Source organism: Lampetra planeri, chromosome 44 (genome assembly GCF_965212315.1).
Source record: "Lampetra planeri chromosome 44, kcLamPlan1.2.h2, whole genome shotgun sequence".
Taxonomy (NCBI): Eukaryota; Metazoa; Chordata; class Hyperoartia; order Petromyzontiformes; family Petromyzontidae; genus Lampetra; species Lampetra planeri.
In genome coordinates this window covers 9,281,023-9,425,201 of record NC_136150.1, presented here as the reverse complement: position 1 = coordinate 9,425,201, position 144,179 = coordinate 9,281,023, and the positions used below count along the sequence as shown (strand labels likewise).

The window sequence follows — 144,179 nt, the reverse complement described above, 5'->3', positions numbered from 1 at the left end:
CTAGCCTCTCAATATACACTCTGCTACCTTCTCTACTGCCTCTTACTATACACTCTGCTAGCTTCTCTACTGCTAGCCTCTCACTATACACTCTGCTAGCTTCTCTACTGCTAGCCTCTCACTATACACTCTGCTAGCTTCTCCACTGCTAGCCTCTCACTGTACACTCTGCTAGCTTCTCTACTGCTAGCCTCTCACTACACACTCTGCTAGCTTCTCCACTGCGAGCATCTCACTATACACTCTGCTAGCTTCTCTACTGCTAGCCTCTCACTATACACTCTGCTAGCTTCTCCACTGCTAGCCTCTCACTATACACTCTGCTAGCTTCTCTACTGCCTCTCACTATACACTCTGCTAGCTTCTCTACTGCCTCTTACTATACACTCTGGTAGCTTCTCTACTGCTAGCCTCTCACTATACACTCTGCTAGCTTCTCTACTGCTAGCCTCTCACTATGAACTCTGCTAGCTTCTCCACTGCTAGCCTCTCACTATACACTCTGCTAGCTTCTCTACTGCCTCTCACTATACACTCTGCTAGCTTCTCTACTGCTAGCCTCTCACTATACACTCTGCTAGCTTCTCTACTGCTAGCCTCTCACTGTACACTCTGCTAGCTTCTCCACTGCTAGCCTCTCACTGTACACTCTGCTAACTTCTCCACTGCTAGCTTCTCATTATACATTCTGCTAGCTTCTCCACTGCTAGCCTCTCGCTATACACTCTGCTAGCTTCTCCACTGCCTCTCACTATACACTCTGCTAGCTTCTCCACTGCTAGCCTCTCGCTATACACTCTGCTAGCTTCTCCACTGCCTCTCACTATACACTCTGCTAGCTTCTCCACTGCTAGCCTCTCACTATACACTCTGCTAGCTTCTCCACTGCTAGCCTCTCACTATACACTCTGCTAGCTTCTCCACTGCTAGCCTCTCACTATACACTCTGCTAGCTTCTCCACTGCTAGCCTCTCAATATACACTCTGCTAGCTTCTCCACTGCTAGCATCTCACTATACACTCTGCTAGCTTCTCTACTGCTAGCCTCTCACTATACACTCTGCTAGCTTCTCCACTGCTAGCCTCTCACTATACACTCTGCTAGCTTCTCTACTGCCTCTCACTATACACTCTGCTAGCTTCTCTACTGCCTCTTACTATACACTCTGGTAGCTTCTCTACTGCTAGCCTCTCACTATACACTCTGCTAGCTTCTCTACTGCTAGCCTCTCACTATGAACTCTGCTAGCTTCTCCACTGCTAGCCTCTCACTATACACTCTGCTAGCTTCTCTACTGCCTCTCACTATACACTCTGCTAGCTTCTCTACTGCTAGCCTCTCACTATACACTCTGCTAGCTTCTCTACTGCTAGCCTCTCACTGTACACTCTGCTAGCTTCTCCACTGCTAGCCTCTCACTGTACACTCTGCTAACTTCTCCACTGCTAGCTTCTCATTATACATTCTGCTAGCTTCTCCACTGCTAGCCTCTCGCTATACACTCTGCTAGCTTCTCCACTGCCTCTCACTATACACTCTGCTAGCTTCTCCACTGCTAGCCTCTCGCTATACACTCTGCTAGCTTCTCCACTGCCTCTCACTATACACTCTGCTAGCTTCTCCACTGCTAGCCTCTCACTATACACTCTGCTAGCTTCTCCACTGCTAGCCTCTCACTATACACTCTGCTAGCTTCTCCACTGCTAGCCTCTCACTATACACTCTGCTAGCTTCTCCACTGCTAGCCTCTCACTATACACTCTGCTAGCTTCTCCACTGCTAGCCTCTCAATATACACTCTGCTAGCTTCTCCACTGCTAGCATCTCACTATACACTCTGCTAGCTTCTCTACTGCTAGCCTCTCACTATACACTCTGCTAGCTTCTCCACTGCTAGCCTCTCACTATACACTCTGCTAGCTTCTCTACTGCCTCTCACTATACACTCTGCTAGCTTCTCCACTGCTAGCCTCTCAATATACACTCTGCTAGCTTCTCCACTGCTAGCATCTCACTATACACTCTGCTAGCTTCTCCACTGCTAGCCTCTCACTATACACTCTGCTAGCTTCTCTACTGCTAGCCTCTCACTATACACTCTGCTAGCTTCTCTACTGCTAGCCTCTCACTACACACTCTGCTAGCTTCTCCACTGCGAGCATCTCACTATACACTCTGCTAGCTTCTCTACTGCTAGCCTCTCACTATACACTCTGCTAGCTTCTCCACTGCTAGCCTCTCACTATACACTCTGCTAGCTTCTCTACTGCCTCTCACTATACACTCTGCTAGCTTCTCTACTGCCTCTTACTATACACTCTGGTAGCTTCTCTACTGCTAGCCTCTCACTATACACTCTGCTAGCTTCTCTACTGCTAGCCTCTCACTATGAACTCTGCTAGCTTCTCCACTGCTAGCCTCTCACTATACACTCTGCTAGCTTCTCTACTGCCTCTCACTATACACTCTGCTAGCTTCTCTACTGCTAGCCTCTCACTATACACTCTGCTAGCTTCTCTACTGCTAGCCTCTCACTGTACACTCTGCTAGCTTCTCCACTGCTAGCCTCTCACTGTACACTCTGCTAACTTCTCCACTGCTAGCTTCTCATTATACATTCTGCTAGCTTCTCCACTGCTAGCCTCTCGCTATACACTCTGCTAGCTTCTCCACTGCCTCTCACTATACACTCTGCTAGCTTCTCCACTGCTAGCCTCTCGCTATACACTCTGCTAGCTTCTCCACTGCCTCTCACTATACACTCTGCTAGCTTCTCCACTGCTAGCCTCTCACTATACACTCTGCTAGCTTCTCCACTGCTAGCCTCTCACTATACACTCTGCTAGCTTCTCCACTGCTAGCCTCTCACTATACACTCTGCTAGCTTCTCCACTGCTAGCCTCTCAATATACACTCTGCTAGCTTCTCCACTGCTAGCATCTCACTATACACTCTGCTAGCTTCTCTACTGCTAGCCTCTCACTATACACTCTGCTAGCTTCTCCACTGCTAGCCTCTCACTATACACTCTGCTAGCTTCTCTACTGCCTCTCACTATACACTCTGCTAGCTTCTCTACTGCCTCTTACTATACACTCTGCTAGCTTCTCCACTGCGAGCATCTCACTATACACTCTGCTAGCTTCTCTACTGCTAGCCTCTCACTATACACTCTGCTAGCTTCTCCACTGCTAGCCTCTCACTATACACTCTGCTAGCTTCTCTACTGCCTCTCACTATACACTCTGCTAGCTTCTCTACTGCCTCTTACTATACACTCTGGTAGCTTCTCTACTGCTAGCCTCTCACTATACACTCTGCTAGCTTCTCTACTGCTAGCCTCTCACTATGAACTCTGCTAGCTTCTCCACTGCTAGCCTCTCACTATACACTCTGCTAGCTTCTCTACTGCCTCTCACTATACACTCTGCTAGCTTCTCTACTGCTAGCCTCTCACTATACACTCTGCTAGCTTCTCTACTGCTAGCCTCTCACTGTACACTCTGCTAGCTTCTCCACTGCTAGCCTCTCACTGTACACTCTGCTAACTTCTCCACTGCTAGCTTCTCATTATACATTCTGCTAGCTTCTCCACTGCTAGCCTCTCGCTATACACTCTGCTAGCTTCTCCACTGCCTCTCACTATACACTCTGCTAGCTTCTCCACTGCTAGCCTCTCGCTATACACTCTGCTAGCTTCTCCACTGCCTCTCACTATACACTCTGCTAGCTTCTCCACTGCTAGCCTCTCACTATACACTCTGCTAGCTTCTCCACTGCTAGCCTCTCACTATACACTCTGCTAGCTTCTCCACTGCTAGCCTCTCACTATACACTCTGCTAGCTTCTCCACTGCTAGCCTCTCAATATACACTCTGCTAGCTTCTCCACTGCTAGCATCTCACTATACACTCTGCTAGCTTCTCTACTGCTAGCCTCTCACTATACACTCTGCTAGCTTCTCCACTGCTAGCCTCTCACTATACACTCTGCTAGCTTCTCTACTGCCTCTCACTATACACTCTGCTAGCTTCTCTACTGCCTCTTACTATACACTCTGGTAGCTTCTCTACTGCTAGCCTCTCACTATACACTCTGCTAGCTTCTCTACTGCTAGCCTCTCACTATGAACTCTGCTAGCTTCTCCACTGCTAGCCTCTCACTATACACTCTGCTAGCTTCTCTACTGCCTCTCACTATACACTCTGCTAGCTTCTCTACTGCTAGCCTCTCACTATACACTCTGCTAGCTTCTCTACTGCTAGCCTCTCACTGTACACTCTGCTAGCTTCTCCACTGCTAGCCTCTCACTGTACACTCTGCTAACTTCTCCACTGCTAGCTTCTCATTATACATTCTGCTAGCTTCTCCACTGCTAGCCTCTCGCTATACACTCTGCTAGCTTCTCCACTGCCTCTCACTATACACTCTGCTAGCTTCTCCACTGCTAGCCTCTCGCTATACACTCTGCTAGCTTCTCCACTGCCTCTCACTATACACTCTGCTAGCTTCTCCACTGCTAGCCTCTCACTATACACTCTGCTAGCTTCTCCACTGCTAGCCTCTCACTATACACTCTGCTAGCTTCTCCACTGCTAGCCTCTCACTATACACTCTGCTAGCTTCTCCACTGCTAGCCTCTCACTATACACTCTGCTAGCTTCTCCACTGCTAGCCTCTCAATATACACTCTGCTAGCTTCTCCACTGCTAGCATCTCACTATACACTCTGCTAGCTTCTCTACTGCTAGCCTCTCACTATACACTCTGCTAGCTTCTCCACTGCTAGCCTCTCACTATACACTCTGCTAGCTTCTCTACTGCCTCTCACTATACACTCTGCTAGCTTCTCCACTGCTAGCCTCTCAATATACACTCTGCTAGCTTCTCCACTGCTAGCATCTCACTATACACTCTGCTAGCTTCTCCACTGCTAGCCTCTCACTATACACTCTGCTAGCTTCTCTACTGCTAGCCTCTCACTATACACTCTGCTAGCTTCTCTACTGCTAGCCTCTCACTATACACTGCTAGCTTCTCCACTGCTAGCCTCTCACTATACACTATGCTAGCTTCTCCACTGCTAGCCTCTCGCTATACACTCTGCTAGCTTCTCTACTGCTAGGCTCTCACTATACACTCTGCTAGCTTATCCACTGCTAGCATCTCACTATGCACTCTGCTAGCTTATCTACTGCTAGCCTCTCACTATACACTCTGCTAGCTTTTATACTGCTAGCCTCTCACTATACACTCTGCTAGCTTCTCTACTGCTAGCCTCTCACTATACACTCTGCTAGCTTCTCCACTGCTAGCCTCTCAATATACACTCTGCTAGCTTCTCCACTGCTAGCCTCTCAATATACACTCTGCTAGCTTCTCCACTGCTAGCATCTCACTATACACTCTGCTAGCTTCTCTACTGCTAGCCTCTCACTATACACTCTGCTAGCTTCTCCACTGCTAGCCTCTCACTATACACTCTGCTAGCTTCTCTACTGCCTCTCACTATACACTCTGCTAGCTTCTCTACTGCTAGCCTCTCACTATACACTCTGCTAGCTTCTCTACTGCTAGCCTCTCACTGTACACTCTGCTAGCTTCTCCACTGCTAGCCTCTCACTGTACACTCTGCTAGCTTCTCCACTGCTAGCATCTCACTATACACTCTGCTAGCTTCTCTACTGCTAGCCTCTCACTATACACTCTGCTAGCTTCTCCACTGCTAGCATCTCACTATACACTCTTCTAGCTTCTCTACTGCTAGCCTCTCACTATACACTCTGCCAGCTTCTCCACTGCTAGCCTCTCATTATACACTCTGCTAGCTTCTCCACTGCCTCTCACTACACACTCTGCCAGCTTCTCCACTGCTAGCCTCTCATTATACACTCTGCTAGCTTCTCCACTGCCTCTCACTATACACTCTGCTAGCTTCTCCACTGCCTCTCACTACACACTCTGCTAGCTTCTCTACTGCTAGCCTCTTACTATACACTCTGCTAGCTTCTCTACTGCTAGCCTCTCACTACACACTCTGCTAGCTTCTCCACTGCTAGTCTCTCACTATACACCCTGCTAGCTTCTCTACTGCTAGCCTCTCACTACACACTCTGCTAGCTTCTCCACTGCTAGCCTCTCACTATACACTCTGCTAGCTTCTCCACTGCTAGTCTTTCACTACACACCCTGCTAGCTTCTCCACTGCTAGCCTCTCACTACACACTCTGCTAGCTTCTCCACTGCTAGTCTCTCACTATACACTCTGCTGGCTTCTCTACTGCCTCTCACTATACACTCTGCTAGCTTCTCCACTGCTAGTCTCTCACTGTACACTCTGCTAGCTTCTCTACTGCTAGCCTCTCACTATACACTCTGCTAGCTTCTCTACTGCTAGCCTCTTACTATACACTCTGCTAGCTTCTTTACTGCTAGCCTCTCACTACACACTCTGCTAGCTTCTGTACTGCTAGTCTTCACGCACTCACACTTAGGATTCTGCTTTGCCTCTCTACTGCTAGCCTGTCTACCCTCACTTCTCCAACCTCGCCCTTGCCTCCAGTGGGGGGTCAGCCATCACCGCTGGAGTGGACGAGGTGTGGAGAGCGAGCCCCGGGCTTCTCTTGTCTCTCCTCTTGTCTTCACTCCAACCAACTCAACCTCTCTGCCTCACACGTTGCCCTATTTATCCTGCTCATTAAATGCCCTAATTAAGCTGGCGTCCTCCCGTGGTTTCCGCTGCTATTGCCTCAATCTCTCGCCAACCTGCCGCTTGTTCCACGCCTGCATTTGCAGCCAGCCAATCACTGCTATGCATCTTTATTGGTTGTCTCTAGTGTTCAGGGGCCTGCTTAAGGCGCGGCTCCGGCTGGAGCATGCATACCACACACATGTCGGTGATGTGCGCGTCTTCTTCGAACGCTGGGGAGCCGGAAAAGCCCTCTGTACCAGCGTGGACAGCACCCTCGTGTTCACCTTCTGAAGTGCTCGCTCGTCACTGTGGCGTGCGCGATGACCACCACCACGTGACTTTTCTTTCGTGTTGTGCGTGGTGCATTTAGCGTCACAGCGCGTGGATTTATAGCGTTTATTTGTTTGCTGGTGACTGTGTATTTCATATCAGAATCGCCTCCAGTGCTGTTGTTGCTGGCGGCAATAAAAGTTGTTTAAAAGTCAAAAGTCTCTCGTTGCTTTCTCTCGCAGCACCTGTTCGCCCTGGTGTGACCTCACTGTCCGCGGCTCACACGTGCGTGCACACTGTTTGCAAAACGACGCACGCGTTACTCCACTACATCTGCATGATGGGTGAATTGTGTGTGGAGTATGTTGTATGTTCTTCGCCCCCTGTTCTGTATGGGTTTCCTCCGGATTTACCGGTTCCTTCCCCGAGGTTTTAAACAAGAAAAGCAACAACATGTGCATATTAAGAGCCTCGGCACCATACTCAACCAGAATGTCATTTGATTACCACGTGCAAAATGAAGTCAGGTCCTGCAATTTTCATATCAGGGCTTTACGACACATTCGACGACCATTGAGGTGTGACAAAGCCAACACGGTGGCGTGTTGCATAATATGTGGGCAAGGCTCGATTATTGCAATTCACTAATTCTAGATTTGAAGCTTTCATGACTGCAAGGATTCATACTCTTAGGTTGTTTCGGTAAAGTCACGTAGGTAAAACATTATAATAAAAATAATAGAAATAAAAGTATAAATCACGACGTTTCAGAGGCAACACAAGTTGCACTGGGACTTGTGCCTGACACACTGCCTGACACCCTAACAATAATTGAAGACTTGGTCCAACATGGATTTAATTCAGATGTACCTGTGCTGGTTAGACGTTGTCTCACCAACACTTATTTTACCTGGAATGGCACCTTCTACAAACAGAATGAGGGTACCCCTATGGGCTCCCCCTTGTCACCAGTTATAGCCAACATGTTCATGGAAAAGTTTTAATCAGACGCCATCCAGACGTCCACCCTGCGTCCTTCCCTGTGGAAGAGGTATGTAGATGCCACTTTCGTCATTTGGCCACATGGCCTCCCAGCATTGAACCATTTCCTGGACCACATCAATTCCAAACACCCATCCATCAGATTCACCATGGAAGTGGAGAAAGATGGCAAACTACCATTCCTAGATGTTCTATTTGAGATGAGACCTGATGGATCCTTGGGACATTCTGTCTACAGGAAAGCCACCCACACAGATTCCTACTTGAAACCTAATTCCCACCACCACCCGTCTCAAAAGAATTCTCTCATAAAAACACTATACCACAGAGCTCATGGCATTTCTGACCAACACCACCTGGCCAGTGAATTAAGACATGTACATCGGACCCTCAGGATGAACAGATACTCTGACCGCACCATCCGCCAAGCTGTTTCTCCCACCATACAGAAACAGCCACTTGAAACTCCGATCAAAACTATCACGTTGCCATACATAGCAGGCGTGACCAAAAAGATCTCCAAAATTCTAAACAAACATAAGATCCAAGTCTGATTCAGTACAGTACATAAAATCCGTGATATATTTCCATCTGTGAAAGATGTCATTACTGACTTGCAATACCCTGGAGTCTATAAACTGAGTTGCAGCTGTGGTGATTGTTACATTGGGGAAACGAAACGTCATGTCTCTGATCGTGTCCGCGAGCACAAGTCAGATCTGAAACACGGCAAAATTGAGTCTTCCGCCGTTGCCGATCATTGCTACAACGCTGTGGGCTCTCATGATATTGTCTTTTCCGAGACCAAGGTGCTCTGCAAACCTTCTGGCTACCATCAAAGGTTTGTACACGAAGCCATCCAGATATACAAACACAGACATAACTTCAACCGTGATGATGGGTACAAACTGAGTAATCATGTTATTAACCATACAAAAAAGAATTAACTACACATATTTTGACCATCTTATTTGACAGGTACTATTCTACTTTACCGAGTGTTGACATCCCCAGTGTTTATCAGTACTCTCCTTTTTGTATTTGGATTGTCAACCAACACTGGGTAAAACGACAACATGTGCAGCTATTGTTCTCTTTCTGCCCCGCCCACCTCCCCCAACACGTTCCATTCATTGGCTACCACATTCAGATAAGCGCCTCCACCATCCTCCCCTCCTTAACTTGTATTTAAGAACTTGTCTCTTGGAATTTTGCCTCACTTGATACAGTAAATCTAGCTATGACGGTCCCACCTGATGACGGAGACGTGTGTTGCCTCCGAAACGTCGTGATTTATAATTTTATTTCTATTATTATTTCTATTATTTTTATTATTATAAATTTTTACCTACGTGACTTTACCGAAAAAACCTAAGAGTATGCAATTCACTACTCTACGGGACATCTGGAAAATATATTGCCAAGCTACAGCGTGTACAAAAGTGTTTGGCACGTGTCGTGACGGGTACTGCAAGATCAGACCATTGTCCGCCCAACGCTTACCGAGCTGCATTGGCTTCTGGTTGCCGAACGCACTCATTACACACAAAGTGCTTGCCATAAATGAACCACACCACCTTGCTGATCTCTTCAAGGAACATAATCCATCACACGAACTCCTGTCATCCTCGCAGGGGCTTTTGGCGAGCCATAAAACAAAAATGGGCACCGCATCGCGCGCTTTCACATGCGCTTTTGCGGCCGTCTGAAACGCTCTTCCTTCCGATATTGAGAAGCCACCGGAGCTATGCAATTTTAAATATAAATTGAAAACTCAGTCATTTGGAACTGCTTTTTGCATTTAGTTGTGTGTTGTCCTTCCCCGCACCTCGCATGATCACGGTTGGCTACGTACGGTGCGAAAGAAGTTCATCATATAGTACATGCAATGTGTAACTTGGCAGGACCCTCCTGAAAAAGAGTCTTGAGACTCTGGGAGACTTTCCTGGGTAAACAAGCAGAATCATTGCAATCACACAATCCCACTTGGTGAGTAGAGATACCGAGTCAGTGAAGTAATTGGGGTATTCTAAAGTGTGATATACTGTATACATACGCTTTACATATGGTAGGCTTGACCAAGGAGGTCTCCATTCAGCAGTGGATAAACGATTGTGGCTCATGATGATGACAATACAGACTAAACATGCAATACTGGTACCTTACTGCAGTAATCATCACAAACCATTACACCATGGCAGCTGACTGTACGTGCATCCTAATCGACTTGCAGGTTACGTCTGGCTCAATGGATTGCAGATTACCATTTTCACTTGAACTGGTGTGACCCCACAGTTCCTGGTGTCAAAAACTGTAAAGAGCCTATTACTCTATTTTGATTTGCCCATTATCCAAAGTACTTTTGACATTATATTTCGTTATCTTTTTTTCCTCAAATTCATCCCGAGTGTGCCACCAACGTCATGTCACGAGACGAGGTTTCCGTGTTACTCTTTGGGTTGGATAACTGCCCCGCAGAAGCGGATACCACAGAGCTGCCTCTGAGATCCCTTCCTGTAACATCTAGTCCACACAGTAGGGGGCAGCACTCTCCTCACCTACCTTGCCACTTAGAGCAATGTTCGTCGCATGACCGTCGAGCCAATATTTTATTACTCAGAGCCAGAATTTAGCCTGGTTAAGTGCATACCTGAAGTTGATGTGATGTTGTTGTGAAGTTGTTGGTGAATTGGCTGAGACCATCAACTCTCTGTACTGGGGTTTAGTCCCAGGCGTTTGCCTACATTCATTGGTGCCAACTCATTCCTCTGACCTCTAAGCCACCCGGCCACTAAAAAATAATTGTTTTTATTGCTACATTTTATCATGCTTCATAACTATTTTACAGTCAGTTTAACACATAGTCTTTTGCAACCAATATCTATAATAGAGGGTTTTCTGGGTTTGATGTGTTGTGAAACCAATTTTGGCTGTTGCCTGATGAGGCTGGTTGTAATTACTGGCGAAACGTCCTACTCAAATTGTAAATGCTGTGGGTTTACTCTCTGCTGAACTAGTAACTAATTGGCACGTTTTGTTTGCATGACAGACCTAACTATTTGTCTGTCAGGTGGTGGCGAGTATAACAACACATTTATATTTACGCGATCTAACCCAAAAAAAACGTATTATATTTCACAGTCCATACTTCACCGCGCTGGTCAATCCGTACTAACCAGCGGTCTCCACTCTCCTCCCACATGAAGCCAAACAATGGAATTCTCTTTACATTACAATGTAACAGGACGCCTCCATTAAAATGCCGTCCTTGAGACTTGGTGAGGCTTTGCCGGGTATATAAAGGGCTTCACGATAAATAAGCGTGCAATCACAGAGCTTATTGGTATTACCTTATATGAAGGCGACGTCACTACATCATTGACAACAGATCCACAGCAACAACGGGCAGATGTGAATGATAATTATCATTCAACGCTTCGTATTGGTGAGGAGACACTGGCCTCGCGCGAAATCCTAGCGCATCGAACCACATCACCTGTGACAAGCCATTGCCAATTTGTAGCGTATTCTGCTGTTCTAAGCAGGCTTGTATCGGCCACCCGCAATCTATATTATCAATTTGTCACATCCGTAATCACGTCGCCGCGGTAGAACAGCCAAACTCGGAATGGTTGGTGAATACTAAGCTAAGTGTTTGCATCGCTTGCAAAACAGTTAATGTAAAACTATTGCTAAGGTTGATTTAAACAAAACATTTTTATTTTACCAGGTAAGACCCACTGAGAGATATATAGCTCTTTTTCAGAAGCGTCCTGGTCACAAATGATAGCTCAACAAAATGGCTTATCACGTGGAAATGTATATCAGCCAAATACTATAAACGTACGTAAAAAAAATTGGAGGGAAAAACCAGAGGACCAGAGCAAAATCCACGCAACCACAAGGAGAACATGCAGGTGTCAGGGTCGGGATCGAACCTAAGACCTTCTGTATACCAGGCGAGGTAGTTAACATCTCGCGACCGTGAATGCAAAAGATTGTAGAATGTTTGCTTTGAATCTACAGTATACGGAATTTAGTTTTAAATGTTTTGCTTTTTTTTGTTTCCACTCCCCCAATTATATTGCTATCGTGCTATCGGGGGTTAAGTGCACGAGATGAAGAAATGTCCATTCGGAACTCTGCCCGAGCCTGTATGGGCCAGTCAGCATTTTTACACGGTCACGCAATTTTATTATTCCATGGCTGAGGAACACCCTTCTCTCCCACCCCCTCCCTATCTGCCACCTCATCTCCCCCATCTCTCCTCTCAGCTGATAAGTAATTCTCGTGACCCTTCATTGACAAAGGGACACTTCACGCAGTCCACAGTGCCGATAACGCTGCCCAGTGATTTCCCGTTGCTGTTCCACCACAACCTGATTCGCCACTGTTAAGGAATCGTCGCTAATGTACTAAATTATTCAAAACCACCTTCCTCCACACTCCTTTCTCACTCCAACACCACCAAAATCACAAGAAAGCAAGAGACTCCCTCTCTTTGATGAGCAGATGATTGCCACCAAAATCGCGTTCTATTGAAAATATTTGCGGGTGACACTGGATTATGGGACAATGAAACGGAAAACCAATGAAATAATGTGACATTAATTTCCTGCACACTTTGTTAACACTCATACACTCTCACCACCACTGGAAGTGAAGGGTCCATGACTCTTTTGGGCATTTGATTATGAGCATAAATTTGTTCAGTTGAAAATATTGAGAACAACACTGGATTACGGGTAACCAGCCCGACCAGAGATAAATACAGTGTATACAGTGTATATATTTATATAATATTTTCCTATACACGCCCATCCCTCTCTCCATGCATCTACAGTGAGGTAAAACATGCTCTCTCTCTCCGTGATGGGAACTTTGATGAACAACATAATTAATTTTCACCTTGAAGATTTTTGAAAACTCTGATTTAGGGTACAGTACGCCAATCCACCCAAAGACTAAAACACAAACACAGTATGTACGTTCACACTTTATAACCACTAATTTTTATCCCCCTTATTATGTTAAACCACTACAATTGAAATATATCTCTCTGTGTTGGGCATTTGATGATTCAAATTTTTGTCTGATTTGGGAAAAATGTATGCCACATAGGATTAGAGAGTTTAAAAAAATATTATAAATACTCTTTTAACACAATTCGTCATGCACACTTATCCACTCTCTCCACAACCATTACAAATGCAAAATCTGTCTCATTCTCTGATGGGCATTTGATGATAAACAAGAGAATTGTGTCATTTGGGGAATATTTTGGCTACACTGGATTAATATGGGCAGACAATGCCACAAGAGTCAAAAAAAGATATTGTATATACAGTATATAGTTTTATTCCTGCACATTTGGGATACTAATACCCCTCTCCACAACTCCAAATTGAATGTCTCTACGTTGGGTATTTAATTATCAAAGTAATTTTGTTATTTTCAAGAAATTGTGCGACACGAGGGATCAGGGGCGGTCAACCGCAGCAGAGTTCACGTGGATATTCTAACGCAGGGTTGCGCAGGCCATTGAGGTCACGTGCCCATTTCTCCATCCTCTCACTGGTTGCTAGGAGACTGCAACTGCAACCAGCGTGGTCCAATAGGGAAGGCTGAGGAACGGGGGGTGGGGTCCTTGGAGGGAGTATATCGACGTACGAAGCAATATCGAGTGAGGGCGGTGAGGGGGGTGGGGGGGGAATCACATCCTGTTGTCATGCCAACCGGAGGACCTAACGACAAGCGATGATGAAAGCCGAGGCACGGGACAAAATTAAACGCTCTACGTGGGTGTAAAATATCCTTGGGGGGGGGGGGGAACATGTAAATGAAAGCAACCCTCTTGTGCTTTTTAAGTCCACGGTCTTTAATTATGCATAAGTATGTGTGTGTAAAATAATACAATGATGTATGTATTTAATGAGGCAACCATCGTGTATTAAACGGGTGTTATAGGTGGCTGCGAAGTTGTATTTCCAGCAGAAGGCAGTGCGGCAACGCCATTGTTGTACTGTACTGTGATCCAACTACTATGATCCCGACCTTCAACGCGCAAAGACCACGGGCCTGCAGGGCGTGTGGAGGCCTTCATTTAGTAGCGGGATGGCAAAACGAGGATGTAACAAGTGCAATAAATTGGCGTTGTGGTTATTGTTTTTGCCACGTTTGTCTTTATGTATGTGATGGAACACCACAATTATCCCATCGCTCAGAGTAAACCGCCCTCGCAGTCGAGCCACGAATTAGAGTGATGTGGCACTGCAAGCCTCAGACCAGACAGTCTCGATTAGCACACCTCGAGCTAAGAGTGGCACCAAGGGGTTTACCCGTTCCCACGAAATGTTAAATGCAACGTTTTAGAGCGGGTTTCAATTCATGCATTGCTCTCCGCTGTGTGCGCGCGGGTTGGACCCTTCTAAAGAAGCTCCCAACACGTTGAGTGAAAAGTGAAGCCCAACCTAGAGCACCCCCAGTGGCAGCTGTCCCTGTGTGGCACAAGGTGAATCAGCACCTGGCCTGCGAGTGGGCATTAGCCTGCCAGTAGGGGGCGATGATTGCTGTGCATAATCCCAACCGAGTAATTTGAACTCCTAATCACACGGTTTTTGCTTCCCGCTGCGTATGTTTTTCGCGGACGTGCTGTACAGCTCTCCGGAACTGCAGGTCCAGGCACGTGGAGCGAAACGTCGGACACCGTGCCTAACAGCACCCGGTACGACCAAACACGCATCGGATGCACAGTAGCACAACTGCAAAAAGGAATGCATTACATTTAATTTCAGATCTTCAGATCAGCCTACATAAAAGTAATATTTTTTTTTACTTGGTGTTGTTGAAGCTATTAGCAATGCTAAATAATACTGGTAGGAACCTCCTGGTTACACCAGCCCACAGGGGATTATTGTGTCTGTCGTGCAGGGAGGGGCTCGGTGGGGATGGAGGGGCTGGGTGGGGAGGGTGGGGCTGGGTGGGGGGTGGGAAGGGTGGGGCTGGGTGGGGAGGGGCTGGTCACCCCGTGGTGCCCTTATAAAACTCAACGTTTAACCTACTCACGCCGGCTTGTGCCCGCCCTCACAGTCGGGCATATTTGCGGAATACACCACGCCGCCGTTGACCCTGGCCATTGACCGAGCAACCCAACGTTCCTACCAGCTCCCTCCGCAGGAATGTGTTTTTCTTCTCATGGGTGGCAGCCGAGGGATGGATTAAGTCCAAAAGGACGTCCGGCACGTACATGGAGCGATGGAATCATATCGTGTGTGTGTGGTGCTTGTGCATTGTTGCATCATGGGGTCAGGACGCGATGGTGACGGCTTGGGGATGCTTCATCCAGCAGTGGATTGATCATGAATGATGCTTGTGTGGTGTAAAGAATATTTTTTAGTGAAATTGTCAATTTACAAAAAAATTATCACATTTGCTGGGCAGAGGCCCAAGATGTCAAGTGGCCAGCAATTAACAGCACTATTGAAGTTGAAAGGAATATAAAATGTTTACCGTTTTTTTTATTACTGTATTACAATTAGATTAGTTTGACATGTAACAGTGATTAATAAATTGTCTTTTTAACTTCATTTTTACTTTTTCATTTGTATTGCTTACCATTTGTTGCATCTCATGTATCGTCTTGTTTGCCCGGAGACTAACAGTTGAATATAATTTGCATTAATTGTAAAACAAAAAAAGTATTCTCACACGAATCATTCAATACATATCTCACGAGCAGACACATCTATACAAATAAAAGGGAAATTTGTGAATATGTGTGTCTGTTCGAAATGTTAAGCATACTTCCCAAAATGCAACAAACTTGAAATTTGGCATGTGGGTAGTTTCCAGACTGTACACAATGCAAAAAGTATAAAAATAGACTTTGGTATTTTGGGGGGGGGGGGGGGGTGCAATAATGCATATATTTTGCACGGCAAGAGAGCGGTGACGTCACATCTATGACGTCACCCGCATGCCGCAGCGTGACGCAGTGTGTCTGCTAACGTCACGCATCCCCCCACCACCCTCCGCATAGGCCGTGTTATTAATCCAAGACAATAATCCAAGTCCCGGGCGAAGCCGGGTAGTAAAAGCTAGTCCATTATAATTTTATGTATGTTGAACGTCTTTTGCACCGTACGTAGCCAACTGTGCTAATCGAAAGTGCGGGAATGAATCGGTGAACATGTTACCTGCATCCAAAAACTCGCACTGACCAGCAGGGGAGGCCTTCCTGCAGCTGTGGATTTAAAAAAAGGGCTGCACAAGGATTGTGAAGGCTCATGATACAGGCATTGAGTACAGAATATACTACAGTGGAACCTCGGTATACGACCGCTTTGGAATACGTCGAATTTGGTATACGTCGTGTTTTTTCGGAAAAAAACGTCCTGGGATATGACGTCTTGCTTGGGATACGACACGTTTGCTAGAACTTGTACAGTGAGGGAAAAAAAGTATTTGATCCCCTGCTGATTTTGTACGTTTGCCCACTGACAAAGAAATGATCAGTCTATAATTTTAATGGTAGGTTTATTTGAACAGTGAGAGACAAAATAACAACAAAAAAATCCAGAAAAACGCATGTCAAAAATGTTATAAATTGATTTGTGTTTTAATGAGGGAAATAAGTATTTGACCCCTTGGCAAAACATGACTTAGTACTTGGTGGCAAAACCCTTGTTGGTAATCACAGAGGTCAGACGTTTCTTGTAGTTGGCCACCAGGTTTGCACACATCTCAGGAGGGATTTTGTCCCACTCCTCTTTCCAGATCTTCTCCCAAATCATTAAGGTTTCGAGGCTGACGTTTGGCAACTCGAACCTTCAGCTCCCTCCACAGATTTTCTATGGGATTAAGGTCTGGAGACTGGCTAGGCCACTCCAGGACCTTAATGTGCTTCTTCTTGAGCCACTCCTTTGTTGCCTTGGCCGTGTGTTTTGGGTCATTGCCATTTTCAATGCCCTGGCTGAGGGAAGGAGGTTCTCACCCAAGATTTGGAGGTACATGGCCCCGTCCATCGTCCCTTTGATGCGGTGAAGTTGTCCTGTCCCCTTAGCAGAAAAACACCCCCAAAGCATGTTTCCACCTCCATGTTTGACGGTGGGGATGGTGTTCTTGGGGTCATAGGCAGCATTCCTCCTCCTCCAAACACGGCGAGTTGAGTTGATGTCAAAGAGCTTCATTTTGCTCTCATCTGACCACAACACTTTCACCCAGTTGTCCTCTGAATCATTCAGATGTTCATTGGCAAACTTCAGACGGGCATGTATATGTGCTTTCTTGAGCAGGGGGACCTTGCTGGTGCTGCAGGATTTCAGTCCTTCACGGCGTAGTGTTACCAACTGATTTCTTGGTGACTATGGTCCCAGCAGCCTTGAGATCATTGACAAGATCCTCCCGTGTAGTTCTGGGCTGATTTCTCACCGTTCTCATGATCATTGCAACTTCACGAGGTGAGATCTTGCATGGAGACCCAGGCCAAGGGAGATTGACAGTTCTTTTGTGTATCTTCCATTTGCGAATAATCGCACCAACTGTTGTCACCTTTTCACCAAGTTGCTTGGCGATGGTCTTGTAGCCCATTCCAGCCTTGTGTAGGTCTACAATCTTGTCCCTGACATCCTTGGAGAGCTCTTTGGTCTTGGCCATGGTGGAGAGTTTGGAATCTGATTGATTGATTGATTGCTTCTGTGAACAGGTGTCTTTTATACAGGTGTAATAAAAGACTTGACCACGATGTCTGGCTCAGTGTCCTTTATTCGGTTCGTACTGTATTCCCACACGGCTGTCTCTACTCGTTCAGTCTCCACAGTGCTGACTCCGATGTCGCTCCAGTCCACAACAGCAGCCCCGCTGCTGTTACTCTCACACAGCCCCTTTTGGCTGTACTCGCTGCAGCTCCTCTCTCCTTCGTCCACTCCGCAGCTCCGACAGCCTCGTGCTGTCTCTCTCTCTTCGTCGCTCCTGCCACTCCTGGCAGCCACACCGCTGCCTCTAACACACAGCCCTTCTGGCTGTCTTCTCTGCAGCTCCACACCACTCTGTAGCTTCCTCCTGTCCTCGGGGTTGGCTCCCGCTGGCCGACGGTGCCCCCCCTCTTCTCACTCGCCCGCGTGGCCTTACTCTTTTCCATTCACACCCCGACTGACTTCCCCTTCCGGTTTACCCGCTTAAGGAGCCGAACCTTCCACCCACGTCACGTGACTCCACCCCCCGTGACGTCACATCCGGAAGGTCGCTTACGCCCGCATTACACAGGTAACGAGCTGAGATTAGGAGCACACTCTTAAAGGGAGTGCTCCTAATCTCAGCTTGTTACCTGTGTAGTGGTGATACGCGCCGGGTGTATACGTCGTGTGCCAGCGCGTATGTACGGGTGTGTGTGTGGTGACGCGCGCTGACGGGGAGGAGCAGGCGTCAGTGCGCGGGTGGGGGTAGTGCTGCTGATTGGCTGGGTGCCGGTGACGCGCCCAGAGGGAGTGATCGGGTAGCAGCGCGGTGTGATTGGTCGGGGAGTGGAAACACGCGCTGAGCGGAACCGGATCGTAGAGATAGCGCGTGGGGATTGGGTAACTGAGGAGCGGTGCCGACGTTGAGGTCCGCATCCGCTCCGTCTCCCGGGAAGAAGAGGTATATAAGGTGATGCACAGAGGAGCAGGGGGCAGAAGTGGAACCATCTAAGAATGAAGACGAAGGTGCAGAGATAGAGCCCAGAGAGGAGAGTAATGGAGAGTAGAGGAGAGTACTGTATAGTGTGTAGCCAGAGAGAGAGAACGGTCTACACGAGCTGAGTAATGTATAGTGTGTAGCCAGAGAGAGAGAGAACGGTCTACACGAGCTGAGTAATGTATAGTGTGTAGCCAGAGAGAGAGAACGGTCTACACGAGCTGAGTGATGTATAGTGTGTAGCCAGAGAGAGAGAAAGGTCTACACGAGCCGAGTATGCATACGGTGTAGCCAGAGAGAGAGAAAGGTCTACACGAGCCGAGTATGCATACGGTGTAGCCAGAGAGAGAGATGCAAAGTCTACACGAGGCGAGTGGAGAGTGTAGCAGAGGCGCAGAGTCTACACGAGACGAGAGAAGAGTGTAGCCGAGGCGCGGAGTCTACACGAGGCACAGAGAGCCAGCAGCACAGAATCTAAGAGAGTCAAGAGAAGCGTAGGGTGGAGAGAAGAGGTCACGAGTTGTACCGTTGTATGGTGACCACATTGTGAAGAAGAGAGGCCACGCGTTGTATCGTTACAAGTCAAGATTTAATAAAAGAAGTGTGTTCCCGTCAAGGAGTTTCCTGCCGTCATTTTCCAATACTTCATCTGGCGTCAGAAGTGAAACGGGCTTCCAAGCATGGAGACAAGGAAGACCCGTAGGACCCACGGGATTGACCGCGAGGAAAACCTGGACGACTCGGAGCCGCTGGTGGCGGGGGGTGAGGAGGAGGACTTGCCCACGCTACAGGATCCGTCGACGGCGCCGGCCGAGCGACCGGGGACCGACGCCGGGCTTCGTGAGGCACACTCCCGACTGGCGGAGCTGCTGCTCGCCGCCGCGTCCATCTTGGCGGAGATCAGCTCGTCGGGAGGAGCGGGGACGGTGGGGGACATTTTACAAGGTCGCCCCGCAGATTCCCGCCAAAACGAATGGGGGATTCCCGCCATTGCGCCTGGGCCTACTTTTGGCGGGAACGGCGAGCGCCACGTGGTGGTGGGTTCCCAAGCGCGCGCATCGACGTCATCAGCGCGCGAGGGGGTCCGCCATTTTACGTCTGCTGCTGGAGCCGCCATCTTACACACCGACGGAGAGGCGGAGAGGAACCACGAGGCGGATGACTTCATTTTTCAGCAGCGCCTGCCCACGTTGTCAGCCTTCAAGGCGGAAGGCGGAGACTGGGGCCAATTTCAGCGAAGGTTTTTGGCGCATCAAGAGATGTCAGCGTGGTCCGATGCTACGGCGCTGCGGGCATTGCCCGCCATGCTGGACGACGATGCGCTCGCGGCCTTCAGGGCTGCACGGAAGTCGGACCGCTCCACGCTGAAGGATGCGCTGGGTTTGTTGGCCAGGGTCTACGGACCTCCCTCTACGTGCCGCCATCAGTTCTACGCAAGACGGAAAGCGGCCACGGAGACCGCGCTGGCCTATCGCACGGCGTTGCTGGCTCTTGCTGATGCTGCGTTCCCTCGGATGGACGAGGAGGGCCAAGACGCGATGGTTTTGGAGCAGCTGCTCAAGTTGGCGCAGGACCTGGGGGTCCCTATCAACACAGCTGACGAGATTGATATTTCTTCTTTGAGAGTCGCCACGAGTATTCAAGCGCACGAGGCCCTACAACGGAAGCAAGGCGTTGGTTGCAACGCTGCTGTCGTCGCAGCCCCGGGTTTGGTGGTCGCCGAACCCCAAGTCGTCAGCCCACGAGAGGAGGCGTTCGCCACGGGACGACCAGGGGACTGGAGGCCGGGGGCCCGGTCGCCTCTGCGATCGGGCCGAAAGTCGGAGCAACCAAGATCTACTCCGACCCTCGTCACGTGCTATAACTGCGGCCTCCGGGGCCACGTGGCGTCCGGGTGCCGCGCTCCGCGGCAGCGCGCCATGGGAGCTCGGCTGGACGACGACCGAGAGCCCAAGTCATCTCTACAATCCCCGGCAAGTCGCGGCACCTCACACGCTCGGCCTGTTTATTCGGCACACATGGGACGCCGCGTTGCGGCGGAGGAGGGCCGGTTAAGGTTCGGGGATTCGGTTCGGCGAGGGGGGTTCGGCCGGGACCAGGGAGACATTGAATGGGCGGAATTGGGGCATAGAATTGTGGCTGCTTCGGCGGGTTCGTCCGTTGTTACGGGATCTATTGATGGGGTTGAGATTAGGGTGTTAGTGGACACGGGGGCATCGGCAACTATTATATCGGACCTCATTTATAATATTCTTCCAGTCCAATGTCGTCCGCTGCTTCCAGTGGATGTGCCATTTTACGCCGCTAATGGGGGATCGTTGGGCATTATCGGTCAGGTTAGGGCGTCCATTTGCATTGGAGATATCAAATTGTCGGGACCCGTTTTCGTTTCGTCTTCTTTGGCAGTTCCGTGTCTTTTGGGCACTGATTTTTTGGCTAAAATGCCTATTAAAATTCTTATCGATCAACGATGCATTGAACTGCCATCGGGTCGCCGGATTTCATTTTTGACGGGCCCTACTGACATTCGGACGGCGTGCGCTACGATACAAGCGGTGGCGACGCAGACAGTGCAAGTGCCCCCGGGTTCACAGATGTTGATTCCCCTCCGGTTGCGGAAACCATGGGTGAGGGAGGCTTCGGGACAAAGTATGCTTTTGGGTCCTTCTAACAAGGCTGTCGGGGGTCTTGATTTATCGGTGGCTCACACTTTGGTGCGGGCTGACAGGGATCCGTTTGTGATGGTTTTGAACGCGGGGTCGCGACCAGCTGTCATTCCGCAGGGCACCGTGCTGGCTCACGCGGCGCAGGTCCCTGTGGATGACGGGTTGGTTGCGCAGGTGGGCTCGAGCCCCGCGCGGAACGTTGAGCCAAGGGAAGACCTTGAGTGGGTCCATTCGCTATGTGCCGCCTCGGACGATTTGTCGGCGGCGCAGTTGGGTGCGCTGCGCGAGTTGCTCATTGAATTCTCTGATGTATTCAGTAAACATAAGTATGACATTGGGTGCACGGATTTGTTGCACCATCACATTGAAACGGGCGATGCGGCGCCGGTCAGGCTAAATCCCTTCCGACTGAGTCCCGTGGAGAAGGAACATGTTCAGTCGGCTGTTAACGATATGCTAGAAGCCGATATTATTTCGCCCTCCTCTAGCCCGTGGGGAGCGCCTATTGTGCTGGTTAAGAAGCAGGACGGGTCCCTGCGATTCTGCGTTGATTTCCGTCGCCTGAATAAGATCTCTGTGGCTGACGCGTATCCGCTCCCCAGGATGGATGAGTCCCTCGATGCATTGTCTGGTGCGCGATATTTTTCGACTCTTGATTTGTTATCGGGGTTTTGGCAGTTGCCGCTCGACGAAGAGTCGAAACCTAAGACAGCATTTCGGACTCCAGGGGGGCTGTTCCAGTTTAACCGGTCACCCATGGGACTTCACTCCTCTCCAGCGACGTTTCAGCGACTTATGGAGCTGGTTTTGTCGGGCTTGCAGTGGGATACATGCTTGATTTATATGGACGATGTCATTGTTTTCAGTAAAACGTTTGAAGAACACCTCCGGCGATTGAGAGGGGTGTTCTTGCGAATGCGATCGGCTAAGTTGAAATTTAAACCGGCCAAATGTCACCTCCTTCGTAGGTCGGTTAGATACTTGGGTCACATTGTCGATTCTTCGGGGATCTCCACCGATCCCGCGAAGACGGATTGTGTCGGTTCGTGGCCGACACCTACGTTCGTTTCCGACGTGCGTAGTTTCATCGGGTTTGCTTCTTATTATCGGCGGTTCGTTGAGCACTTCGCCACTATTGCAAAACCCTTGCACGCTCTAACGGCGAAGGGAGTGAAGTTCAAATGGGGACCGGAGGAGGAGGCCGCGTTTCGCTCCCTTCGGGACGCCTTGGTGGGTGCCCCACCCTTGTGTTATCCCGATTTTGCCAGTCCCTTTTTGCTGGACACGGATGCTAGCAACACGGGCATTGGGGGGGTGCTATCCCAAGTCGTTGGGGGTGTCGAAAGAGTTGTCGCCTACGGTAGTAGGGTGTTGTCTCCGGCGGAGCAGCGCTACTGTGTCACCCGTCGCGAGCTGCTTGCCATTGTTTTTTTTGTGCAGCAGTTTAGGCCATATCTCTATGGTCGTCACTTTACAGTCCGAACGGACCACGCGGCGCTACAGTATTCATTGAGGGTCGCCCAGCCCTCGGGCCAGTTGTCGCGTTGGTTGGAAGTCCTCCAGGACTATCAGTTTACGACTACGTACCGTAAGGGGTTGCGACACACAAATGCCGATTGCTTGTCGCGGTTGTTGCCTTGTGATGAATGCGCGTGTTTGTCGGGATCGGCGCGCTGTAAACCGACGCTTGCGGGGGAGATGGGGGCACTGGCTGCGACAGCGGGCGCACCGATCGTGGATGATTCCACTGCCTCTCAGGGTCGGGACTCGCTGCTCTCGCTGTCGCTCAGCGAATGGGGCCGCCTCCAGATGGCGGACAGCTCGCTGCTAGCATTGCGCCGCAAGGTTGGGGGTCCCGAGGGGGACCAGGAGCGTACCGGCTCCTATGTACTTGAGCAGGGCGTGTTATTGAGATGGGACAGTTTGTCCCGGCGGAACGCACTCGTGGTGCCTTCCGCTGTGAGGGGGAGGGTTGTCTTGGCGGCACACGAACGCCTCTTGCACTTGGGAGTTAACAAGACGCTTGCCCTGCTTCAGCGTGACTATTACTGGCCGGGAATGGGAAGTGATGTGGTACATATTCTGAAGGGGTGCGTTGAGTGCGCCAGGCGTAAACCACCGCCCGTGGCAGCTAATCCACCGCTGCAATCTATTCAGGTCTCGCGTACCAACGAGCTCGTTGCACTCGATATTTTGGGGCCCTTCCCAGTCACGCTGAGAGGGAATAAATATTTGTTAGTGGGGGTCGAATACTTTACCCGATGGCCTATGGCGTGGCCTCTCGCTAACCAGTCGGCAGCGGCTGTGACGGATGCCTTCGTCCAGGGCTATGTCCTGGACAAGGGGGCTCCCGAACGCCTGCTGACCGACCAAGGTAAAAAATTTTCGAGTAAATTGTTGCAAGAGGTGTGCGATCTGTTGGGTACCAAGAAGGTGCGTACCTCCCCGTACCACCCGCAGACAGACGGGATGGTGGAGAGACTCCACAAAACTTTGACTTCCATGCTGTGCCAGCAGGTGTGCGAGGCACATGTAGATTGGGACCTGCAGGTTCCGGGAGTCCTTGCCGCGTATAGAATGACCCCCCATGCAGCTACGGGGTTTTCCCCATTCTATTTGATGTACGGTCGGGAAGCTGACCCGCCAATGGAAACGCAACTTGGCCTGTCCGCTCCACGAACTAATTCTAATTTGGCAGAACATATTAAGTTTAATATTCACAAGCTGACAGAGGCGAGGGAGGCCGCACGGCTTAATTCGCGGGCTCGCCAAATTGCTAATGAACGGTTGCGGGCACGGAAGGTGTCCATGCACGAATGGAAACCAGGTGACAGGGCCTGGCTGCATTGCCCTCAGGCACCCTTGGCTACGTCGCCTAAATTGTTGAGACCGTGGAGGGGACCCGTGGAGGTCGTGCGCGTTGCACGGCCCCAGTGCGTTCAGATAAAGTGGGGAAAGCGCCGTTGGTACGTTCACCCCTCCCGACTGAAACCGTTCTCGCCTCCATATGGCCTCCCCTTGTGTCGTGATGGCCGGGCGTGTGACGTGACCGGCGACCCAGAGGGGGAAATGTCTCTGCCTGATCCACACGTATTTTCGCCTGATCTGCTCCCAGGTGTCTCGGAACTGACAGCTGCCGATCACCGGCGGCCGGATCTCCGCGGCGGGGCCGGCCCTTTCAGGCCCGTTCCGCGCCGTCTGGAGCAGCCGGAACCGCCGGACGGTCGTCAGTGTCCCGCCCCATACGACGGACCAGCCAGACGGACTCGCGCCAGGTCGTGCTACTTTGCATGACCTGCCTCGTGAGGAGTCGGGGCAGTTGGAGCGCCTCGTCACTGCGTGTAGTCGCAGGGACGTGGGGCGCGTTCGTTTTTTGGAATTTGCTCGTATCGTGTTATTGTTGACTTTTCGTGTTCATTGTCAATCTGTACATAGTTGTTCTTGTTGTTGTTGTTGTTATGTTACGGGGCACACTCGGGGGGTTACGGGTTTTTTTTTGTTGGTTGTCGTTTTATCGTCGCGGTTGGTTGTTGTTAGCAGCCGGGCCGGCTGCGAGCTATGTGGGAGGGGGTGATGTAGTGGTGATACGCGCCGGGTGTATACGTCGTGTGCCAGCGCGTATGTACGGGTGTGTGTGTGGTGACGCGCGCTGACGGGGAGGAGCAGGCGTCAGTGCGCGGGTGGGGGTAGTGCTGCTGATTGGCTGGGTGCCGGTGACGCGCCCAGAGGGAGTGATCGGGTAGCAGCGCGGTGTGATTGGTCGGGGAGTGGAAACACGCGCTGAGCGGAACCGGATCGTAGAGATAGCGCGTGGGGATTGGGTAACTGAGGAGCGGTGCCGACGTTGAGGTCCGCATCCGCTCCGTCTCCCGGGAAGAAGAGGTATATAAGGTGATGCACAGAGGAGCAGGGGGCAGAAGTGGAACCATCTAAGAATGAAGACGAAGGTGCAGAGATAGAGCCCGGAGAGGAGAGTAATGGAGAGTAGAGGAGAGTACTGTATAGTGTGTAGCCAGAGAGAGAGAACGGTCTACACGAGCTGAGTAATGTATAGTGTGTAGCCAGAGAGAGAGAGAACGGTCTACACGAGCTGAGTAATGTATAGTGTGTAGCCAGAGAGAGAGAACGGTCTACACGAGCTGAGTGATGTATAGTGTGTAGCCAGAGAGAGAGAAAGGTCTACACGAGCCGAGTATGCATACGGTGTAGCCAGAGAGAGAGAAAGGTCTACACGAGCCGAGTATGCATACGGTGTAGCCAGAGAGAGAGATGCAAAGTCTATACGAGGCGAGTGGAGAGTGTAGCAGAGGCGCAGAGTCTACACGAGACGAGAGAAGAGTGTAGCCGAGGCGCGGAGTCTACACGAGGCACAGAGAGCCAGCAGCACAGAATCTAAGAGAGTCAAGAGAAGCGTAGGGTGGAGAGAAGAGGTCACGAGTTGTACCGTTGTATGGTGACCACATTGTGAAGAAGAGAGGCCACGCGTTGTATCGTTACAAGTCAAGATTTAATAAAAGAAGTGTGTTCCCCTCAAGGAGTTTCCTGCCGTCATTTTCCAATACTTCACCTGTATAAAAGACACCTGGGAGCCAGAAATCTTTCTGATTGAGAGGGGGTCAAATACTTATTTCTCTCATTAAAATGCAAATCAATTTATAACATTTTTGACATGCGTTTTTCTGGATTATTTTGTTGTTATTCTGTCTCTCACTGTTCAAATAAACCTACCATTAAAATTATAGACTGATCATTTCTTTGTCAGTGGGCAAACGTACAAAATCAGCAGGGGATCAAATATTTTTTCCCTCACTGTATGGGTCGGGATGAGTCACCGCGTACAGTACCTGCGTATGCCCCGTTCACGACTGAAACAAAGCGAGAGGGGCGGGGTGGCCTGGGAGAGGGGCCGGGGACGTGGGAAGGAGGGGCGGGGTACGTGGGGAGAGGGGCGGGCGACGTGCTGGGTTGAGGCACGTCACGTGACCAGCGCAGCTGGCAACAGCGCTGTCACGTGGCTTCTGTATGCATTTTATTAATTAGTGTCTAAATTATTTTATACAAAACCATTAATGTATAATATGCCATATAAAATATCATGTATTTTCCTCTGGAACGGATTATTTCCTTTCCCTTTATTTATTATGGGAAAAATTCGTTTCGTATACGTCATTTTCGGCATAAGTCCTACCTTCTGGAACGAATTAACGACGTATACCGAGGTTCCACTGTATTATGTACAACTAGCTTCTTTGCCCGTCCCACGACGGTAGCTGTAATATTTACGAAAAAAATGAGCAGAGTATAATTGTATCTTGTGTAAATTGAATGGCAGTGAATCTGGCATGAAAGTATGTCATCAAACACTTCGCTGCATTTCACTGTAGCACTGTATATAAACTGACCTTCAATTTTTTCTAATTCACTACTCTGATACTTTATTCTCTTCCGCTTTCGGTCGCTGGAGTTCAAATACATTGGATTGCAATACAATGTCTGGAAAATCACCGAGAAATGTTTATTTAACCAAAATATAGAAGCATAAATTAGACCTATCTTTTCTCTCAAGTGCTGAAGAAAAAATAAGACCCCAAATAGACTTTGTTGCTGCGTAGAATTATTTATTAGAGTCACTTTCAATAAAGAAACGTGAAACTTAAAGCGAATTTGCGATAAAAAAAATTCCGCTCGACCTTCTTCATGATGAGGGGTACGGCATGTGGAGTGACGTCACGCGCGGGACACAAACTCCCTAATAATCAAGAGCGGATGACGTTATTCCACATGGAGCTCCCCCCCATCAATAATAAGCTGATGACGTCAGCCACGTGGACCCCGCCCCCACCCCCTCATCAATAATCATGGTTTGATGACGTCACTCACGTGGACCCCGGCCCCACCCTCTCATTAATAATCATGAGCGGGTCATTATTTTCGATTGAATATTTCAGATTAACTGCAATACACCCGTCCTTGGAGGGGCTACCGGCTATTTTTATCATAATTTAGAAGCAAAAATTAGACTTACCTTTTGTTTCACGTGCTGAAGAAATAAATAAAGACACCAAATACACTTTGTTGCTGCGTAGAAATATTGATTTGATTACATTTCAATAAAGAAACGTCAACTTTAAAGCGAATTTGCGTAAAACAAACTCTTTCCGATCGACCTTCTTCCGCGTGAGTGTAAAAATCCACGCGCTCATGATTATTTTATTATTAATGACGGGAGGTGCGGCATGTGGAGTGACGTCACGCGCGTTACACACATTTCTGGGCTATTATAGTAGTAATGTAACTCTCTGCTGCTGACCAAAAGCCTTCCTCAATTTATCGCACTCTTTCCTTTCATTGTTCCTGCGAGCTCGTGAATTTCGTCACGACTGATATAAATGGATGCCGAGGCCTGCCATGTGGTATTTTATCTAAACAACAACAAAGCCACTACAACTCTGTGGAATCTGGATAAACGACACTTGTAATTTTTTTTCCACCAAGGGTTTTGGCTGCCACTTGCAGTCCAAGACAAACGCGACAGCGTCCAAGGTCGGGGACTCGCGTTGAGCATTTATTTAATCGCGGGCTTTCGCCACGCACTACTGCGAGCGCCCAGTGTCAAAGAATGGTACAGGGACTCCAAAGGTCTGTTCATAAGTTGATTTGTTGGTAAGTCCCACTTTATTCCTGCCGATTCCAAACATGTTGTACGGCATGTACACGAAACACTGGGAATGCAGATGCCACTGGTTATTATTCTGCTGATGTAGATGCCACCAACGCCATCTATTGCGTGGGGGTTGAACTTACGTCTCTCGGTCCGAACAAGCAACTGGACATGCGGACGTGTTTGTTCGTATCTCTGAACGTTGGTAAGTACAAATTTCGTAAGTATAGGAGTCCCTGTATCCAAATGTGGTCTTCCACACGCACAGACAGACACCTGCCAGGTTATAGAAAATTTAAAATTAATTTTGGGCCGCCCATAAATGACGTCACGCACCTAGGGGGGGGGGAGTCAGACATTTGTGACGATGTGTGACGAGGGGGGGGGGGGGGGTAAATGTGACGTCACAACAAAATGCGCAACTTTAAATAAATATAGACAACACGTTCTACTTAATTAGACTTCTTCATAAATGTTTTCTCCTACAACATCAGAGTGCAGCGCCACATTAAATACGCACTACAATGACAATAGTTTAAAGCGATTTGAAGCATGTGTTATTTGGGGGGGGCAGAACTTTGTGACGTCATATTTGAGGGGGGGGTCTGACTTTTTGTGACGCCGTGTGACGATGGGGGGGGGGGGGGTAAACATCGCCCAAAATCGCGTGACGTCATTTATGGACGGCCCCTTTGTACATGATGATGGTTGCTTGTGTTGCAATCGAAACGTCGTATTCTATTATAATTTAATTTATTTCTACGTGACTTTACCGAAATAACCAAAGAGTAATTCCTGCAGTCACGAAAGCTTCAAATCTAGTTTGAGGTTATACGCCTCCCCCTACTCCGACCAAGTGTTGCTTGACATACAGAGGTCAAAAGTGTAAGCGTTAATAATCCGGAGAATACGGTAGCAACACGAGATACTATATTTGTACCATTACAAACGGCTACGTAATTCAAGAATCATAATGTTTACGAGTTGAATATTATTATTATTCTTTATGGTTCTTTCGGTAAAGTCACGTAGAAGGGAAATAATAAAATAATAAAAATAAAACCTAATAAAATAATTCTCACGACGTTTCGGCCACAACGCAAGCAGCCGTCCTCAGGTGAAGAACAGGTCTGTCGGAAAGACAGCGTCTGAATTAAACACCACCAGGCTTGGAGCGTATATTTAAGCTGAGTTGGAGGGAGAAGAGCGCCTTGACAAAAGAATTTGCATATCAAGAGGAATTTAGCATATTTATGGGAAATGCAGACATGGGATTAGTCATTACTTGTGGAATGCGTAGGAGGTGGGCGGGGGGTTTCAAAGTCATAATATGCCCGTGCATTATGCAGGATTAGCAGCATCAAAGGGAGGGAGTAGGATTAGCATTAATAAAGGGAAGGAATGTTAATAGTATGGAGCTGCAGCAACTAAACCACCACGTAAAAAACTAAAGTATAAACTACATCAGTATCATCAGTATACTAAATATACTCTCCAATAAGCTGAACTACTAACAGTATTGGAGAGTGGTGTTAGGAGACTTGGCATATTTCGTTGCTTCCTCTTAGTACCTTTCACGCGACGGTCAATGGTATAGTGTATATCAGATTGTATGATAATAAATAGTATAAAAGTGTAATGTTTAATATAATGTATAAGGTAATATATAGTATCGTAATTGTATAGTGAATATTCAGCAGTGTGGTATACAGTAGGGTGGGTAGAATAATACATAGTGTAATATTACAATGTAGAGTCTAAGGTGGTGTATAGTAATACAGTATATAATTTAATGTTGGGTTTGTCTATGGCAGCATATAGTACGGGGTAGACCCGTGTGATGTAAGAGAAAAAAGTTTAGCTGGAGGCATATTATATTTTTTGCGACATGGAATTGTAATGTATGACTTACTGTTAGTAGCTCAGCTTATTGGAGAGTATATTTAGTATATTGATGATACTGATGTAGTTTATATTTTAGTTTTTTTTACGTGGTGGCTTAGCTGCTGCAGCTCCATACTATTAACATTCCTTCCCTTTATTAATGCTAACCCTACTCCCTCCCTTTGATGCAGCTAATCCTGTATAATGCACGGGCATAATATGACTTTTAAACCCCCCACCCACCTCCTACGCATTCCACAAGTAGTGACTAATCCCATATCTGCATTTCTCATAAATATGCTAAATTCCTCTTGATATGCAAATGCCTTTGTCAAGGCGCTCTTCCCCCTCCAACCTAGTTTAAATATACGCTGCCAAGCCTGGTGGTGTTCATTCAGACGCTGTCTTTCCGACAGACCTGTTCTTCACCTGAGGACGGCTGCTTGCGTTGTGGCCGAAACGTCGTGAGAATTATTTTATGATGTTTTATTTTTATTATTTTATTATTTCCCTTCTACGTGACTTTACCGAAAGAACCAAGACGATGAATCTCTGCAGTCACGAAAGCTTTAAATCATCATTATTATTAATTCTCTAATTATTCCTGCAGACTGTTGGGGCAAGTGCTGAATCGAGCATCAAAAAGGCCAGAACGGTACAAGAGGGGGTGGGTCGCCAGCACCACGCCCGACCGCCTTTGTCTCCCCACTGGCAATTTTTACACACCGCACCAGCTACTCATTTGAGGCTGCGACGACCTAGGGGGAGGCCCATGACCGACTCAAATAATCATCACCGGTGTTGGCCATGAGCAAAAATCGAACTCGGATCGTCGGGTTCGTAGCGCAGCACGCTAACCGCTACACTACCGTTCCCCAGACATACGCACCCACACATACACACACGTGTGAAGATGGGGGGCAGGAGGGGAGGAGAGATGGATGTCGCTATGACAACCGAGGGTGGGGGCGAGGGGGGTGGGGTCTGTCATCCTCTCCGCCACTATCTCCCCCACCCCGCCAGCAGCCAGACTGGTGCTGAGCATCCTCGCGACATCACATCCCGCCCGCCCTCCCACGCCATATTGCACCACCGCCCACTCAGCACGAACACTGCGCTCACTGTTCAATTGCCGACAACACGGGGCCACGTCCGCTTCCCCCCCCCACCACTCCACCGCCATCCACACATCTCAATGCTGTTCCCATCACACACCTTTCTGATCTCTCTCTCGCTCACACATGGAGAGAGGTGCGTGGGGAGGCCTTCATCCGGCAGTGGATTGAGAAATAACTATCTATGTACATGAATTGGTAAACATTGACGACTACAATATTATAATATTGAATTTATCCTAATAGAGCGACACAATAGTACAAATGTGACTGTAACAAAACAAACGAGGCAGTAGAAATGATACGAAAGCTAATTTAGAGCACTGAATCGTGATAATTCATTACATTTCAAGGTTTAAATCCTTGCACCCTCTCTCCCACTCCTCGTCTCCCACTCCCCTCCATCTCGCTACCACTCCGTCTCTCCCACCCCCTCGCCCACTCCCCCATCTCTCTCCTACTCCCCCCTCTCTCCCACTCCCCTCCATCTCGCTCCCACTCCATCTCTACCCCCTTCGCTCTCCCACTATCTCTCTCACACTCCTCCCTTTCTCTCTATCCGACTATCCAATGCTGTGCTTTAGTATTTTTACGCGCAAAAGAGCCTGCTAAAATGGACACATTGTCCAGTATATATCTTTTTTGGAGGGGTGGGTGGCAAATTTTACGTTGAATTTATTTCTCGCCGTACGAGGCCAACCGCGCTAATCGAAGGATGGATGGAAATGTCGCCGATAAACCAATGGAACAATCTGGGAGCACTGCAAAGGAGCGACGCCATCGGTGCACGAGCGTGAGGATGCGCGTCTTCAAGATTAGCATCCACACTGCGTGCCCCTTCTATCTCACCTCGGCCTGCTGTACGGGTATTTTACAATAGGGAAGAGATAGATCTCGTCGCAGATATTACATTTAACGTGTGTACTGTACGTTGAAACTTCGTTCGCACCCTACGTAGCCAACCGTGCTGATCGGAGGTGCGGGGGAAAACGTCTGTACGTGCACACAGCACTGCCGCTTGGAGTCGGGATGCTGCCACAGCCACGTAAACGGTGAACACGCTTGGACTTGAATCTAAATATGGGTAGAGCGTTTGATGCTTTTGATCGAGCGTGCACCGTACTACCAACCTGGCAACTCCAAAGTTCAACTCCCGGCCACGATTAGCTTCAGTGGCGATCGATATCTGAACGGCTCCTGCACCATCCGTCCATCACTCTTTAGTCAACTGCACTGACCGGTCTGGTGAGATATGGTCAATCGACACCCCAAAATGACGTGATACTACTGCGGGCGGGGAGCCCCTCATAACCAAGCGGTGGATTGACAAAGGGCCGTAAAACATACACAGTAATTCCTCACTTACCGCGTGTTCACATAACGCGTTTTCGCTACAATGCGGTTCTTCCATGAAGGAACACTTTTCGTACAACGCTGCAAGCGCCTGTTATAACGCGGATCGCACCTCGTTACAACGCGGTTTCTGAGCGGTCGACGTCGAACTACTTTCTTGAGCTGCGCGGCCAAACGGAGTGATGTGGCAACGCGGAATGATACAGCAACGCGGCGGAGTTCCCTCGGGTATCTGTCTCACCATATCACTGCGTGGTTGTATCTCGACAAACTTTGTCGTTACATTATTCATGCAAAAATAGTTTCCCCATGTCTCTCTCTCCCCGTGGCCGTGTGGAATTTTTTTATTTGGGTCCTCCGGTTTTTCCCCTCCACGTTTAGAATCGATATTCGTTCAGAGTATTTTGCTGCCACTCCGTTGAGCCATCATTCGTGATCGCCAAGTCGCTTCTGAAAAAAGCAATACAGCTCAGTGGGCCGCATTTGGTAAAAAAAACAACATAAGTTTCGTTTCAGTTGAATAATAGTTTAGTTTACTTACTCTATTTCCGAAGGCCTGCTGCTAAAACAATGAGAAACCTCCCTCGTGGACACACGGGGCGGCAGCGGGCGGTGATGGATTTGGCAATGCGATGCCTCGCCGCTGTGTGCGTTGGTGTCTTTGGGGCCTAAACAGCCCCATGAATAATGAAGATGGACCGGCTGCTGGGGACGATGAAGACTGCGGGAGAAGGGTTCCAAGACGACTTAGCAGCGGAGCTCTAAGTGGTCGAGTTTGCTCGTAACTTCACTCACCCAAGTTTAACCGTTTTTCACACTTTGGACAGATAGGGACTCTCATATGAGTTCATAGCTGTCAACCCCTTATCAGTGCCTACCTTATTACAGACAAATTCAGTCCTTATTGGTCACCCCGTGCCCTTATACATCTCAACATTTATCCTAAAAAGCCCTATTGAAACGGCTGTACGCCGTATAGACCTGAAAATTCAATTTCCCTGTACAAGAATACGGGTAAACCGTATGGGTTGACAGGTATTGTATAGTGTAGTGTATAGTGTAGGGTATAATAGTGTAGTGTATAGTAGTGTATAGTGTTGTGTACAGCATACCTTTACCAGTGCCTACGTTTTTACAGACCAATTCAGACGTTATTGATCATCCCATGCCCCTTATAATCTCAACGTTCATCCTACAAAGTCCGTATAGAAACGGCTTTACGCCGTATGGACCTGAAAACTCGATTTCCCTGTGCAAGAATACGGGGTTATAAACCGTGTGAGTTGACAGGAATGCGAATTTGGGAAAGTGATCAGTGCAGTGGTTTGGGGCACCGCTCTACGAACTCCGGCGACCCGGGTTCGATTCCCGCTCACGGTCAACACCACTGACGATTATCCGAACCGGTCCTAGGGCCTGCCCCTAGATCGTCTCAGCCTCAAGTGAGTGCCTGGTGCGGTGTGTAAACATCGCCAGTAGGGAGACAAAGGCGGCCGAGCATGGGGCTGGTCACCCACTCACTGGTGTGCCTGGTCAGCCTTAATAGGTGCTCGCTAACAACACTTGTTCCTACAGTATGATAAGGTTAGTTTAACACGTAGGCTTTCCCGACCAATATCCATAATAGAGGCTTATTTGTGTTAGATCGATCTAACCGAAAAAAAACCTCTTAAGTATAATAAGGCTTTACATGGGATCGTTGTGTCGTGTATGCATATAACTACTGTAACTCTGTACCGAGTCTCGCTGTGCATCTTTAGTCCATGCGTTTGGATTCAAAAGTTTGCCGCAAAAAACAGGGTACTGATACTGTGGTAGAGGTACTGAGCCGGCAACCGCTGAAAGCTAGGGTTCGAGTGCAGGCTTTCGGTTGTCCGTGGTTAAACCAGGTTCTTGAGGTGTAGTGAGAGTTGGTCTCAGCTTGATGAGCAACGACTTCCCGACGAGATTCACATTTAAAGTGAGTTTTCACTTAATTCGGTTTGTTTCAGTTCTGTTAATTTAAACGTGTGGTCGCACAGGTCGAACTATAGCCGCTGCTCATTCACAGAAGCGGACAACACGGACAGACGGCACTAACGGGCAAGCAGAGGATACGAAAAGCGGTCCACGAGATAATGACATTGAGGTTGCTCCGAAGTGAGAGAGGGAGCCGCAGAATGCCAAAAGAGCAATGCGGCTGAGATGAGAGAGAAATAAGTCAATTATAATTTTAACAGTCAAGTAGGGCGAAAAGAGCAACCAAAAAGCCGTGCATGAAAAATAGATCTTGGGACGCGACAGATGGAGCCGCACGCCTGGAGCAAAGGTCGGAAACTAAAATAACAATAAGAAGAGACATTTTTTTGTTCCAATTCGGTAAAAAAAACCCCTCAATATTCAAGAGCCACAATGAACGTGGTGAGTACGATACGGTGGTGGTCCTGGCATGAAGATGGTCCCTTAGAGAGCCGCACGCGGACTCCGGAGTTGCAGGTTCGCTGACCCCCTTGGCCTAGGAGGCAGACCAAAGTGTGGAAGACGATCTGTGGAGATGGCGGCGAAGGGATGACGACAATTACAAGGGGAGGCGCGGGTTTGGGAGGCGGGAAGGCATTATGCGGTTCATTAAATGACGCCGCTGCCAATTCCGGCAGCTGCGCACAGATGAAGGGGCGTTCAACAAATGTGCCGTACTGAAGTCAAATGGCCTCAACAATGTTGTGTTTGGCAACAATGGTATGTGTCATCATAATAACAACCAAGAACAACGCGATTGGTACCTCATTTGCTAGTAAAAAATATGATAATTGTTTTTTTACCCTTTTATCTGGCAACAAAACTGACACCTTTTTTACGTGGAGTCATGTTTGCATAGACCACAATAAATGCAGTCATAATGCAAACAAAAACATAACTCTGATAATGTATGCACTGACGTTTGCCCCTCGACGTGAAAGTGAAATAGCGACAAAGTGCAGGCTGCACGTGTGCGGTTTTTTTTTACCTTCACCACTGCTGATTTAATCGATTGCAGAAACATTGAATCAATGATCAGTGAGGGGTTGGTGGCAGCGGTGAGCATGGAAGCACACGACAAGGATGGATTTTTATGCATTGCCCTCTACTGTTCACCACAAAACCAAACAGTGCAGTCCATAACACCTTTCATTCAAGGTGGTCACCCATCGGAGCACTATGCAGGCTCAACCCCGCTTGGCTTTTAAAGCATCTCACCGTTTAGTCATGGGCGCGACATTTGCGCGTTACGTACCGCATCTGCGGACGGTGCATTTCAACACGAGTTGAGCGGACCCAACGCAATGCAGAATACGGTACAGCAAGGTTCAACAAATGTAAAACGGCCATGTGTAGCTGGTGACAGGAGTTCCGGCAGCTCACTCTGTGCCCTGAACCAATGCTCTGGCATTAGATTGTAGTAAGGGGTGCAATTATCGTTGGGGGTATGCAGCAATGTTATGCGACGCGTAGGGGCCCAGTCGGCCACGAGGGAGGGGGCTCGATTCAACAAGTAACAAAAAATGTTCATAAAAATTATTCCAAAAAATAAATTCCAACATTTAACGATATATGGCAAAAAAAACGTTGTTACAAATTATTTTTTTTCCCGAAAACCAGTGGCAGATCATGAAATATCCACTAAGGGGGGGGGGGGGCTGTTGTGAGTGATCTCTGAAAATCTGGTGTTTTAATTAAGAAAATCCTCGTCATGTTATTGGCTTTCCCGTGAAAGTAATATAATTGTCTTTTCTACCAACGGTAGGCATTTATAAACAATATGAAACAAAACAACAAAGCACTCAAATGCTGTCTCCATGACTCTCAAGTCCACACAACACAACCCTTTTGGCATTGCCAAAAGCCTAAATAACAATTAAAGATCAGCTGACACGACTCTGCATTAGGCAATTCACGTTGAAAGAATCAGATACATTTTTAAACACAACAAATCAATTTATAGAAGTGTATATTTATGTTCTGCCCCACGGCAGATATGGGGGTGTTTTTACACAGGAACTTCCTTCTTCTTGGTTCTTTCGGTAAAGTCACGTAGAAGGGAAGTAATAAAATAATAAAAATAAAACATAATAAAATAATTCTCACGACATTTCGGCTACAACGCAAGCAGCCGTCCTCAGGTGAAACCAGGTCTGTCGAGGCGACAGCGTCGCGTTGTGGCCGAAACGTCGTGAGAATTATTTTATTATGTTTTATTTTTATTATTTTATTACTTCCCTTCTACGTGACTTTACCGAAAGAACCAAGAAGATGAATCCCTGCAGTCACGAAAGCTTTAAATCGAAAGGAACTTCCTTATATGGTGTTGAGTTTGGTCACGTGGCCAGGAAGTTACGATTTAAAGTCACGAGGCAGGGGTTTCAGCCAGTACAAAATGGAGGCACAATTAGCGTCTCAGTGAAGATGGGACTTTAATAAGCATTGTCTGTAAGTTCGTTTATGTTTTTATAATACTGGGAATGCTGTTATGTTAGGATTGCCGTTATAAAGCTGTAAATTAATTTATGATGCTGTTAAATTGTTATGATGAATATGAGGAATAGTTAACGAATCCTGCCACTTGCATTATGGTGAATGTTATTTGTAGTTGGATAAGTCAAGCCAGACTTGTGCCTATGTAACATTAATGCATTCTTGAGAGCAAGGATGAAGAAGTATCTCATCCACAGGTCAGTGTTATGTGCAGTGCTGTACATTTGGGCTGCAGTATAGTGATTACACAAAGTGACTTTATTTACCACAGTAGTTTTTTCTATTGGGTTGTTCATCCTGGCTCTGAAAGTTTATTGAAAGCGAGGTTAACTACGCGGAGAGTGGTGCAATGCAGCGCACAGCGAGGCCGAGACAATTTATAAGAAAAAGGTTTTCCCATCTCCAGCTGCTTGATGGGGCGACACCCCAACGCCCCTAGTGGACGAACCGCGCCTGCCTAAAGGCACCCAGCATAAAATCTCGTAGCGCTACTGCTGGTGGTTGTTACTGAGCACTGCCAGGCTTGCTTGTTTACTGACATGCGCATGAAGGCAGGATGACCGATAACTTAATTGTGATTATTGTACATGTAAATCCTATAATTAATACTGTCACTGTGGGACTGTCCTCTAAACCAAATACACGGTGCAGCTTAAATAATATATATAAGATAGTTATAGCCTAAAATTGTTTTATACGGGTGAAAAACATTCTGTAGCTATTTCAGTAAAAGTGAGTTGGGAGGAAGCAGGGGGCCCCCACAGTCGGATCTTGCATAGCCCCCCGCATTGAAATAGGTCGTTGCATCCTCTGGTTGCAGTACATGGACCCGCTACAGCCCTGGTGCCAGTCCAATCCTTGCGCAATTGGGTATGGGACAACTAATGGATTGCGCTCCCCCCTCAATAAAAACGTGAGCTTGTAACGTGCCGTCGCTGCAAGTATTACCGCGTCCGCTCACTCTCGAGGAGAGAGAGGATGACTCGGTGAGCGCGAGGAGGAGCCGCAGTCGAGCGGGAAAGGCAGCAGCAGGCAGGCCCGTGAGCTGGCACCTAACTCACCAAAGCTCTGGGGTCTTTTATTTTGAAGGTGTTAATTATCGGCCAATCAATGGATACTTATACGTGCAGGAGGAAACTGGAGCGTCTGGAGAAAACTCACGCGAGGGGGGGGGGGCAATGCTCCATCCCACACAGATGGAACAGATGGAGATGAGTCCACGCCTGCTGTGTATCGCCTTCTCCTGGCAAGCAATGGTACGGCAACCTCGACGCTCACGGGAAGAGAAGTCTTCGCGGCGTTTGTGTGAGATCCGCGCCAACTCTCAGCAGCTCCACGGCAACCGTTGTTACGCGTGGTGGCAGTTTCCCGTCCAAAGCAGCACTGCAGCAGGCTCAAAGCCTGCTTAGCAGCGGAGGTCTGCCGAGGTCTGGCGCGTTCTGGGTGATTTGGTCACAGGCGCGGTGTGTTTTAATGATTAGTGTGTTTATGGGTGGCACGGGAGGGGGGGGGATGACAGGTGGACACAGCACAGCGATGGGACGTTGTGCCGCAGTTTGTTGGGCTGTTCTCCCCCCTGTCTGAATAGACAAAGCCATCGCCATCTGTTGCGGAACGATAGGAGCGACTGGGAAATCCGCGGGAACTCAGCGTCGCACAAATTAACCCCTGAAATGCTCCACCAATGTTCTCGTGCCTGGGTGTGGAAGAGCTGCACGAGCAAAACAGAATCGTGTTTTACATAACAAAAAAAACTGAAGGTGACTTTTGAAACTAAACGAAAACTATTTTTTTTATTTGACCAGGTAAGGCCCAACTGAGCTGGCCACAAATGATAGCTCAACGAAGTGGCTTATCATCACGTGGATATTTATAGCAGCCAAACACTCTAAATCGCACGTTTTTAAATGTTGATGGAAAGCCCGGAGGATCCGGAGGAAAAAAATCAATGCAACCACGGGGAGAAGGACATGCAAAACTCCAAATATACAGCAGGCGTCAGGGTCGGGATCGAACCCCCGACCTCCTTGTATACCAGTCGAAGTAGCTAGCATCTCGCCACCGTGACGCCCAAACCCACTGAAGGCGGGACATTGTGAATGTACGGATCTCACATTGCTGCTGTGCCTTGCTACGACAGGGTGAGGCACGGGGACACGCGGTGTGACACATGGGGAGACACGAGGGGTGATACAGGGAGACACAGGGACACACACGCTGTAAAAACAAGAATACCGCATGCTAGGTTGCACAGTGTCTCTAACAGCAGCAAGGCCAATGACTAGGCAAGCACAGGAGCTTGTTTATGAGTGCCAATGAGACTCATGTGTTGTCCGCAACCTACAATCACGACCAGTGATGCGTGTTGGAACAGCCATTGTGCCATAGCCCAGCAACAATATTAAGACGAAGTTATACGCTCGTTTCAATTAACATCATTGAACATTTTATTTCGGTGGCGGAGTGGTGCTGTGGTGACACTTGTGCCTCAGCAAGAAGGTCCTGGGTTCGATTTCGGACTCGGGTTCCTTTCTCTGTAGAGTTTGTAGGTCTCGCCTCTGCTGTGCATGGGTTTCCCTCCACAGCTAAATCCCACACTCGACCAGTGCCCTCCCTCTAGTCTGTAAATCCACAGTTGACTGCATTCGCTTACAAATAACGACATATTGATCCCTTTTATGGAATGAGACGTAGAAATGTCTCGTGTGAGCTCATGCTATGAAGCCTGTAACACGTGCAGTACTGGATATCGAAGATATCACGCCACGTTGCTTGTACCTCATGTTTGTATTCTAGAGTTACACAAAAAATAAGTAATATTAAAAAAAAAACTAAAAAAACCACGCTTTTATGAAATGTACGAGTAATGGAAGAACTCCACGACTCCAGGAAGTGGTCCCGAAGCTTGCCATACCGTAAGGGACCGTGGTGATTTACAGCCAACGTTAGTTGAGCGTGGACAATTAGACCCACGCCGAAACATAACATATAAAAAAGATGGTTGAAAAAAATATATTTTTAATGATAGAATATAGTATTGTCATCAGTATGACATAAGTATACCAAGTTTTCAGTCGATACCACATTGGGAAGTGGGTGAAAATTCAGTTACAAGATTTGAGGATACGACAACAGAGTGAGTTACAAGAAGGCGTTTTAACAAATCCACTCTTTATTTTAACCAACATCTCATGTACAATGTTTCTAATTATTATAAAGCGCCTTGGACTCCAAATATACAGCAGGCGTCAGGGTTGGGATTGAACCCACGACCTTCTCTATACCAGGGGAGGTGGTTAACATCTGGCCACCGTGGCGCCCCACGGAAGAAGGTAACACCACACACACGCGCGCGTTAGCGAGTAGCACCGCTTTGACCGCTGAGCGGGGTTCAATTCCCTCCCCCCCTCTTCCTCGTCCCGATCTGTTTAAGAAAAGCAAGACTCGCATGAATGGTGCCACTGTGTGATGGGGTGGTCTTGTGGCTTTCTATGACTTGTGACACGGGCCACGTGCCCCGTCGTTGTTGTTATTACTGCCCTGAACTGATGCCTATCTCACAAAGCGTCACTAATATTTAACATCTACTGTACGCGTTGTCAACATACCAGCAGTCGCAATTCAACACAAAAGAGCTCCTCACTATGACTCAGGACAGTGCTGTGTTTTTTGTGAAGCCTAGGGGCCGTCCATAAATGACGTCACGCGATTTTTGACCCCCCCCTCGTCACGGCGTCACAAAAAGACCCCCCTCAAATATGACGTCACAAAGCTCTGCCCCCCCCTCAATTTTTTTTTTAAAAACATGCTTCAAATCGCTATAAACTATTGTCATTGTAGTGCGTATTTAATGTGTCGCTGTACTCTTATGTTGTAGGAGAAAACATGTATTAAAATGTCTATTTAATTGAGTAGAACGTGTTGTCTATATTTATTTAAAGTTGCGCATTTTGATGTGACGTCACATTTCTCAACCCCCCGCCTCGTCACACATCGTCACAAATGTCTGACCCCCCCCCCTAGGTGCGTGACGTCATTTATGGACAGCCCACTACACTTGCTATCTCGATTAAAAAACTCACTTCTTTAAAATTTATGTTTGTGTTTAGTTTATTGTTCTTCCTCCGCATCTCCCGATTAGCGCGGTTGTTTTCGTATGGTGAGAAATAAGTTCAACACACACGTTATCACATTCCAGTGCAGGCATTAACAACACGGCAGTAGCAGTAATAATAATAAAGTATACTGGACCGCTATTTGTAATTCCACTGCTGGATGAGGACCTCCCCACGCCGTGTGGTTCACTGGGGGGTTATTCGACCATACTTCACCATGACAGTCACTTACCATCGATCAAAAGTCATGGGAAAGCCTTGCTCAGGGATCGTCCGACCTGGCGACATCTCACCTGGGATGGCGCTACCACCTCTGAAACCAGCAGGACCAAAAATGCCAGGGCGAAGAGGCAGCAGTGCAAGTCCCGGCAGCAGGCTGCTCCCAACATCTCATCTCCAGGGTATGCCACGGAGTGTTGCGGGCTCAGATTGGCCTCTTCGGCCATCTGTGCGCTCACCCGTACCCCAGCGTGTCGTGATCATCATCAACCTTTGATGGACGAGCAAGGGAAGAGAGAGAAGAGTCACTCGCCGCTGACGTTCGCCCTCGCTGGGAATTGAAATCAGGCAAGCCGGGTTCATAGTCGCCGCAGATGGGTAATGCATCACCGTGCCACCGCTCCCGTACACCACCAATCTACGATGTAAATACCTGCAGGATGCAGGACAGTTATGTTGAGGTTTCATCGATGCCGCTGGGTTATCCTGAAGGGATTTTATTTTCTCTAATCTTTAAAGTGATGATGAAATACAATTATCTGAAGAGACAGAGCCAGATTACTAACAAAGTGAATGCAGTCAATGACCAAATAATTAATGCCGTATGTGTTTATGTAGAATCTACAGTATGTATATCGAGGCCGTAGCCATGGAGTCAACATTGGGGGGGGGGGGGGACCAAATCTTCCAGGGGGTCTGGGGGTCCCAACCCAGAAAAATATCTAAATTTGAAAACTTATTTTCTGCCATTTCCTGGCCAAAATATTAAAAATTTCACTAACACATAGGATGGACTTTTTTTTTTACAATGTCTAATAGTGTATTGCATTACATTGCTCTGTTTTTTCTTTTCTTGTTTCATTGTATGTAATGGCAGAGATTAAGGATTAATAAAGTACAACCATAACCACAATCATATACACAAATCTATTTTATAGCAATATATTGTGGGGGACATTTTGATTACGGCCTTGATGTATATACTTTATAATACTGGGTAACCTGCTTGCCGTACTGGCTTATACACGGAACATATCGTTGCTCTCCATGTCGGTGGGTGTCTCACGCACCAACCCCCACCTACGGGTGATGAATGACACGTGCTTCACCCACCACGCCCACGTCTGCTGCTCAGCACGTTGAAAGCAGGGGTTGGTGGATCACCTCCAGATTATGAAATCAAACAAACTCCAAACTTACGTGGCTATGAGGTGGCCAGGATGTGGCAGTAGAGCAAGTGGGTTCATGGACCTGTCCGTGAGGCCCTACGAGCAGCATAGGGGCGCCACGGTGGCGAGGATGAAATGATGACTGGTGAGGGTCAGGTGAGTTGATGGGTGGTGAGGGTCAGGTGAGTTGATGAGTGGTGAGGCTCAGGTGAGTTGGTGAATGTCTGACGAGGGGTCACGTGGGAGGTTTCACCCCGCCCACAGGACGGGCTGCTCACTCATCAGAGAAACTGAACTCCACTTGCTGCTGCTCACTCATCAGAGGCACTGAACTCCACTCGCTGCGGGTGCGACAGCCCTCAGTCGAATGCGAGACACAGGCCCCACCAATCAGTCAGGGGCAGCAATCATTAATTGAGGATGTTTACAACGCGAAGAGACTTTTAATTTTAACGTCCGAAATGAAGTCCACGTCACTCCTTTTGCTTCCACGGCAGGCGTTAAACTTCAAAACCAACCGCGCGTTACATTTTTTTCGTACGGTTCACCGCAATGACGACGATTCCGTCAGTCTGCAGTCAGCCAGAGGTGGGTGGACGCGTCTCCACCTAGCGTTGGCGTGAGAGACAGACAGCAGAAACCCCGACCGCCGATTTTTCCGCATGGCGAATGCAGTCCACGGGGGGGGGGGGGGGGGGTAGCTGAGTTGATGACTGGTGGTGATGTGAACGATAGAGCGATCAAGCCATTGCATCGCTAAATAATGCATTCGCAAATATATGCACGAGCAGCAGAGACAGATGCCTGGAATAGAGCAAATCTATCACGTGGATGTATACTGTAAGGGACTTCTATTTACAAACAAATCGACTTAGGAACTTTCAGAGATACGAACAACATGTCCGTGTGCCCAGTTGCAGCTGTTCAAGATGCTATTGCCTGTTACAAGTGGATTTATGAAGAGAAGAAGAGAGCAACTGTGCAGACATCTCTTGATATTTTTTCAAGAGAGTAGAGAGGAAATACGAGCAACCAAAGGGAACTAGCATCTCCATCTGCAGAACATAAAGAGCCAGTGGCATCTACATCTACAGGAGATTATACAACTGTTAAAGCTATTCCCCGTGTTTAGTGTACATGCCGTATATATGTTGGGAATCTACAGGAGTAAAACATGGACATACGAACAAATGGACTTACGAACAGACTTATGTAACCTAACTCGTTCGTAAGTCGAGGAGTCCCTATATATGTTTTAGATGGGGATTACCAGGTCACAAGACCGCGGGTTAGCACAGAGGTTTGTCTGTGCAGCGTCACAACCATAACAACGCACAATGAAAACGAGATTTATAACATTTATATATATAAAATAATAAAGACGAACAAAACTCAGACATTTATTTCGTATTTTTTATATGAGAAAAAAGTCTACAGGACGAATCGTCGACCGTAGTTTGACACGAGGGTAATGAGCCAAGTCGTTACAAAGTACGAACTCTACACTCGTCGCCAAAGTTACCACGGCCAGCCAGGGTCCCCTCCTTCTCTGTCCTCCCTTGCCATGCGCGATCAGTGGATGGCCCACCTGTGCTCCCCACTCGGACAACCTGCTGCGTTTTATCACACACCTTACACAAAAGGTTCCCTGCGGACACATTGTCAGGGCCAAGCGGCGTCGTCTGTTTATTTATTAAAGGGGCGCCACGGTGGCTAGGAGATGTATATTTGCATGTCTCTCCACCCGTGGTCACGTGGATTTTGTTTTTTCTCTGGGTCTTCCGGGGTTTCCCTCCACATCCAGCAACATGTATTGAGATGAATCTTGATTTGAAGCTTTTGTGACTGCAGGAATCCATACTCTTTGGTTCTTTCGGTAAAGTCACGTAGGTAGAACGTGGCTTTACGAAATAACCAAAGAGTATGCATTGAGGCTATTTCGATGTTGCTGCTATAAATGCCCAAATAATGGGGCCGCTTTGTTGAGCTATCTAGCTGCCGAAGCACGGCATCATGGCTGGAATACAGAAGTCCGACCAGTGGAGGTGAGCTGCAGAGGTTTTGTGGCAACATCTACAACCAGACTGCTTAGAAACCTGGGAATTAAGGGCCAGAGCCAGCGTTCGGCAATCAGAGCTGTATCGGAGGCGGCAGAAGGCAGCAGTCAGTGGCTCTGGATGAAGAGGAAAGACCCCAGCTGGGCCCCAAAGTGAGAGGGCCAGGAGGTATGCAGTCAACAATGCTTGACTCAGGGAGGAGGACACCCCTGCCATGCATAGTCCCATGGGATGTTGGCTATCAACAACAAGGCAACTCCTATGACTAATTGGGAATGGGACGCAAGCGTAGGATTGATCACCCTGTCGCTGGCCGCCTTTGGGGAGGGTGTATAGTATGAAAGGCCGAAACACCCTAGGAACCAAAGGTTCACTATTGACGATGCGCTCCCCAAATTTCACCAGGCTCACTGTTAATGGACTCTTGGAAGTGCTTGCACAAAGGATAGTAACATCTCATCCTGTGTTCTTTGGAATCTGAATATCTGGACTTGTCCAGTGACTGCTGAGAAAGATCAGCTGACAACAGGGGAAAGTCCTTGTGGCGGCACGGAGAGACGGCTGACAGGAGGGAATAGACCCCACTGGGACAGTCATGGGTTAGCTTCCCATTTCTGTAGTTTCCCATGCTTCGCAGTATGTTGGAAACACCCGCTTTAGCTACAGAAAGTCAACATACGAGAATACCCCTAGAGTCTGCGAGAGCGGGGGCGGAAGATGACTCATCGACTGACAACATGGTAACGACTGGACCGGAAACGACTACGAGTAATGAGAGCACAGCACAAGAGAACACCACAGCAACTGTCACAAGTTCCGCTGCAACAGCAGGCCACAAACAGATGCAGGTATGTGTCTGTGGTTGGAGGAAAGTTACATCACACCATGGGTTGAGGATCCACCAGGGGAAGAAGGGGTGTTTGGGTAAAGAGAGACAGAGGCCTCGCATTGATTACTTTCTGCGAAAGTGATCAAATCAGTCGAATGAAGCACAGCAACTGGACGCAAACCATAGTTTGCAGTGCATCAGTACCACTGTCATGGAGGACGTAAACTCAAGCACCGAAGTAACAACTGAGGTGGAACCAACAACAGGAGTGGAACTCACCCAGCCTCCCAGACCTGCAGTCGAGAGGAGACTACCAGGGCACAGACCGTATGTGAAGTTGCCTGGCGCCAGTGACAAGAAGTTGTGGGAAACAGTGAATACTGACCTTACCTTGACCCTCGAGAAACTTCGAGGCACAGTGGAGAAGAAGTTGGAGAGGATGGGGGACATCGTCTATGAGTATGGGGCAGAAAGCTTTGGAGTGCAAGAGGCAAAAGGCGGGAGAAAGGTTCCAACCCCACCAGTTTCCAGGAGGCAACAAGAAATCAAGCGCCTCGTTCAAGAACGGAGACAGCTTAAGAAACAGTGGAAGAAAGCCTCGGAAGTGGAAAAGGAGGGCATAGAGGCATTTCAGGCTGACATCAAAACCCGGTTGGCATCCCTCCGTAGAGCAGAGAACCTACGGAAGTGCAGAAGGAAGAAAGAACAAACTAGAACTCGATTCTATAAAGATCCCTTCAAGTTCCTTAAAAGTCTCTTCACGAAGGAAAAAAGTGGAGTTCTAAAATCAACAAAGAAAGACCTAGAAGAGCACCTGAGAACAACAAACTTTGACTCAAAGCGACATGAACATCTGGCCATCCCATCAGATATCCCACCCATTGAACCCCCGGAACATCATATTGAGACCAGCCCTCCGACATGGAAAGAGGTGGAAAACACAGTTCGAAGGGCAAGAACAGCATCAGCCCCGGGGCCAAATGGAGTCCCGTACAAAGTATATAAGAACGCACCAGACGTCCTGAGGTTCCTCTGGAGGCTTATGAGAACAATTTGGCAAAATAAGATAATACCCAAAGTGTGGCGTAGGGCAGGCGGGGTCCTGATCCCTAAGGAGAAGGATGCAGTGAACATCAGCCAATTCCGCCCAATCTCCTTACTGAATGTCGAGGGTAAAATCTTCTTTAGGGTCATTGCCCAGAGGATGGCCGAGTACCTGCAAAGGAATGCGTACGTCGATACATCTGTACAGAAGGCAGGAATATCAGGGTTCTCTGGCTGCTTGGAACATTCCAGCATGATCTGGCACCAGATCCAAATGGCCAAGGTGGAGAAAAGGGACCTCCATGTAGTCTTCCTCGACCTCGCCAATGCATTTGGCTCTGTGCCCCATGAACTCCTGTGGTCTGCCTTCAGATTTTTCCACATACCGGACACCATCACAACCCTGGTGAAGTCGTACTTTCAGGATCTGCAGTTCTGCTTCACCACCTCAGAGTTCACCACCTCATGGCAATGCCTGAATGTAGGTATAATGGTGGGATGTACCATTTCTCCATTGGCATTCATAATGGCAATGGAGGTTATCATCAGATCCTCAAAATGGGTTGCTGGTGGACAGCGAGTCGACACTGGTTTTCGCCTCCCTCCACTCAGAGCCTACATGGACGACATTACAACATTGACCACCACTGTCCCATGCACCAGGAGACTGCTCAGAAAACTCGAGGAGAACATCAGCTGGGCCCGTATGAAGATTAAACCATCCAAGTCACGCAGCATCTCGATTGTGAAGGGAGTACTCTGTGACCTGAAATTCTTCATCGGAGATTACCAAATCCCAACAGTGTCTGAGCAGCCGGTAAAAGGCCTTGGAAGGTGGTATGATGCAAGCCTGAAGGACAAAGACCAGGTGCAACAGCTGCGCAAAGACATCAGTAGTAGCCTACAGTCCATCGACAACACCCAGCTACCTGGAAAGTTAAAGGCCTGGTGTCTGCAGTTTGGTCTCCTACCCCGGGTGTTGTGGCCCCTAGCAGTGTATGAGGTTCCAATCTCAACAGTGGAGAAGATGGAAAGAGGAGTCACGAGCTACTTAAAGAAGTGGCTCGGAGTTCCACGATGCCTTACCACCATAGGCCTCTATGGAGATGGTGTCCTCAAGCTGCCCCTCACCAGTCTAACCGAGGAATTCAAGTGTGCAAAAACCAGGCTCCAGATGACACTGAATGAATCTCGAGACCCAGTGGTGAGCAACAACGCGCCGACCTTGGCAACTGGGCGCAAATGGAGGCCAGGAAAAGCAGTCCAGGAGGCAACAGCAGCCCTCAGACATGCTGACATTGTGGGTCATGTTCAGCAAGGGAGAGGAGGCCTTGGGCTAACTAGCCGTGCTGCTTGGAGTAAAGCCACTGCACCAGAGCGGCGGAACATGGTAGTGCAGGAAGTACGCCATCAGGAGGAGGCTGCAAGGTGGGCCAAGGCAGTCTCTCTTGCCAAACAGGGACAGTGGACTCGATGGGACAGTGTGGAGAAGAGGAAGATCAGCTGGAAGGATCTGTGGGCCATGGAAGCGAGGCGGTTGAGCTTTTCCATCAGAGCAACATATGACGTCCTTCCAACACCAGTTAATCTTCACTAATGGTATGGTGAAGATCCGGACTGTGCCCTCTGTTCCATGCCAGCCAACCTCAGGCACATTCTCACAGGGTGTAAAACAAGCCTCACCCAAGGACGCTACACTTGGCGTCACAACCAAGTCCTTAAAAACCTTGCGTCCGCCCTGGAGGATAAGCGAGCTGCCACCAACTCCCTACCACCCCCAACAGCATCACACCCCTTACGGACGACCTTTGTCCGCGAAGGGGCTAAACCACCGAAGAGCGGCTCTACACCAATAGAGCGAGACCAGCTGCGCTTGGCCCGCGACTGGAAAATGCTAGCTGACATTGGCCGGCAACTTGTGTTTCCTCCGGAGATCGCAACCACCACCCTAAGACCTGACATGGTGCTCTGGTCCCGTTCGCTCAAGAAGGTCTTCATCATTGAGCTCACAGTACCTTGGGAGGACTCAGTAGATGAGGCTTATGAGCGAAAACATCTGCGCTATGCCGATCTAGCTGCCGAAGCACGGCATCATGGCTGGAATACAGAAGTCCGACCAGTGGAGGTGGGCTGCAGAGGTTTTGTGGCAACATCTACAACCAGACTGCTTAGAGACCTGGGAATTAAGGGCCAGAGCCAGCGTTCGGCAATCAGAGCGGTATCGGAGGCGGCAGAAGGCAGCAGTCAGTGGCTCTGGATGAAGAGGAAAGACCCCAGCTGGGCCCCAAAGTGAGAGGGCCAGGAGGTATGCAGTCAACAATGCTTGACTCAGGGAGGAGGACACCCCTGCCATGCATAGTCCCATGGGATGTTGGCTATCAACAACAAGGCAACTCCTATGACTAATTGGGAATGGGACGCAAGCGTAGGATTGATCACCCTGTCGCTGGCCGCCTTTGGGGAGGGTGTATAGTATGAAAGGCCGAAACACCCTAGGAACCAAAGGTTCACTACTGACGATGCGCTCCCCAAATTTCACCAGGCTCACTGTTCATGAACTCTTGGAAGTGCTTGCACAAAGGATAGTAACATCTCATCCTGTGTTCTTTGGAATCTGAATTTGTCGCCAGGTCGCTTCTGAAACACAAGTGAATACCTCAGTGGGCTTTGCCTGGTGTGATGGGGACGGTTTAATTATATTTGTATGTGTTTGGGTGATTTGTTAACTCTGCTTGTACTTTGCACGACTATCATGGTTTTTTGTAATTGTTTGTCGTTGTCACGTTCGTACTCGCCCGGTCTGGATATCTGTGGAAAAAGAGCTTTATAGATCATCGGATTCCTCCCGTATAAATATTCTGATTCTGAATTAACGAGCGCCTATCGAGAGCCCAGAAGAGCTCACACGATGGGGCCGGCGAGTGCCAGCGTCGCACACCGCCCACATGCGTAGCCCCAGTGCCGATGTTCACATATCGCCTCCGGGCACTCAGAAAGGGCCGAGACGACCTAGGAGGAGGGAGAAAGGGCAGCATCAGATAGCGCTCGCCACGGACGTTGGGCGGCACGGGGGAATCGGACTCGGGTTTGTTGGACTCGTAGCGCGTGGTGCGCAAACCGCTGCGCCACCGCTCCTACGCGGCATAGGTCGACGTGTCAAAAGATCGGATGTGTGAAACGATCGCTAGAAAAATGACGGCCACAGGGTCACGGGACACAAGTAAAGTGCAAACCTGCTTTAACCCCTGGCGGGATGCTTCGCGAAGAACGTACGTCGGGTTAATAACGCATTTGGCGAACGGGAAGGGGTCAGATTTGTGAACGTCCACGGGAAACGACGGTTGCGCCGCGCCCGCAAATACTGCACTCGGCGGCGGGCGGCCAGTTGGTCATGGCGGATTCGTGACGGTCAGATTTGCAACGTTGTTAGTGCACAAACAGTTCCCGAGGGCAGGCAACTCGAGCGGAATGGAGCCCTCCCACCGAGTCAGTTTATACGCGGGGCGGCGGCGTTTCCACGACTTTCCGAATCAACTTGAGTTTCCGCATGGAGCGAGCAGCCACCTCTCCCAGAACACACTTGCCACACACGAGGCCTTCCCAGATGTGTCTGCGAGTCGAAGGTCAAGACCGTGTTTTTTTAAACATAATTAAATATCCCAGCCACCTATAACAGTTTTGATCGTGACATCTCTGGTGACGTGTGCCCATCACTCGGCCAGAAATCTGACGTAGGCCCACTGGCGGAGCCGGTGGGGGGGGGGGTGGCACGTGCCCCCCCAATGATCCGATCGAAATCCCTAATTTCGATCGGATCATTGGGGTTTATTAGTAATACATCGGCATTTTGCGACTCCCACTGACACTGTGTCGCATATTATTGTGTCAGGGACTATGAGGTGATAGGACAATAGTCTGAGTCCATAATTGGCAATAAGTAACGGCAAAGCAGTTATAAGTGACTCACAGAATTGTGCGCAGTTGCGTATACAGGACACGACTTCCCTGAAGGCATTCACCTTCAGCGAGCCCGATGCCGATCACACACGTTTCGAATTCGACCCTCGATCGATGGCTGCGCCATCGCCGCACACGCGTGGAATAAAAAGCAAAGGACAAGCCCTTATTTACTAACAACTTCTATCATTTTTCATTGCTGGAGGGGTTGCCCCCGCGACCTGAAATCCTGGGTCCGCCATTGCGTAGGCCCGGCTCCAGCTCCTCACAGATTCACGGGGGGGGGGGGGGGGTTCTGTAGAACAGTTGTTGTGGGGGGCCACCATCACAGCGAGTGATTCACCGCTAGGGAGCAACATGAACTTGGCTGTGCCAGGGGGGGGGGTGGGGGCATTTGGTGGTGCAGGGCCCCCTTCAGCATCCGCCTGGCACCGGCTCTGTAGGAAATTCAGGCCAGCCTGTGAAGCGAAATCCCCAGTAAAACATCGAATGCTAGTCCAACGTTAGTCCAAAGTTGTATGAATGTTGAAATGCTTGTCGCGCCATTCGTAGCCAACCGTGCTAATTGCAGGTGCGAGGCAAGGACAAACTAAACACAAAAACGCATTTCTAAAGAAAGCAGTATTCAATCTAGATTATTTAAAACTTCACAGCTCCAGTAGCTTCCTAATATTGCAAGAGCGTTCCAGAAAGCGCTGCGTGATGCGGTGACCGTCCTTGTCCGACGGCCAGCCAAAAAAGCCGCTGCTGCGAAGATGACCGAAGTTCCGCGTGATAATGGGGGTTTATGCTCCACCAACGGATGCAAGAATATTCCATCGTTAGCCCAACGTTGCACGTTTTACCGTGTTGGCAACGGTGCAATTCTGGCTCCACCCCCAAAGTATCAGTCAAACTTGAGCCGATTGAAATTATGGCAACGCGATGTCGGGAGGAGGGTTGGGGGGGGGGGGCAGCCCGAGTTTGTCCCGCAGCTGTCGCTGGGTCGATCTCCGGCGTTGCACGACCCCCGGTTGAAGCGCCGACCGACCTGGCGCGATTCCCACGTCGGTCGACGCGCGCGCATGCGTACACGTACAGCCGATTTCAATCAAATCACTCCGCACTTACAATAAAAAAAAGTTTAATAGTATGTATAGTTCATAATCTCCATGCAATTCCTTTCCCTGAGATGCTTTGCTCTAAACCATGTTTCCAAAGTAAACGGTAAGAGGTCCGTTTAACTTGTGTGCTTATAGACAGAGGCAAAAGGTCAAGGCTCGCTCACGCCACTGTTGGTCGTAGGGCCTCCACTAGGGAGGTTTCTGGCCAACTCTCCCACATTGGGCCCAGACATCTAAAAGAGGTGTGAGCACCCACACACTTGACCCACACACCCACGCATAACCTGCTGATCGACCACGATGCACATATCCATACCACTGGGTGGACAGAGGCGCAGAGGGGGTGAATTTAAGAAAAAAAATTGCAACGTTGTTTCAACTGCCGCGCCTGGAGATCAAACCGTTGACCCACTGGATTGCGAGTCCAGTGTTGCTGTCTGTTGCATAACCGTCTCCTGGATGAGCGATTCGCCGCACGTATCGCCAGCGCAAGCCTCTCCATCGAAGTTTCGATGAAGCGTTGAATTGCTAATTGATGTGCGGGCGCACACGTACACAAGCACATTAAAATGAGGTTCGCAACATTTGAGCTTTAAAAAAGATTTCCCAGAAATACCTTCAAAAGAAATTTAAAACACACAAGCAATTGTAATCATGATTATGATAATAAAAACGTTAACGTTGTCACATTTTGTACGTCTAACTCGTGACTATCCGTAGTTATCCTGGTTGAGGGTTAATCAACCGCGTTTGTGAAGAAATAGCGAAGTCTTTTTTTTTCAACGCGTGTCACCGCTTCTATTTATCAGGTGCTCCTCACTTGCCAGGGGCGAGTGACTCCATGCACTCGTGACCGCAGGCACGTCGGAGCACGTAAACCAAATACTTTAATCGATGGCACATTCTACATTGTCACCCCCCTTCTACGGGGGTAATCACCATTGTCGTCACTTAGCATTTGTACCGCGCTCTCCATGCAGGACACCTCCAGGCATCTTGTGGCAGTCCAGCCGAGGGGGGACCCCCGGTGGCAGCCGTCCACCATGTGCAGTGCAAGCTGGATGCAGCATCGGCCAGCAAATGGCGAGATGTGAACTACCTCGCCTGGTATGCAGAAGGTCGTGGGCTCAATCCCGACCCGGACAATGCCCTCATATTTTGAGTTTGCGTGTTCTCTTTCTCCCCGTGGTCGCGTGGATTTTTCTCCGGATCCTCAGGTTTTTCCCTCCAAATTTAGAATTAACGTGCGTTCAGGGTATTTGGCTGCTTTACATTTCCACATGATAAGCCACTTCGAGTGAGGTATAATTTGTGACCAGGTAGCTTCTGAAAAAGAGCTATATAGTTCAGTGGGGCTTACCTGGTAAAATAAAAAGTTTAGTTTAGTTAGGTTTGAATAGCCGGGCCAATGTTGCTCATCTGGCTTTTACCGATTAAGTACATTTATAAAATGGTGGAAATTGGAAATTTGGACCACGATGCTAGAAATGTTTCAGAGACTTATCTTAATCGCTTATTTCGAATGAGCGTACCAAGTTGTTCGCCATGGCCGCCTGCACTCCACGAGTTGAGCATTTCGTGTGTCGAGCTTGTGCCAAGCACACTACCACGGGCAATGCCACGGGTGCCACGGGCATTACGGCGGGTGTATGCAGGAGTTGCAGTGTGGCGAAGGCTTGAGGGGGAGAAATTCTCGACGCGCAGGCCGACCCGGACAACCGCGCACTCTCTTCGCGTTCCGCAAATCTCCGGGTTCCGCAAATCTCCGCATTTTCGTTCCGTCGGGGCTACAATCCCCGGATAACCCGCTGGTACGGTTGTTTAGATCACGTGCCTTACGCCGCTTTTGCAATACCCGAGTTTGTGTATTCTTTTTTGTCGTTTTATCCTGGCCGCCGCCGTTGCCCCAGATAACCGAGAGTCGACGACGGTTATTCATTGGAGGATGACGTCGGGGTTGGGGTCGGGAGAAAAATCTTCTTCTCGGAGGGCGGCGTTCACCCGGATTTCCTCGAGAGAGAAGTCCCGGAGAAGCTGTCCATCCTCAAACACGATTCTCAGCAGATCCTGCACATGGCACGGACAGAGAGAGAGAGAGAGACGGTCAGAGGCCGGGAGGAATAGGAATGCACGCACACACAAACGGTGATTTCCAGACAGCAATAGGTGTGAATGTGACCACAGGGGTCGGTCCTCCCAAAATGCCTTGCATGTTGCATGGCGTCACCGCACGGCGTGTACAGCACAGGATAGGAGTGCGTTAAAATCTCGATCTATGGGACACTGATGGTTTATTCTCATCCACCACGCTGTGTCAAACCACCACAAGACTGCAGGTGACAACAACCCACTCACTCACTTATCCACCTACCCACTCAATTAATCACTCACCCACCCACCCACTCACTGCTCGGTCTGTACCCCTTTATGATAATGAATATGTAATGAATATTAGATTTAGAATTGTTCATCACAAGTTTCTTTAAGTTTCTCGCTTTTTTACGACAGATATGTTGCACTCATTAACAGGGCCTTCATTCCTCTCAGCAGAGTTATGGTCTCGAAACGGAGGCTTTCATTCTCCCGTCTAGAAAAATAAAAGTGAAATCGCACCTGAGAACTTCACGGGACATAGGCCCTTTGTCAGAAATAAGTTAGTTAAAATGTTGGTCCTTGTGTAGTGACATAGAATCAGTCACTTGGTAGCATATAATTGTTGCTGGCAGGGAAGGGGATCTGTAGTTACAGCAGCCATGGCTGTCAGCAGGTCACATGATAGACCAGAGAGAGGGATGTAGGGGAAAGGTTACAGAAGGGGCACGTGAGGGAAGCCCGGGAACCCGCAATTAGGTTCTAGAAAGGGGGCGTGGCCGGGGCGGTGCGAGGCCACGCTAGGAGGATAAAAGGGGACCCCCAGAGCAGGAGCTCGGGGCTGTTGCCTGGAGTGGGATCCCCTCGTCGTGCTGCAGGAGTCTTCACCGCCATCTACGTCTTCACCTGCTCGGCGTCGTCAGTCAGGCAGTCTGCCAGCTGCCCTGACTGGGAGCTGTAGTTACTCTGTGTGAACTGTTAAGGCTGCTAATAAACAGAGTGCCTCCTACTCTTAGTGTCTCTGAGTCAGTCACTACACTTGCAAGAAGTAGCAAACATCATACATGTGCAGTGGTGTATTCACACGGACACTTAGCTTTTCTCCTGTGTCACTTTATTACTTCGCATCTCATATGGATGCTCCTTACACTAACACAACGCACCCTTGCTCAGAACTCCCTCTCTCTGCTAGCCTGTCACTCTATACTCCGCTAGCCTGTCACTTAATACTCTGCTAGCCTGTCACTCTTCTCTCACACCTCCACCCCGTCCATGCCTCCAGCGGGGGATCAGCCAACACCGCTGGGGGGGACGAGGTGTAGAGAGTGAGGTCCCAGGCTTCTTTTCCCCGGCTCTTGTCCTCTTCGTTCCTTCAGCTCCAACCAACAACCCCGAGTTGCTACGCACACACCTTTATACCCCCCTCCTCTTTAAGGGTCCTCAGTTACTCCCCATTAAGCGGGCGCCTCACCGGTGCCTCCTGCATGTGCTCTCTTCTCATCTCCATCTCCTGCCTCTACGGCATCTACCCCGTGTTCCCACGCTCGCACCTGCCTGTCCCCAAATGCACCCACTTCATTACTGCTTCTCCCCCTAATTGCAGGCGCCTCTCTGGCGGCCACTCCATGTCTTGACGCTTGCACTTACTCGCCCTCAAATGCACCGGCTGTTTGCAAACCCCGCGCGTTATGCTACTACACATGTGTAATGACAGGGTGCCATCTGTTGACCAGGAGGGATAATCACGGGTATGGGTGTGTTATATAATAATCAACTATAAGGGGGGCGTAACTGGGCTAAAGGTTAAATTCGGGGTTAGTCGGGAATCTCTGGGAACCTGCTTGAAGGTTCTAGAAGGGGGCGTGGCCGGAAGCGGGGCCTGGCCACGCCGAGGAGTATATAGGGGGACGTGACCGAAGGTTCGGGGCTGTTGTGGGGTCCGGGTCCTGGCTGCTGTCGCTGTCTTTGCCGTAATCTCTTCTTCATCATCCGGCCGCATGGCCGATCCGCTGTAGGCTACCATTGTTGTCGTCGCTATATTAGTCAGCCAGCTATATAGTTAGATGCCGATGATGGGGCTGTGTGGATGGGTCAGCTATGCATAGCCCCATATATATGTATGTTTCGCTCAGTGATTGTGCCTGTAAGTGTGAGAAATAAACAAGGAGCCCTCTCCACTTCGTGTCTCGGAAGTCGCTCACTACACATGGTTATAACATCCAGCCTCCGAGTCTAAAGACTTAGGTTCTACATCATCCCATGGTCTAGTTGCATTAACAGTAATTCATATTAATGAGAAGGGGCGTGATTTAAAGATTGGAAATTGCCATCTAATATTAAACTCAACGTTCTCAAGTCAGTCTATGCCAAGGGGCATGGCTCCCATGGGTTACCTCACCAAGAGGATTGACTGTTAAAACGATAATTGTTCTAAAAAATTACTGGTAAAATAATTGTTTCTTGTTGTGCACAGACTTTGTTGGAAAAACAAAGTCTATTTTCTGCATTATTTTAAGTTCTTGGAGAGTAATTTTTTCAGTTCTAACGCTGGTGCGTTCCCATATTTTGTTAAGGCTAAGGCTATATCATAAGGTTTGCGTATTTTTCAGTAGTTGCAAATGTGGGTTGGTTTTGATATATCTGTTAAGGAGTGCAATACATATACGTGGGCACATTGTTACATATTGCACGAGTGCATAAAATATTCGTCTCTGATTTGTGAGTGATATAAGGCATACCGAGTCTGATTTATCGCCTGAGAGGTGAAAGGTCAGAGTGGTGCAGAAACCTTCGTGCCTGACACTGGAGACAACGTGGGGGGGGGGGGGGGGGGGTGATGGGCATCTGACTTACACCAGCGCGGGCACGACCAGCGGTCTGCGAGCCTCATCAGCGATTGTGGCTCCAGTGCAGCACACACCGAAGGAGCGAACTGCACCCTCGCTGGCAGCCTTGAGACAGTGCATGCAGAGGCATGGCCGGCTGCAGACTGTCTGAGTGATTGCAAGCCAAGAATGGCGAGAGACTGCTGCCTTAACGTCACCTGCGCAGAGGAGATATTGGTGGTCGCTCACAGAGGGAGCATCTAGCGGTTGCCTTGTAACAGATATTGTCTACTTATAACAATACTTAATAACATCACTAAAAGGGGGGAGGGGGAGTACTTTAGAGGGCTCATACGTTAGCTGCTTATACATCTAGACATTCATATTTGTCTTTATCATATCTTGGTTCCTACAGTTGCGTTAGTCGGTCGCGTGTTTTCATGTATACTGTAGAAGTATAATGATGCAGAGTTGACGTGATTATGGCACTAGTTTATACTTTGATCTATTAAATACTCAGATTTGTCGTGCACTGAGTGGTTTATTTCTGTTTCATGCTTGAAAGGGCCTGTACTGCTGGACAGATCTATGAACCTGGTGTCAATTGTGGAGGTGGTCATATAATTGATGTAAGAAAACTCCTAGAAGGGAGAATTGTTTTATTATGTTTTATTTTTATTATTTTATTACTTCCCTTCTACGTGACTTTACCGAAAGAACCAAGAAGATGAATCCCTGCAGTCACGAAAGCTTTAAATCGAAATAAAACTCCTAGACACGAGCTTGCGAGAATCAATTAAATTAAATATCATAAATATTGTAAGACCATCCACATACAACAGCACCACACTGCAGGTCACCTCACTTCTCTTTCATCTTCTTCACTCACACTGCTCCACCTTTGAATTCCCTCACGCCATCATCTTCTCCCCCCCCCCTTCACCGCTCTCACAACCCTACTTATCAACACACGTGATAACTCTCACCTATTACAACTTCAACAGCGCTGTTTGTTGCTGGACGCTTTATGTTTCTGAGCCTGCAGCTCGGCAACTGCGAGGGCCGATAGTTCCCATTACCCACCACGACGATACCCAACTCTGTCGTCCGGACGTGCACCTCGCGCCCATTATCCGGATATGAGGAGTAACCCAGAAGCCGGCAGGAATTCATCCAATTATGTGCGATCATCCGTGTGATCGACCCGACCCAAAGTGACTGGCGAGTGGTCCCACAGAGTGCATCCTCGTGTATCCGTGCATTTGCGCAAACGAGGAAGACGTAACACCCAAAAGTGGCGGCAAAATTCATCTCGTCACCCCCGCATGTTCCCCTCGCATGCACTGGGTTTCTTACGGGTGCTCCGGTTTCCTCCCGCATCTATAAAACCCTCATTCATTGGCTGAAAATATCTTAATATATAGGGCACTGCAGAGCTTAGGCAATTGTTGGCACCGGTTCACCACTTGGCTGCTTACCAGCTTGTCTGTGGTTCCTCAGTGTTTGTGAGATGCAATTTGTATAAACAAGGATGCTATATACAACCAAACATTTAGATTATTATGCATATATTCTCAATTCATGATCTATTTCCTCCTGGATAAAGGCATCCCAAAAAGACCTTCATCTCTCTTGGCTTTGCAGCATTTCCGAAAAAGTAACGTGATGGGGCATTTCGTGTAAAACTATAAATGATTTAAATTATGATCGATTTAAATTTTACCAGTAAGGCCCAGTGAGCTATGTAGCTCTTTTTCAGAAGCGACCTGGCCACAAATGATAGCACAATGAAGTTACTTATCATGTGGAATTTATAGCAGCCAGATAACACTAAACGAATGTTTCTAAATGTTGAGGCAAAAAACCGGAGGACATGGAGAAAAATGCACGTGGCCACGGGGAGAAAGAACACGCAAACTCCAAATATACAGTAAGGGTCAGGGTCGGGATCGAACCTACGACCTCTTGCATACCAGCCAAGGAAGTAAACATCTCCTAGCCACCGTGACTCCTCAGGCCGCACGCCGACCGCGCCCTGCCACCGCGTTTACCGTGTCCTGATCTCCCTTGCCGCCCTCCACGGTCACCAGCTGCCCATCGATGGTCTTCTGCAGGGACAGCTGTCCCCGCTTTGAGCACTTGCTGGGGTCTGTCACTGGCTGCTTGTAAACATCGACCTGCAGGCACACACACACAAACCCACGATTCCTCCACCAGGATATCTCATAGGTACCCAAGCAACCTACAGCACCCAACCCATCCTATAGCAAACACCTAAACACATTGGCACCTGCCTGTCCTGCTGCTACCACTCATCATTCAAGCACCCGAGCATCCTACAGCACCCAACCCATCCTATAGAAAACACCGAATGCAACACCACTCAACTATCCTACAACGACCATTAATTTAACATCATATGCAGACAGTTCCTAACAGAACTTGTTCCAAGAGTCTATTAAAAGCCTATACGGGGGCTCTTTGTCTTTGTATCTGTACACGTGTCTGTCTGGACCTGGGCTTCCCCTAGATGGACTCAGACTTAAATGAGCACCTGGTGCGGTGTGCACACATTGTCACTTGGTTGTGGTGCTGGCCACCTGCCCCCCTCGTGCGCCGTGCCGGCCTTCATTCGGTGCTACTCGCTAACCAACGGCACTTGCCCCAAAGGTCCGTTAAGGCTACGCGGGGGATTTTTGCCATTGGCGCCCACCCCTTGTCCGTCGAACTCGGCGTAACTGCACTTGAAGCAGCAGTTGAGGGTGTCGCGGTTGACTTTCTGCAGCAGGGAACCTCCGCTCCCAAAGTACAGGTTCGCAGCACTCCAGCCGGCATTCTCCACCGCGTCCAGAACCTGCCAGTGGATAGCGAGCCATGTACATAACAAGAACGATAAAAAAGGCAACGTTGGATATCTCGAACATGTGATGAGAAAACGATAAATAATATAAGTGAGTTTTGACTGGGACAATTATTAGGCACCACAAGTAGCTGAGGAAGGCACGGAATTAAGTTACAGATGCGACTTGAACAACTGGATGCAAATGGAAGGAGCATCCTATACAATGATATTGAGTAATATGGACGGCGCTAAATGGAAGGAAGGCGATGATCGCCGACGTTTTTAAAAAAGGACACAACTCATATAGATAGAGATGTAGACTAACATTGCCTAAAGATCGACATTGCCCATAAACTAACATTTCCCATAGACTAACATCGCCCACGGACTAACATCGCCCACGGACTAACATCGCCCATGGACTAACATCGCCCACGGACTAACACGTTTTTGAGTAAATATCACGGACAGCTCCAAATGGAATTAAAGCCACGACCACGGACGTCTCTGAGAGGGGACGCGATGCGCATAGCCAGGGAAACGCCACCGACATCGCTGGCAGGGGGTGCGCCGTCCCCCACTGTCCGTAGGGCCGGTGGGGGAAGGGACAGAACGAGCGGGAGGACCGGAGGAGTGGGCGGAGGGGGGCACGGGGAACACGGAAGTGAGGGCCACCCAGTGGGGATCTCTCCTGACCCGCTTGAGGGAGCTGATGTCGATGCCGTCGCCCTGGATGATGCGGAGGCAATCCGGCAGCATCTTGTAGCCCTTTTCGTTCACCACCGTGCCAAACGCCTTGCCCAGGATGTTCAACACCTGCGGAGCGAACGTTGCCATCATCGTTGTCGTTATTTTATGTGTATGCTGCACCTCCCATGCAGGACGTCTGGAAGCGTCTTGCCACAGCCTAGCCAAGGGGACCCCCGGTGGCAGCTGCCCCCGGTCTGTCAGTAGAGTGCAATGTTGCTACGGGAACAGCAACTAGCTCAGGAATGGCCCAGTTCTAGGCCACGATTGGCAATGGGGTCCGGTTCTGTATCACCATCACCGCAACTACCACTGTCACGACACTCTCACTCCACTGTCGCTACAGTGGTAGTATGCACCTCCGATTAGCACGGTTGGCTAGGTAAGGTGCAAAAAAAGTTCAACATACATACACTCGTCCGTCATCGCCAACACCACCACCACAACTGTCGCCCTGCCTCGCCTTGCCTTGAGCACGGTGTCGGCAGGGTCACCCGAGTCGGGGCGGATGAGGAGCTGCCCCCCGACCAGGCTGCGCTCCTCCACGAGCGTCCGCAGCTCGCGGCCCCAGAGCTCGCGGCACGCGTGGAAGATGTCGTAGCTGTCGCTCACCACGGACACGGCGCCCGACGGGAACTGCTGCAGCAGGTGGCGGAACGCCGCGCCCTCCCGCTCACGCCCCCACGCCGTCACCGTGCTGCTGGCCGCACAGCAGCACCACGACGGTGGGTCCCACCGTGACAACAACCGTTTGTTCCCAACAAAGAGGCTCAGCAGATATTCACTGTCCACCAAGGTGGCTCAGTGGATATTTGTTGATATTTATTAGGCTAAAAAGGAACCAAATCTGATCTGGGTGATTTTGGTGATCTGAGTTCAGAGCTCAGTGATCTCAGTGATCTGAGCTCTTGCTAACACCAACGACACATCATATGCAAAATTCTTAAATATCACTTGCTTTTGCCACCAGTTTGGAGAAAACACAACATCAGTTGGCACATTTGTCCAGGTGACAACCTGATTTTGGATGGTGGAGAGCTCTAACTGACCTGATACCCACACGATCTACACCCAAGCAGAAACCAATCATTGATCGTACCCGTACTCAAGCTCGACACAATACCACCGCCACCAGATCGCAGTACAAATCAATCCTTGCCCACCCAGACTCAGCTGCCATTTCCTGGCCTGCCCAGGTCGAACCCGCACTGGTGGGACAGGTGGCAAAGGTGGCACAGACGATACAGATGGCACAGGTGGCACAAGCAGCACCGGTGGCACAGGTGGCACAAGCAGCACAGATGGGATAGGCAGCATAGGCGGCACAGGCAGTACAGGCGGCACAGTTGGCAGACGTGGCACAGGTGGCACAGGCGGCATAGGTGGCACAGGTGGCAGACGTGGCACAAGTGGCACAGGCGACGACTCTCCAGAGGCGCAGCTGTGATCGGGGTCACCTGTGTTCGGCGGCGGGGATGGAGTGTCCGGCCATGGGGCAGCCGTAGTAGCGGCGCAGCAGCATCACGCCGGCCATGGTGTCGCTGCCTCTGAAGTTGACGAGGTGCGCCGCGCCGCCGATAGCCGCTGTCTGGGATCGCGCCAATTGGTGGGTGTTTATGCACGTGGCAGGAAACCGGCGCACTCTGAGATTTAATGGAGACGAAGGGGGCAATGCTCTAAAGCATACCGAAGGGACACACGATAAAAAAACCTCCGTTTTTTTCCCCTTCAGATTTAGAAACATGCTTTTAGATGATTTAAATTATTTGGCAGCCTTAAATTTACACATAATGAGCTACTTTGTTGAGCTATCATTTATGGCCAGGTCGCTTCTGAAAAAGAAGCTCATAGCTGTAAATAATATCTGTGTGAGTCTATGGGTCTCTGTGTGAGTCTATGCATGTATGTTGAACTTCTTTCACACCATATATTGACAACCATGCTAATCAAAAGTGTGGGGGAAGGACAAACTAAAAGCAAAAATCAGTTCTAAAGAAATGAGCTGTGAATCTAGAGTCATTTAAAATTTCAAAGTGCCAGTGCCTTCCTAATATCGGAAGCAAGAGCATTTCAGATGGCTGCAGAAGCGCATCTGAAAACGCGCAAATGCGGTGACCGTCTTTGTCCGATCACTTCAGTGGTCAGCCCCACCTCCTGGGAAGAGACCCCGCGGTACCCAAAGTCCTGCAGCTGGCGCTCGAGCAGGGCGCGGCTGCCGCCCGTCCGCCACAAGTAGCGCGCCAGCAGCTGCTTCTGTGCCCGCGAGCTCGTCGCCACGGTGATGGGGTACCATGTCTGCACCAGGATGGTCTGTGTTGGGTAGAGCAAACAAACAAACAATTTATTTTTTTACTATTTTTGTGTTAACCAGGTAAAGCCCACTGAGCTACATCGCTCTTTTTCAGAAGCGATCTGGCCACAATTTGATAGCTCGACGATGTGGCTTATGACGTGGAAATTTATAGCAGCCAAATACTCTAAACGCGTGATATTGATTCTAAATACGGAGCAAAAAACCGGAGGATCCAGAGAAACATCCACGCGACCATGGGGACAGAGAGACATGCAAACCCCAAATATACAGCTCCAGGGTTAGGACACAACCCACGACCTCCTGCATACCAGGCGTGGAAGATAAAATCTCACCACCCATCACCGAGGGGCTCTGCAGGCAGTGGGGGGGGGGGTTGGGAGCGCCCCACTCACCTCGAGCCACCCGATGATCCAGAAACACTTGGGGTCGGTGCTTTCCACGGTGAATAGCACGTTCCCCAGCGGCACCACGGTTCCCTCCGGCACCGCCTTAATCCGAACCGGCAGCCGCCCTTCATGCTCCTGCCGCGAGCACAGCATCATCATCATCACCATCATCGCCATCGTAATCATCGTCATTATAGTCGTCGTTATCATCATCGTCATCATCACACTTGCCTCAAGACACCGCCGTGATCTGAACTGGGAGCCAACCCCCGTGCAGCTGCCATGAACATAGCATCATCATCATCATTGTCGTCATTAACGTCGTCATCATAGTCATATTCATGCTTCCATCCGGCACCATCTCGAATGGAAATGACTAAGTGGAATCCGTTTGCCTGGTAGGAGTAGGAACCTGCGTTTAGAGTATTTGGCTGCTGTAAATTTGCACGTGATAAGTCACTTCGTTGAGCTATCATATGTGGCCAGGTCGCATCTGAAAAATAACTATATAGCTGAGTGGGCCTTACCTGGTAAAATAAAAATAAAAAATATCCATCAACATGAAGGAATCTCAGATGTACTTTGACGATATCCGCTTCTGTGGACTGTTCTCTAACGTGGGGGTGGGAGGTCTTAGAACCTCGGGCAGAAATGGGTACCGCCTCAGGTGATCAAAACTTTAGAATTCATGCATACGGCTAATGTGAGGGAATCACTTGATAACCGCACTCTGTTCAAAGTGGTTAGCAATATCATGTCCTGATATTGGCCACACAAAGAAATTGTAGCCGCGAAAGCTATGCCACCCCAGGTAGTACCGGACGCACGTTGAGTCTAAATGAGGATGGAAAAGCCGGAGGACTCGGAGAAAAATCCAAGCGACCACGGAGAGACATGCAAACTCCGAATATACAGGCGCCACGGTCAGGATTGAATCCATGACCTCCTGCATACCAGGCGAGGTAGTTAACATCTCGCCACCCTGGCACCGCTGTCAGTAAAATAAGTATGGGGTTGAGGCAACAAAACTCAGGCGGCGGTGTTAATCATAAAGTGACGACGTATTTGCAAAACGACTTAAAAGGGGGAGACTTAAATCGAACTGCATCTAGTCTGGGCTCACGGACCCGGGGGGGGTGGAGGGGAGCTCAAAGTGGAATCTCCGCCTCATGGCAAGATACCGATTCAATCAGAGATAATATGGGACGAACAGACGCAAGCAAAATCAAAGCTAATGAACAATCCGTCGCATGCCAACGAAGCAACACAGCAAGGAGGTGAATTTTAACTGGAATATACCGACTTGATAGGAGGTCATTCGCAAACACGAGTTTGGACCTGGACCTAAACAACCGCCCACATTCACCTCCAAGATGTAGTTCCATCCATCCTCGTTGAAGATGTCCTGCTGGAAGTGCAGCTGGTAGATCTCCTTGGCCTGCTGGATCTTCTCCCTCGTCACCACCTGACCTGCACTCAACAAGTCCAACCGGTCTCCGAGCTCTGTCATCTCCTCATGTCATCTCGGTACCGGGCACACGCGACAAGCTTACCAGCTGCTTGCACACTGCCCATTCGCGTACAGGCAGTCCTCGACGAACGGGGGGTTACATTCCTGAGACGCGTTCGTGTGAATGGTGAACGAATGGGTGAGTGGGTGCGTGAGTAACTTGGTGAGTGAGCTGTTGTGACCTGCAGTATGGCGACTGAGTGGGAGATTGGGTGTATGAGTAACTGAGTGAGTGGGTGAGTGAGCTGTTGACCTGCAGTGTGTTAGTGGTTGAACAGTGTGGTGGTGGTTGAAACGAAAACGTCCGTGTCTGGGTGATACCTCAACACGGGTGGAGGACTCAACGAGTGATCCCAGCAACAGTCACCGAGGGAGTAGCAATAAACCCTGCAGAAGCTGCTTTGGAACTCACCGCAGAGGTACTTCTTCAGCGTGTACTGCAGCCCGAAGAAGACCGACTCGGTGAACTTGTGGGGCTCTGCTTGGCTGCTGACATGACCTCTCCCCCGGCACTCGAAGTATGAGTACACCTTGGTGACGTTGGGAGGAAACTGCCGGTAGTGCGACACCTGTATGAGAAATGGTGGAGGGGGGAGGGGGGTCCACCCACCGGCAGCAGGGATGGAAGAAAGCAGTGTTTAGAAGTGGTTGGATTCCCAGACGAACGCATTCTCGACCGTTGCTTTCTCTGAATAACAACAACAATCTGTCCAATGTCGATCCAATACCACGGTTCCAAAGACTCTGTGGGGCGCTTCCTGGTCAATCTGTTCGCTTGAACTCGGCTACCGGGAGCACACGTGTGTATATTCACGTTTGGAGTTCTTCCATCTTGGAAGGAGCCGCAGTCACGATGTGCTGCCCACCTGATAGGTGGTCACCGCATCGCGTGCTATCGGATGCGCTTCTGCAGCCATCTGGAATGCTCTTCCTTCCGATATTAGGCCACTGGAGGTATGCACTTTTAAATCATCTACATTGAAAACTAATTTCTTTAAATCTGCTTTTTGTGTTCAGTTTGTTGTCCTTCCCTCCCGCACCTCAGATTAGAACGGTTGGCGGTAGACCTTGGCTGAACGGGTTTCCAACTAGGCTGGCGAAGCGAACCTTCAGCTCACGACGGACCTGGGGTGTGACGCTTTCTCGTTGAGCTGTCGGAAGGGCCAAAATGTTATTAATGTCCTGGATTCTGCACCATACTGGCGAACCGGCTCTAGCAGTGGCCGAGTTGGCGGTAGATGTTGGTGACCGGGTGACGACTCGAGCCAAGGGTTGTTCCGGATCCTCGCGAGCGCGAGAATTTTAAAGTTTTCTTTTTTTTTGAAGTCCAAAGAGGAGATCATTGCAGGAGTCTAACCATGACTCAGATGGATTCTGCGGCTTAGTTTTGTAATTTTTACTGTCGCCAATTGTGTTCGTGCAACGATTTCCATTCCTAGTTGTGTGGTACAGTTTTTAGATTTTGATTTTTGTTCTCATTTTTATTGTTTTTTTGCTGTGCCCATTTATGCGACACCAGGTCCCCCCTCTGGCGTAATCAGACTCGGCCTGGCCTCTTGAACTTTAACAGCTAACATCAGTGGCACGTGACATCCGAACTTCCCCACTTTCCCCCCTCCCCTCCCCCCCGGCATACCACCCGGCACTGACGAGCCGTGCAGAGGCACTCATCCAGCAGTGGAGCGACAAAAAAGACTCTTAACACATAGGAGCGCACAGTTTTGTTACACGATAAGCTCCCCGCAGGCCGCCTTATTCTAGCTCCTGTGGAGGACTTCTCACCTGTCGTTGCCACTGATGTCCTCTTCATCCCGCCTCCCCCCCCCCCCATGTGTGCAGATACTACCGACTCTATTGTAGATACTACTGACTCTATTGTATGTATGGTGTATAGGCATGAATGCCTACAAAATTAAAAAAATACAACTTTGGGAGGGGGGGATGGGGAGTGAAAAAAAAATTGGGGGCATGTCGACAATTTTTGTAAACATGTTGGACCAACTTTTTTAAGGCCACGGTGACAGACTTATATCTTTTAAAGGTTATAATCCCTTGTTCATCATGACGTCCTTTTTACTTCTACGTCTCAACAGCGTTACAGAGATCGCGTGACGTGAGGGTTCTACCTTTGTAGTGAGGGTTGTAAGTTGACGCTGAGGAGGGGGCAGGAGGCGCCTCGCCCCCCCATGTGGAGTGACGTCACCCGCTCATGATTATTAATGAGGGGGGGGGGGGTCCATGTGGAGGACGTCACCTGTTCATGATTATTATTGAGGGGGGCTGGTCGACGTGGAGTGAAGTCACACGCGGGACACACAGACATTCTTTGCTCATTTTAGTAGTAAATAGAAGCCTGTGGCGGGGTGTGCAGTCTGATCTGTGACCCCTGGGCGCTGAGTAACGCAACACCCACCAGGCGCGGGGCCATCCCTGTCGTCACGGGCTCCCGGCGCGAGCGTCAGTAGCACGCACGTGCGTCAGCTCACGCTTTCTCCCGGCAAGCCAGCACATGGCAACCAAGCAGAGTTACCAAAGCAGTTGCTGCCCTGTGCATGTGTATGGCAATTTGGCGATGACCCGTTATGTTGGATTCCTCGGCAATGCACGTGCTCTGCCAGTGCTCACTCCCGCGTCTCTCTCTCTCGACTTTTTATGCTCATTTCACATTTTTACGAATTGGCGGTACACATGTGGTGCGCGGTATATAAAAATAAAAAATAGTTTTTTTCACAATATTCATTTACTTTCCCGTGATTCGCAACCCCGGTCAGAAAATCTCGTGGGGTTTTCGTCAAAATCAGTTCTCATGATGTCGAAGCAGTCGGAAGACAAAACATTACGAGCGGCTGAACATGAAGCTTCACGGTCTGTTGCCATATAGCAGCACCCGGCCTGATGACGATTGGCTGCTCCGTGTTCCAAAGGCAGATTTGACTCCTCGTGCGCTCGACTTGGTCGAGGGGTTCCTCGATTCCACAGACCCAAATCAATGGTCAATGTTGACCTTTTTTGTTGTTGCAAATCTTAGTTGATTGAATAAACCTTAAAATTGCATCAAACTTGGTTAAAGGGTCAATTACAGACTGATAAACAGATTTGCTGATTCAAATTTAGATTGCTATGACTGTTTTATGAGGACCGGTGTTTTATGCTGCACTGGTGTATCGCCAATATCTCCACTTATTCAAATTTTACCAAAACAGACCGTCTCTGGTTCACGACAGTCTGGAGAGAAGCTTTCTGGAGCTAGAGAGAGCTTCTCTCGAGGAATCTTTGGCCTACTTTTCCACACGGGCCAGACGTGTTGGAACAAGGAATCATAATTACGCATTCATACCGGAAAAATCCAATGAGCTAGTAAGCTCTTTTTCACAGATGTCCAGTAGGAGTCATAGACGTTCATCGATGGGAGCACCCACGCTTTGCTTGATTAAATAGAGTTGTACCCATGTATAATGCTGAATACGTTATACACAAGTGTAAATGATTAAACTGCTGTATCAATGCGAATTTCAAACACACACACACATACATGGGCAAACAATGTTCAGGCCAAATGGGGCGCAATATTGATCGAGTGGACGATGTGACTGACGATTCAACACTCACATATTCACGTCAGTCACTCACTCAATGGGCGGTCAGTCGCCTCATGATCACTCTTTTATCGCTACTACCATAGTTCTCCACTAATGTTAAGGACTTGGTCTACCAGACAGACTATTTTGTCTCATCCACGCTATGTTCAACCACCACACTGCAGGTCACAACAACTCACTCACCCATTCACTCACTCTACCATTCACTGGCTCGCCCATTCACTCACTCACTCAGCCACTCACCACGCTGCAGGTCACAACACCCACTCACCCACTCACTCTTTCAGCCACTCACCACACTGCAGATCACAACAACACTCACTCACTCACTCAGCCACTCACCACACTGCAGGTCACAACAACTCACTCGCTCAGCCACTCACTCAGCCACTCGCCACACTGCAGATCACATCACAGCTCTTTTTGCTTCTTCCCGCGCACTGCTCTCCTTGGAAATTCCCATCCATTGTCTCTTTTGCCAACCTCTTTACAATATCTATGGGACCCTTTTGCCAGTATCAAAAATGAACATTTTAACACCTGTTTTATTGCCATAAAAGGTAAAACAACTATTCTTATTTTTCATCACTTGTTAAATAATAATAACCTTTCTTAATTGAAGAAACGTATTGACAAATTTTGTTTTATCCACTACAACTCTTAAATTGTGTGTTTTGGGCCTTCTGGCGTCCGTGATGTACAGTAACAAAACGATAACAGCATGTTTGGCACAGTGCGCGTTGTCCTTACCATGTTGGCGCATGGCTAAAGGGCAAATGAATGACAACCACTGTACCACAACATCATCATCAATAACAACAACACGAGCGTGTGCGGGGAGAGACCACAGAAAGTTTGGTTTCAATTAGGCCACAAAGTTCAGGATCTTGATACTGGCAACAGCAAAAGGGTTCCGTCGATAAACTAAGCTCGCGTTTTGTCGTTGCAAGCAGCAGTCAAAATCGCTCGATTTCACCTTGAACTGAAAACGAAACTGTTTTTATATTATTTCTAAACCAACCTAAACTGTTTCTATTGTACCAGGTGCAAGGCCCACCGAGCTGTGTAGCTCTTTTTTAGAAGCGACCTGCCATCACAAATAAGAGCTCAACGAAGTGGCTTATCGTCGCCACGTGGAAATGCATAGCAGGCAAATACTCTTGAACACAAGTTGATTCTAAATGTGGAGGGGAAAACTGGAGGACCCGGAATAAAAGCCACGCGACCCCGGGGAGCGAGACACGCAAACTCCAAATATACAGCAGCAGCAGGCGTCAGGGTCGGGATCAAACCCACGACCTCCTGCATACCAGGCGAGGGAGTTAACATCTCGGGTTAACAAACAGCGGTCACGATGCAGTTCTTCAGCAACTGCATTTTGGTTTTGACATAATGCGCAAAGGCTGAGTGCCTCTTGCCCATTCGGTTTTTTGTGTATGCGCTGTTGGATTGAACCCGTTTATAGTTTCCGCCGACGGTAGCAAACACTGGGCCATCGTTGTCGCGTATTCATGACTAGGGATGTGGCAATGAGGGGTATATCGTACTGTGTAAGGTCCACGATTAACGCATCGACCGATGTCATTTCATATGCAGATACTGTAGTGAAAACTGTGAAATAAGACAGGTACTTTCAACAAATGTTCCCCCAATCACCGCAAAAGTCGGGCAGCTTTGTCAGTCTATTTTCATAGGTGTTGTGCCATAATAAATTTGGGAGAAAATTTCCAACACAAATACAAAACATTCGGTCATGCTGCTGCATTCATTAGCAGTGGTGCAAAAGTACAAACTGTGCTGTGATGAAGATCACACACACAGCACACACACAGGTGCTATGATGAAGGGCACAGCACACACACACAGGTGCTGTGATGAAGGACACGGCACACACACAAGTGCTATGATGAAGGGCCATTGCCCGAAACATCGCCTATTATATATATTTTTTTCATTTAAAGGCCACACACACACACGCAGTGTTATTTACGAATGTGTTGAGATTTTTTTTACGAACGCTCTTCCTGCGCTCTAGCCTGGCGACAGTTTAATCATTGTGCTTGCATTGCAGGGTGAGCGGTGGCGCAGTTGGGACTACATCGTGCTCTGAATCCAGCGACCTGAGTTCGATTTCCGGCCCACAGCTAAGCATCAAATCCGCACTGACCAGTGTGGTGAAGTATTGTCAACCAATCCCCCCCGTAACAACACAGCGTGGAAAGACCTTAATCCAGCAGTGTATTGGTCAAGGGCTGTAATTGTCGAGACACAGGCGTTCAGGAAACACGCTATTCCCGGGACAGGTAAACGATTGTCAATGAATCCTTTTGATTTGATGAAATTATTTCATTGTCGAGATCATTATTTATTTAGTGAATCAAATAGTAATATGTTAATAAGAGCCTCTCTACTCTGATGACGATGCTGCTGCTGTTGCTTGGAAAGCCGAGTGGAGTTCACAAGAAGTCACGAACTCCTTGTCTCGCTCAGGAGCCCCCGACTTCGCAGGAGATCGCCCGGTCTGTGATCTTCCACCGTGAAGCTCATGGGGCTCCGCTAAACCTCATCCACTCCACAAACCACAGCAGCAGATACGGGTTGTACATGGTGGTGATCCAGATTGCACTTTTAAATGTAGATTGAAAACGCATTTCTTTTTAACTGTTTTAGTGTTTTGTTTGTTGTCCTCCCATTAGCACGGCTGGGTACGTACGGTGCGAAAGAAGTTTAACATACACGCATGATGTACAAATGGAATAATAAAATATCCCCGGTCAGTGTGCGCTGAATGTGATCACCACCCCTAACAGCACCGTGGAATGTGTAACGACTCAATGGCTCGGTTCACAAATAATAACATTGACTTATTTATACAGGAGAGCCACACCAAGTGGTAGGATTGGTTTTCAGGAGGGTCCTGTCTCTACATTGAATGTTTAGTTGTAAGATGTTTTTAGCCTATTAACGACGAGTTGTGTTTAATATTATGATTATTATTGCAAAACACGTGTGGGAGGAAACCGAGCACCTGGAGAAAACCCCACGCCTCAAGCAAGGTAGCAACGCCCTATCCCCGTGCAGATTTAAACGGATTGCGATGAGTCCACTTTCTGTACAAATACAAAGATCCCCCGTATAGCCTGCACAGACTGTTGGAGCAAGTGCTTTTAGCGAGTAGCACCTATGAAGGGCAGAATGGTACACGAGGGGGTGGGTGGCCAGCACCACGCCCGACCGCCTTTGTCTCCCCAGTGGCGATGTTTATACACACCGCACCAGGTACTCATTTGAGGTTGAGTCGACCTCGGGGAGGCCCAGGACCAGTTCAGATAATCGTCACCGGTGTTGGCCGTGAGCGGGTATCGAACTCGAGTCGCCGGGTTCGTAGCGCAGCATGCTAACCGCTACACAACCGCTGCCCATGTACCTATGTATATGATCCTTATGGCGGTAACCCCGGGGTCACTTTTTTCCAGGGGTGTACTTAACTCCGCGACTGGGGTACCAATCAGTGCTACGATGCACTATTTAACTTTGAATAGTGCATCGTGTACAGCTCGTCGAGAGGAGTCGATTGCCACATCGCCGACCATCAACAGACTAAACATGACTGCATCGTGGACATTATGCGAGAGCCGGGGTACTATAATTCCGGGGTACCGCCATGAGGTTCATGTGTATCTACATCGCACATACAACAGTGCCCAAAAGAAGCCACCACCGCCCGAGCAACAGCGGAATCATCACAGCGATCCGCTGCGCTCCTCCTGCCGCAATCGTCTGGCTCAACCACCTCAGTGAACAATGACAGCACTGATTTGATGGCAAGGTTGTGAAGTCGCAGCGATGATGTACACAGGGTGGTCCAGATATATTGTGGCCCTCATTTAATTCTCTAAAGCATAATGTTTGTTTAAGTAATGTTTATTTTGAACAGAAATGAATATGCAAAGGAAGAAATATATCCGGGGTCAATTAATTAAGACATCTGGACCACCATGTTCGTGCATACGTTCGGTTTATGTTGTTGGGTGAACTGTGCAGAACTTGCATCAGGTACCGCAGTGGCTAAGAGATGTTAACTACCTCGCTTGGTATACAGGAGGTCGTGTATTCGATCCCAATCCTGACTCCTGTTGTATTTTTGGAGTGTGCGTGTCTCTAGGCCTCGGCAAGGTAAGGTCATTTACCCTTTGTACCGGGTAAGAGGGTGAAAGTGTCGACATGCCGAGGGGTAAGGTAAAGGGTAGGGAAAAGTTAGCGCGGAAGAATTACCCGGTAGGGTAAAGGTAGCGCGAAGAATTACCTGGTAAACACCTTGTTTGCCGCTCGCTAAAAGCTCCGTGGCGCAGTCCGTGGCCTCCATTTAAAATTGGAATCATCAAGAGTATTCTATATGATTAACGCGCTATACCTATCATTTACCTGTTATAAACCTTTTTCATGTGTAGTACCCTAGTAATTACCCTGTGATCGGGTAATTTGTATGGGGTAAGGGTAAAAGGTAGGGTGAAGGTAGGCTCGTTGTTTTTACCTTTTACCTTACCTTGCCGAGGCCTACGTGTCTCTCTCCCCGTGGTCGCGTGGATTTTTTTCTGGGTCTTCTGGTTTTTCCCTCCACATTTAGAGTCAACATCACACGTTCGAGCAGTGGTTCTTAACATTTACTGCAGCCTTGCACCCCTTTGATTCTCAATCTTAAAAACAATAATGTATAAACACCTAGGGTTTGATGAAACCAAATAATTTTACTTACGTGCCCGTGCTTAATTTGTGTTTTGATGATACTGGTAGGAACCTCCTGGTTTCACTAGCCCACAGGAGATTATTGTGTCCGTCCGTCCGTCGTGCATCCAAAAATGGGAGTGATGGGGCTGGATGGAGAGGGGAGGGTGGGGAGGGGCTGGGTGGGGAGGGAGGGGCTGGGTGGCGAGGGGAGGGTGGGGAGGCGCTGGGTGGGGAAGGTGGGGTTTGGGTGGGGAGGGGCTGGGTGGGGAGGGTGGGGAGGGGCTGGGTGGGGAGGGTGGGGAGGGGCTGGGTGGGAGGGGTGGGGCTGGGTGGGGAGGGGCTGGTCACCCCGTGGTGCCCTGATAAACCTCAAAGTTTAACCTACTCACGCCGGCTTGTGCCCGCCCTCACAGTCGGGCATATTTGCGGAATACACCACGCCGCTGTTGACCCTGGCCATTGACTGAGCAACCCAACGTTCCTACCAGCTCCCTCCGCAGGAATGTGTTACCTTAAACAAAAAAAATGTGGCCGTGTCTTGCACCCCCAGGGGCTGCGTGATGCACCCCAGGTTTAGAATAAGAACCACCGGTTTAGAGTATTTGTCTGCTACTATACATTTCCACGCGATAAGCCACTGCATTGGGTTATCGTTCGTGTTTACCAGGTCGCTTCTGAACAAGAGCGATACAGCTCAGTGGGGCCTTACCTGGTAATTTTTTTTATGTTTAGATTTTTAGAAAGTTTTTCTTTTTGCTCCGGGATTAGATAATAGCACAGACGCGACGCGGAGCCGTCGGCGGATGCAATGGGGGTGGCGGTGGAAAAACGATATCGTGATAATCGTATTAACTGTACAAATATCGTATCGCTGCATATCGCGGCCAGTCTGGCAATACACCCAGTTGTACGTAATGCAACCCGCAAGACATGTGCATCCTATATATATAGCCAGGATATAAATCAACATCATCATCATGATCATGAAGACACAAACCATGTACTCCCGTCGTGTTGTCTCGAGCAGGCTGTTGGGAAAAGTGCTGTTAGCGAGCACCTATTAAGGCCGAAACGGGCACACGAGTGGGTGATCAACACCACGCCCGATCGCCTTTGTCTCCCCAGTTGTGATGTTTACAAGTGGGTACAGGACTCATTTGAGGCCGAGTCGACCTAGGGGAGGAGGTTCAGATAATCGCCAACCTACTGGTATTGGCCGCGTGCGCTAAACGCTGCGCCACCGCTCCCCACACGTGCTTTAGACACGTGGACATATATGTAGACGTGTGTGTGTGTGCTGTATGTCAGTGACACTGCCTCACCTTGTATGAATCGGTGGCGAGCAGTATGTTGAACTCATCACCGTCCATCTCGACGGTATGTGTGTGGGTACGTGTGTGTGGGTAGGTGTGTGTGTGTGGGTAGGTGTGTGTGCGTGGGTAGGTGTGTGTGTGTGGGTAGGTGTGTGTGTGTGGGTAGGTGTGTGTGGGGGTACGTGTGTGGGTAGGTGTGTGTGTGGGTATATGTGTGTGGGTAGATGTGTGTGGGTAGATGTGTGTGGGTAGGTGTGTGTGGGTAGGTGTGTGTGTGTGTACGTGTGTATATGCGGGCTGATGTCACGGGGTTCAACAGGGTTCGTTGCTCTGTACTCGGTAGCAGCAGCAACTGCAGCCAGAGTGGACGACCTCCTTTGTGGCAACTCTCTGTAAAGTATATTTATAAGGGGCGGGCAATGAGGTGTCAGTGACGAGCTTCTGGGTGCGAGCCGCCTGTGTAACGTGAAAGGAATGTGAGGGATGGAGGGATAGAGGAGGAGGGGAGGAGGGGAGATTACGGCAGGAATTCGATCCGGAGAAGGTCTCGAGCGACTGGTTTAGCGAGGGAGGGGACTGGTAATGTGGAATGACCAGTTGCCACCAAACACCGCTAGAGGGCACTGCTTGACAATCCTTTTCCACAGATCATACGTACATGCACGTCTCTCTCTCTCCTTCATACATGGAATATTGTATGGATATTGAACGTCTACTTAGCCAACCGTAATCATTTGGAGGTGCTCGCACAATGCGCATGCATAATGAACGTTGACTTATTAGCACCCCCCCCCCCCACTTTGCGCAAGGGCGCAGAAGCGTGGTCACCACATCTCCGCCTCTACACGAGGAACGAAAAAGGTGGACTTCTCCACAAAACTGTCTGTCGCCTGATGAAGCTAGTTGTAATTACTGGCGAAACGTCGTACTCAGATTGTAAATGTTGTGGCTTGGCTCTCCAACACACTAGTGACGAATTGGCCACGTTCTGTTTACGTGACAACCCTTACTAGTTGGCTGTGACGGGTGGTGGTGGGTTTTAACGACACATTTATATATTTACGCGATCTGACCCAAAAAAACCCTCTATTATTGAGGTGTCTTTGAAACTGATTGGTCCACACCAGAGACAGATTTTTTTTGATCTGAATCTCAAAGTGTTAGACCAGAAAACAATGCCATATATATAATTATCAGAACACGTTTTTGTTTACATGTTCACCACAAGTACGCGTGGTTAATGCAGACAAGATTCATTAAAAAAGAATTACGTTTGGTGTTTTAACATCCTAACACCTGTTTTATTTCCAGAAAGGGTAAAACCTACTGTTATATTTTGATACTGGCATGATACTGGCATGAAAGGTCCCCATACGTTTGTATTGCTCGCTTCCCCAAGAAAGCCTCACCGAGTCTCGTGACTACTTTTCAGGAGAGTCCTGGAAGGTTTTCGCAGTTTGGGGGTGGTGGGGGCGATGGTTGCTGCCCTGTGCGAATCTAATTGAGTAATTTTGCCGTCTAGAAATATTTTTTACTTTTTTTCAAGGTTGGCCATATTTGGACCACATCGCCGGCACGGGATATCTAATGTCTACTGTGAAGCAAGGACGTTATTAACCAGTTTAGGTCATAACTGGCTGTGATGTTCCCTTCCTACCTGCCTATGTCAGCAGTTATTTTCGACTCTCTGAGTTACATTCACGAACACAGCTACCGTTAATCTTTGGTTCGTTCGGTAAAGTCACGTAGAAGGATTTATTATTATTAAATAATAGCATACGACGTTTCGATTGCAACACAAGCAATCATCACCAGGTACAAATGAAAGAGAAAACAAACCTAGTAAACTTAGAAATACAATGCAATACAACACAGAGAGTCGGCTAACATAACAGTCAACACCCTACCTGGTTGATTACGTTCTTCCAAAGATTGCTAAATTTGAGAGAGAGACAAAACACAGACACGGAGACACATTGACAGACACATAAGCAGAGAGAGATAACAGAGCCACACAGAGAGAGACACACACATAGGCACACAGAGAAACAACGCCTCTGTGTCGAGGCCTTAAATAGAGAGAGAGGGGGGCTGAGAGAGAGGGGGGGGGGGTAGAGAAATTAGCATGTCAATGAGAGATTTGGAGTTTTCATGACTGCAGGAAATGATAGAGCAAGAACACGAGGACACAGAGAGAGAGAGAAAACACACTTAGTCAAACAAACTTCGTAAAATTTTGGAAATGTAATGCAATGCAACACAGAGAGTCGGTCAACACACAATGAATGCATAACCTGGTTGATTACGTTCTTCCAAAGATTACTAGATAGAAGTGAAGTGTGAAATTTTGTCTCTCTCTCAAATTTAGCAATCTTTGGATAAACGTAATCAACCAGGTAGGGTGTTGACTGTTACGTTAGCCGGCTCTCTGTGTTGTTTTGCATTCTATTTCTAAGTTTACTAGGTTTATTTTCTCTTTCATTTGTACCTGATGACGATTGATTGTGTTGCAATCGAAATGTCGTATGCTATTATTTAATTATTTTTTCTATCTACGTGGCTTTACCGAAAGACCCAAAGAATATAAACTTTTATTTGACCAGGTAAGGTCCACTGAGCTATATAGCTCTTTTACAGAAGCGACCTGGCCACAAATGATAGCTCAACAAAGTGGCATATCATGTGGAAATGTATTGTAGCCAAATACTCTAAACGCATGTTGATTCTAAATGTGGAGGGAAAAAAAACGGAAGACCCGGAGAGAAAAAAACACGCGACCACGAGGAGAGAGACAGGCAAACTCCAAATATACAGGCATTAGTTACGGCATCGAACCCACGGCCTCCAGTATACCAGGCGAGGTAGTTAACATCTCACCACAGTGACACCCACTACCACGCATACGACGGCGGGATTGACACTTAAATTGTACCCTCCTACAATCCACATAGTAGTCACCCGCTAGATACGAGCTGTCCACTGCTGGATGTAATTTCAAAATGTAAGGTCAGTTGCCGCTTTACGTCTAAACGTAGGTTTTGTCTGTCTACATGGTGGAAAAACCATGTCCACGAACGGATGCCGGACTTACAACTTTCGTGACTGCAGGAATTCATATTCTTGGTTCTTTCGGTAAAGTCACATAGATAGAAAATACACAAGCGATCGAAACGTCGTGGGTTTTTGCTTTTATTTGAATGTTAAATTATTATTATTAAAACAAATTTTAATGTGCAGCATAAAAACAGGAAGCTGTCAGGGCAAAACGCGATGGCATATTTATAAAGTATGTTTTGTTGTGTAGTTTGAAAATAATTACAAATATAACCTGGCTTTAGCTATAAAGAGCAGTGCTTGACACTTTCAACGCAGCCGAAATATGATGCACCTCCGATAAGCACGGTTGGCTACGTACGGTGCGAAAGAAGTTCAACATACACACATGTTGGTACACGCGCGTGCCCGAGGGCAATTGCGTTTCCGGGAAACCTCCGAAACCCCGAATTCAGCTTCTCAACTTCAGTCCTCGCGACCGCCCCACGACACGACTTTCCGTGATTGCCAATCACCACGTGGGTGGCAGAGGGTCGCATTCAGAAGGACCTGGGTTCGATTCCTGACATGAACGCCTTTGTGTGTGGGAGTTTGTCTTTTCTCGCCTTGTTCCGCACGGGGGGTTCTCCCATCGTTAAACACATCGCGTGCAATGTAATTGGTGATCTATATATTTGTTTTTGGGTTGGACCACGTGGTATATTCATTGTCCTTGCCATAAAACTACTACTTGGCCCGAACCCAAAAACAAATATGAACCATTGCATGGGCTACGAAGCCTGCATTTTTTTGTATATTATTTGTATTGGCGAAACATGCAAATGCAGGACACTCCCGAAAGAAGAGTATAATCTGTCGTCAGTATGGCTTTCCCGGGTAAATAAGTAATTATCGTTAATAATGAGTGCGGTGTCTAGTGGCTTAATCAGCAGACGACGAATGACAACGCTTGGTAAGCATCGTGAAGGTGGTTTGTGCGGACTGGAGTTGAGAAACAACTGATTTAAGCCACCCGCAACAAAACTTGCCACGCAACTCTCCAGTATCAACGCTAAGATCTGTGTCTCGGATAGAATTGTTGTTTTTATTTGGGAAAGTTGGCAAGAAAACGCATTTTTATTTATATATATAACGAGCTTTACTACCCGGCTTCGTCCGAGACATGGATTCTTGTCTTGGATTAATAGACGGCCTACCCAGAGGGTGGGATGCGTGACGTCAGCAGGCACACTGCGTGACGCTACCGCATGCGGGTGACATCATAGATGTGACGTCACCGCTCACTTGCCGTGCAAAATATATCCATTATTACGCCCCCCCCCCCAAAACCCCCCCCCCCACAAAAGTCTATTTTTATACTTTTTACATTGTGTACAGTCTGGAAACTACCCACATGCCAAATTTCAAGTTTGTTGCATGTCGGGAAGTATGCTAAACATTTCGAACAGACACACATTCACAAATTTCCCTTTTATATATAAGGGAAGGGATAATGCGACGCTGTTACCTTGGGTTGTGAATGGGGGGGGGGGGGTGCGGATCACGGGGTAACTGACACCGTGTGGGTACTCCAACTCCTTCAAGTACAGTATTACATTTGACACCGTGACCGCGGGGCACCCCAAAGCGCGGGGCCTGGGGCAGTCACCCCGATTCGCGGTACCCTAGGGATGGGTCTGCTGCTATGTCTTCCCTACACTCCTCTACCCTTTTATAACCGCTATAATCACCCATTCCTCATCCTTTGCACGCCTCTGCCATCTAAATCATTGTTGCTTATACCGTTTTCTTTAAATTATGTTAAGCGCCTTTAATAAAGGTGCTCTGTAAATATAAAACAAGATAAAACTGGGACAATTGAGTTGATAAATCGACGAAGTTTTGTAACAGACTGCTACTGTTGTAGTCAATCCCACCCCCGGCCATAGTAATGTGGCATTGCCATCATTGACTCAAGGCTGTATACAAGGAATCAGCATAGCCTGAATGGAAATCACTCTGGCCAGACTTTAACAGCTGCTCAGCGGTGTTCAGCAGAGGCTAGTCCAGAAACTATTAATAGATTGAAGGCTTGCTCATATATATTTCAAAGACAGTCATTCAATATGTTATCAGCAAGTAGTATTTGTACATATGTTGTGCACAGACGTCACAAAGTGCGTATGTATAATAACAACACTTTAAATCCACAGCACATAAATGTGAGCGGATTGACACGGCACCTACTCAAGGTCCGCTGCTCATATGTGCTATCGTGGGGTTTGTGTGCCTTGTTATGGATTTTGATATCAACTCCATGTATTCACCCTCGCATGATACACTCGGTGCTTTGTGAACTGCGACTCTTTGGACAATTCATCGCCCGCGCTGCCACGTGTTGTGACGGGTACTGCAAGAACCGACCATTGTGCGTCCAGCGCTTACCGAGCTGCATTGGCTTCCAGTTACCGAACGGATACATCATAAGGCTCACTCATTGGACACAAAGTGCCTGCCACAAATGAACCACAATACCTTGTTGATCTCGTCAAAGAGCATAAATTATCACACGACCTCCAGTCATCCTCGCAGCGGCTTTTGGCGAGCTATCGAACAAAGGCGGTCACCGTATCACACGTTGTCAGATGCGCGTCTGTGGCCGTCTTTCCTTCCGATATTAGGAAGACACTGGAGATATGCATTTTTAAATCCACATTGAAAACGAATTTCTTTATAACTGTTTTTTGTTTGTGTTTAGTTTGTCAGTCCCCCATACATCCGATTAGCACGGTTGGACTGTGTGTGCGTCGTGATTGCGGAGGGCCACAGGCGTGAGTCATGTTCTGACTTATGCGTGTGACATTGTGGTTCTACTTCTCTGGAGAGTGTGGCACCATTTGAGATGCTGGTCACATCTCCCTTGTGTGTTTGTCATTGTTTGCACTCCCTGAAGTTGAATACAAGCGTTGACACAAATTCGAGTTGAAGATGAAGTCGGACATCGGAATACAATGGTCTTGTGTAGTACTCACTTCATGAAGTTTAACACAAGATCGGACACTCATAGAATTAAGATTAAGTAGGACATCAGAATACATTGAATCGCGGATATGATGAAATTGTACATTGAGCATAAAATGTATTTATAAGTATAAACTAATATTTTTTTTTATTTAACACAGCAGTCTTATCGACTATATGAACAATAATGTAAATATTTACGTAAAAAATTGGACATCAATTCCTTTGTTTTGTATGATTTGTGAATGGCAAAATGTCATAATTTAAGATAAAATCGGACATTTCAACGACGGCTGCCGGATCGACTGAGCGGAATCAATCCACGATCCACAAACACCACGCATGGGCAAATCTGTGATCGGTGGTCGTCGGCTGTACGATTTTGTTCTCCATAAGTTGTTTTTTGTGTTCGATCGCGTAAATATAAATGTGTCGTTAAACCCGCCACCACCCGATACAGCCCATTTAGTAAGGTTTGTCAGGTAAACAAAACATGGCAATAATCCGTGACTAATTCAGGAGTAAGCCCACCACATTTCCACTCCGAGTACCGCGACGTTTCGCCCATAATTACAACGGCGACAGGCAGAGTTGTGAAGAAATCCTCCTCCGGGGGATACATGTGATGACGTCACTTGCGGGTCAACCAGGTGCTATGGATATCTATTATGGGTTGGGTTGTTCACAGTTAATCAACATCATTAATGGTCGTCACGCACGTACGTGATGTGTGTACATTCTGCCGTTTTTGGGTGCAAAAAATCACAATACCTGTTATATTTATATTTACGCGATCTAACCCACAACACCCTCTATTACGGATAATATTGGTCCCGAAAGCCTACTGCGTGTTAAACTTAACGATATTATCTTATTGCAGCGCCCTGGGAGGTCGAAGCCAGGCATTAGGACAGACGGATCAGTGATTAATGACGTCACGCACCTGGGGGGGGGGGGGTTAGACATTTGTGACGATGTGTGACGAGAGGGGGGGGGGGGGTTGAGAAATGTGACGTCACATAAAAATGCGCAACTTTAAATAAATATAGACAACACGTTCTATTTAATTAAATAGACTTTTTGATAAATGTTTTCTCCTACAACATCAGAGTGCAGCGCCACATTAAATACGCACTACAATGACAATAGTTTAAAGCGATTTGAAGCATGTTTTTTTGGGGGGGGGGGCAGAGCTTTGTGACGTCATATTTGAGGGGGGGTCTGACTTTTTGTGACGACGGGGGAGGGGGTCATAAATTGTCCAAAATCGCGTGACGTCATTTATGGACGGCCCCTAACGTCTGGCAGTTCACCTGCTTGGGTTCGAGTGAGCCTGCCCTGCTGACGAGGCGCCGAGTGTCGAAGGCTGTCCTGGGGTGCTGCTTGTGTTGGATCAGAGTGCTGCCGATGAGATGCACTCAAGCAAGGGCGTGCGGCTGATGGGATGAGTCGAGCCACTCGCAGTGTGCATGTGGAGAGGCGGCTGTGTGGAGGCTGCCGTCTGCTCGGCTATTTTGTCCCTTGCAAGGCAGCCGCTGTAGTTGTGCATTTGTCCACAAGAGGGCATCACGTGTCGTGTATAAAACTGAAGTGCACATCCATCACAAACCCTAAAGCCCTAACCACAAACGCTGGCTCTAACTACTAAACCTTGCCATAACCCTCACACTAACCTTAACCCCTAACCTAAACCAAACACTAATTTGTCCACAAGAGGGCATCATGTAACATGTGTAGAACCTGCAGTGCACATATATCCACCAGTAACCCTAAAGTCCTCAACCATATAGCCTTAAACCTAACCCCTAAAGCGTAACCCTACTCAAACTCTAACCCTACCGCTAACCCTAAACCCTAACCCCTAGCACCAACCCCAAACCCGAACAACCCTACATCTAAACCCTAAACCAAAACGCCAACCCCCAACCCTATCTCAAAACTCGAAACCCTCACCCCAACCCAGGACACGTGGCAGCCCCGCTGGGATCGTCAAGCGTTCTTCCATCCAAGCAAAACAACGCTGGCACACGCGCGGTGTGATCGCTGCGACTATCAACGTGGACACGGGCGTCATCCTTGCCGCGATCGGGCATTGTTTAAAAGTCTCCGAACTCGGATATGAAGGGACGCTTATCTCTTGTTTGCGCAGGGCCTCCCTGGACACTCGTCACGGGAGTCCTCCCGATCACGATCGTTTAAACCGCCCTCGAATCTGGGGTGGGCTGGAAGTCTGCAGCAGGTGGCGTTCCATTAAAACAATAACAGCACAAACTGCGTGAGTTAAGCAGGTCGGCTTTCGCGACCGGTAAGTTAGTTGTAATCACTGGCGAAACGTCGTACTCAGATTATAAATGTTGTGGATTTGCTCTCCAACACACCGGTGTGCTGTACTAGTAACGAATTGGCACGTTCTGTTTAAGTGACAAAACGTATTAATTGGCTGTGTCGGGTGGTGGCGGGTTTAATGACACATTTATATTGATGCGATCTAACCCAAAAAAACCTGTATTACAAACTGTGCTTGAACGGATATGATTTTCCTGCATTAAGTCAAAGCTCCCACGTGCTGGTCTCCTGTGCTTTGCTCGACCCGTTGACCAATTCACCTGGAATGCACCCGATCTCACCAGATGTCAAAAGCTAAGCAGATGGAGCCTGGGCAGTGCTAATTGCTTGGATGGGCGACCACCATGCACAAACAGGGGGTGTCATGTGGCCGTGGGGCTACGCAGTGGGCAGCAGAGGGCAGGGCGGCATAATCCGTTGCCTTACTGCACTTTTATGGTCCCATACAAAGGCATTTTTGCCTCACTGCCTTGTGCTGATAAATGCAGCTGGGCGTTGTGCTGTTCACCCAACCGCCGTGTGTGCCGTGCCAGCCTTAATAGTACAAGCCAATTTAAGCCATCGTCGTCTGACATTCAGCAGAATGCGTGCAAACTCAGTGGCGCTGACGCAAGAACGCACCAATATCAGTCCGATCGTTTCACATTTAATTTATTTTCATTCATCTGCACAACATACAGACGCAGTCGTCGAAACGAACCAACGCAACAACACTTTACGTACGCGCAAACTCGGCCATGCCTTACCCATCCTGGCTACAGATCACTTCGAAGTCCAACCGTCTGGTACCACACGGTAGTAGGAGCCACCTTGTTGGTACCTAGGTTTAATTTCAGCCAGGGCTGTCCAGCTCTGAGGTCCTGAATATATGTTTCCGCACCCGACACACCACCTCTCGCTATGGCTGTGGCTACCACTACAGTAGTCGCATGCAATCCTTCAGTGAGAAATTAAGCCCCGGCTGAGATTATTGAGCAGCAGGCTACTGACATCCCAGGTAACAGACCATGCTATTGTAGGTAACAAGTACTTTGTCTATGTAGAACAGACACGCTTATACAGTGATTTGGTGCGCCGGAATGCTGCCACGGTGTAATGTTCAGCGCACTGGATTTACCAATGTAGAGTTTGTCGGTTCGATCTCGTGGCATGGCAGCTAAAACAAAGGGCAAGTTGCTCAGTAAGTTGCTCAGGTTTCTCCCTGCCTCTGTCGATATAGCAGTACAAATGAAATGGGTACGGCACAGTTCGTTATCTTTAGGTCACGTGTGGTGGGAAAAAATGTGTGGTACTCATTTCCAAGACGTCTCGTAGGCAAAAATATCCTTTAAAGGGGTTCTCCAGAGCTCCCTGCAGTATAGGCCCCTTCCACCAGCAGTGGCATGGACAAGCAATTCCAGGGCTGCACCTTTAAACAATAATAGGTCAGTGAAAAGGCCCAGTCGCTCGAGACATTGGAGTTGAGAGTTAAACAAGAGATGAGAGAGTTGTAGGCATGAGCTACACATTAGTGGCCACACGCAGAGCCGTTATGATTTCACAACACCATGTCAGCATCATGTGATGGAACGTCTGGTACGCATGACATTATACATCACATGCCCTGCCAGCGCACGCTAATTGCGTGGCCCGCTCGAACATGCATTTGAGGAACCCCGATTGAAGCACACGAGGAACGATATGTAAAAAGAGTCTAGAGAGCAGAGTAGGAAATCAAACGACCGCTAATAGGATTTGCAACGTTGCGAAGGTGCGTATGGTGGCAGCAACTCCCAAGTGGGGCCCGTGCACAGGAAGAGATGTCGCAAGTCCTGCAGCTATACTTCCTGCAACAACAAAAATCAATCCTGCTTCGCATTGCGCATTCGTGGGCATTGGCCCTCGTGCGCGCAAATCATCGCAGGACTTCCTAACGGGGGGGAAGCGCTCCAATGGGATTCTATTTTGAGAAGCTCACATCCTCCCCAGCCGGGATTAAAATAACGTTGTCATCGTTTTAAAATAACGGTTCAGAGGCCAGGGCGAATCATGTTAATACAGTACTGTGCGTACTGGGGTAAAAAATAAATGTGCTAAATCTGCACAGTGTCATGCAACTAGGTGTTGTGATTCTTGTGTTCGTGGTTGAGAACACAAGTGTGCCAGTTTGCTTTCATTCTGTTGTGGTTACACGTGAAATATTTCATGAATCATGAAATTGACACATTCAACAATGAGACTTCAGTGGATCTCAGCCAGCCAATTGGCCTTCAGCTTGTGAGCACCAGCCAATCGGGCGGCATATGACCGCCAGCCAATCACAGTTCATCGCGCAGCAGCTGGCCAATTCAGCCATCAAGAGTAAAGAGGCAGGCTTCATGAGACGGCCAGCCAATCAGCTTCATTAATTGGCAGTCAGCCAATCAGCCTTCGACGCACGAATACCATTTTTTTACATTTTACTTTAGGCAACAAGGCAAAATCTTACAAATCACGGTCGACCAAAAAACGAAAGATTTTGGGCCTAAGTCGTGCTGCTGAAAAAGAAAATCCCACATTCAGTCGTTGACATAAAACACCTGTCAACTGTCAAGGCATTAACTGCAATACTGCACATAAAGCTCACGCACCCGCGCATCAGCGGAGGTCAAATCGCCACGCCACCACACGGCGATGGCCTGCGAGGTTTGTCGTTTCGCTTCTCAAAAAAAAACCGCCCTGAAACGTTCATTCAGAGTTTCGTTGTTTGCTCCTCTAGCATGCTGCGGAGGTGTTTCTGCTCTGGGTCCTTTTCACAGAAGATGTTCGCTATGGAGTTCATGTTACGCTCACCGGACCGCAGAGGGCCGGGAACCGCCGTTAACGTGGCCTCATAGGACCCCATGGCCGAACTTCCGCCGGAGTTCAAACTTAGCAAGGTCGGCCGTATGCCCGCGTGCAGATCTCCGACTGCTTCTGACGTCGTCGTTTCCAGAGCTTGAGTATTTGTGGCTGCCGCAGTAGGCACCTGCTCGGAGGCTTGCACGTCCGCAGGCAGTGCTGTCTCTAACACAGCGACGATGTCCTTTTGTGGTGTGTCACCGAAGAGCTCAGATCCTTCCAGGGTCTCGGGGGAAACGTCTTTAGTCCTGGGCGGCTCTGCGGCGCGGAGGGCAGCCTCGCTCGTGCCTTGAGGTTCCAGGCATTGCTGTGCCGAGCGGTGTGCCGCGTCCGAACGACGAGATGACGTCGTAGCATCGCTCGTCGGAGTCGCGTCAGACGATCCCACGGGCGGCGCATCGATCCCGTCTCTCTCCATCGCGTCGCCCGCAGAAACGTCGTCCTCAGCGCTTGAGCACGAAGCCGTGGGGAAATCGGCGGCGTCGCCAGCGGCCGGCTCACTCGTCGCCGCCGCCACCGTCGACAACGTCGCCGGATGACTCGATGCCGCGTCGCCTTCTCCGCGTGCCGCCGAATTTGGCGCCTCCGACGATTCAGGGCGGACGCCGAGGTCGCCGAACGAAGGGGTGGGAGGGCAGCGCGCCTCCGTCTCCGCGCACCAGCCGGAGCCGGCTCCGTTGGAACGCGGGCTCGCGTGTGCCCGCGCTGCGGTCTGGACGGCCGCGCGGATGCAGCCGAGCCAGCGCTGTTTGCCGAAGGCGTCGTTGGCCTTGAGCGTGATGCTCTGACCCCGCGACGGGTCGGTGTGACCTACGCGGAACATGTTCATCGCTACGTGGGAGTTCAGGAGTAGACGAGGGGAAGAGAGCAAGGGGAGGAGAGAGGTGGTCACGAATAAACGAAGAACAAACTCGGCGAGTGATGATCCAGTGTGCCGTGGCAGATCGACCCGCCATTGAGTTTTTGATTTGCTACGCTTTATAGCGGATGAATGGGGGTGTTTTTGTTGTAACTTAAATGCATTTTTTTTTTATTGTTGCCATGTTTGTTTTTGCACAACCAAAAATTAAAAACTAATTTCTTTAGAATAGTTTTTTGTGTTTATTTTGTTGTCCTTCCCCCACACCCCCGATGAGCATGGTTGGCTATCAACGGTGCAAAAGAAGTTCAACATACATGCAACATGAATTAGTCAATATCTATGCATAAAAAAGTGTACAAGTATTAAATGTTTCTCATCGGACAGGCAATCAAATAGACTGTGCACAAGAACAAAAATATCACCACTGTTCAATATTCTACTCGGTAATATTAATTCTATTGACCCTGACAACGTTGGTGCTGGGTGACTTAAGAGTGTGGAGCTGGCTCAGTTACGATCCTGTGTTTAAATCCAGCTGCCTATGATTAAACTGGGTTCTTATATAGAGACAGTTGATGGCCTCTGCCCGGTCACCAATGACTGCACAAAAACAAACACGACTCTTATTGCAGGTTATGCGATAAAGTGTTGCCCCCACAGTGTGTGGACTAGAGGTCACTTGAAGGGATCTCGGAAGTAGTTTTGTGACATCTGCTTCCGTGGGAATGTTCTGCAACGCGAATGGCCGCAGTGCTTTGCAAAAGAATTTCGAATGGATCCTTCGTCTCATGATGCCGATTTGCTCAATCCGGACAAGAGGGGAAAATATAAAATAGGGGCGGGGGGGGGGGGAAGAGAAGTGGTCGTGAAGTGGCAGGGCACCTCTTTGTCCGCCACGGAATGCCCCACGGAAGGAGCCCCCCACTGTGATGACGTCGCCGTCGGTGAGGTCCCACAGTGCCAGCTCGCTCACGGGGATGGGGCGTCCGCGCGTGCGGTACCGCGGGCCCCCTCCGTCAGAGGCGCCGCCGCCGCCTCCTCCGCCGCCGCCTCCCCCCAGCAGGCGCGTGACCACCAGGGCTCGCTCAAACAGGAACACGTAGACGCGCTGCGGGACGGGACACGGGGGGGTGGCGGCGGGCGTGGACTCGATGACTCGCTCCCCCGGCGCCGGCAAGCGCGAACCCGTCGTGTGGTTTATCGTGTGTATGTGTGTGCTCGTGCGTCTCGATCATCGCCTGCGTCTCGGGGCGAACGCTGCGCTGCAGAGTTGTGTGCTAGCTACGGGTCGCTTGAGCAGCGAGATCCACGATCAGATTTTTGTTGGGTTAGGTCGCGTAAATGTGTCATAAAACCACGCACCTCCACGTCATCAATCCACGTGGAGGTGGGTTTATGATGCATTTACACGGTCTAACCCCAAAACGCTTTTATCATGAATAATATTGGCTCGGGAAAGCCTACATGTTATACATTGAGACCCACTTTGTGGTTTGCTTGGCTGGAAGGCGATGTGAATGGGAGGTTGATAATTTGATTAATTAGGGCGCAGTAGGAAATTATAATTGACCTTGTCCCACCAAGCGACTGTTGAGAAAATAAAACGGGCTGGGGCAGGAGACATCGAGACGCCACGGAGATGGAGCGATAAATTCAAGTTGTCTTCAGGAGCTCGATGAACAGTTACACTCGTGGGACTGAGAAATGGTGACGGCTTGGGGAGGCATTCACCCAGCAATGGACGGATCATGGCCGATGACGGTGGTGACGAAGGTGACGATGGTGAAGAAAGTGGAGGCACTGCTGTAATTCACCAACGGCTGTTATTTTCTGTTCCCATCCGTGTGGATTTCTTTGCTGGAATAACTTAAAAAAAACAGATCTCACTGCCTGCGTGATTTAGAGCAACGTAATATCCCTGCGGTGCAGCCTAGGACCCATCATCACCAGTGAGCTCCCAAATCCCAGGATCATTAAATCAGTTATTAGAGCAAGCTCGATTCATATTTGCCTGGCATCACGGACAGGTCTTGGTGTGTCAAAACTGTACGGCGTTTGCGCTAATACGCACCGCGTTTATCTGCGCTCACATGATACAAGGTCTATATGACCTTGAGGCAGTCAGTGCAGCTCGGACCTTTAATAAAATTATTGTCATACACTGTGATTTGATGAATTGTCAGGTTTTGGAGTTACTGTTTGAAAATAAAGAGAATGATTGCGTCGTTTCCCGTTGCTATTCTTCACTTTGATTTCGCGCCATTTGTTCCACGAGCCTAAACGTAAGCTTCGCACAGTTTTCCAATTACCAATATAAAATGTGAATAGTCAATTGCTGCATTCGTGCGTAGTTCGATGCGTTATGTTGCGCGCAAAATTATTAATGTTTTTCAAAATGAACTCTTGCATAATTGTATTTGTCAACAACCTCGTTCAGGAGCTGCGTAATGCTGGTGGAAAGTGGTCGGGACGTGCCTTAATTTACGATATTCATTTATTACAATTTTCATTTGTATGTGCTCTTGGGACAGACACAGATCCCCCGTATAGCCTCAACAGACTTTTGGGGCAAGTACTGTTCACGAGCAGCACCTATGAAGGCCGGCACTGTGGCACACGAGGGGCTGTGGGTGGCCAGCACCACGCCCGGATGAATTTGTCTCCCTAGTTACTATGTTTTTTCCTGCCGCACCAGGTACTCGTTTGAGGCTGAGTCGACCTAGGGAAGGCCCAGGACCGGTTCAGATAACTGTCCCTGGTGTTGGCTTTGAGCAGGAATTGAACTCGAGTCAGTGGGTTCGTAGCGCAGCGCGCGAACCACTACACTACTGCGCTCTCCACACACACACATTCACGATTCACAATCTTCATTTGTTTTGAAAAGGCACTCTCCACATTACGTGAGATGTTGTTACCAATCATCAGGATTGTGCACTGTGTAATGCCTTAATTTGTATTTTAAAGGGTGAAGGATTACTAATCGTGGAAAGGCGGACTGGATTGGGTAACAAATACTTGAGTTGGAAAATCTCTTATTTTTTCCACCCAATTACATTCCAAGAGTACTATCGGCATCATGGCACAAAGATAGAAAACTGGAAATGGTTTTGAAGCCATTGCCGAGCGTGCTCGCTGCGAAGAGCGGTCGCGCTGTGCTGTGATGCACGCTCACAGACGGTTCTCGCTCATGGCCGATAATATTTGAACCGATTCTAGACTTCTCCGAGGTCGACTCGGCCTCAAATGAATACCTGGTGCGGTGTAGAAACATCGCCACTGGGAAAACAACGGTGGCCGGTACTGGTACTCGCTAACAGCACTTGCCCCGACGGTCTTTGTATCTGTGTGCGTGCGCACTCACCGCGCCGCGTGCCGTTCTCAGCTCGCCGTGGCACGACAGGAGCCGCGGCGCAGCCACGGCGGTGGCGCCGTCGCCGGCCGGGACGTCGCTCCAGTCGAGGCGGTTCCAGAAGTAGCGACACTCGGATTCGCCGGTGCGAGAGTTGACGTCGCGCACGATCCCGGCCGCCGTGCTGATCTGCAGCAGGGCAGATGCACAGGCATGGGTTCAGGTGTCCGGCTTGTTTTTTGTTGTTGATTTAACCAAGCCAGAAGCACCAGAGACCAGAGTCTCTCTTGCAGAGATTCCACCGCTCTGCTGACCTGTTTGTTGCAAGAAGGGCCATTGACCGAAACCTTGCCTCCTGCATTATATATATATGTTTTTTAAAGGTCACACCGTGTTATTGACGAACGTGTTCTGTTTTTTGTCATTTGCAAGAATGACCAGGGTAGCTATTTTAGAATATATATAAGTCCCTGTACGTTATCCCTCCAGGCGTCTTTCTGTGTGTGCTTCTCCATGTGTGTATGTCTCTTGTTGTGGTGTTACTCTGGTTGTCCCTCTGTGCTGCTCAAAGCATCTTTTCCTGCGTGTTCTTCTCTGTATATGTATATCTGCTACCTTGTACCTCGTATCTATTCATTCTGTTTACGTTGGTATGTTCAGCCCAGAAGTTGACTACGAAATTTAGCAGTCTTTTGAAATACGTGGTCAACCAGGTTAGTGTTTGACTGTGTTGTTGGCCGACTGGTTTTGCATCACATTGTGTTTCTAAGGTTTGTTGAGTTCTCGTCTCCCATCTTCTTGTTGTTGTTTGCCTCCATGCAGTTTGCCGTTCTCTGTGTGCTGCGTGCTTGGTGTCCCCCTGTGTGTTCCCTTGCTGTGTGTTTTGCCCCATCTCCACCTGATGATGAGCGCTTGTATTGCGTTCGAAACGTCGTGATTTATTTTAATTTATTTAGTTAAATTTTCTTTTATTTCTACATACGTGACTTTACCGAAAAAACCAACGAGTCCACCCATAACTGTTTAGGCGTACAAAACAATTTAGGTAAAACCTAGCCCCCTTGCACCCCCCCCCCACCACCGATCTCTGATCTATTTTGAGAAAAAATAAAGACCTGCGAACGCAACGAACAAAAACCCTCGCGACGACGCGATAGCGTGCACGCGTCCTTGTGGTGCGAGGCCGGCCCCCACGCTTCCACACATGGCAGCGTTCTTCTCCGACGGGAGGTGAAACGAAGCATAGCCGTGGGGTTCAGATATTTACGATTTGCTAAACAATTAAATTTTTTATTTTACCAGGTAAAGCCCCACTGAGGTATGTAACTCTTTTTCAGAAGCGACCTGGCCATCGCAAATGATAGCCCAATGAAGTGGCTTATCACGTGGAAATGTATAGCAGGCAAATACTCTGAAACGCGTGATGTTGATTTTAAATGTGGAGGGAAAAACTGGATGCTCCAGAGAAAAATCCACGTCACCACGAGGAGAACATAAGATACTCCAAGTATACAGGAATCAGTGTCGGGATGGAACCCACGACTTCCTGTATACCAGGCGAGGGAGTTAATGATAACGATTTGTATCTGGCGATGGCCACTTCTTCATGTGCTGTACAGAAGAGGCCCGTTGCCCGTAGCGTTGCCTATATTATATTTATTTCCTTTTAAGGCCACAAGTGTTAGTGACGAGTGCGTTGAGTTGTGTGTGTCTGTTATGTGTATGTGTGTCTGCTATGTGTGTGTGTATCTGCTATGTGTGTGTGTGTCTGTTATGTGTATGTGTATCTGCTATGTGTGTGTGTATCTGCTATGTGTGTGTGTGTCTGCTATGTGTATGTGTGTCTGCTATGTGTATGTGTGTCTGCTATGTGTATGTGTGTCTGCTATGTGTATGTGTGTCTGCTATGTGTATGTGTGTCTGTTATGTGTATGTGTATCTGCTATGTGTGTGTGTATCTGCTATGTGTGTGTGTGTCTGCTATGTGTATGTGTGTCTGCTATGTGTATGTGTGTCTGCTATGTGTATGTGTGTCTGCTATGTGTATGTGTGTCTGCTATGTGTATGTGTGTCTGCTATGTGTATGTGTGTCTGTTATGTGTATGTGTGTCTGTTATGTGTATGTGTGTCTGCTATGTGTATGTGTGTCTGTTATGTGTATGTGTGTCTGCTATGTGTATGTGTGTCTGCTATGTGTATGTGTGTCTGCTATGTGTATGTGTGTCTGCTATGTGTATGTGTGTCTGCTATGTGTATGTGTGTCTGCTATGTGTATGTGTGTCAGCTATGTGTATGTGTGTCTGTTATGTGTATGTGTGTCTGCTATGTGTATGTGTGTCTGCTATGTGTATGTGTGTCTGCTATGTGTATGTGTGTCTGCTATGTGTATGTGTGTCTGCTATGTGTATGTGTGTCTGCTATGTGTATGTGTGTCTACTATGTGTATGTGTGTCTGCTATGTGTATGTGTGCGCCACTGCCAATGCAGCAGCTGCAGGATTGGCAGCAGCATCACCAAATCGTTTTGTTATCTTTTGATTTGCATCGCTCTGGGCGATTTTTCTTTTTTTCTCCGCAAACTCGGCTTTTTGTTTTCATGCCGCGGTTATAGCTAGCTGAAAGATGTCCGGAGAGATTCCACCATGAAAAAACATGCGTAAAGTTAATATTTACTTGTTCCAGACAGCCTCGACTGAGCCGCAAGACTGTGTCAAGGAGAGCCCTTACTTGGGACCTTAGTCCGTAAATATAACGAGAAAAAATATACCTTTTTAGAAACGAACACCAAAAACCTGTTTTATACTCGGCTTATTGCTTTCTACGTACGTTAAACTTCTTTTGCCACCGTACATAGCCACCCGGGCCGATCGGAGGTGGTAATAACGATAATAACCGTTCTTCATTTACACGGGAAGCCTCGCCGAGTCTCCAGGCTCGTTCTGTGGATTCGTGCGCTTGATTTCATTTAGCAATTTTACAGGGAGCAGCACACACACGCAGGCTGCGGGCTGCTGAAGGCGTAGTACAAAACAGCAGTACAGCAGCTGAAGGCGTAGAACAGGCGTAGTACAGAACCACGGTGGATTTTTTTCCACGCTGCCATCTGCCGACATTGTAAGGGCAGCAGCCTATGGCACCTGAGCTTTAGCAACGGTGGTTGCCCATCCGAGCACTGTCCACGATAAAAAAAACCTGCTTAGCTTTTTGAGACGTGACGAGGCTGTGCAGAATTCTGGGAGGTTTGGTCACAGGCAATGGTTTAGGGCTGTGTATTCAAAATGACATCAGTTCAAAACTCTGGTGTTCTGTAAGATCGTTACCTATACATTATCCAAACAAAGACAACACCCCCCCCCCCCATAAAGCCTTTAACGTCTTCCGGGCAGCAGTTCGCTCACCGCCTCCTCCAGCAGCTGGCGGTCGGCGTGGTCATTGGGCGTGTGGCGCAGGATCCCGCGCAGCAGCAGCGGGTACTTGACGAGGCGGGAGCGCGGCGCGTCCAGGAAGCTCCAGAGGTCGAGGCGGCGTGAGAAGGGCGACTCGAGGCAGCGCTGCAGGAAGTCGTGGACGCGCGCCTCGCCCCGCTTGCGCTCCAGCAGCAGGCGGGCCGCTACCTGGTTGCTGCAGTAGCGCGAGTAGGCGGTGAGGCATGGGAGCTGTGTGCAGCCAGAGGGCGGGGGCACGGGACATACGGGCGGTCAAACAGACGGGAGGGGTGGGGGCAAAACGGATGGGGAGAGAGAGAGAGATGGGTCAATTGTATGGACGACAAATGGATGGACAGACAAACGGACTGGCAACAGGATGGACAAATGTACGGGCAGACTGACTGGCTGGCGACAGGTAGATGAACAAACAAAGCACAGACAAACGGACGGATGGACATGTGGACGGACAGAACAAATGGGTTTTCATGAAAACAGTACACAAATCAAAAAAATATCCTGACAGGTGCAGAGAGGTTGTGGTAATAACCCCCCCTCCCCAACCATGAACTCAAAGAACCAAGTCCAGGAAAGCTTTGTGACCCAAAAATGGCATAATGATGTACCTGCATGATGTACATACATAATGCACAATGTACATTTGTACGTTACTTAACTGTGGATAACCCAACCAATAACAGACATCCGTTGTCATTCATATGAATGAATTAATCCCCCCTCTGGTCTTCGCACCTCATTGGCTCACGAGTGACGACATCACGTTTATCCGTCCTCTATTTAGGACCGAAACAGGAGGAGGATTTCTCCACAACTCTGGCTGTCGCCTGATGATGCTGGCCGTTGTTGTCACTACCGGCGAACGTCACGGTACTCATATTGTAAATGTTGTTGTTTACTCTCCAACGCACCGGTGTGCCGAGCTAGTAACTGATTGGCACGTTTTGTTTACATGACACACCTTACGAATTGGCTGTGTCGGGTGGTGGGGGGTTAAATGACACACTGACATCAAAATAATCTAACCAAAAAAACCTCAATTGTGGATAATATTGGTCGTGAGAGCCTACGTATTATACCTCCACGAAACCTATTAAAAGGAGACTTGGGAGATATTTCCTGTAGTGGCCGATCCGGCTGACTTGCTGGAGCTGTTGTCGCCGGACATACGCTCGTTTTGTACCGCGTACATTTTTTACGGTAATGCTGCATAACTTTCTGGCGTATTTCAACCTGAATTGAATTTAATTCTGGAAGAAGGTTCCGGAATTGGAGAGCGAAACGCCAGACATCGCGCCAAATGACGCACAGCGGTACGGCCCGAAGACACGCCGGGCAGTGACGCAGCCTGGCGGTGGCGAATTCGCTGTTTGTTGCAGAGGTTCACAGTTCGCTCCAGCGGCTGCCCCTGGTCAATACTGTGGTTTGTAACAACCATGATCACACTACGGCCCACGTGCTTCCCAGTAGACATCAAAGATCCCGTGGCGCCGTTCTCAAGAGCATGCCATTGCGTGTCGACGTCACGGTTCAGATTAGAAAAAATACTCTCAAGTTACTTAATCGGAATTTACACAACGGCAATGATCGCCCCCCCCCCCCCAACTGCTAAAACTTTGCAGGACCATCCTGAAAACGCGAGGCTGTCCTGGGTAAACCAGCCGTTTGTCTCACCCAGGCTGCCAAGATGTGCCCCACTCTGTCCGTGGTCCCGTCGTCCTTCCGCGCCGTCTTCAGCTTGGCCAGAAGGTCTGCGCAGAGTGCCGGCGGGACACAACACGGCGAGTTACTCTCGGCACCCACTTGCGAGGAGAGGCCCTTCCTGTGCTCAGCCAAATTGGCCACCCGTGTCAACAACAGAGACCTCACCGTTTGGCTATTCGTGTGAACGCAACGAGGGATGAGCCCCCCGGCACTCAATTTCTCACGGGAGCTCGGTACACCACATGTTGGATGTGGTGTACCGAGCTCTGGTGTGATTTTAAGCATTACCGACAAGGACAGGCCCGATTGAAACTATGCCCTCCAGACACTTTATTTTTTTATTTCGGCACCCAAATTTCTTTGGTGACTTATTCACAAAATCGTTGTTCAAATGGTGTGGACGAGAAACTAAGATTTGTTTTTTGTCGGAGCGTTAAAGAAAGTTTAAATTGGCGGAGTAACTGGGAGAACTTGGTGTAGTGATTGAGTTGCTGCTGAGGATCTTTCACGCGAGGTTGCACGGCATTCGTAATCCCCTGCGCTAAGGCCCCTTCACTCCTCCGCTGTGAAGTTGCGTACAAGGCCAGTAGATTCAAGACGTCTCTCTACTCAAACCCAACGCATGAACAAAGCTTGTTCCCACTGGTGACCCCGATCCAGCGGGGGATCAGAAACGACACATTCCTATGGCAGGGACAATCGTTCTAATTATCCCCCCCCCCCTCCGAACAACCGCAGAGCGGCTGGGACTGAAGCATGGCCTTCTCTAAAAAGCCAAAGGCTTCACAGCTCAACGACTAAACGCCGTCTCAAGTGGCTCCACTTTCCGTCGTTGCTATTTCCCTTCATCATGTAGTATTTTGTTGTTGTTCTTCAATAGCAATGGAGACAACAACACCGGGCCGGCATCGACGCGTGTGTTCGCGGGAAGGGAGGCGAGAGCCGAGGCACTCACCGGCGTGCAGAGGGATGAAGGTCTCCAGCATCCCAAAGATTTTTTCCAGCTCCTTGGCGGACATTATCGCGAGCGTGAGCATGGGGTCGTGGTAAACCTGCGGGGGACAGAATCAGCAGAAAGATGTATCTACATTGCAGGAGGAATCCGATGAGCTATGAAGCTCTTTTTCACAGATGTCCAGTAGGGGCAAGTAATACAGTTACAACAACAAACAACACAAACGCATGGTAGTCGTGCAAAGTGCAAGAAAGGTAAACAAGTCAACCAAAGACAAACACATGACACTAAACCAGCCCCATCCCACCAGGCGAAGCCCGCTGAGGTATTCACTTCTTTTTCAGAAGCGACCTACCCACAAATGCTAACTCAGCAAAGTGGCCCATCATGTGGACAGGGCCCGGGTGGAAGAGACGGCGGTCGTGAGTGAACACGAGGGGGTTCAAGCAGTGGCAGCTCCTGCAAAATCTCTCAGGGGGGCAAATGTCTGGATGATTTATAAGGATAAGGTCCACCCATGCAAAGGATAAATTAACAGCTTAAGCATGTAAAGGCAACTTCACTTCTTTAATATTAATGAAAAATAAAGTGACTCTTACAATACATCTTGTTTGTTTCTATACTCACTATTAATACAATCCACTCAAGTTTATTTTATTAAAGATTCCACTAGGTGGCGACAAATAAAACTGTTGACTGAAACGTGCTTACGTATGATGACGTAAGCACGTTAGTGCGAGCCCTCCCGGAAGCCATAGAGAATGCATTGCAGCGCCCCCCATTCGAAAAAAAACATCTTTGAATGTAAGTCTATGGGAACACTCTGGGCGATTCTCAGCCGGAGTGAAATCGCCCAAAAAGAGGCGGTACTCCACAGAACGTGACATGACGCTGATTGGACTATATCCAGAGGCACAGTGACGGCTAGCGTGACTCTGTGGTTGAATGACATTGGTGGTGCGTCGCCCAATCGCCCTAATGAAGAAACTGCCCCTGGGTTCAAGGGATGGTGTCTTAGCACTGAGCTTCAATTAAATATTTTAAATGTCAAAATCAGAATATTTATTTTTGTCGGCATGAGCGCAGACTATTGGGCTCGACAAAGTGGACATTGGGGACTCTGCAGCAGCGAGGGCGCCGTCACCTTAAAGACACGCAATCAAGTGAAATCAGCCAAACCTACCGTAGCAGGGTCGTCATGACAATACGAGTCTTGAGTTGAGATCGTCCTGGGTAAAATGTAATTTCCGTCCTTCTGGACTAATCTCCAATGTCTATTATTATTAAGATCGAAACAGGAGAATTTCTCCACAACTCTTGCTGTCGCCTGATGAGGCTGGTTGTAATTACCGGTGAAATGTCACAGTACTCGAATTGTAAATGTTGTGGGTTTACTCTGCAATAAACCGGTGTGCTGAACAAGTAGCGAATTGGCATGTTTTGTGTACGTGACAAACATTACTAATTGGCTGTGTCGGGCGGTGGCGGGAAATGACACATTTATATTTACGCAATCTAACCCAAAAAAACCTCTATTCTGGATAATATTATGATTTTGTTTGTTTACCCAGAAAAGCCTCACCGAGTCTCAAGGCTCGTTTTTCAGAGGGTCCTGCCAAGTGTACACAGAAGGGGGGCGACGTGACATATAATTCCAGTTGAGTAATATGCAAGGACATTTTTTTCAGAATTGGGATGTTTTGGGCCAATATCTCATGTGCACCGTGTGGTTTGTCGTCTTTAGCTACGACCCCCCCCCCACGCTATTACGGGTGCTGCTGCTGCGTGCAGTCTGCCCCGCAGATCCAGCGGCGAAGTTCCCACGGGCTCTTGGGCGCTGCGTGTCGGTGTCACAGCCAAATTGACCACCTGCTCCAGAGAGTAAATTTCCCAGAGTGCAAACAGCCGCCGCGGCCAGTAGCCAGCCGCAACCACCCCCTCTCCCCCGTCACCTCCGCCGCCCAGCCCCTCCAGTTTCCATGGTTCAACTTTACTTTCGAATTTCGCCCTTAATCTGCCGTGAAGAAAAGTCAAAATTGCGCACGGGGCCTGAAAACGCTGGCAAATATTAAACTGTGGCCAATTACGTATGCGCCGCCGCCGCCACCTCTGCCTCGTCGGCGAGAACGTGGGAAAGTGTGGGGCCTGGCGCGGTTAGCCATGGGAACTGGAGGGTAGCGCCCCGTCTTTGTGAACGAGCCCTGCGCGGGTTTGTATACACACTCAGGACGGTCCTTGCATCAAAGAGCTCGTTCGGACCCACCTGGGGTGACTAATGCTACTCGTGTCCACCACGAGCAGTGTCCACCACGAGTAGTGTCCACCACGGACAGTGTCCACCACGAGCAGTGTCCACCATGGGCAGTGTCCACTACGAGTAGTGTCCACCATGGGCAGTGTCCACCAGGGGCAGTGTCCACCACGAGTAGTGTCCACCACGAGTAGTGTCCACCATGGGCAGTGTCCACCAGGGGCAGTGTCCACCAGGGGCAGTGTCCACCATGGGCAGTGTCCACCACGAGTAGTGTCCACCACGGGCAGTGTCCACCATGGGCAGTGTCCACCATGGGCAGTGTCCACCACGAGTAGTGTCCACCATGGGCAGTGTCCACCATGAGTAGTGTCCACCACGAGCAGTGTCCACCATGGGCAGTGTCCACCATGGGCAGTGTCCACCATGAGTAGTGTCCACCACGAGCAGTGTCCACCATGGGCAGTGTCCACCATGAGTAGTGTCCACCATGGGCAGTGTCCACCATGGGCAGTGTCCACCAGGGGCAGTGTCCACCACGGGCAGTGTCCACCATGGGGAGTGTCCACCACGAGCAGTGTCCACCAGGGGCAGTGTCCACCACGGGCAGTGTCCACCATGGGGAGTGTCCACCACGAGCAGTGTCCACCATGGGCAGTGTCCACCATGAGTAGTGTCCACCACGAGTAGTGTCCACCATGGGCAGTGTACGGTGCCATAACTCGGGTGTCCACCTAACTTGGTATTCCCAGGACCGTCGTCCTCTTTGTGAGGTTGTCGTCTTGGTAAATCGATAGAGGTTTTTCTTCCGGGACCCGACTTGAAAAAAAAGTTCCTGATAGTATTGCGAGTGATCCTTCCTCCCCATGATGACGATTAACCTCCCCCCCCCCGGCTTCATATCTAACTCAGAAGCGGCAACTCGAGTAGTAACTCGGAGGAGGCAACCCGAGTGGTAACTCAGAAGTGACGACGGCGGCGTCTCGATGGGTGGCGTTTTTAATTTGCCCGCGTCTCCGCGTGCCCAAGCACGCAGGAGGGCGCTCCATGCTTTTTCATCTCCTTTGGGGTTTTTTTTCCTCCACCTCCCACAGCACAATCTGGGAAAGTAAACAGGCTCGGCCGGCCGCGCAGCAGTTTGGGCCTCACTTGGGAAAGTCAAACACACCTCCGGTGGTGAGGGACCCTGTGAAAAGGGGGGTGGGTGGGGGAGGCCTCACAAAATGTTCTCGTGTTGACGCTCCTCAACGACTCACCGCACCGCGCGCTCGCTGGTGCGTGGCGAGCGGGTGACATTGACCCCCCCACCCACCCAGTGCCCCCCCCCCCCCCAGAGAGCGGTGGTAATGTGGTCGGCATTTCGGGGTTTTATTTTGTTTTCGTTGCACAGTCTTTGTCCAGTCGAGGTATTTAAAAAAACCGTGAAATGTTTGTGCGAGTATCACTCTGTGGATTGCGTTTTAGCCATACTCTAAGTGTAATCCATGACATAATAAGAACAACAACAACAATTTCAACCTGTAACAAATTACAGACAAGCAGGAAGGCGGCAGGCAGGTGTTGAGCCAGTGCCAAATTCCACCCACCCCAAGCTCTGCGGTCCTCTATATATGAAGGTGATATCAGCCAATGAAGGAGTGTTTACACGTGTGAGAGGAAATCAGAGCACCCGGTGAAAAGCTACGCATGGGGGGGGGGGGGTAACACGCTTTTCCGTACAGATGGCACAAAAGCAGTCACACATTTGGTTAAGCACTCTTCTGAGGCGATGAAATGTTGGTGTGGGGGGCATGCAACTTACCCTCCCCCCACGTCAGCCAATCGGTGGACTCTGTGTATATCGAGGGGGTGGTGTAGTTGTTGCGCACTGTGCTGTGAGCCTGTGTTTCATTCCAGGCCATGGACGAACATCAGTGGCGAGTTCTATCTGAGACGCGGCCCTGGGCTTGCTGGCCCCTTCACCATCTGGCATGAACCTGCGTGGCCAAGTGTGGGCCAAACAGTTCCCATGACTGACCGACATGGCATGGTGAGAGGCCTTCATGCAGCAGTGGGTTGACACTACGGGGTTTGTGAATAATTTAAACTTTGGATTTAAATCATGAGCGGGTGTTTGCGGGGGGGGGGGGGGGGGGCAAGGCCCCTTCCAAACTAGACAACTTTATTAATTAGTTTAGTAGTTTAATATGAAGACTATAAATTAATTAATTATATGCAACCGCGATTTCTAAAGTGCCCCCCCGCCACCAAATATAGACGTCAGACTCCGCCTGTGGTTTCAATGATGACTGATGTTTGTTTGAGGTGGTTGGCGGACGGACACCAACCTTTTTGGCCAAGGTCAAGTCTTCGATGAGGTCCTGTTCACCTTGGGCCAACTCAAAAATTGCCTGGAGAATCAAAACCAAGCGTCAGAAATCAGTATTCATGTTACTTTACGTGCACAGGACACATCGATTCAGTGTGTTCACTCGATCAGATTTAAATTAGCATTAAGTAATCATAAGTAATTGTAATTTCGCTAGCATAACACCATTTACCAGTGACTGCACGACAGGAAGGGGAGTAGAGTCAAGGATGTAATGCAAAGGAGAGAGAGAAAGGAACGGGAAGCGAGACCTGCACGGAAGTCCTTAAGAGGGACAGGGGAGGAGGAGGCTACGGCTCAAGTGGAGCAGCAGGAAGGGAGGGGGAGGAGGGGGAGGGAGAGAAGGAATGACCGGGCCACGATGTCGAGGATGATGAGAGGGTGGTGATGATGACAGGGGAGAGACGAGAGGGAGAGAGAAGGAAGGAGAGAGCAGACGTGAGCAGCACGGAGGAGGATCGTCTGTTTTTGCAGCGGGCAGTGAGAGGGAGGGGTTCAGAGTGGGAGTGGCCACGCGGATGTCACGAGATTTACGGGAGGCGTAAGCTACTTTAGATTTACAGATTATGCACCACATGGAGTTATTGCGTCACATTGTACAAATATTCCTACATTTGAACCTTATGGCGGTACCCCGGGGTACCATAGTACCCCGGCTCTCGCATAATGTCTGTGATACAGTCATTTTTAGTCTGTAGATGGTCGGCGATGCGGCAATCGACTCATCTCGACGAGCTGTGCACGATGCACCACTACGGTGCATACACGAACGTTCAGGGTTTCAGCGCAATCGTCCTCGCTGCGTTTTGAGATCGCGGAGTAGCACTGATTTCGGATTGATTGGTACCACAGTCGCGGAGTGAAGTACACACCTGGAAAAAATAGTGTCCCAGAAATAAAATATTTAATTACTTCGGCCATTTTGTATTATTGGTACCCCGGGGTACCGCCATAAGGATCATTTGACCAATAAACAAAAGCCCCCATTAGAATTCGCCACAGTGAGAAGGGGTGACGGCCAACGGTCGAGACTAAAAATGCAGTGGCAGCTAAAGGAGGGAGAACGCCCGCAGGGACGTCTTCCATCGAGTTGGGAGCCATGAAATCAGCTCATGGTGCAGGAGCCAGCCAGATCGTTCCATCGTAGGACTGCGAGAGTTGGCAACAGCCCGAGGTAGGCATCCATCCATCAGCGGATAGGTGATGGCTGGTGGTGATGGTGATGGCGATGCCGACGATGCGCGGTGGCGTTGGTTCGCAGTGCGCCAGGAGCTACCTCCTGCCGCTTGATCTCGGCGCGGGAGAGACGCTCCGTGGTGCCGGTGTCGTACATCTCGCTCCACAGCTTGCTGTCACGTCGCTTGAGCGAGGAGCTGCTGTGCGACGACGGAGGGTGAGGACCCGGCGTGGCTGCCACTCCTCCTCCACAGCCACCGCCCAACCGCACCGCTCTCCAGGCGCCGTCGAAGAGAGTGGGCGATCGTGACGGCGGAGACGATGGTGGCGATGGCGGAACCAGGGGACCGCTTTCTGGGCGCAGGCTGATGGAGCGCTGTGAAGACACACGCACGCACCGTGTGAGCGCACGACGGTGCCAGGTCAAGGTGAAGAAGCCATCGCAGCCAACACCACCAGCCCACTGCGCCGTCACTTCCGACCTTTTGCCGGATCGCGCAGCTGTTGCACGATGCGGTAAAGCTAGTTCGACAAAACAAAAAAAGTCAACAAAAACATTTTCGTATTATTCTCAAGGATTGGCCATTGTGTGACTGTTTGGCAAACTAGCAATCCAAATGTCAAACGTCACCCACAACAAAGTTTGCGAAAGTAACAACGATGTTCACGTGATGGATTCGCTCAGGCTGTGCATTCGCTCCCAAGCAGGTGGTGCCTTTGAGAAGCGAAGAGCCACCACACCTCACCATCGCTTCTTCCCCTCTGCTGGAGCCAGCGGCCGTCACGCAGTCAACGCTTGACCTTCAACGAACGCTCTTACAGCCTCATCACCGCCACCCATAGGCCTCAGGTCCTTCCTCTAGTCAGACAGTTGACACGTCTGTCTAAGGACACATTGCAGAGCCTCACAGTTTGTCTCCCCAGCGCTGGATGTTTACGTTTTGCGTCGGATACTCATTTGAATGCTCACCGGATGCAGGGGTTGCCCAGGATTGGTGCTGATATCAATCTCCGTTGATATTATCCACACTTACAGGAATTGAACTCGACTTGCCAAGTTTGTTGTGCAGTCCGTGAGCCACACGCACACGAGCACACACACACACGAGCACACATGCACTCTGCTATATTGGTCTGGAAAGCCCATAGGATGATGAACTAAAGATACTCTATATATAGGCGGAGAGACAAGGATCACCCATATAGCCTTAACGACTGTAGGGGCAAGTGCCATTAGCGAGCACCTATGAAGGCCGAAACGGCACACGAGGGGGTGAGTGGCCAATACCAACGCCTGGCCGCCTTTGTCTCCCCAGTGGCGATGTTTCCACACCACACCAGGTACTCATTTGAGACTGAGGGCCCAGGACCGGTTCAGATAATCGTCACTGGCGTTCGGCATGAGCGAGAATCGAACTTCGTGCTAACCACTGTGCTACCGCTCCCCATGCACACGGACAATCATACAAAAACACGTACACCAACACAGCTTCACACACACACAGACCCGCAACGCCTGCACATGAACACGTCCCCCCAACTGAAACTCGACACTCCACACCAACTGTTGCATTGCGTTTGCTCCTCGTCATTCGCAGGCCGAAGTCCCTGCTGACCTTGAGGGCTGTGTTGCTGGTGGCGAGGGATTCTGCGCCAGATGAAGGAGGGTGGTGGTGGTGGCGGCGTGGATGCGAGTGTGCGTGCGTCTCTGCGCCCGTGTGTTTCGTGTGGGGAGCGGCAGTGGAGCGAAGGGGTCGACACGTCGAAAACAACGAGAAGAGCCACTTTTTTCGATTTTATCGGTGAAAACAAAAAAAAAATCTATATTTCAAGAGCCGCAACGCAATGTGAATACGAGGCGGTGGCGGCCCGTGATGAATGAGCCACCGCGTGCGCCTCGGGATCCGCAGGTTGCCGACCCCCTGGTGCAGCGGTCAGCGCTGCGCCACAAACCCGGCGACCCGAGTTCGATTCCCACTCACGGTCAACGCCAGTGGCGATTGTCTGAACCGGTCTTGGGCCTCCCCTAGGTCGACTCTGCCTCAAACGACTGCCTAGTGCGATGTGTAAACATCGCCACTGGGGAGACAAAGGCGGTCGGGCGTGGTGCTGGCCACCCGCCCCTTCGCGTGCGGCGCCGGCCTAATTAGGTGCTCGCTAACAGCACTTGCCCCAACAGTCTGTTTAGAGCTATATGGGGGATCTCTGTCTTGTGTGTGTGAGGGGGTCATTGTAGAGAGGAGACCCACCCACCCACCTCCCACAATGACAAAGCCAGATGTGGAAACGAAGACACCGCACGTGTTCGCAGCGACTGTCACGCGATCGGCGCGAGATTACGAAGCCCCACCGTAGACAAACTACGGGGCGAACCCACTCGCAGATCGTCGTGATCGCCAGCCACGATCGATCCACTGCTGAATGAAGACCTGGCAGCGGACATCCTCTCACGTACGCGTTCCGGGGTTCCATGGCTGGCGCTCCGTCGTGAGAGTCGAACGCCTGCCATCGATTATCTCGAGCGGGCGCGTCCTTCCCCCCAAGACCACCTCTGCACTCGTTCACGCTGTGCGCGCTTTGGCCACGCTTTGGTCACGCGCGTCCCCTGGGAACGTTTTCTCAAACTTAATTCTACGGCGAACGTGTCAAGTAATTCGATAGAGCCAATGTCCGTGAAAGTAAATACAATTTGACGCAATGTTGATAAACTATCGTCGTGCTTTATAATTCTATAAACGCATTCCTCCTGCTAGGTGGGTCCTCTGCAGCGATGATGTAGTTGTTTTCTTGTTGCTCTATTTCCTTGTAGTAACTTCGGTGGCCCAGCTTCAATGGTCGAGATTTTGACTTCAAACATGCACGGCCAAATGAAATTTATGGTTTCTAATTGTGCCGGATTCGAAAACTACACCCGCAAATTTACTCAATTGGGACAATTTGTAGAGCAATCGTCACCCCACACGAGCACATCAATGCCTCCCCCGCCCCCATCGCAGGTCACTCTTACAAACGAAACTCATGGTGGCTAAACAAAAAATAAACTCAGAAACATATTGCAACGATCCGCGTCATTGGCATTGGTCGTGTCCACATTCAGTGATCGTCCATGGCTAGCAGACGAGGCTAACTCTGAAGATGTACTGGGATTTGTTTTGGTTATTATAGTTAATATATTTTCTTAAAATATCCAGTCGCAAAAAAATCTCCGAGATTCCTCTCAATTGTCACCGGGAAGAGATCGATGCCAATTCCATCAGCGATTCCGAACCAATCCGGGAGGGTTAGCAACTCTATAGGCAAAGCATGAACGACACGAACGCACTGGGCTCTGGTCTGATGACCTGAAAAGGGGGCCATGGAGATGGTGGGGGTTTGGGGTTTGGTTCGGTGGGTGCTGGGGGGGTAGCTAGAGGGGTTGCGGTTGGAGAGAGAGGGCAACGGACTCCACACATCAAAGCCTCAGAGAGAGGATTGGGAAGTCCATTAGCCGTGAAGTGTTATGACTGACAATGGCGCGAGGGCACCGTTTCAAACACTTGCTTTAGTCATCACACAGTCGATGGCTGTCCGTGTCCTAAAACATCTTGAAAGCGTTTCACGGTAAGAGCTCCCGTGTGTACGGGATTATTACATTATTTACTTTGGCCCATTCATCCGCTCACTCCGCTGCCTCTCATTCATCCGCTCTCGTGCGCCCACAGAGACGCGGAGTTTTTTCCCCCCTCTCGCGATGAGGCGAGAGCCAAAGAGTTCTCACAATCCCCGCGATGCTGTCCGCCTAGAGCTACGGACCCACCTTGACGCTACGCCGTCCGTTTGAATATCGTGTCGAATATCGCGTCAAATTCGCGATTGGTTATACATCCTTAGTTGCTCTTGGTGTCCACGCGACAAAAGATGCACAGATTATCATGAAAATTCCTTCGTAGGTTTTTTTTCTTTTGCAGACAGCAGCTGATCAGGGCTGAGCCTGTGATTAGTCCTTGCGTGGGAGACTGGCTTGGGAAAAGCGGTTGCTGTAGCATTGGGCTGCACGCGCGATACGTAATTAATTCCTGAATCTATCTTTGCCGAGCTATTAGTGTCATCCCCAACCACCTCCTCCACGCCATATGCATCCCACATGAAGCCTCCAAACGCTCGATCACGGAATTGGCCAAACTTCCTCAGGCAAGAATCTCCGGTGGCGGCCGCGCTGCTGCACATGGCCGGGTGTCACTCAGCCCTGTGGAGGCAGCAGCGAGGGTTGGTGGATCACCGCACGAATGCTGTGAAACTCCCTTCCTGTGGGTGTCGAGGAGGCCACCGTACCCTGGCTCGCCAAGAGGGGGCAGTACAACACGCCGACTGATCGCCACATGTTTCCATCTGTACGGGGATGAGAGTGGTGCTCCCCCCGTGTGCGGGGGGGGGGGGGCGCTTTCTCTGGGTGTTCCGGTTTACTCCCACTTGTTTAATGAACAAGTGAATGAATGATGGCAGCTGGACCCTGCTGAGTCTTACAACTCCACAGCTCCTGGATGAATGAGTAAATGTAGAAGAGAGTCTTGAGACTCAGCGACGCTTTCCTGGGTTAATTGAACAGTATCACCACAATTATTATATAATCTTCACCGATCAACAGTGAATACGTTTGTAAAGATCGCGATGCGGCGAACGCGATTGCAGCTCGACCCTTTTCCGGGCGAAACAATTCGCTCCCCATGTGAGCGAACGTCGCGCCAATCACTCGGCGCTCGCTCCCATCGATGCGTTAGTTGCGAGTCGCGCCGCAAGCCGCTCGCACAGCCACGAGGCGCAACCGCGAGAGCACATGCAGCGGCATCAGCAGATGCATCAGCAGATGCATCAGCAGCGGCATCAGCAGCTCAACGTCCGAGGGCAGCAGTGGCTTCTCAGACCCGGCTCGACGTTGAGCCAGCGGCTCAAACTGGGAATTCACAGCATGGCCAAACACCCCCCACACGCAGTAGCCCCCCCACCCCGTACCCACCCCTCCCCCTCCCCTGCAACCCCTGCACCCCCCTCCCCCGCACCCCCTCCCCCGCACTCTCCTCCCCCGAAACCCCCCTCCCCCGCACCCCCTCCCCCGCACCCCCTCCCCCGCACCCCCTCCCCCGTAACCCCCCTCCCCCGCACCCCCCCTCCCCCGCACCCTCCTCCCCCGAAACCCCCCTCCCCCCGCACCCCCTCCCCCGTACCCCCTCCCCCGCACCCCCCTCCCCCGTAACCCCCCTCCCCCGCACCCCCTCTCCCGCACCCCCTCCCCCGCACCCCCTCCCCCGTAACCCCCCCTCCCCCGCACCCCCCTCCCCCGCAACCTCCTCCCCCGAAACCCCCCCTCCCCCGCCACCCCCCTCCCCCGCACCCCATCCCCCGTAACCCCCCACCCCCCGCACCCCCCTCCCCCGCACCCCCCCTCCCCCGCAAACCCCCTCCCCCCGTACCCCCCCGCACCCCACCCTCCCCCAGGGGACAGCTCTGCCGCTGGCACAGGGTCACGAGGGGGTTAATTGACGCTGGTAAGTTGAGATTCTCGCGGCCATTGCAGACCCCCCCCCACCCCCCCAGGGCCAGATCCTAAAAGTTCAAACGTCCCGCGTTTCCTTTTCATGACTAACGCTCGTACAGTCGTCTTTGTCTGACACTTGTTTAAACGTTAGACCTCAGCCCCCCCCCCACCCAAACCAGTGACTGCGGATCCCTTGGCGTTAACAACGCACCAACAGGTGTCTGGGACGAGCCTTGGCCAGCTTTGTCAAACAAACGCAGCTGAAAATTGCGAAGGCAGCGGATACCCATCACAACAGTGGAATGAGACTGTCTTCTTGGTCACGTTCAGGAACATTGTCACACAACAGCAAGTGTCTACTCCTGGCTCATGCAACAACATTCGTTGTGAGCGATTTCTGAACCTTTCCCCAGGCGTCCCCCCCCTAGGTTAACTCGGCCGTAAACGAGAGCACGGTGCAGTGTTTCATGCATCGGCACTGGGCGCGGCGCTGGCCACATTTACCGCCCGTTGTGCAACGCTGGGCCTGAATAGGTGCTCGCTAACAGCACTTGGCCCAACCATCTGGTAAAGGCTACATGGGGGATCTTTGACTTTACACATGTGTGCATGTGTGTGTGTCATTAGCTGCTCTCTGAAACAATACGTATCAATCAATAAACGTTAACAAATGTACATCTTAGCATTTTTACCAGATCGAGTGTGAGATGATGAATGTTATCGAAAAATGGTTGATACTTGAACTTCAAACGCAAGGATGGTCGTGGCAATCAATCCCGCGGCCGTGTAACTGGCTGCGTGTGTGCGCTTCAGGCTGGGGACACAACGATATCGGTCTGCGCACTGCGCTATGAACCTGCTGGAACATTCTGAGGTTCAATTTCTGGCCACGGCCGTCATCAGTGGCGTGTCATATCTGAACCGGCCTCTATGGTCCCACCCAACCCTATTCCTTCCACCACTTCACCAACCCGCACTGATCAGCGTGGTGAGGCATGGTGACACAATCCCCAAGACTACCACGGTATGGGGATGCCTTCATACAGCAGTGGATTTGCAAAGGGCCGCACATTATAATTATTGTGTACCGTACATGTGGACATTTGCACGGTTGGAATTATAGCCAAGAGGCAGAAGGAATAACACACGGATGAGAGAACGCAAGCCGGTTAAAGATATTAGGAAAGTTCGCGGGGCTCGAGCTGAAAACATCGCAAGAAGGGGCGATGGCTATTGGTCAAAAACGTTGACGAGGGGCGGGGGGGGCAGCCAAGGAGTGGAACGCGTCCGAGAGCCCGTCCACGGAGGAGACGGAACGATGACGAATCTGGCTCGCGTGCGGGATCGTGAGAGCCAGCGACGGCTTGGTGACGCCCTTCATCCAGCAGTGGATTGACCATGGCCGACGATGACAACGACGACAATGTGGGAAATACCTATGTAGAGTTGTTCATTATTGTCGCTTAGCAATTGCTTTCCAGTTGTGACGTGCGTTTTGTTTCTTTCGAAGCAACAGCCTGTGGTGCTTGCAGGGATCAAAGTGTCGCACTCAGAGAGGGGAGCCCTGGGGGGGGGGGGGGGATCGGGTCAATGCGTTCCACAGGCATCTTCGGCACCACGTGGCACTGTGGGTCCTGCAAACCCTGACGCTGGGGGACACACAGAGCCCAACTGTGATGAGGCCTGTGTGTGTGTCAGAGAGAGAGAGCGACTGTGTGAATGTGTCACACACTGTGCGAAAGTGTTAAATGTGTGACTGTCTGGTGCTGTCCACCCACCCCTTCGTGTGCCGTTCCGGCCTTCAGAGGCGCTCGCTCGCTAACAGCACTTGCCTCAACAGTCTGTTACAGGCTATATAGGGGATCTTTGTCTTTGTTGTGTGCATGAGTCTGTGTGTGTATGAGACTGTGTGTGTATGAGGGTGTGTATATATGAGACTGTGTGTATGAGACTGTGTGTATGAGTGTGTGTGTATATATAAGACTGTGTATGTATGAGACTTTGTGTGTGCGTGCGTCGGCTTTTATAAAAAATAATCAGATGTAAGTGGATGTAAAAAAGAGCATTATGAAGTTAATTGTGGAGAGATGATGGGAGTAGTAGTGTAGCGGTTAGCGCGCTGCGCTATGAACCTAGCGACCCGGGTTCGATTCCCGCTCATGGCCAACACCAGTGACGATTATCTGAACCGGTCCTGGGCCTCCCCTAGGTCGACTCAGCCTGAAATGAGTACCTGGTGTGGTGTGTAAACATCGCCACTGGGGAGACAAAGGCGGTCGGGCGTGGTGCTGGCCACCCACCCCCTCGTGCACCGTTCCGGCCTTCATAGGTGCTCGCTAACAGCACTTGCCCCTACAGTCTGTTAAGGCTATACGGGGGATCTTTGTCTTTGTCTTTGTATATATTAATCTGTGTGTGTATGAGGGTGTGTATATATGAGACTGTGTATGTATGAGACTTTGTGTGTGCGTGCGTCGGCTTTTATCAAAAATAAGCAGATGTAAGTGGATGTAAAAAAAAGAGCATTATGAAGTTAATTGTGGGGAGATGATGGGAGTAAAAACAATAGAAAATATATATTCTAAATTGTTTCCATTAAGCCAAAATGAGTTACCTTAATTTATATTATCTTCTTATATATATGCGGGCTATCAAGTTATGTTTTTCTCAATGACACCCACTCATATGTGTGATCCAGTGAAACGCCAGCGTCAGCTTTCCACGTGTCGTCGGTGTTTACCCCCCAGCACCAGAGCCACGCACGAGACGCCCATTATGCGCCGGGCGCTTCACTACAAAATCCTACGGCACTAACCTCACACAACCTTAGGAGAGAGAGGAGAGAGAGGGAGAGAGCAACGTCCACGCATTGCCCGCCTGCGTGCTCATTGAAAGGGCTATCTTTTTGAAGGGCGCGGGCACACATTCGGCAGCGGGGTTCGCGAGCGACTCCCAGGCCCTGCTGCTCACACGGTCGCCAAGGCTCTAGCCGTGGCCCACGCGGTAACAACCATTGCCCACTGCCTTCGTTTACCTCCCTGGGTCTCTCTAGGTCCGCCGGGATCTCAAACCGTGAGGCCACGTAAGTGGATCCAGTGCCAGCTTCCGTTAATCCTTGGCAGCAGAGTTTCAGATATTCATCATCAGGCCACTCCTGAAGCCGTCCGCTGGCTCGCTCACCAACCTCGACGTACGAAGTATAAATAAACGCAGCTCATCAATTCCCCACCATTTAAGTCCCGTTGGTCTCGTTGTATGTTGAACTTCTTTCGCACCACACGTAGCCAACCGTGCTATGCGAGTCTGTGGATCTCGATGTGAGTCTATGGCTGTCTATGTATGTGGGTTTATATGTGAATCTCTGGTTCTCTACACAAGTCAATGGGTTTGTTTTGATGCAAGTCTCTGTGAATCTATTGGATTCCATGCGAGTCAATGAAACTCCATGTGAGCACACATCTCAAACCGTGGACCACACAGTAGCACCACTACCACGCTTATATCGTTCACCTGCAGCAGCATTTCAGATCCTTATCACAGAGGCCATCCACCTGCTCACTCCTCGCTCACCAACCTCGACATGAATAAAGCAACGCTGGCGATCAGAGGCCATCATCAACCACGGGTTTACCTGCAGGGTCTGCCCAAGGCGCTTGATGGAGGTGGATTTGACGGGCGAGATCAGGCTGACCAGGGAAGCCACGCGGGACAAGGGTCGAACGCGCTTTTTCCTGGGTTCCTGTCGGCAAACACGGACACACACACACTCATGAAGATAAAGATCCCCCGCCGCCACCGCCGTGTAGTCTGCGCAGACTGTTGGGGCAAAGTGTTCTTAGTGAGCGCCCCCAGTACCGATGTTGACACGTTGCTCCAGTTACCTGTCTAAGAATTGAATGAGCCAAGTGGAGGATCAGGTCTGGTGAGGATATTTGCTGGCAATGTCCTGCACGGCCTGGAATCGAACTTAGGTCGCTGAGTTCGTAGCGCAGTGGGCTAATTTACGTTGGTAACCGCTCTCCACCTCGACAAAGATCCTCCTGTATAACCTCGACAGACTGTTGGGGCAAGTGCGGTTAGCAAGTAGCCTTACATTCAAAGATGATTTTTTCGAAGGGCGGGCGCTGCAATGCATTCTCTATGGCTTCCGGGAGGGCTCGCACTAACGTGCTTACGTCATCATACGTAAGCACGTTTCAGTCAACAAAATTATTTGTCGCCACCTAGTGGAATCTTTAATAAAAGAAACTGAGTGGATTGTAATAATAGTGAGTATAGAAACAAACAAGATGTATTGTAGAGTCACTTTATTTTTCATTAATATTAAAGAAGTGAAGTTGCCTTTACATGCTTAAGCTGTTAATTTATCCATTGCATGGGTGGACCCTATCCTTATCAATCATCCAGACATTTGCCCCCCCTGAGAGATTTTGCAGGAGCCGCCACTGGTTGAAAGCATCCTTCTCAACAACTTATGCACGCGTTTGCTTGCGCCAAAATTAGGGTCAAATGTTTCCTCGGATGTTCTTAAAAGGTAAAATTTGCAGGCCTGCAATTGCTCACTCGTGGCACTGCTGGTGAAAAGGGCCTCGTCACTAACGGGGAGCTCCACGAAGCCCCTCCAGGTAATGTACGCGGTAACAAGGTAACATAGATGAAGGCAACCCATGCTTCGTACTTTTGGCCTCCTCTTCCACGATGGGCAGACATCTTGGAAGGGGAGGGCTTACACACACGTGACCCCACCATACACGACCTGCCCGTTGATCGACTAACTACGGTGAACCCCACTTTCACGAGAAGAATTGGTTTTACCCTTTCTGGCAACAAAACAGGAGGTATTACGATGTTAAAACACCAAACAGACACCTTGTCCCAAAGAATCATGTCCGCATTAACCGCATGTACTCGTGGCGAACATGCAAACAAAAGCACGTGCTCTGGTAGTATATGTGGCGTTGCCTTTGAAACGGATTTGTTTGCATACTCACCACGAGTACGTGCGGTTAATGCGGACATGATTCCTTGGGAAAAGGTTTCTGTTTGGTTGTTTTAACATCGTAACACCTCCTGTTTTGTTGTCAGAAAGGGTAAAAGCTATTGTTATATATATTTATATACTGGCAAGCGAGGTCCTCCATGACCCAATTACATTGCTGAGTGGACAGAGAAGGGGGGGGGGGTGGAATTAAAGACACTGGTCCGTTGTTCGTAAGCGGCGGCGACATCACACGCGAACGACGTCCCTAAACAAAAACAATTAGACAATTGGGCCCAATATTCCGATGCGGGATATATCCAGATGAAGAAGACTCGGTGAAAGCCCTCCTCCTCCTCAATGAAACGACGACATCACTGTAACCGTCACACGTGAACGTTGGCCAAATCCCGCCGAGATCTCAGAGCAGCTGAGCGCGGTTGGCATGGGCCCTGGGGCAAAGGAATACAATGTGAGGCACTGCCCACTCCCCCCCTTCCTCTTCCTCACACAATACAAAGATCCCCAATATAGCCTTTAACAGACTCTTGGGGAAAGTGCTCGTAACGAGCGGCCGATATGAAGTCTGACGCTGCACAATGAGGGGGTGGGTGGCCTGGGACCACGCCCGGTCGCCTTCTTCTCCCCAGTACTGGTACTCATTTTTCAAGGCTGAGTCAACCTAGGGGGAGGCACAGGAGCGGCTCAGATATTCGTCACCGATGTTGGCTGTGAGTGGGAGTCGAACGCGGGTCGCTGGGTTCGTAGCGCGGCGCGCTAACCACCGGAGATACCGAATTCACAGAGTGAACAACATTCCTGTTTAAAAAATATAAAAAATATTTCGTCGTTGTTGTTGTTGTTTCTATTTTCTCGTCCAAAATGTCTGGAGTCGTAAACACAATTTTAGAGCTGCTGGTCACAACACGAATCCAGAACAGGGGTCATCATCACTTCACTCAAAATAGCCTCCTCCGCCCACTGCCGCATCCTCCTCATGCTTTGTTTACACCACCAGTAAACAACCGACCCTGATAAGCCAATGACATGTCTGATTTGTTGCCTAAATGCAATTACCATGGAAGTGGTTACTTTAAAAGTCCAAGGGAGAAGGCATTGCAATTACTTGTTTATGGATGCTCAAGTCTGGGACATGATGTCCCACTATACATTTTGTTCCAACTTAAATGAGTTGCTGTGAAGTAACATGAAAAAAAGAATGTGTGTACACAAGGTGACGCGTTTATTCAGTTATGCGGTTTGCGGCTGGGGTAAAAACTCGGTTGGCAACGCAACACGGCTCATAGTTGTGAGACAACGTGTTGCATGCCCAGCCCGAGTTGATGCCATCAACATTATCCTCATACTTAATCATCATCGTCAGCAGCAGCAACAACATAATCACAATCAGCAGAATCATCATCAGCAACTTTGGCATCACAATCAGATTAAGTAGCATCATCATAGTTAGGAAGAGCATCTTCATCACCAGAAACACGATCATCATACAAATTGATCATGAGTCTCATAACCGCCATGAACATCAGCATCAGGGTTGGCTACGTACGGTGCGAAAGAAGTTCAACATACATATAACATCATCTAAAGTCAATCATAATCAGCAACATTATCAGCATGATCTTCACAACCTTAATGATCAACATTATCATCATCATCATCATCATCAAAGATCAATACAATGATCAGCAATCAGCAGTATTCTAGTCATCGCAATCATCATCACCACCACCATCATCATCTTGGTCCGAGTAAAACCAGCCCTACACTGGTGAGACTGCACCACGTGGTGGAGCACAGCAGATGTTCTGCTTCAGATAGACCTGCTCCTGCCATAGAAATGTGGAATGTAGACCCGCCACAGGTCGGTGCCACAGACAGTGACGAGGGCTCTCCCGTGCCCCATGACGTTTGCGTTTCTCGCAAACTCGCGCACGCAACACGGAATTAAATAAAGGTTTGTGTTTGTTTGCGATTTCAAATTACGGGCCCAATCAATTTCGCTTCAGCCTCACCCATGAATCACGCTTGGCACGGTCGGCTACATACGGTGGGAAAGAGGTTCAGGATATATACGTTCAGCGACACAGCAAAGCGTGCCCGTGGCCTGAGGACAGGTGGGGAATTTAGATTTTTTTTTTAAAGAACGCATCCCTTTAGTAAATTGAGGGATACCTGTAGAGTATAAAGGGGCACGGCACAGTTCATTGTAAGGTCGTGTATGGTGGGGTAAAGTGTTATCACTCGGCACTGATGTTCGCCGTGGCCGTGAAATTGGAATTCGGGTCGCTGGATTCGCAGCGAAGCATGGTAAGCAATAAGCCACCGCTGTTACATCCGATTCTAGATTATTACACTTCATAGTCGAACAAAAATAATAACCATTTCCCTAAAATTAAGTTTAAAAGCAGTCCTGTAGGCCACAAATCATGCACATGCATGGCAAAATGCTAACGGTTGAACATTTCTTTTTTAAATGTGATACTATCTAGAATCAACTTTCAACTTTTTCGATGGGTAAACAGACAGATGTAAAAAACAACAAAAGAACAGAACGTACCAGCCAAAAATATGTTTTCACTCCAAACTAAAATACAAAAAATCATGGATAATTTGTTTGACAATAATACTTCAGGGGGGGGGGGGGGTTAGTAAATAAATCGGCAGCACAAGATCCCATCAAGATTGATCTGCTTCTAATTTAAATCTTGCCACCATTCGCAACTCAAGAATTACGGCGACGTGTACGAGTTTCACGGTCACGTGTCCTGGCTTGCCCCACCTGTGTATCGCACTGCACTCACTCCGGCTACCTGCACTCTTAATTACTCCTCACTTTTTCAATTCTTCACACGAATTGACCGACTCCCGAGCGGTTTTCTTGTCGGCAAACTTTGGCCAATGTCTTCGCCGACTGGGTGAACAAAACGCACTTTGCAGGCTCTGAAGCCCACAGACTGAAACAGCTCAACTCCTCTGCCAGTTGGCCCAGGGTGCTTGGCATGCACCTTGGTGCAAGGAATGAAATGCCCCCCGCGCCCTGTCCAATTTCATAATTATTTTTGCAATTCAGCGCCTAGGCCCCTGCGGCCCACGGGCCCTTGTTGCAGTTGCATCGCCTTCACACTCGAGGGCCACACCACTGGCGCGACGTGGCTTCGCCTCCGCTCGTTGCAGAGGTTTTTGCGGTTCGAATCCAGCGTATCCCCCGACTGATATTGCAGGTGTATTCACCGTACAAATACGCGCCGTCAGTTTCGCAGTGGTCATTCAAGATCCCGTGGCATCGTTCACAAGAGCAGGTCATTGTGTGTCGGCATCAGGGTCCAAATTTGTCAAATTTGAAAGTCACCTCCAAGTCACTAAATTAATTTTACACGATTGTTGCCCCTACTGTCGGACTAATGCCCCAGATAACTCTTGCAAATGAGCCTCTCATGTTCTCTTGAATTCTCAGTTTAACTGGCTTCTGCCTCAGCGCAGTTGTGAACGTTGCCTCAATGCACCGGGAGATGTAATGGCCCTTTGAGGCACAACCAGGGCTCGCCGCTGCAGAGCGTTTGTGCGAGCGCTTCGCGAGCAATCGTCACATCGCATGCTCGCAGCTAAGTGCCACTCCGTGGGGCCGTGCGAAAAACGAACGCCCCTCGTTTCGCACGCCGGCGAGTTTTGGCGAGTGCGAGCAGAAGGGGACTGCTGTAACACCGCGTCGGCTGAGCTGCACCTGCCGCCAGAGTCACGCCACCGTGACCAGACGCGCCACGCACAGCCCCCTTCGGTGAGGACGCACGGCAATGGGTTGTTTATCTTGCTATATCGCACAAGCAACGAGAGGCTTCGAGTATTTATAGGCGACCAGCTGCCAACAACACCTCGCACAGGAAATGGGCCCCGCTGATCCTCGAGCTACAGACAAGGTCGGCGGAACTTCACACGGGGTCAAGGGTCACCCGTTTTAAATCTAATCCCGTGCAACTACGGGCGATGTTCCGGGAACTTTGCTCCACCATTTTGCGATTTGTGGAAAACCCATTGGGGCTTCTTTGCGGCCAAAACGAAACAAAGTGGAAAATTGTCTCAAGATTTTTGGACGCATTTTTCTTCTGGCTCGAATCTGTGTCAAAAGGCAAGCATCTCAGTGCATTTGTCAATAACAAGAAAAAAGTATATCGTCATCTTATTTAAGACCGAAACAACAGGAGGATTTCTCCACAATTCTGGCTGTCGCCTGATGAGGCTGGTTGTAACTACTGGTGAAACGTCACGGTGCTCGAATTGTAAAAGTTGTGGCTTTACTCTCCAACACACAACACCACTGTGCTGCACTAGTAACCAATTGACACGTTCTGTTTACGTGACAAACCTTATTCATTTGCTGTGTCGGGTGGTGGCGCGTTTCACAAACACATTTATATTTATGCGATCTTAACAAACAAAAACCCGCTTTATTATGGAAAGAAGATCTGTGTCACTGAGCGGCCTTTATTGATAGATAAATAAATACCAGTGTTGGTGTATGTGGAGGGTTGCGACACAGTGGTTGTTGAGATATTATCCAGGTTCAACTCCTGGCCGTGACGCATAACACAAATGGGCTTGCACATCTCCTCGGTCAACTCAGGCTAGAATTCGCAGCTGCTACAATAGTGAAGTGAATGTCAATACAAGGGAGACAAAGGCAGCCGGGTTGCATGTTGTTTAGCCACACTCTTCCCCTATGCGTGTTCCTGCCAGACTAATGGGTGCTCACAAAGACCATTCGCTTTGATACATTGATTGTGTACGACGAGAGTGTGTGTGCGTGTGTGTGCGTGTGTGGTGGCGAGAGGTGGTGTCGCGGTTAGCACGCTGAGCTATGAACCCAGTGGCCCAAGTTCGATTCCCGCTCACGGCCAACACCAATGACGATTATCTGACACCGGTTCTGGGCCTCCCTTAGGTCGACTCAGCCTCACATGTGTACCTCGTGTGCCATGCGGCCTTAATAGGTGCTCGCTAACAGCACTTTCCCTAAGAGTCGAGTAAAGCTGGATGCATGTGTAATGCATCTCAATGTTGCATGTGTTTTCACGTGTGCATGCGTGTGCATTCGTTTGTGCATGCGTTTGTGCACGCGTGTGTAATTCGTTTGTTGATTATTACACTTGTTCACCCAGGAAAGCGTCGATTCGTCTCAAGACAATCGTTCCGGAGCGTCCTGCGATTAATCACCTGCCCAGTGCAATCCCAAATGAGTTCATTTGCCGGGGTAATTTTTAAACGTTTGGATTGTTTTGCTAATACCAGAACAGTGGGATGACATACAAAGGGCGCCCGGAGTCACGAGTTGAACCCAGGCCCTTCCTCCTCCTGCTGCGAGGCGCAAGCGTCACCACTGCCGCCGTCGCCACCGCCCTGCCACCCGTGTACTTTCTGCGCGGTGCGTGTGCCCGTCATCACCCGCAGCGGTGGTGGAGCGGTTAGCACGCTGCGCTACGATCCCGGCGACCCGAGTTCGATTCGGCGTGCAAACGTCACCACTGGGGGAGACAAAGGCGGCCGGGCGTGGTGTTGGCCCACCCAACCCCTCGTGTGCCTGCCGGCCTTCATAGGTGCTGCTCGCTCACAGCACTTGCCCCAACAGCTACAGGCTACACGGGGGATCTTTGTCGATGCCATCACCCCACCTTTGAAAGCCTAAACAACCGCGCAGCTGTTGCTGGGCCATTGCAGGCAGTGAGACGAAGCGATGCCCCCCCCGCCCCCCCCCACAGGGATTAGACGCGCGGGCAGAGCGAACGCGATCACCTGGCCCCGCACGAGCCTCGTCCTCGTCTGATGGGTGGCAACGGAGCTCGTCCCCCCAAAGCAATCCCCGGGGCCCACCCAGAATAAAAAAAAGTAATTCACGCGTTGAACAAATAAACAAGCAAACAAACAAAACAGCTCAGCAGAAAGGGGGGGGGGGGGGGTGAGCGGGAAAAGCAAATAAACAAAAAACAAAGGAAGTGTTTTAATTAAGGCAATACATTATCCCTAACTGCCCCTCTGAACTTTTGAAGCTAATTAAAAATAGGTGCCCATCGGGTGTTTTGACACAAATGACAGAGTGCCCCTCAAACCCTCCTTAAGTGAAACAATAACAAGGCAGAAAGACCGCGCACATGCATGGATTCTGTGACACTTTGCAACGCGAAGTTGTGTCCTGAGAAGTTTTCCATTATCCGGTTACCTTTGCAAGCCGCACATTGTTGTGCGTGTTTAGCGACCAGGAGGGCAACCGGGGAACTCTGGAGGCCACCAGTGCCGAACAGAACAGAGGGAGATCACAGAGCAAACTCCGCACGGAAAGGGCACCCGAAGTTTTCCGCGGTGCGAGCGCTACCACCTCACCAAACCTGCCGTCAAATCAGAACTATGACTAAAACTATTGTTTTACTATACTAAAACTATTTTTTGCATTTTATCAGGTAAGGCCCACTGAGCTATATGGCTCTTTTTTTAGAAGTGACCTGGCGACAAATGATAGCTCAAAGAAGTGGCTTATCATGCTAAAATGTATGGTAGTCAAATACTGCTTGTTTCTAAATGTGGAGGGAATTTTTTTTTGAAGCTCAAGATAAAGATACACGCGACCACTCGGGAGAGAAAAAAGCAAACTACCCAATATACAGGCGTGAGGGTCGGGATCGATCCCACGACCTCCTGCATACCAGGCGAGGGAGTTAACATCTCCTGGCCACCGTGACACCATGGGCGGCCAATGCCTCTGAACCGCAAACCTCTGCAGCAAACGCGCTGCCGCTCGGCCTCGTCACAAGACACGGAGCACACACATGCACGCGCGCCTTCGCCAACACACAACCGCGCGCGATGTACCCACGGGTACGAAAACAGACGGATTCCACCGGCTACCATTTTTCCGTCTACCGCCCACGCCTACGCCACCGGCTGCTGCGGCGTTCCGCATGATGCATCCCGAGATTGAGATAGCGAGGCCAACGTACGTAGCGCGCCTTTGGTTTGCCTCGTGTTGCCCTGCCTTCGCCAGTTCTACGCTTTTTGACGAGCAAAGCTCGACGCAGAAGTGTTTCCGAGAATTGTCGCCGCAAATGGCGACGGGCGACGATGGGGTTTGTCGCGAACTGGAAGCGGAGGGCACGTTTCATAAATAAAGCAGTAAAACAGATACACCGCGTTGCACGTGATCTACATTGTTTGGGATCAAATATAGGAACGATTGGAAAATTATGCCGTTTAAAAATACACAATAATTAATTTAGACAATAGTTCATGAATGATGATGCTTTCGAGAGCCACAACTGTTTCCTGGCTGATAGGCTCACAAACAAAAGTAGTTTTCTTTTATTTTTAAATGGTATACAATAGACCCATGATATCTAACGCTTTAGTGCTACAGCCCTTTGTCAATGTACGAGGGCCTTCGCACACGCCCGTGTCGGTCACGTGGATTATTTGACCATACTTCACCACGCTGATCAGTCAGCGCGGGCTCGGCAAGCATGGTCGGTCCATCAATTTGTTTAACTCCGCTACATTGTTACACACACGCAGTCCAGCTTCCAGCGCGACATTTCGATACATATCAGTTGGCTTCTCTCTCTGTTACACAAGAAGGCAACCAACCATGGAGGGGTATTTATGGAAGAAAAAAACGATTTGGAAATGGTTGTTCACTGGGAGTGCCCCCAACGTTGTTTCGCCATATTGAGGTTTCTTGACTTGTTCTCTTGCGACCTGGCACTGTGTGCAGCTCCCGCAGCAGATTTTCTCTCGTTTTATTTTCTTTTCTCCACTGGACGTGTTTTCCAACAGACGTGTTGCATCCCCAGTCGGCCGTCTATTGATAAAACCGTGTTCATCGCTCGAAATGATTTTCTTCATCGTTGCCTCACGCCTCGTTTATTCTTCACCATATTTTTTGTCTTCTTTATGATCATCGTCGTCATCGTCAGCCATGATCAATCCACTGTTAGATGATATTCCCAAGCCATCACCGTCTCTCACGTTTATTTACGATCTCGGTCTCTTGTATTGTTACCAAGAGAGGTTCTCCCTTGCAACAACAAAAAACACCCCACTTTTAATCTCAATAAACTCTCACCTGGTGATAAAAAAATAAAACTAAAGTACGTCGCCGCAATTCTCTATTTAAGTGGCAAGCGGTCGTTACAAGAATGTAACCGGTGGTAGTCCACGAGCGCAGACCAGACATCTCACTTGTCAGCAGCACCTTGGGTGGCATCCCTCAAATGTATTCACGTGGATAACAACAACAGCAGCAGTGAAGCATGCGATAACCACCTGGGACGAGAGCGGCTGCCGAGCAATTCACCATTACGAGCCGTGTCAATACATCGGCGATTTCTGCCCACGGACCATGCGGCTCCGGATCGCACCGCTCGTGTCGTTCGGCACGATGCACGGCGGCGTCGTTTTGTTCCCCGTGGTAGCGAAACGTCGGACAAAAACGTCGAACGACGCGAAAAACGTCGAACGACGCGAAAAACGCACGCGGGAGGAGCGCTTCGCAGGAGTCGATGGCCACGGGAAGGAAAAAACCCCTCCGCATTGGTGAAACGCTAGCGATGTTTTGGAGGTAAAGCAATGCCCCCCACCCCCCTCGAGTGGACGGTGCGCGGGCGGGGGCAGCTTGTGGAGTGGCTGTTTGTGAAGCAGCGGGGAAGCCCAACGCAGAAGAGGAACCTCTCATTCCGTCTCATCTTCTGCGGGAGCAGAATGAACAACACGTGCGTGCGTGTGTGTGAAGAGATGCGCGTGCCGTGCCGGCGTTCACAGGTGCTCGCTAACAACACTTGTCCCAACAGTCTGGTAAAGGTTATACTGGGCGATCTTTATCTTTGTGTGGGGGGGGGGGGGGCAGTGGGGCAGTAGTGAGCGCGCTGCGCTACGAACCCGGCGGACCCGAGTTCGATTCCCGCTCACGGCCAACTCCAGTGACGATTATCTGAACCGGTCCTGGGCCTTCTCTAGGTCGACTCGGCCTCAAATGAGTACCAGGTGCGGTGTGTAAACGTCGCCACTCGGGAGACAAAGGCGACCGGACGTGGTGCTTACCACCCACCCCCACGTGCCCCAACAGTCTGTTCAGGCTACATGTGGGGGGTGGGGGGGGGGTGGAGTTCTTGTACTTATCTTGTGCGTGTGAATGCTCCGAGTTCCTCCAAACTCCCCAGCACACACACACACGCTGGCCGTATACAGAGGCAATTGTATTGAGTTCGGGGAGAAAAAACTTGGCATTTACACGAGCAGCAAATTGGTCTGCAGATTTTACTCCGGAGACCTTTAACAAAAATTTGTATGGCTCCTGTTTGTGCGTGTATAGCAACACAGATAATGTACAGTCCTCTTGCCAATATAATGCTGGACGAGGGGCCTCCCCAATGCCGTGTCGGTCACGGGGATTGTTTGTACCATACTTCACCGCGCTGGTCAGTGCCGGTTCGTGAAGTCGGGGGAGTGGTGGTAAAACTAAGTTCAGATATGACACGCCAATGATACTGTCGGGTTTGTAGCGCAGCATGCTACCCACCGTGCCACCTCTCCTCCCTAGGTATTTGTATTTCTATTTATTTGACGACGCACCTGTAAATTCGTAGATTAATGTCGAGTGTCGGGCTCGCGTTGTTTTTCGATTCGTATATGCTGCCTCTAATTGGCTCGTGTGTGTAATCCCGCCGCCGGCCACACCTAAGGGTGCTACGTTCACACCACTGTGTGAAACACACGTGTGAAAGGGAAAAAAAACATTGGGTTATATTCCATGCCCAAACGTTATTGCTGGCACGATGTCAGCCAGCATCGCGGTGCAATCATTGATTTTATAATGCCACGTAGCCAAAGAATCCATTTGGAAATATCACAATTCTCCGTCCGAGAATGACGGTGCAATCGAGTTTCGACAAAACTTCTTCTGAAAAACCCTTCGAGTGGATCAAATGTTTAAAATAATTCTTGAAGCACGTCACAACCCTGAATCTGGGCTATTGGTTGAATCGTGTGGGGGGGCTGGGGGCGGGAGAATCGTTACGGCCCCTGGTGCGTTGTGGAAAGGTTGCACGCTCCAATTCTGGTTACCGGTTGACTCAGCCCATCGTTTCTCAAGGGCTGATAAAGTAGCTACCACTTTGTGTGGGAAGTCAACAGCGGACTATCCCCCACCATAGGAATGTTGAATTTCCACCACTGTCTCTGTATGGCTGTAAACAGGTGAGCACCCATGCCTTCATGACTATTTGACAGAGACTCAAGACTGCGCTGTACAGAACGTTCAATGGCGTTGCTGGTAACCATAATCTGCTTTCCCACCACGAGGCAAGCTGGCTCTCCAATGTGTGTTCGGGTTTATTTACCACGACGTCCGACGTTTTGCTTCCACGTGCCGAGAGCTTCTTCAGGCAGGAAAAAAATTCGATTCCCGAAAAAAATCACATCCGGGAGACACGGGACGCGCGTTCACCCGCTCGTTGTCGCGGAGGGTCACGGTTCGAATCCAGCGGCCGCCCCGATTAATACCGCGGTGTATTATTAATAACAACACACCGTCTGCTTAACGCACAGTGGACGTTAAAGATCCCCCCCTGACGTCGTTCACGAGAGTGACGTCACTCCGTGCGCCGGCGACAGGGTCCAACATTTGCCAAAATGGAAAATGACCCCACCCCGCAAATGATGAATCGATGGCGGATTCTCTCCACATCACAACCATCGCTACCCTCACTGGTACACTAATGTCCACCCAAGGAAACTTCACTCTCCAACGAGCTCGTCGGGAGAGCTTGCCCTGAAGAGATATCGGTCCACGTTGTCAATGTCTTCAACCGACAGTGACACTCGCTAAACAGAGCCGAGCATCAGACGACAACTGCATTATTACCTTTTGAAACGAAACTTTAAACATATCACAGATAAAATATCCGACGGTTGCAAACAATTAATTATATCTTGTGCAAACAGTAGACAGTTGCGGATTAACTAATATTTTTTTTTACCAGGTAAGGCCCAACTGAGCTATATAGCTCTTTTTCAGGAGCGACCTGGCCACACATTGATAGCTCAACTAAGCGGCTAATCAAGTGGACATTTAAAGCAGTAAAATACGCTAAACGCGCGTTTCTAAATGTGGAGGGAAACCCCGGAGGACCCGGAGAACAATCCACACGACCACGGGGAGAACACGCAAACTCCAAATATACAGCAGGCGTCAGGGTCGAGACCGAACCCACGACCTCCTGCATACCAGGCGAGGTAGTTAACATCTCGCCATTCAGGGAGGGAGTTGGTAATCTGTGGGATAAGGCTGACGACAACTTCCTGTGGATAACACGTCCACTCACAGCTCTGTCCCAGGAAGCTCATTACCTCATTTCAGATAGGCACCCACTTGCTCACGACAAGCACCCCCACGGTCACACTGCCAATGAAGACTCTACCCTGGTCCCTTCTAAGTTCGCACCTGGTTCAACAAAATACACACTCGCAACGCTTCTCGCACCGCCGTGCCACCTCATCACAGAACATTCAGCGCTGTACGCACCCTACTTGGCCACTTCAATACGACTACAATACGGTTAATGACTCACGGCAGTCCGTTCTGAATACACTGCTGGATGAGCCCCCGCCCCTTCTAATGTGATGCGGGTTCGTGGCGGTTGTTTGACCATACTTCACCACGCCCGCTCATTGTCAATTGGAGGTGAGGCTCAGGATCGGTTCAGATACCACTCGCCACTGATATTAGCCGTGGTCAGGAATGTAACTTGAGTGGGCGGGTTCATAGCAGAGTGCGGTCATGAATGATTACATTAATTAATCCATGTTGGAGGAGGGGGTGGGGGTGACAGCCGTGTTACTGTATACGCAGAACCAAATATACACATGTGATATGAATAGCACAGCATTCATCATCAACACTCATCTCGGAAGTAGCTCTGTGACATCCTTAAATTTAAAACGAATTTTTTTAGGACTGCTTGTTTTAGTTTGTTGTCCTTACCCTGGCACCTCTAATTAGCACGGTTGGCTACGTACGGTGCGAAAGAAGTTCAACATACATACACACATAGTAACCGTGCGTACATACACACATATATCCGCTTCTACGGGCCCGTTTCTAAAAACACAGGGTTGGTCATTCGTTAATCTGTCAGTGTTCTGAAAGGACACTTCACTACCAAGAGGGTTTCTCTTTTTTATGGCTGCACCTGCCCCTTCTACCTTTTTTTATAGCGACCTCTCTCTCCCGTGAAAGTGCGATTGAGATGGACAGAGACGATTCGTGTCAACGCGCGCGCAGACCTCGACAAGCCCAACTTCACTCACCTCCGGTTCATTCGCAGGCAGCGCCATGAGATTCTTCTTCTGTGGCAGGCCGTGGCTCTTCTCCGGAGAGATGAACTCCAAGTGATAATCCTGTGCCACCATGTCTGTCATAGGGTACTGTCCAAAACTCCCCACTCACTCATTTGGCATCGCCGGTAGTTTTTTTTAACAGTGGCTTTTATTTACGTAACACATTTACACGCGCGTGCATCTTTTTGAGCCAGGCGACACTCGGCTGTAAGTGTACACTTTCAGAGTGAAGAGCATTGACTTGACGGACTGATTAAATAACCGGCTGGCTGGCTGGCTCGCTGGTGTCAGTGAGTGAGTGCTCCTTGCCGCTGACTTCTCTCCCCAGCGAGGGGCCGGGTGATACTGCTATTTCTGCCGCAGGAGCTTCCACTTTATACGGCGTGGGGAGTGGCCCCACAGGCTCGCTCACAAAGCCGGCAGCCAATGAATGCGTGAAGCGGTCTCGAGTTTATGGGGTTGCCACCTCCGCGGTACAAAACAAACCGAAGCGTATTGTGATTATGGTGAACGAGGAATACCGTAACTCAAGAGGACAGCACTACCGCCATTGTAAAGGCATCGTCGCCTTTACATTGTTTGTTATACAACGGAATGATAAAAACTAAACTGGAACTTTTTTTACGTTGCTGGAAGATAGAAATTCTTATAGACAGCTTCTTCCGAAAGAAACACGTACGAAACGATTCTGGGAAAATCGGGACGGGTGCCAACTCTCGTTATGAGACCTTGCTGAGTTGTAGAAGAACGCAATTGTAGAGCCAAATGTTATTGGAATTCAGCATCATCATCATCAGCAGCATCATCATCATCATCAGCAGCATCATCATCAGCAGCCATGATATATCCTCTGCTGGATGAAGGCTTCCCCAAACCATCGCCATCTCTCACAATCCTGCATTGCAACACTCCACCCAGCACAGCTGATGACATTTGTTCATTGAATAGTGTAGTTGAATTACATTGTCTTACTAAATACAATCACATATTATCATAATGATATGTTACCATAAAACATATGATGATACCTTGTAGTCATAATACAGGTATTTTTCGATTTAAAGCTTTCGTGACTGCAGGGATTCATCTTCTTGGTTATTTCGGTAAAGTTACGTAGAATAGAAATAATAAAATAATACAATTAAAACATAATAAAATAATTGTCACGACGTTTCGGCCACAACGCAAGTAGCCGTCCTCAGGTGGAGAACAGGTCTGTCGAGAAGACAGAGTCTGAGTCAGAACCAAGAAGACAGGTATTTTTTTTGTTAGATCGCGTAAATATATAAATGTGTTGTTAAATCCGCCACCTCCCGACAAAGCCAACTAGTAATGTTTGCCACGTAAACAGAACGTGGCCAATTCGTTGCTAATTGGCTGTGTCGGGTGGCGGCGGGTTTAATGACACATTTATACATTTACGCGATCTAACAAAAAAACCCCTGTAATATGGATGATATTGGTCTCGAAAGGCTGCGTGTTTTAAAGATACATTGTATTGTTAACGGCCATATTGATTAGGACTTATTCGCCAGTCAGAAAATGTATTTAATTTGTTTGTATTCATCTTTCAAAGACATTGATTTATTCTGAATAGTAAAAAAAATAAGGGATAGTATTATGTCCTTTCATTTAGTCCCTGCTGTTTAAACACTTGAACTGAAATGTAATTGAATTAATCAAATATTTCATGTTCAAATAATCGAGTTGTTTTACCTTTTATGTTTGTCATTGTTAGATTTAATTTCATTATCTGTTTTTTCATCTCACTTGGAATTAGATTTGTGCTTGCTGTACCAGCTCTTCTCACAATTTGTTACCATTGGCTGTCACTTTGTTATAATATAAATGCTAATTTATATTTGGTGCCAAGGGGCAGTTCACTGGGTGATCAGCGCATTGCCCCGATGAGCCCAGCAACCGAAGTTTGATTCCCAGGCACGGCCTACATCAGTGGCAAGTATAAACCAGTGCCAGGCGGTCCCTCCACCAACCACCACTGCCAGTGTTGTGAAGTATTGTGAACCAAACAACGAAGGGCATTGTTGTCGGAGCCTTCATCCAGCAGTGGATTGTTAGAGGGCTGTACACATTTCCACTGCGCAAACATCACACAAGAAACTGGCTCCCCAATTAGTCCTCATTATTATTAAATAAAAGCGATTGATGCAATTAAAATGGGTTTGGTAATTTGGTACTACGCGCAACAATTATACCAGTTTTAAGAAACGTGATTTACGCAAGACCAGACGGTATAATAACACCGACCTCTATTTTATAATGCACGCGATGTCCTTTATTTACCTGAAAAAGGCTGACAGTGTCTCATGGCTATGTTCAAAGAGGGTCTTAGATTTGGGAAGTTTGGCCAATTTCTGTGTAATTATTGTTTCTCTTCACATGGAAGGAAACAGAAGCACCTGGAGAAAACTCGCCACGCATTCGATAACACTTGGAGCTCCATCTCGTCGGGACCTTACAACACCTGGTTTTCCAAGGCAGTTCGACTACTAACCAGGCTCAACCCTGCTTGCTCCTGAGATTCAATGAGATCGGACGTGGTGAAGTATGGTCAAACAACCTCCCACGACCTCCTCACGGTGTGGGGAGGCTCTCATCCAGCAGCGGATTGACGAAACTTTTCTCACCTGTGTGGATGAAAAGCAGACGTTTTTAAAATCTGCGTAATAATAATAGCTTGTACAGTGCCTTTCATGGAATCTCAAGGTACTTGACATCAAAGCCAATGGGGGGTTGGGGCTGGAAACGCCTTCTGAAAGAAAAATGTCTTTCGGGGGTGGAACGACGCTGCGGATAACCAACCGAAGCGGACTCTGTGACCGCTTTCAGCAGGGAGATCCACAGTGCAGGTGGCCAAGGAAGTGAAGGCACGAGCCGAAGTCGAGTTAATCCACTGAGGTCCTCCTGCCCAGCAAAAACATGCCAACGTCTCACGTTTACGGAGTGGTCCATGTTGCTTTCGCTGTAAAACGTCTCAGAAGTAGTTCTGTAACCATCTGCTTCCACGGGCCTGTTTACTTAAGTGGTCTGTTACCACTGCGTTGACTGAAGGATCCCATTGGGAGTCGGTCAGTGGATTCTTTCTAAAAGCCCTCGTTCTTCACCGTTGCTTTCGCTGCAACACGACCAGTTTCGTGTCTAAAAAAAATACATCCCCAAGATGAAGTGTCCCCTCTCACAAGACACAGTTACACAAAAGTTTGGACGCATCAACAACAAACCCAACCACCCCTCCGCCCAACTCAACAATGCCATCAATAAAGCCCTCTCTCTCTCTGTGAGCCGAAATGTCACGTCCAATTGTTTGTTCTGCCCGCACAATGCGCGTCCTAAAACCGTCGCCGTTCTTCTGATGCTCATTGCACGCAGGTGGGGAGGGGGCTTCATCGACGTCTCTCCTCCTCTCCACTCGGCTGTGTTCTTCAATGCCGCACACTGGCTGCTGCTGCACACTGTCTGCTGCTGCACACTGGCTGCTGCACACTGGCTGCCGCTGCTGCTGCACACTGGCTGCTGCACACTGGCTGCTGCTGCACACTGGCTGCTGCTGCACATGGCTGCTGCTGCACTCTGGCTGCTGCACACTGGCTGCCGCTGCTGTTGCTGCACACTGGCTGCTGCACTTTGGCTGCTGCTGCACACTGGCTGCTGCTGCACTTGGCTGCTGCTGCACACTGGCTGCTGCTGCTGCACACTGGCTGCTGCTGCACTTGGCTGCTGCTGCACACTGGCTGCTGCTGCACATGGCTGCTGCACTCTGGCTGCTGCTGCTGCACCCTGGCTGCTGCTGCACACTGGCTGTCGCTGCTGCTGCACACTGGCTGCTGCACACTGGCTGCTGCTGCTGCACACTGGCTGCTGATGCTGCACACTTGCTGCTGCTGCACATTGGCTGCTGCTGCTGCCGCTGCTGCACACTGGCTGCTGCTGCTGTACACTGGCTGCTGCTGCACACTGGCTGCTGCACACTGGCTGCTGCTGCTGCCGCTGCTGCTGCACACTGGCTGCTACTGCACACTGGCTGCTGCTGCTGCCGCTGCTGCTGCACGTGATTCGAGCTCACGCGGCGCGGTCGCGCACGACGTGTCCCGCGTCGGTCGGTCTGTCGGTCGTCTGCGCGAGCGGCCAGCGAAGTTGGCCGCGTGTGGTGGGAGCAAGAGCCCGAAATTAGCCGTGCCACGGGGGGCCTCGCCCGCGCCATCTGTTTGGAGGGTGTTGTACAGTGTGAGGAGGACAACTCCACGGCCACTGTGTGGAGCCATCAGGAGCCCCCCCCCCGCCGCGTCGTAGAGTGGTAACCTCGGTTTACGATGCCATCGGTTAACGGTAGAGTTGGCCATGGATTATATCCGGCACCGCGTGATTATTCGGCTGCTTCCAACATTATCCGGCTGTGGTCCCGGGCCGATCTGGCGACATCGGCAACACCGCTCCAAAGGCTGTGACCAGCCCGGCGATGGGCACCGTGTAGCGTGACAAACGACGCTTGATCTTCGCGTTAAATAATCTATACGGTACATTATACACTACATACAACTTCAACAATGAAAATAGTGCACGTCTATACACCACCCCATTCGGAGTAGTAAGTCCGGTACAGTAACTTTTTAAAGGATATTTTTTTTTACCATTTGTATGTTTATTTATGCGAATTTCATATAATAAACAAATTTAAAACACTAACAAAAAACCATATAACAACACCTGCAAATAATAATGTCAGTCAAGAATGTGCAAAAATAAACTATTTTAAATAATGATGATTAATGATTATCCAGCGTTTTTGTAAATCCGGTGCCCCCCCCCCCACCGAAGCCGCTAGATAATCGATGATTTACTGTATGTTGTTATTCTTGGTTCTTTCGGTAAAGTCACGTAGAATAATTTGATTGCTTAATATTAGTATTTTTTATTATTATTTTATTATTTCCCTTCTACGTGACTTTACCGAAACAACCAATAATATGAATCCCTGCAGTCATGAAAGCTTTAAATCAAAATGTATGTTGATAATCGATGATCTACTGTATGTTGATAATCAATTATCTACTATATGTTGATAATCGATTATCTACTTTTTGTTGATAATCGATTATCTACTGTATTTTGATTAACGATCCGCCTCCCATAGGGTCCCATTGTTTCTATTAACGATGAATGTTCGATTAACGATGTGTGGTTTACGATCTCACACGCGGACCCGCCTATTTCGGCCAATCGGAGCACTCCGAAGTGGATTCGGCAGCAGACTTCAGACAATCAGCGACCAGCCCTTCCATGAGCAGTTCGAGAGCAATCGGCTGCACACCCTTCAATGTTTTAGGTTGACGTTGCTTATGGAAACAGCTCTCTTGAATACTTAGTCGGGGTTTTTTAACTCAAAATTTAAATATGATAAACTATGTTTTTAGGGTGAAAAAGGTCAATTACTGATCGTCTTGGAACAAATTAAGCCTTTAACATGCATTTCCGATGCAGTGTTCCATTAACGATTACTTCAAATAACGATGGTTTTCATGTAACCAATTGATATCCTTAACCGAGGGACCACTGTATCTCCACATATAAATACGGTAAGTCCTCACTCAACGCGCGTTCACACTATAACGCGCCCATTATAACGCGGGATGCGCTCCACGTTATAACGGCACCTTTTAGGAGCGCACCTACCGCACTAAACGAGGACTCGCTGTATTTGTTGATGCCCCTGCCCCGTTGCTGTTTGTAAATATTAATAACTTTGTGTTAGCATAGCACCAGACAGGAATTCGGTTTACATTCCGAATTCTCGTAACCACGTCATTTGCTCGGAACTCAAATAAACACGGGGCGTGTGGTCCACAGTGAGGTAAAGATGCTTCAAGTTAACTTATCTTGAGTTTACTTATCTTGCCATCGCGATCGTCTGCAACCACGACCTATCCACTGCTGGATAAAGGCCTCCCCAAGCCACCGCCAACCCTCATCACTGCCCCGCTGATGCCCACAGATTCCTTCTCACGCTCCCCCGCATGAGTGAATGAGGAGAGCAGGCAGGCAAATCATCAATCACTATCATCATCATCATCAGCCATGGTCAATGCACAAGCAACGTTGTGCCAACGTTAACCAACAACGTTCGACCAAGGTGGCGCGTTCACCGGGTGCACGCGAACCAGAGGTTGGACGAGAACCTTCCCAAGAGGGGACGGTCTCGAGATGCCGAGTTCATCAAGCAGGTAGCGTATCGGAATCAAATAAACATTCGGTGTATTTCTCTGCTAAGTCAATAAAATACCACATCGTCAGGGTCTTAAAGAAGGGGAAGCGGTGGCGGGTGGAGGAGGGGGGGTGTCCCCATCACCTTTGTCTCGTGGCTCCATCTGGCAGACAAGCGCAGTCGATCGGGGATAGAGTTGGCTACGGAGAACAGCAACTAACAGTGTCAAATACAAATCATGACCATCAGTCAATATCTATCCACTGGACGATGACCTCACCACGCCGTCGCCATCCATCACGGCGCAGGGCTGCTCGGGTCTAGTCACTATTCATGCATTCTCAAGCACGACTTCTCTCTTCGCCACTTTGTTTGCGGAGGGCGGTCTGCGCCCCGAGTGGCGGTCACGAGGCCGCGCTGCAGCTCGCCGCCCGTGCGTGTCCTCGCGTGCGCGCCGAGACGCGCGCACGCTGCTGCTGCTGCTGGTGGGGGTGGCTCACGCAGAGACAAAGAGCCCCCCCCCCCCGAGTAGCCTTCACCAGGCTGTGGGAAAGGTCCGTTCGCGAGCACCTTTCGAATGTCGGCATGGCGCACGACAACAACAACCACGCTCGGCCGCCCCTCGGTCTCGCCAGTGCTGACATGTTTTTGTTACACACCGCAGCAGGTACTAATTTAAGGCTGAGTCGACCTAGGGGAGAGATATCCGCCATTGTTATTGGTCGTGAGTGGGACTCGAACTCGGGTGGCCGGGTTCGTAGAGCGGTGCGCCAACCACTGCTGCGCCACCGCTCCGCACGACGCGGTGGATTTCACACACTCACGTGTGTGCGTGTGTGTATGTGTGTGCGTGTGTGTGTATGTGTGTGAGTGTGCGTATGTCGGTAAACACCAGCACTGGGAAGACAAAGGTGACCGGGCGTGGTTCTGGCCAACCAGCCCCTCCTGTTCCGTGATCGGCCTTCGTCGGCTGCTCGCTTGTGAAGGCTGCACCGGGGGATCTTCTGTGTCCTTGTGCGGGAAGGAGCTGTGCGAGAGCAGTTCGCGCACGGCACTTCGAAACCCGGCGACCCGAATTCGATTTCCTTTCAGGGCCAACACCAGTAACCAACATCTGAACCGGTTCTCGGAATCCGCCAGGTCGACTACTGGACTTCTGAGAGCCTTAAACGGGTACCTGTTGCGGCGGGTAAGCATCAGCATTGGGGGAGACAAAGGCGGCCGCCGGGCGTGGTGTTGGCCACCCACCCCACGTGGCTTGTGTGCCGTGTCGGCCTTCATCGTTGACATCACTTGCCCCAAGCCTGCTAAGGGCTACACGGGGGGGGGGGGGGGGGTATTTGTCTTCGCGTGATCTGTGTGCGACTTAGGAAGTGCACAATCAGCGCGCGTTCACGCGCGGGCAAGCGCAGGAGAATGGTCCCGGGGACACAAAAGCGCAATTGTTCATCTGTCCGCACACTTCAGCCGCCTTCTCTGCCGTGTCGGCCAGGAACGCGCTCCCCTCTCTCCTCCCTCTCTCGCTATATTTACATTGCACCCACCGACACAACACTCCCGTGTGCTTACCTGCAACATACTCCAGTTGTACGTGTCGGCAAGATGTATCTGTGTAGTATCCACACAGCTGTCTGCACACCTGCCTGTGTGTGGTAACTGCCGACCTGTCTTCGTATTTGCCCACATACTTACCTACCTACTGTCTACACATACCCCTCCACCCCCCATCTATTTTCTACCTACCGAATGGCCTACTTACCTACCTATGTGCCTACCTTCCTTCCTCTCGAGTGTCGTTTGGGAGAATATAAATATCTAAGTAACAACATCAATAAGCAGACAATGCATCTCCTTCATATACTCTTATCTATCTCTCCGCAAAACAAAACATTACAAGGATTATTTACGGTCGGCTCCACGGCCTTCTGGGAGTGAACAATTTCCACGGCATCGATTTAAGTACAAAACAAAACAAAATTCCGTGCCCGTTTCGACGCGCAGTGTCTCGTCAGCCGAGTTGGATCACCGTGATCAAGAGTTGAGACTTTGAGAGTCCAGATGGTGCGAGGCCTCCCATTGAGCTCGCCAAGGACGACGGCAGCCCAACACCGGCTCGCAAGTGGCGGCAGTAACAAGGGCATCGCTAAAAACCGTGACCACCACCATCACCACCACCATGCCCCAGACAAACAGACGGACACACGGACAGACGAACCTCGTTGCACCAACGCGCTCAACCTTATTTGGAAAATTGGTCATAAATCCTCAAATGAACCCTCCGGAGTGAGCAAGGCGAGGTGCTTGCTGCCCCCAAAAGCAGCGCGCGCGTAGCGAACGCGTCCCGAGACGGGGAAAAGGCGCTCGCAGATTGACGACGAGAGGGGATGAGCCGAGGGGGGGGGGGCACGAGACGGACGCGCCCGCACGGCGCCGCCCCTGCCAGCCTGGCGTGGATCACTTGTAACGACGCGGCGTGGTGAGCGCGCGAGCGTCTCGAGGCCACGGATGAATCCGCACCACGCCGCCCGCTCCTGCTTCTTCTCAGAGTCGGTCGGAGGCTTCTCGTCTGCGGCAAAGGGAGTGGAGAGGGGGGTGACAAGAGGGCATTCGAGGGCGCGATGGCGCACTCGCGGAAGCTGGAATTTAGCCAAATGTAATTCAGAATGTATCGTGATGGGGTTTTTGTGTGTAGTCATTGGTGACCGGGCTGAGACTATAAACTCATTCCCGCTGAGGACCAAGTTGAATGACAAGCAGACGGTGCCTGCTCAGTTCTATGACCTCTGAGCCATTCGGCCGGCACGACACATGAAGGGGTGGTGGTGAAGAGCTCCACACACTCATGCCCGGCCAGCCACCTTTGTCTCCCCCGGTACTCATCACACCAATAGCAGATAGCCATAATTACGGCGGCTTAAGATTTTTGCCCAGGAGGAGCTCGATGATGACGGTGGCAGTGATGGGTAAACAAATACACCTGCAGGATCTCTTGAAATGGACATTCTCATTTGCAAGTTGGTGTCCAGGCATCGCCGCGGCCTTCATCCCTCTTCCCCCATCCCTCTCGTAGCTCCCAACACGTGGGCTTGATCCTGCCACGCATGAACACCCACCGAGCTACACGTGGGCCTGATCCTGCCACGCATGAACACTCACTAGAGCTGCACGTGGGCTTGATCCTGCCACGCATGAACATCCACCGAGCTGCGCGTGGGCTTGATCCTGCCACGCATGAACACCCACCGAGCTACACGTGGGCCTGATCCTGCCACGCATGAACACTCACTAGAGCTGCACGTGGGCTTGATCCTGCCACGCATGAACATCCACCGAGCTGCGCGTGGGCTTGATCCTGCCACGCATGAACACCCACCAGAGCTGCACGTGGGCCTGATCCTGCCACGCATGAACACCCACCAGAGCTACACGTGGGCCTGATCCTGCCACGCATGAACACCCACCAGAGCTGCACGTGGGCCTGATCCTGTCACGCATGAACACCCACCCGAGCTGCACGTGGGCTTGATCCTTCCACGCATGAACACCCACCGAGTTGCACGTGGGCTTGATCCTGCCACGCATGAACACCCACCCGCGCTGCACGTGGGCTTGATCCTGCCACGCATGAACACCCTCCGAGCTGCACGTGGGCTTGATCCTGCCACGCATGAACACCCACAGAGCTGCACGTGGGCTTGATCCTGCCACGCATGAACACCCACCCGAGCTACACGTGGGCTTGATCCTGCCACGCATGAACACCCATCCGAGCTGCACGTGGGCTTGATCCTGCCACGCATGAACACCCACCCGAGCTGCACGTGGGCTTGATCCTGCCACGCATGAACACCCACCGAGCTGCACGTGGGCTTGATCCTGCTACGCATGAACACCCACCGAGCTGCACGTGGGCTTGATCCTGCCACGCATGAACACTCACTAGAGCTGCACGTGGGCTTGATCCTGCCACTCATGAACACCCACCGAGCTGCACGTGGGCTTGATCCTGCCACGCATGAACACCCACCCGAGCTGCACGTGGGCTTGATCCTGCCACGCATGAACACTACCGAGCTACACGTGGGCCTGATCCTGCTACGCATGAACACCCACCAGAGCTACAGGTGGGCCTGATCCTGCCACGCATGAACACCCACCCGAGCTGCACGTGGGCCTGATCCTGTCACGCATGAACACCCACCCGAGCTACACGTGGGCTTGATCCTGCCACGCATGAACACCCACCCGAGCTACACGTGGGCCTGATCCTGTCACGCATGAACACCCACCCGAGCTACACGTGGGCTTGATCCTGCCACGCATGAACACCCACCCGAGCTACACGTGGGCTTGATCCTCCCACGCATGAACACCCACCCGAGCTGCACGTGGGCTTGATCCTGCCACGCATGAACACCCACCCAAGCTGCACGTGGGCCTGATCCTGCCACGCATGAACACCCACCGAGCTGCACGTGGGCCTGATCCTGCCACGCATGAACACCCACCCGAGCTACACGTGGGCTTGATCCTGCCACGCATGAACAACCACCTGAGCTGCACGTGGACCGCTGGGGAGGCAGCCGTCAATGACATTCGGCGCGCACAAAAGCCACCCTCGTGCCACTGCGTGATCCGCGCTGTTGCGTTGTCGAGCATTATTGAAGTGTGGCCTCGATGAGGGATAGTTTTTTTTGTTAATACGAACGCGTGCGTAAGGCTGAACACGTTCTCCCTGCCATGGCGACTGTCATAACAGTGGCTGGCTGTCAGTTCGTAGCGGCGAGCGCACACATGCTGCTTTATGTTTTCATATCAAGAACGACCAGGGAAAGGCGCCGCACTGCAATGAGCTCGTTCACACCACTGCTGGCAGAACGGCGGCCTCTACGATAGCGAGCTCTAGTGAGCGCGCCCCCCCCCCCACCCCGCCCAGACGGTATTTGGCCTACTCTTCTACGCTGGCCAGACGACTTGGAAGAGATGATGCCCACCGCCACACTCGACCGGTCCACTGGGCAACATGCAGCAGAGGCGCTTAAACACTAAACACAAACTAGCAGCACTGTTTCAACTCCCGCTGATGATGACGACAATGATTAACAAGAGATCTGAATCGTGCTTACGATGCATTTCACAAGAAACATGCAAGTGAAGCGAATCGATGCCGGATAATAGAAAACGGAAGCATGGCGAGGTAGAGTCGAATGACCCAACGAGCTGCATGGTGTGAGGAGGCCCTCGTCCATCAGTGGGGTGGCAAAGACAGCTGCGCTTGGGCACTCTCCTCCGACTGTCAACAGGAAGACAGCTGAATGACTCGTTGAGAAAAGTGGCCTGAGGCAGGACACGTCGATGGGAGTGTTGATGGCCACAGGATGAGACTGGTGATAGATCGACAGCCGAAGCAATGGGACTTGCCCCCGAGGGGACGTTAACTGTTGGAGATGGAGCGATGCTGATGAGCTGCCAGATGGAATGCGGAATATGGCACCGCACGACTGTAAGAGATGCCGAAGGCTTGGGGATGGCCTCATTCAGCAGTAGATCGATCATGGCCAAGGTTTAATGATGATTGACTGTAAACTAAAACACGTGGGCTTGGGCAGGAGACGTGGCTTGACGGGATGAGGGCCGAAGGATGGAGACCGAGAGTGGAGAGACAGCCAGAGGAAGGAAACACGTGACAGGAGAGGACGTCCAAGTGCGGAGATGGATCAGCTGGTGTGCGCAGGAGCAATGATGGATCGCCGCATCGCGTGGCCGTGAGGGATTGCGACGGCTCAGGGGAAGGCAGGAACTGATCCATCTGAATTCTACAACGAGTTCCACGAGATCTTCGAACGGCATTCTTCTCAGTACTCTGGGGTCAGGGCACATTCCCCGGAGTGATCGGGCTTTTGCCAGTGCAGCTCCCAAGCTGCGGAACGCTTTGCCTCTGCTCATAAGACAATCAGAATCGTGAGAGCTATTTAAGTTTGTATTGAAATCTCCCATCTCCAAACTGGTAGTTACCCCCCGAGTTTTGACCGTTTACCCTGCAGGTTATGTACATTTCTGCCTTCCATACACGGCACACACTGGTGAGATCTACGAATGAAATGCGCCCTGCAAATGTCAAGTATGATTAATTCAGCAGTATTATTAATTCAGCAGTGGATAGATCGTGGCTGCTAACGAACTTAGAAATGCACATGCACTCTACTCACGTGCAGTCATTATCTGGGAGCCATGCAGTCACCCAACCCCTCCTCCCTACTGGGGTTTAAAAAAAATCAGCCGACGGACATCGGTACAACTCAATTATTTGGGATCAGGACAATGCCGGCGGTGCTGACATTCTTGCTCTGCTCAATGCCCTCTTAAGGCATGGCCACAGCCGTGTAATCCCCTAACAATGGACTTTTCACCAAATTCACAATATTACCCAAACCCGGGCTGACCCGGCATAATTCATGGCCGAGGATAGAGACAGATGTTGAAAAGATTGTGCATGAATGGTGCCGCAATTCCTTTCGGCTAAGCCAAGGGACACCCAGGGACGCACAACAACAATAGCATCGCCACATTGTCGCAGTAATAACCAAAAAATAACCCTGTGACTCTGCACAGAGCAGGAATGTGTCAGTAAATAACATCATCATCATGAGACGTGATCTCTCCATCGGTGGATAAAAGCCATGTCGGTCACGCGTCGATCCATGATCGCTCCTGCGCACATGAGCCGATCCATCCCCGCAGTGGACGTCACTCTCCTCTCGCGTGAGTTCCCCTCCTTTGGCTGTCATTCGGTTCACAGTCTCATCCATCGGCCGCCATTCCTTCTCGCCGCGTATCCTGTCAAAGCCCTCGTATTTTCGTTCACAGTCAATCATCATTCTGCCGTCACGTGCTGCGGTCAATCCACTGCCGGATTAAAGGCTGTCGCCATCCCTCAGAGTGCTGCGGAGCCACAATCCTTCTCACGCCTGCGCACGAGCTACTCGTCACCCCTCATCTGCAATGGCCGTGCTCTCAGGTGCGCTTCCTCCTTTCGCTGCCATTCCACTACCATTGTCATCCATTCGCCCTCACCCCTTCGTAGGAATAAGTGCGGCCCACGCCGACTGACGTCACGGGGACTGCGGTCATTCGCGCAGCGGCTTTTGGCTGGCCATCGAACAAAGACGGCTGACCGCATCGAGCGTCGCCTTCAGGTGCGCTTCTGCGGCCGTCTGGAACGCTGTTCATTCCAATATTAGGAAGCCATTGGAGCTATGCACTTTTAAATCATCATCTACATTGAAAACTAATTTCTTTACCACTGCTTTTTGTGTTTAGTTTGTTGTCCTTGCCCCGCACCTCCGATTAGCACGGTTGGCTACGTGCGGTGGTGCGAAAGAAGTTCAACATACACACACGTACTGTTGTTACATCAAAGGGGGATCTTAGATTTGTGGATGGGGTTTCCTACCACCCCACCGAGCCACGTGCTCATGCTTCTGCGTCTCGATGTAATTCCCAGCATGCACCTCTCAGTGCGTCTTTGGGCACTTTTCGGATTTTTGCTCCATTTCCTTTCATTATTGTCCCCGTGTCACGACAGGCAATGTGCAATGCCTGAAAACCTTCCTCTTGCTAAGGCGCAACACCGTTGTGTTGCTCTTCATTATCAACGTTGTTTTCTGAATTCACTCCACCTTGCTCTAATCTGTCTCTTTAATTCTAAAAAAATCTATGAAATTTTTACCAGGGTGAGGCCCACTCTTTTTTAGAAGAGACCTGGCCATCATAAATGATAGCTCGACGAAGTGGCTTGTCACGTGTAAATGTATTGCAGCCAAATACTTTAAACGCACGTTGATTTTAAATGTAGAGGAGAAAAGCCAGAGGACCCGGAGAAAAATTCACGCGACGACGGGGAGAGCGACATGCAAACTCAAAATATACAACAGTTGTCAGGGTTGGGATCGAACCCACGACCTCCTGGTATAGCAGGCGAGGTAGTTAACATCTCGCCACCGTGGCGCCCCATTTGTTTCTCGCATATTTTTCAATCCATCATTCTACACCTTCGGTAATTGCCCTCAGTGACCGTAATCTGATGTATTCTCCAGCCCGTGTCCCTCTGACGACGTATGTATAATGTTTTAAACACTCCATTTGGCCATGATGATGCTGCTGCTCTGTTGACAGTGGTGTACAAACACAAATAATAAATAACTCTACACAATTATCAATAACGCCAAGGTTTTAAATGAAAAGTTATACCCTTTTATAGCACATGTGCTATTCATTTTTTTTTTGCATTAAGGCCCCAGTGCTGTTGACGAATGTTTACTTTTTTTGTATTCATATTTTTTGTTGCACAAACTTCTGCCACGTGACTTTTGCTTTGCTCGTATATATCTTGAGGCCAACTTAACGCCATTCTTTGTCAGTGGCCTTCAAATGTTTCCTGTCATTCATTATCATCGCCGGCTCTCGTAATAACTGCCATCGGCAAGAAAGGGTAGAAAAATCGCTCGCTGCTTACGTTCTCAGATAAAATATCCCGAGAGATAAATAGCCACGGGGAGATTTGCAGTCCAGCAGATGATTATATTACCGTTAATAATTATAATGGGCCAATTCAGTTCAGTTAACACAAAATCATAATTTGATCGTCGGTGGTTTAGAATGGTTTTGAGTAAATAAATAATGCTTCCTTCCCCTATTTGTCTCTCGCATTAAAAAAAAAGTACTTATTACGCAACCTGCATCACGGAGTTCTGGGATGAACTCGAACCCATTCATATATTGCAGAAATGGCCCTGGGTTCTAAACATCTGGCAGTTCACCAGCCTCGGCTCGAGCGAGTCTGACCCTGCTGATGAGACACTGGATGCCGAAACCGGTCCAAGGTGTGTGCTTGCATCGATCCCTGCAGTGCTGTTGAAATTATGCATTTTCCAGAAGGTCGTGCGGCCGATGGGTTGTGTTTGAAAAAAGAAGAGTTGGTTATTTTTACGTGGAGAGGCATGACCACACAGACTGCACTGCTACAAAGTGTTGGTTCAATGAATCCAAATAAATTGGAGCGGAGAATCAAACTCGACTATGTCGTTGTGTGATGCCAACTGACACATCACTGCATCCACAACAACAACAACACTTGACACATTCGTCGGCAAAACTGCGGGTCTAAGAGGTAAAACATATTTAATAGGCGATGTTTCGGGCAAATGGCCCTTCTTCATACGACGTAAATATTGTTTGTATTTTATTTTATCCACATTTTTCTTCTGTGGCAGTGAAGGACAAGTATCAACACCCACAACACATTCGTTAACGACACTGCGGCAACAGCTCTTCTTCACAGCGGCGTTACCTTGTCGGTCTCGTGCTGTGGTGGGGGACATTGTGAGTACTCCCACCTCTTCCGAGCAGGGCCGGCCCGAGGCATAAGCGAACTAAGCGGCTGCTTGGGGCCCCCTGGCCACCAGGGGGCCCCCGAATCGTTTTTTTTACAATTAAATAACTTAAACAAGTGATATAAATGAATTAATGAATGAATGAATAAATGATTCAAGACAAGAAAATTCTGTCGACAACTGCTGCTTTGTCACGGCTCACGGATGTCACGGCTCATTGACAATTCGCGTGGGCGCGGGCGCGGGCGCGGGCAGGTGCGCGCAATTGTACGTCACGATAATAAATACGCCTAAGCCATGTCACAAAAAAGGACGTATCCCTCTGGTGCCGAAAAAAGAAAAAAGAAAAGGACCGAGGAGTGTGACATTTGTGTCAATAATCTTCTAGCACAGATGAGTCTGCGTGGTGGGAGGGGGGCCCCCAAATCAAATTCTGCTTAGGGCCCCCAAGAGGCTCGGGCCGGCACTGCTTCCGAGACATTTGGCCAATGTGGAAGAGTAGACCAAAACATCCTCTCGATGGCCCCTCCGAGAGCTCGCCGCATTGGAGGCCCTCCCGCCGAGCGGTGGCAACGAGCAGGACATTTCAGGGCTGCGCCTTTACCCTTGCGAGGACACGAGGCGACCGCCTTGCCGTCGCAGTTGTGAGTGATTGTGGCAACATTTTACATTTGAATGCGAGATGTCGTGATAACCGCTCTCTGTGAGGGACCTTTTTTCATCTGCCGCCGAGCCAAAGTCCTTCGTTAAAGATTTAAGGCAAAAGGTCGCGCTGCAATGTGAGGACACGTTTCATATTTGATGATGTTCCATTATAAACCACAGCTGAGAGAGAGAGAACACTGGATGCGAACACAAAGACACGACAATAGCCTTGCTTGGCAGACTCGCACAGACTATAAATTACCGTGTTTAAAAATCCACGTCATTCATTTAACAGATGGCCCCCTTTATTTTATCTCTTGGATTACGTGTAAATAAATAAATAAAGCATACTTCTACTACTCCTCGTGACTGCAAGCTCACTCTCTCGCGCGGCGTGAGGTATGACACACTCCGTAAGAGGCGCTGGACACTATAACGCGCTTTATAAACACTCTGCCAAGCGCCGCTTGGCTTGTTGATTTTGTTCACTCAGAAAATTGGAGCCAGAGAGGCGCGGAGAGCTCAGAGGCTGCGCACGCAGGTTTCGGCGAGGACCCTTAAGAGGAAAATCTGTCGGCATTTAAATCCCTCAGAACTTACGAGACAAATATCCCCCTTTACGTGGTCTGAGCGGACTTCTGGGGCCAGTGCCGTTAGCGAGCAGCTATGAAGACCTGCAGGGCACACCAGAGAGTGGGTGGCCAGCACCACGCTCCCCCAAGTGGTGACGTTTTTACACACCGCACCAACTACTCATATGAGGCTGGGTCGACCTCAGGGAGGCCCAGGACCAGTTCAAATAATGGTATTGGCCATGGGTGGGAATCGAATTCGGATCGACGGGTTCGTAGCGCAGCACCCTAACCACTGCGCCACCACTCCCCATTTAGAACTCACACACACGTGCACAAAAAAATGAGAAGAGTGCAAATTTTTAATTGAACGATAAATATCGTTGAGTATTTGGCCACTTTAATCTGCCAATGCTCTCCGTTCAGTTGCGGTGGACAAAAAAAATCGCTGGAATTGGGCAGAATGAGAGCAGGAAGTGCACGCAGGGGCCACTTGAAGCCCACTGGGGATGGTTGCCAGTGGGCACCACGTCCCAAAGGTAGTCAACATTCCGAAATAAAAGTGAGTACAGGTTAAGCGATGGACTGGAAAAGTGTTCTACACCGCTATCAAGCTGAATCATTGTGAACGTGCCCACTGTCCTCACATCTCAGAGGCCACGCAGGGGTTGAGCCTGGGCAGCAGCCCTTGCTTTGGGCGAGCCACCACGCGCGCCCAATGATCACCGGCTGCCGACTTGGTCAAGCAACGCCCAACGTCCGGACCCATTGCCGTGCCGTGCTTTCACTACGCTCCCAAACTTCACAACCCACACTGGCAAAACGTGGTGAAGTATGGTCGATCAGCCCGCACGGCATGGGGAGCCCCTCGTCCAGCGGTGGACCGACACAAGGGCTGGGCGTGTACATGGCATTGGATCGTCTGTGATTTTAATCGTTTGAATGTATGGCCGAGCGTAGACCCAATGCTGGATGAACACCTTCCCAGTGCCACGTTGGCCGCGGGGATTGCTTGACCATGCTTCACCGCGCTGGTCAGTGCAGATTTGTGAAGGGGGTGTGGTGCGTGGCAAGGCGGTTCATTGCATAGCACAGTGTGCTAACCACTGCGCCACCACTCCACCCCTAGTCAAAAAATCCAAGTGATTTCCTAATAAAATCAGCATTGAGGCAGTGGTGATGTTTTGTTAACAGCCCTGAGCCAGTGGTAGCAACACCACATTGCTCTGGCAGGGGCAGGTTAATACAGTACATACGACAACTGTTGATTTCCCCCACAAGTTGATACTTTTTTTTATCAACCCGGAGGGATGATGGGGCCGAGTTTCCCGCCAACCATGAGCATTCGAACAATTGCAACCTTCCGGCTGCGAGCCGCTCGCTCTCCCGCTGAGCCACGTGACCGGAATCCGATGCAAGGACCACCAGTGCCGGATGAAGCTAGTGCGGGGCCTGTAGCATATGTTATAAAGGGGCCCTAAATAAAAAAAACATAAGTATTAAAACACATCAATTTTTTACTTGCATAGTAAAGTTATTGTATTTTTTTCATTTTGCTATGCAAGCCAGATAATACGATAAATCGCTAACCTTAAACACCCAGTCGTTCGTAAAAGTTGAAGGCAGTATAGTACTATAGTAATAGAGCAAGTGCATAATGACTGAACCGGGATTGATAGATTGAAAGCATTTAGTGCGGGGCCCTTGAAAGCGCGGGGCCCGTCGTATATGTAGCTATCTTTTGCTACGAGGATAATCCGGCAGTGGCAAGGACGACACCGATGTGGTGGAACCAAGCGGGTGAGATTGTCTCTTCAGAACCGGCGGGTCTCGTGCGATGGATGATGACGGCGGCGGTCGTCGATCGCGGAGTGAATGCGCCTCCGTTGCCTGTGGCCAGGGGCACTCGTGGGGCCACACGTGAGTTGGTGACGCGTGCGTCTCCCCCCCAGCGGTGCTATGCGGAGAGGAATTCCACAGCGAGAGATTTGGGTGCACACGAAAAGCCGGCATCGCCGCGCGCTCGATCTGGCGAGCGAAACCGGTCACGACTTTAATGGGCATTGAGCCGCTCCTAAAGATGTATATAACAGAATGAAGATGAGACCGCCATACTCCCCTGCCCCTCCACCACAGATGTGGGGGTAAGAAAGTGGTATTCAGCGACAATGTTCCTAACCGACCGCTAACTCTCATTGACCCTGAGCCGAAACAATAAGCCTGACTCCGAACCCTGAGCTGCCATAGGGAGCATTGCGAGACATCTGCGAAGATCAAAAAGGAATATCCCTGTGAAGGCAGTGTAAGAGAGCAGTCTTCAGCACTGCTGCTTGTAATCTCTAAACTTAACTGTCGCTGACCCTAAACCATGACCCCTGCCCCGAACTCCGAATCCTTACCTGGCAGGAGAACTGTCAATAAATCTTGAAAAAGGCCCAGGCCACAGATAAGTGTAAGGAAAGCAATCTTGGGGGGTACTGTTCATAACCCTTACCTGTTCTTAATCCGCAACCATATATCCCTTAGTGTCCATGTCCCTAACCCCTAACCGTTCCTGACCCTAAGTACTACTCTTAGGCAACAATATCCAACACTGTGGCCATAAACACAAACATAACAGGTGACGTTTCTAATCCTAACTACTACTCTTAACCTCTGGACCCGCTTCCTAACCCTAAAACCTAATCCTACTTGGGTTAATACTCTTTGGTTCCTTCGGTAAAGTCACGTAGGTAGAAAATTAATAGATCATCAGGTGGGACAACCACAGCAAGAAACAACTGCCGAAGTAGGCGAGAGATCTGCCGTGGCACGAGGTTATATAGTGTATAGTGTAGTGTATAGTGTAGTGTATAGTGTAGTGTATAGTGTAGTGTATAGTAGTGTATAGTGTAGTGTATAGTGTAGTGTATAGTAGTGTATAGTGTAGTGTATAGTGTAGTGTATAGTGTAGTGTATAGTGTAGTGTATAGTGTATAGTGTAGTGTGTAGTGTAGCGTATAGTGTAGTGTATAGTGTAGTGTATAGTGTAGTGTATAGTGTAGTGTATAGTGTAGTGTATAGTAGGCCTCGGCAGTAGGGGGGAGAGAGAAGTGGGGGGGAAGAGGCGGGGCAGAAAGTGGACCTCGAAACGTCGTGATCTATTAATTTTCTACCTACGTGACTTTTCCGAAAGAACCAAAGAATATGGATTCCTGCAGTCACGAAAGCTTCAAATCAAGACTACTGGGGTTAAGTCCGGGATATTTTGGTCAAGTCCACATTAATGTTATATTCATGTTTTTTTGACCCTTTACTGAATTAAAACACAAACTTTGCTAGATGCCGAAAACAAAAAATGTCGTGGAACAGTGCAGCCACGTTTCAGACAATGGTCCTTCTTCATTGCACACAAATAACGCAGCGTCACCAAATAACTTACACAACATAGATGACGTTGTGGGCAATG

At 49.6% G+C, this 144,179-nt stretch overlaps 2 protein-coding genes across 2 annotated transcripts; both read right to left on the bottom strand.

The window, feature by feature from the left end:
* Nucleotides 1–51,309: 51,309 nt before the first annotated feature.
* Nucleotides 51,310–74,034, bottom strand: LOC144732920 (nicotinamide phosphoribosyltransferase-like). The gene is made up of 11 exons (XM_078614587.1): nt 73,663–74,034; nt 64,426–64,582; nt 63,870–63,973; nt 62,510–62,638; nt 61,955–62,113; nt 61,261–61,391; nt 60,272–60,500; nt 59,753–59,872; nt 58,928–59,068; nt 58,266–58,391; nt 51,310–53,365 (listed from the first exon to the last, which is right to left on the bottom strand). The coding sequence occupies exons 1-11, from the start codon at nt 73,708–73,710 to the stop codon at nt 53,234–53,236; spliced, it is 1,476 nt and encodes a 491-aa protein (XP_078470713.1). The 5' UTR covers nt 73,711–74,034; the 3' UTR covers nt 51,310–53,233.
* Nucleotides 74,035–82,688: 8,654 nt separating this feature from the next.
* Nucleotides 82,689–124,239, bottom strand: LOC144732919 (rho guanine nucleotide exchange factor 3-like). Its single transcript, XM_078614586.1, has 10 exons — nt 123,873–124,239; nt 110,163–110,270; nt 101,120–101,395; nt 99,803–99,865; nt 95,225–95,321; nt 94,240–94,316; nt 92,521–92,778; nt 89,136–89,312; nt 86,657–86,882; nt 82,689–85,743 (listed from the first exon to the last, which is right to left on the bottom strand). Exons 1-10 carry the CDS (start codon nt 123,981–123,983, stop codon nt 84,764–84,766), a joined length of 2,373 nt encoding a protein of 790 aa, XP_078470712.1. The 5' UTR covers nt 123,984–124,239; the 3' UTR covers nt 82,689–84,763.
* Between the last annotated feature and the right edge of the window lie 19,940 nt (nt 124,240–144,179).

What these genes read in the sequence shown, in the direction of transcription:
- LOC144732920 (XM_078614587.1), bottom strand. Translation starts at nt 73,710, where the DNA reads ATGGACGGTGATGAGTTCAACATACTGCTCGCCACCGATTCATACAAG. An exon ending in GCTGAAGAAGTACCTCTGCG is followed by an intron (nt 63,974 to 64,425) that starts GTGAGTTCCAAA and finishes TGTTGAGTGCAG; the next exon opens with GTCAGGTGGTGACGAGGGAG. An exon ending in ACATCAGCTCCCTCAAGCGG is followed by an intron (nt 59,069 to 59,752) that starts GTCAGGAGAGAT and finishes ATCCACTGGCAG; the next exon opens with GTTCTGGACGCGGTGGAGAA.
- LOC144732919 (XM_078614586.1), bottom strand. Translation starts at nt 123,983, where the DNA reads ATGACAGACATGGTGGCACAGGATTATCACTTGGAGTTCATCTCTCCG. An exon ending in CTTCATCCCTCTGCACGCCG is followed by an intron (nt 94,317 to 95,224) that starts GTGAGTGCCTCG and finishes CACTCTGCGCAG; the next exon opens with ACCTTCTGGCCAAGCTGAAG. An exon ending in GGCACATCTTGGCAGCCTGG is followed by an intron (nt 92,779 to 94,239) that starts GTGAGACAAACG and finishes GGCTGCACACAG; the next exon opens with CTCCCATGCCTCACCGCCTA.